Below are 130,735 nucleotides of genomic sequence, written 5' to 3' on the forward strand. Positions count from 1 at the left end.
ACAATGTTCTTGGGCACACCCCAATACTTGATGACATGCTTGAGGAACAGGTGCGCTGTTTCTTCTGCTGAGCAATATGTCGAGGTCGGTATAAATGTAGCATATTTGGAGAAATGGTCCACAACCACAAGGATGGACCCATACTCTGCAACCTTCGGCAAACCTGTGACAAAGTCCATAGAAACACTTTCCCAAGGCCTTTGGGGGACTGGAAGCGGTTCCAGCAGCCCAATAGGTTTGTCGCGCTCGATCTTGTCTTGCTGGCAAATGAGGCAGGTCCTCACATAGTCTAACACATCATCACGGATGTTCGGCCAGTAGTATCCTCGCTCCAAAAGAGCTAATGTGCGGCGCCAGCCCGGATGGCCAGCCCATAGAGTGTCGTGACACTCCCTCATCAGTTCTCGTCTTAGCCCGTCCGCACGTGGAACAAACATGCGGCTCTTGGTGGTATATAACAACCCATCCCGAAGCCAGAAACGGCGTGCTTTCCCCTTCTGCACCATATCCAATATGACCTTCGCCTGGGATCACTATTCAAACCATTCCGAATTCTCTGCTGTAAAGTGCTGGTAACTTGAGAAACTTGTCGCTGAAGTGCTGCTAGCTCTGCTTTGCGACTCAAGGCATCGGCCACGTTATTGTTCTTTCCTGGCTTGTAATCCAAGGCCAAGTCAAACTCTGCGAGGAATTCTTGCCAACGAGCCTGTTTCGGTGTCAACTTCTTCTGAGTCAGGAAATGGCTCACAGCCACATTATCAGTCTTCACATGAACCTGTGATCCTAACAAATAATGTCTCCAAACTCTCAAACAGTGGACGACGGCTAACAACTCTTTCTCCTGTGCGGTATAGCGTCTCTCAGCATCATTGAGCTTCCGACTTTCATAAGCAAGCGGATGCCCATCCTGTAACAACACTCCTCCAATAGCAAAGTCAGATGCATCTGTCTGAACTTCAAACGGCTTGGTGATGTCGGGTAGAGCTAAGACTGGGTCTTGCATAACAGCAAGCTTGAGGTCTTCAAACGCCTCATGACACTTGTCCGACCAGGACCAAGTGTGATCTTTCTTCAACAGGTCTGTGAGAGGTGCGGCCCGTTTGGAATACCCTTGGACGAAACGTCTATAATAGTTCACAAGACCAAGGAATGACCTGAGTTCTGTGACGGTAGATGGGGTTTTCCATTCATCAATAGCTCGCACTTTCTCCATGTCCATCCGGATCTGTCCATTACCCACAACATGGCCAAGAAACATAATCTGCTCTTGGGCGAATGAACACTTCTCTAGCTTGACATACAACTGATTGTCGCGAAGCACTTGGAATACCTTGCGTAGATGTTGAACGTGCTCTTCTAAGGTAGAACTGTATACTACAATATCATCAAGATATACCACAACAAACTTGTCGAGGTACGGTCTGAAGAGGTCGTTCATCAAGGTGCAGAATGTCGCAGGTGCATTCGTAAGGCCGAAGGGCATAACTAAGAACTCATAAGCACCATACCTGGTAGAACATGTAGTTTTCGGCTCATCACCATCTGCAACCCGTACTTGATAGTACCCTGATCTCAAATCCAACTTGGAAAAGTACTTGGCTGCCCCAAGTTGATCAAACAAATCGGCAATCAGTGGAATCGGATACTTATTCTTGACGGTAACCTTGTTCAGCGCTCGGTAGTCTACACAAAGTCGCAATGACCCATCATGCTTCTTCTGGAATAAAACAGGCGCCCCATAAGGTGCCTTCGAAGGTCTGATAAATCCAGACTCCAGAAGTCCATCAAGTTGCTTGCGTAGCTCAGCTAGTTCCGGAGGACTCATCCTGTATGGCCCTTTGCAGGAGGCTTGGTACCAGGTACTAGTTCGATTTGATGATCAATCGGCCTACGTGGCGGTAGGGTCTTCGGAAGCTCTTCCGGCATAACATCATCAAATTCAGTCAAAACCTGTTTAACCAATGGGGGAGTTGAACTATGGTCCTGATCATCAGGTTCAACTCGTAAGGTAGCAAGAAACGTTTGCTCACCTTTCTTCAACCCTTTCTTCAGCTGAAGGGCTGAGATCATCTTTCCCTCTTCTTTACCTGTAGAGAGAGGAATGAAGCTTGGACTTTCACCTAGCAAGCCCAAAGTGTTGGCAAATGGCATCGGAACGGCCCTGTTCTGTCGCAGAAAGTCCATCCCAATGATAACTCGGAACTCATCGAGTGGAACTGCGAGAAGATCTAGCTTACCCTTCCATGGACCTATCTTGATGGCCACGGACTTGGCCGACCCTTGTATAGGAGTGGCCTCGGAGTTAACAGCTTTCATACGGCTTGAATCCTTTTCGAGCCGGATATTGAGGCGCTTCGCCTCTGCAGGGGAAATGAAGCTATGCGTAGCTCCCGTGTCAACCATTGCCTGGGTGGTCTTACCACCAATCTCCACATCAACATACATGAGACCCTTACGCTGACGGATCGTCTTAGTCTCAGAGGTCTGTTTCATTGCATTCAACAGATGCATAGCTCCCATATGAGAAGATTCATCCTCATCTTTCTCACTTGAACTCTCGTGACTAGGGTCACTCTGGGAAGCTAACAGTGCATTCAACTTGCTTCTCTGCGGGCAATTGAACGTCTTATGAGGACCACCACACAAGTAACACTGAATCTTGTTGCGGTGATTGTTGGACTGGGTACCGGTGTTCTTCGAAGGGGAGGAATCCCGATGGGATCTCCTGCTTGGACTGTGTCTAGATCCTCCATTTTTACCTTTGGAAGACCCATGGGTGCGTTCACTCTGCTGAGAGTACCCTTTCGACTGATTGGATACCTTCTTTTTATTCCCATCCACGGGAGAATAATCCGTCAACCGCTCAGCTGCGGCGATAGCAGTCGTGAGGTCTTGCACACGTTGCCTCTGTAGTTCTGTCTGAACCCAAGGCTTAAGCCCTTCTGTAAACGAGAACAGCTTGTCTTTCTCTGACATATCACGGATATCAAGCATCAATGCGGAAAATTGCTTGACGTAGTCGTGCACGGTACCAGTATGTTGGAGTTGCCTCAACTTCCTGCGGGCAATGAACTCCACATTCTCGGGTAGGAACTGATTCTTCAGCTCCCTTTTGAGGTCTTCCCATGTATCGATGGAGCATTGGCCACTCTCCATCTCGGTGTACTTTGTTCGCCACCATAGCTTAGCGTCACCTGCAAGATACATAGAAGCAGTTGTTACTTTTACCTCTTCTGAATCCGGTCGAGCTGCACGGAAGTACTGTTCCATATCAAACAGGAAGTTCTCGAGCTCTTTCGCATCGCGTGCACCACTGAAGGCGCGTGGCTCGGGGACTCGCAAGCGCGAGGGAGGAGCATCACCACCGGTAGGCCGCTCGTTACCAACGGCTCTTACCAGGAGGCCTACCTTAGTAGTGAGCTCCGTAATCTGTTCCTGTAACATGGCTATGGATCCTCGGGTATCTTCCTCGAGGTCAGTCACTCTGGCTCGGAATGTCTCGGATCTTTCCTCCAGCGTGTTCTGTCGATCATCCAATTGCGCAATACCATCAACTATCCCGGATAGCATACCTACCTTTTCCTCTAATACCTCAATGCGTTCCTTGTTTGTACGTGGTGCTGGTGTGTTTGGAGCGGGTTGATCCGCGGTACTAGTAGTTCCTCTTACCATCGTTCGCGTGAACTAAATGGAATCTCGGGGAATAGCTAGGGGAATACCAACTGTGCTCAAACAACTGCTGCTCTGATACCAACTGTCACGGCCCTATTCTTTCGAAGCGGGGTCGTGCGGCGCAAGGGGGTCAAATCCACTTGCAAGCCTGTAAAATGATCGTACACCACACACACGTAGCTAGCAAACAAGTAAACGAGGCAACACGAGATAAAGCCCGGAGGCAACTTTGTTGATATAATATTGATTACACGGTGCAACGCGTTACAAAAGCAAATAGATGCGTTACAAGCAATTGATGATCCTATGACACGCGGGACTTCCACGGAGCTGGGCTTCAAGGCTTCAACAACGTGGGTGTAGGCCGGGGATTGGGATAGCACTGACACCTTTCCTACAAAATGTATGCTAAGTCTTTACTAGATTTCCAGAAGGGAACATCAAAAGTAGAGGCCGGTCATACTCCCTTATTACTAAAATGTCACTAAGCTAACAGATATGCCCTGGCACGGGGCTGACATGACTTCATAACGAGCCTTACATAGTGTTACATAGGGGCTCCCGGGTGACTCCGGGGCGAGCTACACCTAAACTCTAGGTGTTAGAGTACATGGCCGTTACACCTAGGCACTTCCTTATCAGGGTATTTTTTTTCTCCCATTGCCCTTTCAGATAGTCTTTTCTGTGCTTCCCTTCCTTCCAATTAGTTTTTTTTTTTTGTGATTTGATCTCAAGAGGTGGAGTTGGCTTTGATACCAAATGTTAAGAATGTAAGCAAAAACCTGTTTGAAGCGTGGCACGTACTCAGTTCAGTTACTTCGTTCCAAAGAGGAGAGGACTGCGCTCAATTTTTTGGCTTGAAAAGAACAAGGAAAATGGGCTGAAGACGTGGAAGTTAACTGGTTAAGTGGCTGACGTGGACATCACTAGTACTGTACGTCTAGCATTACTTTTTTTACTTTATGGATTCTCCTTCGGACTGTTGGATGATCTAACTCTTTGCTACCTTTTCTTTTGTTTTGTTAAAATGCGCAGTTTTGCTTTGGATGCTTCTCCTCAGATGGTTCTTGACCTGTTGTTGGTATTCGAGGTCCATCATATATCTGTTCTCTTCTGGCTTTCCATTAAGGTAAGGGCACACAGGTCACACCGTCAGAGAGAGAGAGATATCACTACCTCAAGTTGCGTCTTCTTGTTCTATCTGTAAAGTGTAAACTACTCTATAGCGGAGAAGAAAGAGCAACAAAACGAGATATAAGGGCATTTGCACTTTGCAGTTTATGTAGTTCCTGCACTGATAATGTTTTTTTTTTTTTGTAGTACGGTTTCCATGTCACCAACTCAAAATCGTTTTTTTTTCCCTCTTTGAGTTGAAACAATAATAAATGAATCCTCATTTGGGAATTTTTGTTTTTGAGATGTATACAGTTTCTGAAACTACATTAGTAGATCAGATCTAAATTCTAGACTAGATGCACTCGAATTCTAACAAGTTTTCCCGACAGATCCAATATGAATGAATGCTTCTTTGACTTTAAACCTAAGTAGTAGAGAAGAAAAACAGGTAGAAATTTCTCTTCTCCGATGCATGCATTTCAAATTCGAACAAGATTTCTCTGAGAGATTCAAGATGAACGCTTCTTTGGGTTTGGGTTTTGGAACTTCCTAGCTCTAAACCCCTAAAAGTAGGGGAAGAAATTAATTAATTAATTATTTTTAACCTCTATAGTCTGTTGTAATGGGTTGTGCTGCTTCAAGGAGGATCCATAAGGAAGAGAGGGTACAAAGGTGTAAGGAGAGAAAACGACTGATGAAACAGTTAGTAGGTCTTCGAAGGGAATTCGCTGCTGCTCAAATGGCTTATTTGCAAGCTCTCAAGAATACAGGTGTAACCCTTCGCCAATTCACTGAAGCTGAATCCCCTTCTTTTGAGCTCCACCCTTGCCCTTCTTTTGATGATAATGATGACTTGTCACATTCACCTCCACCTCCACCTCCACCTCCACCTCCTCCTCCTCTTTCTTTTGATGATCTCGACGAGTCTGCTGAGATTATTGATGATGAGGAGGAGGATAGCAGTTGCTCCACACCACCGCCACCTCCACTTCTTCCTAGCTCGTCCTGGGACTTCTGGGATCCTTTTGGACCTTCTTCTTGTTCTTCTACTTCTCCCATTCGTCACAATAAGAATGAAACTGCTGTTCAGCAGGTTGAGGAGGAAGATTGGGCGGAGACCAATACCGAATTTGCAGAAGAAGAAGAAGGGGAGGAGAAGGGGGAAGATAAAGTCGTCGCAACTGATGCTGTTCTGAAGAATAATCCACCAGCAGTGATAGAACTGGTTGACGATACTTCTTCAACGGTCAGTGGGTGCACCAAGGAAACTGCTGAAATGGCTTTGGTCTCGAGGAGGAGGAGGAGCAAGAAGACCCTGTCCGGAATCGTTAAGGAGATTGATGAATACTTCCTGAAAATCTTTGATTCAGGGAGGGAAATAGCTGTCCTTTTGGATATCAACAGAGGCGACTCTCTTTACCAGAAATTTGGAGAAAGCACGGGTAATTAACATCTTCATAGCTTATTAAACTGTTAGAATTTCTATCTGTTACCCTGTTAATAGATAAGGTTCACTAATAGATAGAAAATCTTAATTACTTTACCAACTGTATTCTATTTTAGTCCTTTTTTTTTTTTTTTGTTGTGGAAATCCATGGATGCAGCAGTACTGCTTCCTTTGAGGCTTTTGGGATGTTGTAGGGGCCCCTTCTTTGAATCGAAGGTGCTATAAACTTGAAAAATTAAAAACTTCAAAGATTGAGATATGACCACTATGTTGAGTAGTACCCATCTTTTGTTTCTTCAACGATGCAAAACCTACTAATGGACTTCTCTCCCCTCAACCTAAACCCCTGAACACTTACTTTTTTTTATCTTCCTAAAAATAATGTAGGAAAGTAAAACTAACCAAATCAAGAATCCTAAACCCGTACAACTCAATCTTATTAATAAAATATAAGAGGCTGGATCGTATGCACCCAAGGAGGAGGGTTGAAACTCCACTCCTACACCTCAAATCTTGCCACCGACATATTTTATTAGAAGAAACAATACCTTTATTTTGGTCCATTCATTGATAGATCTATGTGACAAGATTTGGGTGTGGGTCTATGGTGTTTTGTTCTAAGATTAGTAGATTCAAATCTTTCCCTTTTATGTGTTGATATTAAGTAACATGCTATTCAGGCTTGTCTCATAAGGTTCCATAACTGTGGTGCTTTCATTTGACATGGGTGGGTTTAAAATGGCCCTTTGAACTAAATAGACTTAATTCTTTTACTGTGCTTTCTTTTTTAATTAATGAAGGCTATATATTACTGTGGAAATTGGGGTATCATATTGGGTTTTAGTATCGGGGTTAGAAACATTGGTTGGTTTAATGGCAGGAATCCGTAACGTTTTCTCAAAACTCTAATTTATATTCCTTCTCAGCCTTCAAATACTGGGTTGGTAATGGACCGCATTTGGTGGTTTCCAAATGTTTTAACTTTTGTTGGAAAATCAATCTTACTATATTTTCTTTAGCATTTAATCTCTTAAGATGGAGATGTTGAATGTAGGGTCCACTTCCATCCATATGCCTCATATGTTCTGTTATGCTTTTGCAGACTTCTTTTTTATCTACATATTTTAGATTTCCTCTCTCACATTCACATGTTTGATTTTTGTGTCACGATTTTATTCTAGTTGTCAAGTTTGTGAGAGGATTTTCTAAGCATTGTTACTTTACAGGGAAGAGATGCAAGTCTGCAAAAGTTTGTAGTGCATTGTCTTGGAATTGGTCTTTTAAATCACTTCATTCCAGCAAGGATGCTGTTGAATTTCACGGCCCCTATGAACCTTGCAAGCCTGGGGCTCATAGCATTACACTAGATAAACTTTACACTGAGGAAGAGAGGCTCTACAAGGAACTTAAGGTAATTAATGTCTTTATCTTGGTAAAATTAGCAAGTGGAAGTGTTATCATTGTGCACCTAAATTCAGCATCTTTTGAGTAATTATTGAGCTCATGTTTATGTAATGGAGGCAAGTGGATGGTATTTGAATTAGGTTTATGTAGAGAGAAATTGTTCTATATCTTATGAGGACACAATTTGTGTCTCCGTTAGTCTTGGTCCACCCTTCTGTACTTTCATTTTCTGGGCCACCTCTTGGAAGGTGGATAGCCATAGGTTATGAAAGACAAACCGTATTAATATATTTTTGGGCCCAATTTTTATTGGCTTTCTTTCAGACTAATAACCCTCTTGCGGTCCTAGTTTTTGCTCATCTTTGTTGTTAATGGACTTAGTGTCATGCCCTGAATCCGACAATGTGTCGATTTGGCAATCTGGCTGGGGGATACTCAACCCCGTCCCAAAACCCAAAACTTGAGCATAAATATCAACAATATGCGGGGGAGAGATCCGCCAACACCTAAAGGCTATCGGTTTAGATACCACGCCTTGGGACTCCTGTGATTCCCAAAGTATGGTTCAAGAGTCAAGGAACTCAAAGAGCTTTCTACCCATAGAAATTCCATTTACTTAGCAATAGAAATAATTTACTATCTAACAAATCATAGCACAAGAATTTTATCTGAAGCCTATGTGATACTATCATATGAAAATGTTTAGTGTCATAACACATCATAATGATAACAAAAATAGTAATACATAGGATATAACAAAAGTAAGAAACCAAGTACGTCCTAAAAGACAATATACATATAATAGCAAAAGACACCCCGACAACTAACAAAAGACCTATAGTCGGGGAAAACAGATCATAGCAGTGGTGACATATGGCTCTTAGGCACAACCTCGGTATCAGTGTCTGGCTCATAGTACGGCTCCTCCTAAACGTATTCCTCTACCAGGAAGGTGTCCCGTACAGGAAAAAATGATATGAGTGACAAAGTCTCCCCGCACATATCGACTAATCCTAAGCTAGTCACCTAGGGGTGAGAAAATAATCTAGTTTTTAAGTTTTGTGTCTTTCAAAAAAATATGATGCATAAATCGAGAATTATATCTGACTATGTTTAAATGCAACTATCTACTATATGTCAACTACTAATAGAATAGAACAAATAAATCTCATGATATCGCATATATAAAGCGTTGTAATGATAACTAATTGATTACAATTCATTTATAATTATATAATGACATAATAAATATGCATACAACATTACATAACAATACATGAGGTGAGGTGTATCTCTAGTGGGTCCAAGCTTGCGACTGATCTCCCAATCAAAATCGGCCTGTCTAGTCGTGCAAAGTCCTAGAATGTACTGACGTAAGATGAAACTGGGGTTTCATTACTTTACCGATGAGGGATCCTAACATGGTTGGCCTTTTAACGCGGACTGGACGTCTTTACCTATACTGTTTTTCCAGTCTGGCATGGCAGCCACTAACTCCCATGGAGAGTGTGGGGTTGTTTGCAATATGACATCTTTTTCGGTTCAAGTCGTCATTTGACAATAAGGTCAGCGACCCAACTAAACCTAGTGGCAGTCAACAATTCGATGACTACAGTCTAAGATGGATCTATGTCTAAACCAAGTGTGAACCTCGCATCTAATACCTATTAGGCGTACGTGCAATCTCAAATCCCTCTAACTACTGACCTCAACCTCTTTACAACCAAAATCAAGGTTTATCGGAAAAATATATGATTAGTACTTCTCAGACTTCGTTAGGAGTGACTGTCTCCAAGGCATCCCATACCACTAGGGAGCAAGTCAAATTCATCATTTTCAAAAGAGCCAAGGGATTACCCGTAAGGTAGTTTCATGGTCCTTTCCTGGTTCACCAATTATACTAAAATAATATAAGTATGTGTTTTATTTATGAGAAATCTCGAAGAAATTGGTGAGACGTTAAATCATCGGTATAATAATTGTTTTAATTCCGATTCATTAAAAAGAAAATCAAAACATGAGAACAAAACATTACAACTCATTCCCTTGATACCCATAAATCGTCCTTCAATTTCAATGTCGTTTTTTATCTCGAAGTATACACTAAATAAGCCATCCATAATCATAACAAAGGTACTATCCATATCCAAGATTGATCACCAACCATATTACTCCTAAACTACACTTCCGGGTATCTATACGACGAGTACACATCACCAAAATTCATTTATACATACTTTGTAAATACAAGTACTTCTACATATATATATTTTTTTTGATAAGTGTAATATATTGATTGAAAGAAACAAAATACAAAGAGGCTGAGAAAGCCTCTAAACAAACTACAAATCAAAAAGAAATTAAAGCATCAAAGACTACATAAAGAATTCCATCTAAAAACGAAGTCATCAAAAGTAATCCCCTTGAACTCAATGTTCTGCTTCGCCCAAAGGTATAACAAGCCCAAAATCTCCAAGAATGTGTCGTGGGAGCTTCTCATCTTATTGTTAAACACCCTGTTATTTCTCTCATTCCACACCCCCCAAGCAATAGCCGAGGGAAGAATAGCCCACAAGAATCTTTTTCTGGAAGAGAAAACATTACTGGCCCACCCTTCTAACAACAAGAAGAACTTACAAGGAATGACCCACTGAATATGAAAAAGACCAAGGGAGTTACAGGAAAAAGATTGTTTGGATTATGGCCTTAATAATACATTTGTGGCTTTAATTCCCAAGAGAGTGGGGGCGGTTGACTTGAATGAATTTAGGCCTATTAGTTTAGTGGGATCAGTGTACAAGATAATTTCCAAGGTGTTGGCTAATAGATTGAAAGAAGTGCTGAAGAAGTTAATTGGTTTGGAACAAGGTGCGTTCATTAGGGGAAGACAAATTCTAGATGGAGTGTTAATGGCTAACGAATGTCTAGATTCTAGGACTAAAGATAATAAGGCGGGGCTCATAGGTAAGATCGATATGCAAAAGGCGTATGATCATGTGAATTGGGATTTTTTGGAGTATATGTTGGGTAGGATGGGTTTTGGTTCTAAGTGGATTGGGTGGGTTATGAAGTGTGTAACTTCGGTTTCTTTTTCGATTTTGGTCAATGGCAGCCCAGCAGGGTATTTTAGGAGTTCCAGGGGTTTGAGACAAGGGGACCCGTTATCCCCATTTTTATTTCTTATAGTAACAGAGGCCTTGGGGAAACTATTCAGGAGGGGGGTTGAGATAGGAAGATTATCTGGTTTTAGAGTGTCCAATGAGGGCCCATTGATTTCGCACTTGCAATTCGCGGATGACACAATTGTGTTCTTAGATCCTTCAAGAGAACAAGTGAGAACCCTTCGGGTTCTATTAGGATGCTTTGAAGCAATTTCAGGTTTACATGTCAATCTTCAGAAAAGCAAGTTGTTTGGGGTTGGTGAGGTGCCGAACATTTCAGGTTTAGCAGCTATTTTGGGGTGCAGTAGTGATACACTCCCTTCCTCCTATTTAGGTTTACCTTTAGGGGCTCCGTACTGTAGTAGATACATTTGGGAGGGAGTTATCGAGAAAATGGAAAAGAAGTTGAGTACGTGGAAGGCAAAATATCTTTCCAAAGGGGGTAAGGTTACGTTGATTAAAAGTACCTTAACGAGCATGCCGATTTATTTCTTATCCTTGTTCTCTTTGCCTAAGTCAGTGGAAGTTAAGATTGAAAGACTTATGAAGAATTTTCTGTGGAATGATAATAATGGTGGTAGAAAGTATCATTTGGTGAATTGGAAGTTGGTTTGCACTCCTAAGAAGAATGGAGGCTTGGGGATTAGAGGGCTAAGATTGACAAACAAAGCTCTCCTGAGCAAGTGGCTTTGGAGATTCGGAGAAGAAAGAGATAACTTGTGGAGGAAAGTGGTTCAAGCGAAATAGTGGTTCAAGCGAAATACGGAGAGAAGGGTTATGGTTGGTATAGTGGTGAGGCTAGAGGAACTTTCGGGTGTAGTGTGTGGAAAGGGATTATGAAAGGAGTTGATAAGTTTGATAGGGAGATTAAATTCAAAGTTGGGTTGGGGGAAAGGTTAGATTTTGGGAGGACTGTTGGTGTGGAACTTCATCTCTGTCTACTCAATTCCCATCCTTGTACGTTTGCTCTTTGAAAAAAAATAATTCGATAAGACAGTGTCTGGTGCGGAACGGGAACACAGATTCTTGGGATCTGGGATTTAGGAGGAATTTCAATGATTGGGAATTGATGGAGGTCTCTTCTTTTATTAATCTCCTTAACTCGATCAAAGTCAGAGAGAACGAGCAGGACAGAAGGGAATGGATCAAGGCTAAGGATAAGAAGTTCTCTGTTAAGTCTTTCTATTATTGTCTGCTTCCTTTGTATCAGGTTTCTTTCTCTCCTTCTATCATTTGGTCCGCTTTGGTTCCTTCTAAGGTGTCTTTCTTTGTTTGGCTTGCCGCTTTGGGTAGAATCCTTACCTTAGATAATTTGATTTGTCGGGGGTGGATTACCCCAAATTGTTGCTATCTTTGTTCGAGGGACGGGGAGTCTGCCAATCACATTCTTATTCACTGTTCCTTCTCCCGTGTTATTTGGATGTTTTTCTTGTCTCGCTTTCAGGTGGATTGGGTTCTTCCCTTATCTTTTTTTGCGCTTTTAGAGGGTTGGAGTTTCAATATCTTCTCTTTGAGAAAGAGGCATCTCTGGGCTATCCTTCCTTCAGCCATTGCTTGGGGTCTTTGGAGAGAGCGCAACAACAGGGTATTCCATAGCAAGGAGAATTCGACTTACACAGTGATTTTAGATATTATGGGGCTTCTTTTTCTTTGGTCAAAATTGAGTAGAGATTTTGAGGGAGTGTGCTTCCAAGATTTTGTTTTTAATTGGGAAGCTATTTGTGTTTAGTTCCATCCCTCAGTGGACGGATTTTCCTTTCTTTGTTTTTCTCCTTGCCTTTATGTTTTTGTCTTGTATTTGGGGGCTACCTCAGCCTCTTCTTCTCGCTTTCTTCTTTAATATAATTTATATTTATCAAAAAAAAAAAATGACCAAATTTGATGAGAGAATGTACAATGAATTAAGATGTGGTCGACAGACTCCCCATCTTTCATGCACAGGGGACAACAATTAGGTGTGATCCACCCTCGAGCAATCAAATTATCCAATGTAAGAATTTTCCCAAGGGAAGCCAACCAAACAAAAAATGATATTTTAGATGGGATGGAAGTGGTCCAAATGATAGATCCCAAGAATGATCGCTCGGCATAAGAATTGAGGCACTTAAAGAATGAGCTGACAGAGAATCTCAAGTCCTTGGCCCTCGTCCATTCCCATCTGTCCTGTTCACTTTCGTTGAGAGGACACGAGTGTAAGAGATCAAGGAAAGATATCACATCAGTTATCTCCCAATCATTAAAGCTTCTCCTGAATCCCAAATCCCAAGTGGAAGTGAACTCATTGCGAATCAAACACTGCTGAATCGAGCAGTTCTTTTTTGTAGAACAGGCGTACAAGGACTAAAATTGAGGCACTTAGAGAAGGTTTTTTTTTTCATATGTAAGGCAGAAATATTCCATAACAAAGACTAAGAGGTTTTATGTTATAAAACATAAATTTTCATGGAATATTAGAGAGGTTTCTAGGTTATAAAATAGAAGCAATTCATGATAAAAATAAGGTACTTATATATTTTAAAATTTCTATTCGAGAGCTTTCTAGGTTTTAAAACATAAATATTTCATGGTGATGATTAGGTACTTTTATATTGTAAAACAGAAATATTGAGAGTTTCTAGGCTATGAAACATAATCATTTCATAGTTAGCATGAGGCATTTTTATACTATAAAACAGAAATATTGAGGACTATCTAGTTTATAAAACGTAAACATTTCATGGTAAAAGCAATGTATGTTTACGTAGTAAAACAGAAATAATGAGAGTTTTATAGTTTATAAAATATGAACATTTCATTGTAACAATGATGTATTTCCATATGGTAAAATAAAAATATTTCAAGGTAAAAATGAAGTATTTCTATGGTATAAAACAAAAATAATTCATGGCAATTATAAGGAGTGCTTAGTAGGTTTTCTATCAATGTTCTCCATGGACTAATTATGATCCTAGTGTCTCATAGCATAGTGAAGACAATCAATAACTCAAAGCATATAAATTTAAGGTTAAAACATTCTCCTTTTATGGTTTATGTCAACTAAATCATGCCTAACTAAGCCATGAAAATTGTTCTATGTATGGCAAGTGAATTATCATTCCCTCCTATATCAAAGAAGTTGAATGAAGTAAAATTTGAAAATGATTAAGTATTAGAAAATATGTCGGGTGGTCTACCTAAGGTGAGAGAAGGTATGTACCTTCTCAAATTGCAAGCACAACTCGCAAAAGCCCTATTCCTCGGTCTCGGTTCTGTGCTTCGTTCCGCTACCTTGAGTTTTTTTTGGGCTGGAATACATACAAGACTCTATTAACTATGAATGACTGGTTTATGTTAAGAGTATATTTAAATATCTTGTCCTTTAAGCTTACCTAAGGCTTGAGTGGATGTCTCTCTTCAAGAGTGATTGAGGGTAGACTCTCCTAGAAGAGCTGATGCTATAATTTCTAAGTGAAGGGAGAACCTAATAAACAAGAATGGTGTAGGAATAATAGTTGGCTAAAAGAAGATGAAAAATATAGAAGAGTATGTAGTGGTGGGAAAACTACTTACCTTAATAAGTATTAAAGGAAGACTTCTTCTCCAATGCCAAGTTAGGTGGCATAAAGAGTAGCCTTCTTCCAAGAAGGTTGCTAATTTTGCTTCAAGAAACTTTGAGATTTCTTAGTGGAGTTGGAGAGGAGTTTTAGCTGAATCCATATTCAATGGAGTTGAGCTAAGGACATTTGGGGAGGTAATTAAGGGATAAGAGGTTTCTAGAGATGCATAGGCAATGAAGAAGGTATGAAGGAGTAAAGACTTGGAGATTTACCTAAGGTTTATATAATGAGGAGAAATATGAGTTGAGGTGGCAATATAGAGCCACATGGACTAAATAGAGGGGGGTCAACTTGTAAGAAATATTTGTATAGGATGACGTAGATTGAGCTGAATTTTACCCATAGGTGGGGATAAACTAACTTGGGTTAGGTTAATTAATTAAGATTGGTTAAAACTTCACCCTAGTTAATGGGTAGTTAGGGTTAATTTAAGTTTAAAAGCAACCATGGTCAAGTTAAGTTCTAACTAGGATTTTATGGAAGAGCTATTTGGAGGTGACAGGAGGATTTTATGGAAGTTGTGAAAGTGATCCATGACTAAAACTAGCTTGATACTGTTCCAATAGTAACTTTATTTTTTTCAACCCCACGAAGCAAGGAACCCTAGGTCTGTTATTTTAATAGTCTTGTTCTGAGCTTCACTTTGAAGAGTAAACATCCTTAGGCATGGCACAAGATCAATGGCCAGGCCCCAAAATTTATCGTCAGACATAACATGGGGAAAGTTGGATTGATCCCAGGCTTGGGCCTAACTTCTTAGATCCCTGGAGGGGCTTAATTGATTGAAGCTGACCCAATCTAATTAGCTGAAACATGGATGATATGCTCACTGGCATGGCGGCACCACCCACTATACTCCAGTCTTTTGGACCTCAGAAAAATATGATGAACAATCCAAACCAGTATGGTAGCTGGTTTGGTGCTTTGGATAATCCAATCAGGTCAATTTGGCCTAGGACGCTTGTTAGATGTAATTGCATCTTTCCATACTTACTATGTAATGCATGTATAACTTTTTCCCATGTTCCTGCATTGACATGAGTTGCTCTAGCAAAAAAGACCTAAGAAGATTTTCCTGTTGCTTCCAAGAACCTGGCTATTGTGTTATATTTCATGTTGTTGGTAAATAGTCAGTAATGTCTAGTCTCTCTCCCCCTAATTTCTAATTAATATTGTGCCACAGGAGGAAGAGAACACCAAATTGGAGTATGAAAGGAAAGCCTTGTTACTCCAAAAACAAGAAGCTGGTGATCATGATTTGCTGAAAACTGAGGAAATCCGATCAAGTATTGAGAGCTTACAATCTGATATTAGTTGTTTGCAACAATCAATTAATAAAACTTGTTCGTCTATACTGAAACTTAGAGACGATGACCTGCATCCTCAGCTGGTTGAGTTATCTTCCAGGTAAAGGCATGACTCTATTTTCTAACACTTTGAATTAATTTTTTTCTCTCGTCTGATAGATAGCACTGGGTAAGGTTTGCTCAATCTATAAAGTCTTTAGGTTTATCTCTCTCTCTCTCTTTCTATTTATATATATATGGGTAGTGTTCACAGTAGGAACGGAGAGGTCAATAAGGACTTAGACTACATGGCTAGATTCGCGGAGTGGCCAAAAGATCCAATGTTTGCTATGGCTTGCACATGGCCCTAAGACATTTTTTGTTTGGGAAGAAGACAAGGCAGAGCCTACAAAGTCACAGAGACCAAGGTGGAAGGTGAGGTTAGGTGGTGATGAAGGAGGGTGAGAATGGCAGTTAGAGAGAGAGAAATCCAAAGAATGTTCGGACAAAGTTATGGCTCTTGATACAGTAATCTTGTGTACCAATGGAGCCACTTAGCTTTTATAGAGGTCTTCTCTCCGTGCTTGCCTACACAATGGATGCCCGCCTAGGTGTTGGTAGGTAGGTAAAGTCACTGTCCCAGGTTGACCTCTCTTCTGCCTGTCAGTGTTAGTAGAGGTCAACGTGGGACAACAATGCTTCTCTAGGGATCTGGTAAAAGGGGGGTGTCAGCAAGGCTGACACTCCTGCTGTGCAAAACATCAATCCCCAGGTCCTGGCACTCTGACCTCCTGACAACTTCAGCTTTCTCTCATCTTAGGGCCACCAAACCTTAATCTCGAATGTCCTCCCCCCTGGTTGTGTCTGTCCTGCTCTTAAAACGCCAGTGGCAAACTAGTCTGAAAACACCTATCCACACTATCTATGTCTACTCAAGTTTTTCCAAGTGTTTGATTAAGTTTTTAGTCAACTATTGCCTCTTTGATTCCCCACTATCAGGTAGGCAGAGCTACATGCACTTCACTGTTTGCTGTTGAACTTTTATTTTAGCTATCAATTTATAATCATATTATATCAAAATAATAAATGGACAGTTTGTTTTTTCCTAGCCATTAGAATTTTGGACAGTTATCTGTATCCTTAATTCCATAGCCTCACAATCGATGGTTAGGATTCTTCTTAAGAGTAAGAACAAAGATTGTTTTCCATTCAAGGACTGACCTGAACATTTGCTTGACCCAGATTGATGGCCAATTTGGCCACTGTGTTAGGAATCCTTGTGTCAGTGTAACGGGCTTCTGTCTGTCTGTCATGGAAATTTCATAGAGAGGGGAGGCATTGACAATCGTGGTTGTAGAGACTCTGAGCAACATTACACTCGGCCTTCCATTACCTTGTTTTTCACAGGCTGTTGGTTTTCCTTTTTCAGGCTGATGCATATGTGGAGAACAATGTATGAGTGCCATCAGGCTCAAAATCATCTTGCACAACAGATGAACCATCTCACTAACCATCCAAGCATGGAACCGACTACCGATTACCATCGCCAGGCCACTGCCCAACTTGAAACGGAGGTCAATGCTTGGTACAACACTTTTTGCAACCTTGTCAAATTTCAACGTCAGTATGTAGGGGTGCTCAACAGGTGGGTCCAACTCTCTGATTACCTTGTGGTTGACCAACAACAGAGTGACCACTCATCATCTGGTGTCCAAACCCTCTGTGAAGAATGGCAGCTCGCACAAGAGAAGTTTCCTGACAAGGTATTCATTGACACAGATTTCTGATCTCTCCTACACATCAACTTATTAGTTATTTCTAGTACTGCTCAATCTTTTTCACCTAGTTGAAGATTAATTGTTAACCGTCAGTCAATGTCTATAAATCCTTAATTACAGGTGGCTTCAGAGGCCATTAAGAGTTTTGTGTCTGTCATCCACTCCATGGTCTTGCAGCAAGCTGAAGAACGCATCCTGCAGAAGAAGTCAGACCAACTCGAGAAAAGGTTGCACAAGGAATTGAACTCATTAAGCGAAATGGAAAAAAAGTTTGAGAGGAACTTGTTGACTGGAGAGATGGTTTCCAACTTGAGTCCTAATCACCCTTTTCTGGTCAAACGTGCAAGAACCGAGGCATTTAAAAAAAGGGTAGACGATGAGAAGGCAAAATATCTAAATTCGGTACATATGAGCCGGGCCATGACCCTGAACAACCTACAAACATGTCTACCCAATGTTTTCCAAGCAATGACAGGATTCTCAAGTGCGTGTGCACAGGCATTTGAGGCGGTTGATGGCTGCTGCAATAAATCTACAGCCCGTAGCACCAATGAATTGCAGTTTTCCTTTAGTATCTTGTGAGTTGGATTGGGTTAGATCCTGAGACTAAGAGCTCTGTCAGATCCGAAAGACCAGATTTAGATCATTCCTTCTGGTCTTTGCCATCTGAATTATTTCTATATTATCATTTTTGAGAATCAACTTATGCTTGCATCTCAACCCGTCATTGAGGGTGGATGAATATATTACATGAGATGTTGGGGACCTTGTTGTGTTCTTTCAACTTGGCAAAAGCGCAAGGACCTAGCTAGGCAAAATCATGACAGTGATTAAACTGACATATTGTTACCCTGCCAAGGTAGGTAGCCTAAGAAAGGCTTGCATACTAGCCATGATGATGCTTGCCCATGTTACGTAAGTATATAATGGGAAGACTCAGTAGGATGCCAAACATGTGTCTACACTCTACAGTATAATTAGGAGTTTATTTTGAATGCAATTCTCTCGTATTCAAAACTTAATAATTAAAAAGAAAATTATTTATTAAAAAACTTAACAATTGAGAAAACTAAAAATAATAATTAATTTAAATCTAATGTGAATTAGGAAATTATAAACATAATTGTGGATAAGTTCCCATATTTAACTAATCTTCCTAGCGCACATTTTCAATGTGAGAACATCAAGGTATATGGGAAGTATCATTTGTTTGTTCTTGGTTCAAAGAAATTAACCTTTCTTTTAGTAGAAGCAACCTCCCTCTCTTCAGTACTGTAAAAGGTAAAATCGGTATCTCATCGAGATCTTACACCTGTCCTGTTGAGGATAGGAATTGGAGAGTAGAAAAAGAAGATTATAAAAAGCAAGTGGTACATAGGATAAATCAATAATTCAGCTCTGCCCATTAGGAGGGTAGGGTAGGGCATGGATCGAAGTCTGTCCTAATTGTCAGGACAAACCAAATTAGAACATTCACGATTCTTTGCTCGCTTGTTAAGTTCAGAAATTCTAGGAAAAGTCCCAAGATTCTTGAAATATGATAGGAAAGGTTCTATTTTCAGAATAAGATCCCCATGATCATGGGATCTTACGAAATCAAATCCCGAATAAAGAGGGAACTTTGATCTTAAGAGAGAGTATATATAATAGAGGGAGGATCCAAGGAAAGGGGATTCTTTTTTTTTTTTTTTTTGGATCTCTGGAGATTAGAAGGAAAAGGATAATATCTTTTCGAGAATTTTAACTTGATCGTCAGAGAATTATTGGCAAGCACCACACTAGTGCTAACAGGATTGAAGAGCATCTTTGGTGTAGCAGAGAAGATTGAGATAAACCCAAATATGCATCCACAAGTACAAATCCCAAGTTGAATCCAAAGGCAAAATCTCCTTTCCACGAGATTTGGGATGTCCTACCCCTTGTTAGTAATTCGGAATACGATAAAAAATCAATTCTGTGAAAAATTCGAGTTCTAATTAATTTTGGACTGCAAAAATCTGGTATAAAATTTGGTAAAAAAATTGATAAATGAAAAATATGCAACATATGTTTCGTACGTGTATTATCCATCTCATTAAATTTTTTTGGTAATACAATATTGATGGTGATGGTGAAGGTAATGATATATTGGTGATGGTAATAAAAATGATGGGATAATGAGGGCATTGAGGTTATTGTTCCATTGATTTATAAAAGAAGACCAAAATCAAGGGACAAATCATCAAATTGAAAAATTAAGGTGTAATCTCAAATAAATGTAGAGGGTCATGTCATTAATTTTTTAATAATAAAAGGGACATTTGTCAAGGAAAAAGGTGGATTCCTCCAAAATTTTGAAGTATGGCCGCTTCAAAGTTGACTTGTGCTACACGTCACAACTTATAAGTTTACACTTTGCAACCTACAAGAAGTTATAGTAACATTTTTCTTTCCACTGAGTTGTATAAAAAATTATAAAAGTCAAAATGAGTTTTATTCTTTTTAAACTTAAAATGCGTGAATTATTCATAATAGTTTAATAATCCGAAGAATGATACTTTCATTGAAAAATAAGAAAAATTTGTGATTTTTTCAAGAATTAAACGGGAGATTGCTAACGAGGTTCCTACCCCTACCTATGACTTGACTCATTCAGATTCATTGGTTGAACTTGATCAGGCTACAAGGCTGATGATAAGTTTGAGGAACCATGGATATTAAGATGTATATTAATGCCACAATGTAAATTAGGATGTATCTGAGGAATAGGCACCAACCCCAAAGCTTCCAAGTGAACCTCATACTTCGTTAGACAAACACCAAGAGAAGTTTGACGGACCCTTGGGGGAAGGGTCCTTCTACCCATGAGCATCCTATTCAATTGAAGCTTACAACGAACATATCTTAATACCCGCCTGTATCACTACCCATTTTTCAGAAAAAATAAAATTGAAATCTATTGATACTGTATAATTAGTTGGAATTAAGGTTAATCTGAACAAGCACTAGACCCTACTCAACTTTTTGTTAGTATAGAAAAATGATGGAACGTGAACCATGTGTATGGACAATTGAGATTTGAATAAAATCATTATAAAGGATAAATTTCTTCTTTCTGCTTGAGCTATGGGGGCGCTGACTTTCTCAAACTAGATTTACAGTGGTTTGGATACCATCAACACATATAAATGAGCTAGAAACCTAAGAAGAAATTTCAAACTCACTAGGAGCATTAAGAGTTTCTTGTCATGCCTTTTGGGCTTACCAACAATGAATCGTCTAGTTTCCAAAGCCTAACAAATGAGATATTTTGCCATTATTTGAGGAAGTGTTTTTTTTTTTTCTGCCATTTATATATATTTTACCCTTTCTTTGAAATATACCAAGTCGTAAAATGTACGAGTCTAGTTGCTTAACAAATTGCCTTACCAAACTCCAAAATTAATGAAGTATTCCATGTTTTACAACTCAAGAAGAATGTTGGATATCAAGCTACAATATCTGACCAGCTTTCAGAGAACAGCAGCAAAGGGTTAGAACAGATGAAAAACATTAAATCATCAATCAGAATCGAGCAATCACAAAAGTTCGTTTATTGACCTGGGAAACATGGCAACAATCAACTTAGAACTCTCCCCACAACTTTTCCTGAGGACATGTGTCTATCAATGCTAGCACACAGATATTACCACGGCTCTTTCTATTTTCTGACTTCATTAGGTGGTTGCTTTGGCAGGTTGCCCATTTTCTATTTCCCTGCTCTGGTAGGATTGATGGTACTTTTGATACGCTGATGTTGGGTAGGAAACTAGGAGTTACAACATGTTAAATAGCTCAAAAGGGTTCACCGCACATACATACTACATTAATATTGAAAGAATAAACTGCAGATTCTCATACAATTTTTCACCTTTCTTCTCGTTCTTCCAAGTTTCAGAAGTTTTCAGACAAAAGACATATTACCTCCTACTACATCTCCACCTGGTCCCAGTTAATTGACCTTTCTACAAAACCATAGTCAGACTGTTGAAGCCTGTTGCGAGCCAACCGGCTCATCATTGCCAGACCTGAAAAAAGAATAACTCTGTATCAGGCAGATTGCTTGAACCAATTTACTAATTTTCATCAAATATCCCCAAGATTGTGATGTCCTGAAAGTGAAACTTAAAATTTTGGGTTTTGAAGAGCCTTCATCTCATATGCAGAAATGAAGCAAGAACTACATTTCATTAATTTTTCCTAAGTAGAAGATACCTTACAAAAATTATAAGGAAAGAAACAACAGAAGCCAAAGAGACCCACCAGTACAGGAGGGAAAAAAAAAAGAAGCTTAAACAAACACTGACCAAAAAAAGGAAGGGTGAGGAAGCATGAAGTTTCAAGAGCTGCCTGAAGGTAACAAATTACTTTAGACAACATGGCTTTTGACAGAACTGAATGGAGGAACAAGATTCGTTCAGCAATAAAGATGATGATGAAAAAGTTAGTAAAGGAATTTTATAATTTTTCAAAGGATCCTGAGAAAATAAATAAAATAAAATAAAATAAATGATTATGGAAGTTGAAAGTAAAGAAAATTTTAGTCCGAAAACTATGACTTGATTACATAATCAGAAATGCATTTGGAGAGATAAATGAGGTGTTTTCATCTACTTGAGTTGATTGGAGTGAAAATGCAAAATTAACACAGTAAGGTACTGGAGATTATGATGACAAAAGTAGCCTCAATCTATTAAGGCTTTTCCTAATTTTGATACGTAAAATGGTCTTGCTCAGATTCCTTGTGTTAACCAGTATTTTAGTGTAGGTTTACTCTTTGAATCCTGTGAGGATGTAGGCACCCAGAAAGTGTAATGCTTACACCAGGATGGCTCAAACATTAGGAATTGAGGAGACATTGACTAATTTCATAAGGTAGCAATCAAATTACTAAAAACAAGTCATGTTCCCATGCAGACATGTATGGTTGCATATATATATATATGTATGTATCGAAGTAACAAACTACTAAAACACACCCTATGCTGCATGCATTTATGCAAACCTGCATGAATGTACAAGTGTTTTATGTAGGGGTGTTGCATTTGCATACATACCTTCAACCATTTTGTAGAGAGACGACCACCATCTATCACTAGGAACCTCATACTGATTCAGCGTCTCTTCAATAACTTTGTCATGCTTCCCTTCCAAAACGCCCTGCAGAGTGATCACTGCATCTTTGGTCTTCTTGAGGATGCTGTTATCATCTTCAATCTCCAATTGTTGCAGATCATTCTGCGAAGAAGTGAGGCTAACAGCAAGAGCAAACTGGGCAGCAGCAGTCCAGCGTGAAGAGGCCAGCCATTTCCTCTGTCCATCATGCCAATTGGTCTCTTCTCTACCCAATTTGTTCCCCCTTTCCCCACCAAGGACCAAGTTTCGTAAATACTGAGCATTTGCAGCTCCAGTACTTTGAACCATCCTAGAGAAAGCACTCCTTTCGTCTAACAGAAGATCCTCTGGAGTATCAAATTCTTGAACCTGGAAAGCAAGTTCATAATTCTAATACTAGTCAATATCAAAATAGTTGACATGAAGGTACTTGAGGAGAAGAGAGTTCCTCTCCCCAATCCATACTGTTTATGTGATACAAATCTAAGGTGAATCCTACAAATGAAAATCTTTTGCATAGTATATCTCCTGGGAAGGTCCCAAACCTAGTGCGTGCATGCATTCCATGCAGTTATATCCTTGAAACAAAAACAGTGAGCAGGAAACTAGGACAACGATGAGCAAACAAATAAAAGCATTGAGGGCCTACCTGACCAGCATCAAGCAGAAGAACCCGATCACAATCAATGATGGTATTTAGTCGGTGAGCGATAATGAGCATGGTGCATGACTTAAATTCTTCCCTAATAGTTTTCTGGATAAGAGCATCAGTTCTAACATCAACAGCTGCTGTTGCTTCATCAAGAACAAGAATCTTTGATCTTCGCAACAATGCACGAGCAAGACTTAATAATTGCCTCTGTCCAACACTGAAATTCTCTCCTGCCTCGGAAACCTGCACATACCATAAAGGAAGATATTTCCTTGTAAACACCACAAGTTTGTTTTCTCCAACTAATAGACAAAATAATATGACATATGAGGCAGCTCAGTTAGCATGCATTCCCGCTTAGTTTATTTTACAGAAAATACCTTGTAGGATGCTGCCCCAGTATGTAAGGTGAGGCAAAGCATATGCACGTGTGAATTGGTGCATCAGCTCATTGATGTGGACTGTCCAATCAATGGACCACCTCGTCTTACCAACCCATCTTGAGTCCCTTAACAAACTCAAACTAATTCAACTCGATGCCTATGAAAAGATTCATTCATTTTCATTTTCCTATCACAGCTCCTATTGGATGACCATTACCATCCAAGATAGAACCTTTTCCATTCTTATGTCTTAGTGAAAATCTATGTTAGAGAGGGATTTTCGATTTATTTGAGAAGGACTTTCGAAGGATATATAGCTGCATTTCTTGACTGGGGGAAGTTGAATCACGTACTTCCTCTCTTCATCGTTCTTTTTCTCCATATAATCTGCATCTGGTACACTTTGCCTATTGGTGTGTTACTGAGTTTTTTCATATAGGGTTCTTGTACTGGGTTTCAGCATTTTTACGTGTTCTTTGTTCCTTTATGGTTTGGTTCTTTACACTATAAAATATAAAATAAAATAAATAAAAGGCCAGATGAAGGAGACTCAATGCTATTCAGATACACAAAAGTTATGATCAACTTCAGAATGCTCTAGTTTGATAGATACACCAACATTGAAAGGTCAAAGTTCCTTTATAAGCAAAATGACAGCATCAGTTGTCGGGTTACATGAACAAGGGACTTCTATGCACTGGTTCATCCATTTTGGAATTGTTTCTCCCATAAATGTTTCTCATAATACATTTTTGATAGAAATGCATCTTCTGTCCAGAAAAGCTTCTGGGATAAATAAAGATGAAATAAGAGGCAATTAAACACTGCTTTACATAACCAAAAAAATAAAATAAAATTGTGCTTAATGATTTAATTGATGAGCTTTTATTGTATTGTTATTCTTAACTTGATTAATTAATAACCTTCATTATAATAATTCTAAAATTTTTACACGCATATCCTAAACATAATAGGATATGGGCCACAAGAATATTTACTTATCAAAAAAAGAATATTAAATTATACATTTTTATTATATTGAATGAAATCACAGCATATACCTCAGCATCGAGACCCAAAGAGTTTCTCCTGATGGCATCCTTCAAGTACGCTCTCTCTAAAGCCTCCCACAGGTCAGCATCATTGTGCTCATTGAAAGGATCAAGATTAAACCGGACAGTCCCTAGACAGCAGAAAAGTGAACAAAAAGATAAAAAGAAGTATCGATGGTCACAATAGAAAACAAAATGAAATTTGTATAATTAATATAGAAAAATGCTGCCACTTGATTTTAATTGATAGCATCTCTCTGTTAAATGTGCCACATGGTTATCACGCCAAAAAATAGACTGATAGAATCTTAGCCCCCTAATGCATGAATTTATGCTGAAGTGACCTCAAGATTGGACCTCACATTGCAAACCCTGATGTGAAAGTGTATGGGAACCATCTATGCTTTTCCTCGAGATATGAGTGAAAAAGCATCTATGGTTCCTATCACTTTCACGTTAGGGTGTGCGATGTGAGGTCCAATCTTGAGGTCACTCCAGCACGACTCATTTACAAATCCGAAACTCTTTATTAGTCAATCCTAAAGCAAACAGTTTGGATCATCTGGTTACTAAAAATTGTATACAACTCCAAGAAGTGACTTACATTTCTGATGGTCAGCATTGATCGGCTACCCTAATGTATGTGTCTATTCTCAACTTTAATCTCTTTTTAAACCATCTAAGTTTGAGCAAACGTGAAGATCGTCTGTTTAATAACGATGTATATAACTCATCTAAGAAGTGACTAACCTTTTGATGGATCCAATATTAAACAGCTAGCAAAAGCATCCTAAAATGCAGCTGATCCTGAGTCAGCCACATTTCATATTTTATAAAATGGAAATTTGATAGATCAATAGAAAGCAAAAAAGATGATATATTATTCCCAATGATAGACCGGCATAACATGGGCCTTCCTTCTCACTCGCCAGTCCCTTAGGAATCAGGATAAGCTTGTTTGGTAGAAATCAAAGCAGTGATCTAGGATCCAGTATATTTCCTCCAATAATAGAAAACTGTCCATTACTTAGAAACCAAAATTATCCAAACCACTAAAACATTGCTGTGACGAATGCCTGGCAGGCATTTGAAATGAAAAGGGTATTTTGGTCATTTAAGTATATGAACTTTTGAAAAATTGCAATATGTACAATTGATTCAGTTGGTTGAGTGGATTATCTAGGTAAATTAAACAGAGAAAGTGAAGGCTTTGGTCACTGAGGCAGGTGGGTATTATTTAATTATGTAAAACAACCGTTTAAAGATTCCGTAAATGCATGACACAATATACCCTCAACTAGACATATTTCTCAGGAGGGCTCAACATAGGGCAACTAAGTGAATTCAGCTCACTTAGTGCAAAAGTGACCTAAACCCTAGATTTATGAAGAAACGTGCATACCTGAGAAAAGAACTGGTGATTGAGGTATAATCCCAAGAACATTACGTAAATCTGACAGACCGAACTTCGCAATATCACAACCATCAATCAAGATTCTTCCTCTTTCTAGCTCCACAATCCGAAATAAGGCGTTGAGCATGCTAGATTTTCCAGCCCCAGTCCTCCCCACTATTCCTACCTTCTCACTTGGAGAAATTGTAAAAGACAAACCATGGAGAACCGGAGGAAGTTCAGGTCTGTACCGTAGAACAACATCCTCAAACTTGATTGATCCTGATGAAGGCCATCCAGGTGGGGGCCGGTTGCTTTCGATAACAGCTGGAGCCTCAGAAGGCAACTCTATATATGTGCCAATACGCTCAACAGAATTTAAACTATTCTCGGCAAGGCTTGCAAGTCTCAGAACACCAGTCAACAGATTTGTGATATTTAAAGCATAACTAAGAAGAAGACCCATTGTTGATGCAAAGGCCACCTGGTTTTCTGCCCGTTGATTTTGCATGACTGCAAAGGTTGCTGTTAACCAAATCATAAGGCCTCCCAACGTTTCCAAACGGATGGCTAACCAGCGATTTGCACCCATATTCACGAGGGTATATCTGACATTATTGTCCATGGAATTCCCATTAATATTAGCCATCCGATCATAGGCTTTGTAGGCACGGATTGTTGACAAACCATTTATTGCTTCTCCAAATTGTGCGTAAACAGGAGATCTGGTTATGGAATCCAACCGCTTTACTTCTCGGGCTGTGTTCTGCAAAACAGGAACAATGATGCAACCTTACAGATTACTATCTAAATAGCTGGTAATATACACCGTTTTTCTTTAATATAAATTAATATCTAATCTCATGATGTAAGATCATGTTATAATGAAGTATTAGATTACTATGCAAGGAAACAAGGTATATATTGATACACCACAACATATTCACAGAAGATTAGCATAAATTTTAGATTAGGAATTGTTGACCATTGTTTTTTATATAAACCCAATAGGGCTTATTATTTTGGGTTCCAATAAGAAAAGAACCATTGCAAGTGGAGTGGGATAGCGAATTAGATAGTAAATAAACAAAGACAGATTTTGAACCAGCTCCAGCATCAGCACACTACTTTCTGCCCTCTCGTGTTAGTGCATCTCATTTTCTTTTGAGTGAAATGCACTCCTTTTAAGATGAATTAGGAGCATACCCTTGAAAAGCACTTTTAAAAAAGGAATTTTCTCTAAAAAAAAGGTAAGCAAACACAAGTTACAGCTTAGAAAGTACTAATTCTGAAGATTTACTTACAGTTGAATACAATAAAACATATAAATGGAAACAATGTTGGGACTGACTGTTTAGTATCAATATAAACTATTAGCATTCTATTTATTCTTTTTCCTAAAATATGCTGCTGACTCTAGGAACCTACTTTCTGGGGTTTGCTAAATCCAATATTCACACTGGTGTCAGATTCTGACACCCTGACCTGTAACAATCCACAGAGGTTTTATCCAGAATTCCAAATATAGGTGTACTTTGGAAGTCACAAGAATGGGACCTAGCAAATATGATTTCAGCTCCAAGGAAAACTCTAGAGATTAAAATAATATTGCACAACATGAACTGGAACAAACCCAAATCAACATAATAGGAAATTATGCGTACCTGATAATATAGATAGGCTGCATAAAACAAGATCAGAAGTGGCATTATGGCCCACAGAGATATGGTGCTGACAATGCCTATCAGCACAAAAGTCGAAAAGAGCTGCGACACTTGGCTAAAAAACATATTTACAAACACAGCAACATTGCGATCGATATCACCTAAATCCTTCGCAAATCTATTGATTATCCGTCCAACTGGATTAGTGTGAAAGAATACCATAGGAGCTCTTAATATAGATTGAAGCATTCCATCGTGCAACCTTTTGGCAGCATAAAGACTTGAAACGATCAACCAATAAGAGTTTGTCAATGTCACTAGTACCTGAACCCACCGAAATTTTTTGGGGTTATAAGCCTTCCAAAGTGTCCAGCAATAACAAATGATAAGTTGACAATCATGAGAACTTTCTAGGGGAAGAAACTCTTTGGAGATTGTAAACCTTTTCTATTCTTGTTGCACTATGGAAAATCAGAGGATAATTGAAAAATTCAAAGGAAGGAAATATCCATTGAAGATTTGAAAACTCAAATATTTTGTTCTTTACATTAAAAAAACAAATTTCTCCAAAAATCCCATAACTTTGTTGAAAACATTGTAACCAAGTTTGGATTTGGTGGGGGTTAGTTTGGTTTAATTTGGATAAATCCAAGAAAGTTTGGAAAAAAATTCAAGCTTTGAACAAATGATGTTTTGGGATATTTACCAAGAAACCCATCATCTTCAACCTCCCTAAAAACCTATCTTGTTCTTGAGATTGAGGGTCGAAGAAGATAGAATCATGAGGCTGAAGGGTAAAAAAATTTACCCTAGAGATTGAAGGTGATGGGCTTTTAGGGGAAATTTTTGGAAATGAAAATGATTTTTTTATTATAAATAAACCATTAAACCTAGAAATGAAAAGAAGAAGCCTTCAACAACCCTAGAAACCAGAAAATGTTACAGTCGAAACCATTATATTGGAGGGAATTAAATAACTTAGTGATTAATAGACAAATCACCAATTTGGAAGGCTTTAATTGAATATGGATATGATTATCAGACATGTACCTGACCAAAAGATAGAAGTGCATAAACAAGATTGTAGAAACCAGGCCCATGTATCTTTGGAGTACTTTGATCAGTCCAAGTACTTAACCACGTGCTACTAAAAACTCGAAGAACTTCGGTTAAAATATAACACATAAGCAGTATCAGAACTACCCACAAGCCCCCTAATGCATTTTTATACCTGCAAAAGGAATACATATCAACAGTTCAGTTTACGGTATTATAACGTAAGGATTGGTAACATCACATACAAGTGTGCCAGCAGAAAAACTGTGAGTGTGAAGCATAAGAAGCAATGCTTGAAAACATGAAGACATGTTGCCCTTTACTGGGATGCCTATTTAAAAATAATAATAAATACCATACCAACAATAAATATGATGCACGAGGAAATCTATGCTTCCTATGCAGTTGGAAAAATGGTGAAGCAATTCCAAAAGTTCATGAGGGAAAAAAATAAGGAAAATCTAATTCAATAATGTTTGAAAAGAGTATGGTAAAAAAAAAAAAAAGGTTTTAGTGTTTTTGGGCAATCTTTAGACATTTATAAAAGTGGGTCCCACTAGTATTTTTGAGAGACCTTATTGGTTTTTAATCTCCACTATGAGGAGATATTTATCATATTTCTAGTTGCCCTTACATCTTTAAGGGTGAATGAAAAAATCATTCCAAAACACCCTTACTTGCAAGGTTGTTTTATTATAACCTTTGTAAATATCTTTTAGCCCCACATTAGTGAAGTATAAGATCGGAAGTGAGTATATAAGTAAGGTTGAGTCAAGTCTTTGATAAAGATTTGGCGTGGGTATGCCCACCAGGTCATACACGTGTGTGCACACACGCCACACCACACCACACCGAGTCGAGCTGAGACGGACATGGGCACGAGCCTAGGCCGTGGGCCAACTTGTGGTCTTCAATGTTTGATTATTCTTTTTATTTTATTTAGTTCCTTTCACGTCCCTATTTAGCTTTTCTTTTCTTTTCAAATTGGTGTTCATTAGGAAACCAATTTGTGTCTTCTGGTAAGAGTCTTCTTTGGTAATTGGTATGAATAGAAAGGTGTCTCCTTCAGACACCATGTATGTTCGAACAATCATCATTTCGAGATTGGATTACTGCCTCTCTGCAATTAAATAAATGTATCTTGGAAAACAAACGCCTACAAACTACTGGCATCAGAACAGGAGCAAATCTGTCTTAAGGAGGTCGCATTCAACGTGTAGCCTTCATCTTCCATTTTTTCGCCAAATCGTAAGTCTTCTTCCTTCGATCGTTTCTTAATTCTTTCTCGCCAATTATTTGGATTCAACTTATCTTCTCTTTACTTCAGATTGGATTTATTTTTTCAAATAAACTGATTTACATACAACAATCCTAAGACAATTTTTGTTTCATAAGTATAATATCAATTTCATTGAAAAAACGAATCATCAAGAGAAACAAAAAAGGTTTAATGGAAGTGATTTCAAAAATCGCATTAGAAAATATTGTTTTAACTTACTACTTTAAATCTAGTCCATCTTCTTAGAGAAACCCCACTCATTCCTAGTGAGAATGTGGGAGATGAGACTACAGTTACTACAACAAAAGCCTGAAAAAATTCAGACTTCTTATCAGAAACTCTATTATGAATGAACTAGACAGTGTGTATTCTCCAATTCAAACCGCTAAGCAGTTTTGGGAATCCCTAGATAAAAAGTATAAAACGGAAGAGCCAGGATAAAGAAAATTTTCATTGGTAGATATGTAGAATTAAAATGGTGGATTTCAAAACAGTTGGGAATCATATCCAAGATCTGCAAATTTTAATCCATGAAATTCATGCTAAAGGTATGGTGATTAATAAATCTTTCCAACTTGCATCAATAATTTAAAAATTACCACCTTTTTGGAAAGACTTCAAAAAATACCTTAAGCATAAACAACAGGAGATGACTATGGAGGATTTGATTGCAAGTTTAAGAATTGAAGAAGGTAACAAAAATAGTGAGAAGAAAGCTATGGTTCCATCCATAAAATCCAAAGCAAATGTTGCAAAAGAAAATTCATCCTAACCCAAACCCAATTCTAACAAAACAGGAAAGTGGAAGAATAATGGTCCCAAAAATAAAAATGTCAAAAAGATGGTTGGAAAATGCTTTGTTTATGTCAAACAAAGGAAACAAAGGATTGAGGAAAGCGTACATGATTCTTTCAAACCTAACAAGTCTAGTCAAATGAATGTGGCTGAAGTTGAGAACCTAGCAGCAGTTGTCCCAGAAGCAAACTTTGTGAATAACATCAAATATTGGTAGGTTGATACTAGAGCCATTAAATATATCTACTTTGATAGAAGTGTATTCCAACATATCATAAGGTAAAGAATGGAGAACAACTGTACATTGGAAACTCTTCTACTTCCTTAGTTGAAGGACATGGGAAGATTGTGCTGAAATTTTCTTCAGGAAAGGTTCTTACCTTGAATGATGTCTTGCATGTGCTAGAGATTCATAGGAATCTAGTTCCAGGTTCTTACCGAGTTAAAAATGCTTTAAGTTAGTGTCTAAGTCGGACAAATTTGTCTTGACCAATAATTGGATATTTGTGGAAAATGGGTATTTGAATGATGGATTATTCAAACTGAATGTATCTTTTGAAATGAATAATAAAATTGTTTCTTCTACTTATATTCTTGAATTATTTAATGTATCACATGGTAGATTAGGACATGTTAACTATAGTTCTTTGCAAAGAATGATAAATTTAGGACTCTTACCTAAGTTTGACATAGATAAAAATCGTAAATGTGAAATTTGCATAAAATTTATTTATTTTTTATTTTTTATTTTATAAGTAAATGCAAATTGTATTGAAAGTGATCGAGATGACCAACAAACAGTACAAGCAAGAGAAGGCCGAGGCCAACAAAACATAAGACTCTACTACAATCTACAAACCCAATCCCACCGCCCTATAAAATCCTCAAAAAAGCTACCTTTGAACTTGTCAAAGGCTTTATACCAAAAAAACAGGAAACCTTTTAGACCAAAAAATAGAATAAAATTTAATTTCAAAGTAAACCTTTTCATTATATTGATCTAAATATTTATTAGGCTAATCGAAGGTGTGGAAGGAATGACGATCCCTTTTGTAAATGCTTCAATAGATGAGTCGTATTCCTTACAAGCTTTTATGCTTCTTTAATAAGTGTAAAACATTTTGAGGATGCCCCATATATATACGTGTGTGTGTGTGTGTGTGTGTGTGTGTGTATTTCAGTAAATTAAAAACAAATCCTTCAGAAATGTGAATCAACATATGCCTGACACAAGGATCCATCACAGTGGCAAACACAGCAATTCATAGAAAATGGATTGTGATAAGTAGTGGCCCTCGCCCCTTTTCGATAAGTTGGTTCTTTGGTGCCATCTTGTCCCCTTTTTAATAAAATTTTAACTTATAAAAAATAAAAAACATACTTGCACACATCCAAGTATTTTAAGCATAAAACCTACTCGGTATAGTTTCCTACCTCATCAGGACATTCCAACTGACAACACCCGTTTCACGCTCCTCCTGCTTGATAAGAACAGACTTGCCTTCTCTCCCTTGATTTGTTTTTTTCATTCCATTTACTTCCCCATTCGCAGCAGGGTTCAGGCTCTTCTGCTCATGGTTCTCATCTTCTACCTTCTCTTCTACATGTTCCTCCATTTTCCCCGCATTTTCCATTAACTTTTGAAAAAGCATCCCATTATTACTAAGTTCCTCAAAGGTTCCATCCTCTTTCACCATACCATCATGAACCAGAAGAATTCTGTCAACCTGTGGGAGAAAGTGTAACTGGTTTGTAACAAGCACTCTAGTTTTTCCTCGCAGTTCTTCCTTAATACATCTATCAAAAACCTGTAAAAACAGTGGCAGCACAGGTCAAAGTAATATAAAGCTAAATCTCATGGATAAAAATTTCTTTCCAAAAAATTTAACAGCCCAACTAACTAACAAATAATAATCATAAACCTATACATATATTAGTAAGCAATCCCACTCCTTGGTGAAGAAAAATATTCTTCATTTGGGAGCTCTTTCACAAGAAAATTTTCTCAATTTTAGGGTTTATATTGAATTTCTTGAAAAGAAATTTCTACTGCTTAAAAAATTCCAAAACATTAGAAATTGTTATTATGGAAAAAATTCATAAGCTTTCATACTGGCCGTACTTCAATGTATCAATATAAAATCTAGTGTTTTTCTCCTGTATTTATGCATAACAGATTATTTTCCGTAAACAAAATTAGTTTCATTCTGCTAGAAGAATAGTATACAGGGGATAATGTGAAAGGATTCAGCTAGACTCTCTGACAACCATATCGTATGATGCCCAAAACATACTATGAGGAAAAAAAAAATTGCCAACAGACAACACTGCACTAAAATTTAAAGAGTAGACACTAGTAAACTTGGAATAGAAGTCATAATAATAGAGATAAGTACATGAAACTTGTGATCCTCAGAGTGATTCCATAATGTTTATAATGATGGGATTACCTGTCGACCAACATGAGCATCTAGAGCACTTAAGGGGTCATCAAAGATATATACGTCCGAATTGGAATATACAGCCCTAGCCATGGAAACTCTTTGCTTTTGCCCACCACTAATATTAACTCCCCTTTCACCAATCTCTGTGAGATCACCACCCTGATATGGTACATGTGTGAGTCATACTGATATGTAGGCCACAAAACGATAAGAGTAAAACTTTAATGGGAACATTACAAGTGCACATGTATTATCATCAAATAACTTTAAGGTTATTCTGGTGCAATATAAATACTTACAGGAAGTAGGTCAAGGTCATGCTGCAATGCAGTCACTTCTATTGCTTTCTCATATCGTGCTGCTTCGAAAACAGATCCAAATAATATGTTCTGACGTACCTATATGGGTATGATTTGGATCCAAGACTTGTAACAGTTAGCAATTTTATAAAGTAGAGTACAAATAACATGCAAAGCCATTCCATTGAAGTGGTTGAACTGGTTCCAACACCATGGATCCTACCACCCACAGTAGCAGAACCATTGTGATATGAGCAACAAAATGTTTATTGCTTATATGGTCATGCTTCCTACACCAAATATTTTGGAGTCATCCTGCTTGTACGGGTAAGTAACTGAAGTGGTTAAACTGGTTCCAACACCATAGATCCCACAATCCATATTGCCGAAACCATAGTGATATAAGCAACCAGAATATTTATTTCTTACGTGAGCATGGTTGTAACATCAAGGATTGTGAGATCTACAGTGTTAGAAGGCTGGAACCTACAAGATGAATTAAATATGAGAGCTATCTAGCTACCATATTCGCTTTCAAATAACAACACGAGAAAAACGATAAAAATATTGTGACTCACAGTTTCATTGAAAATCCATGAAATTTGTGGAACATAAGCAACAGTTCCCCGAATAACGACACTTGCATCTGCTATTGGAGGCAATTCCCCAAGCATCGCTGATGCCAATGATGTCTTTCCTTCTCCAGTACTACCAACAATTGCCACAAGGCTACCAACCGGTATATCCAAATTGATGCCTGACAATGTGGGCTTCTCTGCCTGAAACAGATCATCATTTTTTAAGTTATTTCTAGTCTTGAAAACCAAACACAAATGAGAAGATACAGGCTTTGAGGCATCAAGTATAAGAGAGTCGAGCAATTGACCTCAATGTTTGAGTGAAGCTTTTCTAAATCAACAAGGTTTAAAATCAAAGAGGATGACAATTTGTATCATCCAAATCAAAGTCGATTCATAATCGATGATTATATTAGGTATGTTCTTGGTGCACGACATACTCTTAACCTGTGAATACTCCTTGGCAGATAATGTTGGTATAATAGTATGCACATGCATCATAAATTCCCAACATTACTAGTTACTTAATACTGTGGACGATTTGAGTGTGATAATTGAAAATTCATACATTACGCCAAAAAACTGATAGTGCCACGTTGATAAGTAGGTAATTTTTTTGTGAGTGTGTATATCAGAAACCTGGTTTCAACCCAACCTGCACCTTTTAGTTATTGATCTTCTTAAAAACATGCTTACTGCTGGCAACACCAATCATTGATTGGTAATACCACAGAGTAGTGTTCAAAACCCACCTTCACACGCTTGTGGACCACAAAATAAGCGATGGTGCAGTTCCAATGAATCATGTGATAGTTAATTTCTCATATCATGAAAAACCTAGATCAAACAAACCAGAAAAAACCCAACACAAAGGTTCATCAAGATTAGGAATATAAGAATTTCTGGCAACCCAACATACCCCTATGTGCTGCTTTGGAGGCATTACCCTGATTAAGGGAGCATCAGGGTGAGTACTACGTATTGCCAATTTTGGCCAAAACTGAAATGTTCAACCAAAACACGATTTTTTTTTTTTTTTTTGAAATTCAATTAGTTCGAAGGTGCCAACTTAAAAAGTTAGTAAAGTCTGTGTGTGGTAATACCATATACCAAAGATCAAAACCCCGACCTCACACTTACATCTATAAAAAAAAAGGGGGTGAGTACCACGTATTAGAGTAGACAAGATTTGAAATTCAAACTCTTAACATTTTTTCCCAAAATCAAAATATCTACACTAATATCCTTCGCATTTTACTACAACTAAATAATGCAACAATAAGATTTGCTATACTTGCATTGGTCCTGTAAAACACGAGTATTTTGTTTGAAATTCAATTAGTTTGAAGGTGCCAACTTAGAAAGTTAGTAAAGTCTGTGTGTGGTAATACCATATACCAAGGATCAAAACCCCAACTTCACACTTACATCTATTGAAAAAAAAAGAGAGTGAGTACTACGTATTAGAGTAGACAAGATTTGAAATTCAAACTCTTAACATTTTTTCCCAAAATCAAAATATCTACACTAATATCCTTTGCATTTTACTACAACTAAATAATGCAACAATAAGATTTGTTATAATTGCATTGGTCCTGTAACTTTGTGAATACGAGGAAGATACGGTAACTTAGTTGGTATAAGTCCATGGGTGATGATACCATAGACCTGGGATCAATTCCCACCGTCACCGAGTTACTGATTCATTATAAAACAGGCTTACCAATCAAAAAACAAAAAAAAAAAAAAATCACTTTTACATTTTATTTACGAAGGAAAAAAAATTGCTTTGGTCTACCTTGTTCTAATAAAACGTTCACTTACCAATTATACATGGATATGTATGCATGGGCACGTTTAAGACTTCAAGTTAGAAACTTTACAATGTGAGTCCGCAAGCATAAGCATCACCTTACACCTCTTCCCAAATATTGGTGTCAGCAACATGAATCCCCTTTCACCATTCAACTCTATCTTAAGCCATATCATCAAGCAAAGCATGTGTCCGCATATCCTTTCTTACCACCACCATCCTCAATCCTTTTAAAGCCTCCAATTCGAACTAAAATATTCCTCATCGCCATGGTTTAAAATCTCATTTCGATTTTCAGTGTTTTGAAAAAATCGAATAGATACCAAAACAATATGAAACATTCGAACCATTAAATTAGCCTTTTTACTGAAGTCTTTCATAGAAGACTGTAGTCAAGGGGCATATCATCAATTTGAAAAAGGTTTCTCAAATATTTAAAAATGTGGGGTTTTTATTTAAATAACTTGAGTTTTCCAAAAGAAGACTAAAGTCGAGAATGTCATTGTCTTCTTTTAAGAACCCTACACAGCTGCGACATCGTCTTTTTCTAAGAAAAAAGAAAAGAAAAGACTAAAGAAGAAGAGGATACCTCACCAACGATGTAACTCCGACGACCTCACCCCAAATCTCTCTCTCTCTCTACAGGTCCCATCATTTAGCGGCTCTTTCTAAGAGACGGGAATGTAAATAGAAAACATCCCCTGGGAAAGCCTCACGGCCTGGTGGTCGGCGTAACAATAATGACATTTGTCGATATGCCACCGCCTGTTTACTAAGATCATCATAGATTATTAATGCGTGCATTCCATTATCGCGGAAATATTCCCCCATGGCACACCCAGAATATGGGGCCAGAAATGCGCCCCTGCTCCGGATTTGCAACTCAAGAACCGGATTTGCCTCCAACTCCGACTGATGTATCGTACCTTCTCTTTCTTGCGCCTGCTAGCATCATATTGGCTTACCCTGGACCTGCTTCCCAAGCCAAGCCTGCTGCAGCCAACCTAGCACACTGCACCACAGAGGATGAGTCTACGACCAGACCTGCTGAAGCTCCTCTCTCTTTTTTTCTCCTTCTTCATCACTCCCTCCTTTCCTTCTTCTTCTCTAATTTCCCCAAAAAAACACGGAAATTTTGAATATTTTTGTTTCAAGCATGTTTCGTCTAGGGATTTCGAAAAATCAAAATGTTTCATACAAAACATTACAAAACAAACCGAGATTTTATTTTATCTCCCATGGCTTACGGTAGTTGGATACTTCAATATGTGCAATCCATCCATATCTATATGATACAATATCAATACCAAATAGTGTATGGTTACTTCTACATCATATTTTTCACGTTTCCTATTATAATATTGGTTAATTTATTAACTCCTAATAAATCTCTTGTTTGTCGTATCAACAATTATGCAGTACATTGTAAAAAAGAAAAAAAAGGGGGGGGGGGGGGGGGGGAGGGTCCATGGCATTAAAATTTTCATTAGATTTAGCACAATATAAATGATATGTATTATACAATGATGGAAATATGAGCAAGATAGGGGAGAGATATTGGATAGGATAATTGTGGTCTACGTTTAAGGAAACAAAGAGGTGATACCCATTTTTGGTACCAATGTTTGTATCACCATTCATATTTTGAGCATCTCAACCTATTACTTTTATTCCTAAACTTGAGGCTTGTTCTCTCCACTCGCAGGGGTTTGCTCTCTTCCATCTATTCCACATCCTCCCCTGATAGAGGAGATAGAGGTTGAAACTAACTATAGAGTTGGAGGCTTCGGCTTCAAAGAAGGAAGTGGACGAAAATGAATGTTGAGATAAAATATAGCCAATTTTTATTGTCTTTCTAATCGTACTACTCATCCATTTGTACTACACTCATTATATGAGCATGTTGCTTCTTGACTATCTAACATTAAATGTCATAAAGCAAGTTTTGTCATATTGTAGCCTTGTAAGATTTCCCCTTTAGTTTGATTGGTGCTATCAAACTTTTAAAACTCCACTCACACACCCACTTTAGATTATAGAGTATTGAATACGTGTAAATGAGATACATCGAATCACTCTTGGTGTATATCATTAAAATAGGAAAGTTGTATTTCATGATCTATGAGAATATTTAGGATATCTCATTAGGAAATAATAACTAATTAGGTAATTAGAATCTTCCTAATTAATAGAAATTATTTGTTCGACATGGTATCAGAGCCTAAGCTCTACTGAGAGCATGATATTGGTGCACCATTATTCAACGATGGTGCCACCGCCACCGCAGGACCTAAATCCCTTCTTTTTTAATTTTTTACTATGATCTTACTTTTCTATCAATAAAAATCACACGTTCCTCTACATCTCACAAACCTCCCTACTTCACACACTCATTCTTCAAAGCTTATGTTATAGAAGTGTTTTGAAAAAATAAAGCTAGACAATCACACGAAAACACCAAACACCGGCCACTGTACAAGGAAGTGCATTCTGGGATGTATGACACACACGCACGTACACGCACACGTATGCAAACAAATAAACAGCAGTTCCCAAAACAACTTAAAAGAGTAAACCTTTATATCCCAAGAGAAGTATCCATCCTGGATCGAGATAGCTGGAAGCCCTGGCTCAAGAGGTGGGTTTGGCAAAAGAACTCTCTCTTCAGCTAAGAATAGTTCCTCGAGACGTTTCAATGATACATTTGCGTTTACGACCTGTCAAATAGTAGAAGCATTAGAATTTCAAACAATTAAAACCAGTTTGAGTACTTCCTTATGCAAGGAAACTTTTTTTTATCAGGTACACTGTAGTATAATTCTAAGTTTTAAATAAACAATCATGCAAAGGATACCTATCGCAATGAACAAGGTATTCAGACAATATGGAGAAATGCTAGAATCAGCCTATAAAATCTCCAATACATTTTATCTACAAACTTTTACATTTAGTTATCCATTGGTGAAATAAGTGATCCCATTGTGAAGGTGATCCTCTTTTCTTTCTCCAATGATTTTGGTTGAACCAATGTAGATGAAGCACAATGGGACACAACCAACCATAAAAAAATGAATCAAAATTACCAGAAAATCCCACCAACACTACCAAATGTCTATGGAAGCAGGAAAGTATCAAAGAAAATAACCATTTTCATGCTTTCTCAGTCTCTTCACAGACCTCCAATAGTTGGGCTTAAGAAATGTGGAAAATCATAACAGAATTCATGCAGCACAAGCGCTTCACAAGAAGCATACGCCTCAACTTCAAATGACATGCAAACCTAGTGGCATGAATCATGGGGCTCTTCTATAAGGAAGGCATAAGAATCATATCTCAAGGGTTATCCCTGTGAGACCTACAATTGTGTGGAGGTAGTTGTCAGGATTTAGGATTTTGCTTGTAGTTGGGATTTTGTGGCGTTTATCCAAAACCAACAGTCCTTTCATTGTCCAAAGCCAATAATATTTTTCTTGGTTTCCTTGTTCTAGTTATAATCTGTAGGGATTTTTTGGACATGTGGGACATCTGTCTATGCAAAGATACATTTTAGGAAAATACTTATTTGGTTATGAGATGTTAAATGAGCTTATTTTGGGTTATTTGGTTTAGCGTGAAGGAAAGTACTCTCTTGAGAGATGACGGATGGTTTATACTGCATAAATGTGTTTGACACCATTTTCCTTTTCACAGAAAGTTTAGCAGGCAGCAACTCAGATCAAGCAATGCACGCTGTCAATTTTTCCGAAGTTAGTAGTAGCATAGCAGAAACAATTTGCATTAATTTAGCATAACATGTCACCTAGTTTAAGCTAGGCAGTTCAGTGGGTAAAAAACTAGTACAAGTTTTGTACTCCAGAAAAAACTTGTACTTCAGAAGTTGAGTGCTTAAAGTTGATTGAATTATTTGCTCAGATCAAATTGCTAGCCTTACAGTTTAAGCCAGATACATAAAACTTGGAAAAAAAATCCAAGTAACAATCCATGATATGAAAAGAACAAACTAACTAAATTTTTATTTAAACAGAGAAAGAAACCAGATTATGAGAGAAAATGTAACATCCCATATAAAAAATTTACCATTAAGGATCCTCATGTGAGTAAGTAACAGATAAAAGCAGTAATCCAAGTAGAATAATAATTAGTCCACAAACAACAACGAAATATGCCTGAGATACCTATAACAAGTACAATAACTCAACAAGTATGACTGTCTCAACAGTGCCTAAGCCAACAACAAAAACATTAAAGACAATGAGGAAAAGACATCACCTGAGTTATCAAATTAGGAAGCATGAACAAGGGGAACCGTAATACAGCAAACAGCGAAAGTGAAGTAAATGCCCTTGCAGGTGTTAAGTCCCCACCAAACATGGTGTACATCCCAAATGAAACCACCGTAACCACAACTGGAATGCTATTTAGGATGAAAGTATTTAACTGCAAACAAGACAATGAGTAAGGGGAAAAAAAACAGTAAAAGGAAAACGATGAAATAGCTCAGGCTCATTTTAGAAATGTAAATCTGTATTTTGCAGTGAATTGGCCATCTCTAGTATTGCACATGGCCTACAAAAGAATTCTTAACCTAACCGACCAATCAATAACCTATCATTTCCTATCCAAGCTATTTATCAAACTGACTGCACCAATGTGAAGTACCATCAATCGTGGGAGGCCCTAGGTCATTATAACATAAATACGAAGGGATATCAATGAATAATTTTAAGAAGTGGAAGGCAGAGCTAGATCCTAAGGCAGGAGGGGGAGCAGCACCTAGGAATAAGGTTCTTGCAATTAACAGATATCACACCATTTGTCAATAATAAATTTGTAGGTAAGATGGATAATTAACTGCTAGTTTTGTAAACTTAAGAGATGCTCCTGGCTATCCTTAGCCAAGTTGGGTGGGAAAAATTCAAGATTTCGTTTCAAACCTACCGCTCCTAGTAGCTGTGTCTTTCGGAACCACGAGAGCTCATCATTTCGAATGTTTTGAACTTTAGACCTAAAGCTGTCTTCCCATGCATAACACCTGGGTCATTTCAATAGTAAAGAGTCAGAATAATCACTTGCAGCAATACAAATTTGATTTAATAATCAAATTGAAACATACTTCACAGTGTCCATGGCAGCCAAGATCTCATTCATGAGACCAATCCTCTTGTCGGTACGCTGTAAACCCTCTTTAGACAGTTTCTGCATCTTGCTAATCAAAAATGTCTGCGCTCCAAAAAATAAGGAAATAAAAAAGATTAGAGAAGAATCAACAAAAAATTATATAGGGAGAATTGATAAAAGATATAATGGCAGGTTCACCATGTACAAGGCGCACATGCTGACAATCAAAGCTAAGGTGGAACATGCCAACACAAATTAATCCATGTGTGCACTGCACAACTAGATATTATTAAACATGTTACAGTGGTCATGTAGTGTTACTTGTTCAATAAACAGGTAGGGTTCAAGTATGAGGTTTTAACATGATTACGAAATGGGTTTGGTTTGGGTTGGCTAAAATTTCAAAGTACCCTAACCTCAACATCACACAGCACAACCCGTCTCGTTGCCATGCCTAGGGCCTCATAATCAATGTAGGAGTCATTCAAGGAAAAGTTTTTGGTTTATGGATGATAATCAATGTCAAGAAAATCATTTGCGAAGAGATATGGGCCATAGAATAATATTTTAGGGGTTTAAGGTTGACATCATAATGATAAAATGAATTTCCCACATGATGAGGTCATCATTTTCCCAAAAATGGGTAAGTTTTTTACAACCAGGGTTTCTTGCTTTCCATAATCATTTTGGACAAAATATAATATTTTGCTGAAATTCATATTTTTGTTTAATCAGAGTATTTCTTAAGAAACATGGGCTCTCTCTATGGAAAATTACCTTTGAAACCTCAAAACTTCCACAAGGAACCCTGTTTTATTCTAAGAAAGGCACTGGTCATCACTGGATACACACCTCCTTAGGGGTGTCTAATTATTATTATTTTTATATATATATAAATCTTTAGGGGTGTCTTATTGACAACTACAAAATCCAATGTCCATACACACCCTTTTTCTTTAAAAAATGAAGGATTACCACCATTCACCCACCTTTCCCACAAATTTGGTTGTTCCAACCACATTTTTCTCAAAGCGAAAGGGAGCAGGGTGGTTGAATGGTATACTCCACTTACGACAGAATAGATTAGAGTTACGTGTGTGAATTCCGACTCGACGGATATAGGAAAAATGCTCATCCCACTCATCTGTCACGCCTACCAAGCATTGGTTGCTCTTGATTGTTTCTGCAAGTATACAAGCCCCTTTACAATGGAAGATCCAACATCAATTTTTGATGCACAAACTCCCCAGAATCTTTAATATTCCTTGTCACTCGTCTTTCCAAACTATTGTTGAAGGAAAATCTAATGATGTCAAAGCCCCCTCCTAAGCACCACAAAATGTCCTAGAGACCTAGACATCTTCTAATTCTTTCTAAACCTGGGAATAACCACTTGATCAGCAGAGGAAAAATGCTTCTCCCACTTACCTGAACTAAAAACAAAATTCCCAGCCTACTAGCCATTGGTTGCTTTTGATTGTTGATATAATTATATTAAACCCTTCCAATAAAAGATCCAATAGCATTTTCTGCCCCCAAAATCTCTCATACCACTTGTCACCTGCCTTGCCTTTCACCACTCTTCTCAAGTGGAAATCTAAGGATGTCAAAGTATCCTCCTGGGAACCACATAAACAACCTAGAGACCTAGAACATTTTCCAATTCTTCCTAGAGTTGCAATCCATATCTCCATTCTCAAGCCATATGATTTGGTAAAAGCCCATGAAAAATCCTCAAAAGCATAGCTACGAAAGATAGAGACCAAAAATACTCCAATTAGAATGTCTTCCATTTTTTTACATTTCTCTTGTCCCACAACAAAACTAAACGTCCTAAAATTCACATAACCATGTGATCACACCAGAAAAACCCAACAACTCTCGGATAAGAAATTTAATTATGACTCTACCTCTTTATGTTCTAGATCCTTCACATTCCATATCATTGTTTTCACCTTCATTGAATGTTTTAGAGAAATTAGAATAATAAATTATAACTCCGCATTGGTTGCTCTCTCATGGAATTACTCACATACCTTCATGATGTCCTTTCATTATAAGAAAGTAACGGAATCTTCTATGGAACTTCAAGCCCCACCTTCCTCAAAACCACATTTCAACAGTTCTAATGTCTTCACCATTTAACCTTCAAGCAAAACCTTTGGGAAACAGATAATCAATCATTTTGAATTTTACGAGTTCAAATAGAACACTAAACTATGCTAACATATCTACTCAAAATTCTCTTGACTCCCCTGCCCTCCCCCCTTCAAATATCAATTCTATGAATCAAGTACCAGCACATTAATTAAATGAACTTCTCATATTATCAACAATTAATTCCCAATTCTTCTCCACGCCCAACGAGATGCACCGACCTCGGGATGCTTTACTCCTAACCCCGCAAGGTTCTGAGACGGAGCTTAACCTTAGTCTCGGCTACTTCTCACATTATAAAAAATTATATTTTTTCCCCAACAAATTTCTACTCTATAAGCTAAGATACCATCAAGCTAGCTGGATTAAAAAGGCTAATGTAATCAATCTTGACATGGATAGCATTGGGATGATATTAGTAGTATAATATAAACAATAGAAGCCAATGTCACCAGACCCCCCACCCACCCTCACTCCCCCACACATTCACAAATAATAATAGTAGTAGTAATAATAATAAAGAACAAAAAAAGGAGAAGAAAAAAAAAAAGAACTCCTAATCATTAGAAGTTATCAAAATTAATTTGAAATGTAGAATTTAGCTATTCAAAGTATGATTCTAACGGAAGTCATCAAAGACAACATGAAATTGAAACATTAACGTATCCAAAAAATGAAGGCCATAACTTTGACATGGCCACAAATGTCAGAAGAAAAGAGAATAGCAAAATGCAAAATGTTAAAACATAAGAAAGGAAGGCACAGAAACTTAAGTACCTGTATAGGAAACATAAGGACTAGCATCAATGAGCCTAAAAGTGAAGCAACACCTAGTTCATTGTACAGAAGAACCATAGCAATAGTGATACGAAATGGAGCCGACCATAAACCATGAAGTTGTTGGCATACTTGCTGTACAGAGGAAATAATATATTAATCATGCATTCAAGTCTACAAAAGATTTTTATTGTACAAATAATCAAATAAGTGTGTTTCAATTGAAAACTAACGTTGCGTCAAATCGGGATTTGGTTTTATCAAGGGTCCTAAGAACACCAAGAGAGTATACAATCCGATTTTAGTAAAAACACTCATGATGAGATATTGGCTAAGCTTCATGTGCAAGAAATACCCCAAAGTGATCGCTTCAGCTATTAATGTTCAATTTGTATTGTGGTAGTCTTTGGGATTAAGAAGATTGAAGAGAGGAATTTAGTGTTTATGAGGAAGTGGGTGGCAATATGGGGAAGAGGTCCTGTGTTTTTCATAGGGTCATTTCTTCCAATTACTATATTTGGATTATTGGTTGGAATAAGAGAGTAAGTAGTCGGCGCTTACTATGGTACTACTGGGAGAGATTTTTTTTAGGTCTACACAGTTTATAGAGGTATTATATTAAATCAAGTAGAAGTGAAGGAACTTTAAATCATTGGTGTGGAACCGAGAGAATTTTAGTAGGACAAGGAGACCAAAACAAGGAAATCTATCCTAAGAGGAAGCCTCCCAGCACAAATAATCCACCCTGAGAAATCGCCCTTATCCACTCTGAGGCAGACCCATTTCGCAAATTCAGGATACCCATTTTGAATGCCCTTCCACACCCATAAGTAGAAGAAACCTAGCTGTATCCTGCCATAGTTTTCTGTTCCCTATACTTAAGCATCAGTAAGTAACAGGAAAGGGCCTTCGCCAATATTTTATTGGTCCTACCAAAATATCATAACCACTTCCACGAAAGGAATCAATCCATGCATTTAAGCTTCCTAATTCCATACCTTCCTGTGTCTTAGGGAACATGTGAATGACCATGTCTCTTGGTTTCACATACTCAGCTTGGGTATTGAAATCGGTCCTTGGCAGATTTTTTTATTAAATTAAGAAACCTAGCAGAAGAGAGAGAGTTATCAACTGTTGGTCTAAAGTTTTCAAAAAATGGATGGTACAGTTAGTTTCAACTTCTAATCTACTTGTAGGGTTGGAATAGCTGATGATCTCCAAACCCCAAATTCATCTCCATGGGGATCCCACATTCTGTGTAAAAGTCATCATGGAAAACTCAGCATACAAATAAACAGCCTTTGTGTTGAAGCTCTGTTGATTGATAGAGAAAAATAAAAATGTGTGTGTGTGTGGATATGTATTCTGTTGATTGATACATAGAGATTTGCATGTGTGCACCTGTGTGGATATATGCTTGTTGATTGATACATTGACATGTGCATGTGTGAACCTCTACGTAAATTGTTAACAAGACAGCCAACTGGAGTCACCAAGCTGATTATCCATCCACATTAATAGCATCAGGCCTAAGTACATACACAAAAAACTAGACAAAAAACCATGCCTGAAGTGCTTCAGCATCTGTAGTCATCAAGTTGGTTATTTTTCCAGATGCGAATTTCTTGCGACTTTCATGTGTTAGTCTTAGGGATTTGCGGAATACAGCAGCAACCTGAAAATGAAAACAAATCATAAATACAACAACAAAATATCCTTATCCCACAGATTTAAGGTCAATAAAACAATGCATTCAACTCTATCCAAAGCCAAGTCTTCTATTATTGTGAGTAAGATCATATCTGCTTTTATTGTCTCCATTCACTTTCTGTTGGGTCTTCCTAGAAGTAATCATCCTTCAATGAACATGCCCAAACTATCTCAGTAGACTTTCTCTTAATCTATAACCTATTAGAGCTATTACATTTTTCCAAATGCGTTTATTCCCAATTTCATCTTTCCTAGTTTTTTCCCACTCATTATCCCCACCCTGGCTATGCTCAATTTATTAACATGTTGCTTCTGGATTGATCAACAATCAGCACTGCAAAGCATAGTTGGTCTTACTACCGTCTTATAAATTTTTTCTTTTAATTTGATTGATATGAATATGTCACATAACACTTCATAAGTGCACCTCCACTTTAACCAACTATGGTCAACATTAACCTCAATCAATCCATCCCAGTGTATAATAGACCAAAGATAATGAAATGATTGTTTAAAGGCATTTCTAGACCATCAATTTTAACTATGCACCTCTTCCTGGTTGACAATGCTAAATTTGCACTCCACATACTCAGTCTTAGTTCTACTTATTCTAAAGCCCCTGGAGTCTTACATCTTTTTCCATATTCTAGGTTTGTGTTGATTTCCTCTCTAACATGAACAAATTCTACATCATCCGCAAATAACGTACACCAAGGTACACTCTTGAATATGGCCGATTATTTAATTTATAACTGGAACAAATAAATACACTCTCAAAGTCGATCCCTGACGCAGACCAATTGAAACTGAGAATTCATTCGTCAACTCTCCATCTGCTCATATTAGTCACAGCCCTCGCATACATGTCCTATATCATGTCCATGTATTCATTTAGAACTCTCTTCTTTCCCAACTCCCACCAAATTAGGCTTTTAGGAACTTTGTCGTATTCTTTCCCTACGTCAATAAAAGCCATATGAAGGGCTTCCTTTTTCTTTATACTTCCCTGTCATTTGTTTAAGTTTAAAGATTATTTGATGGTTAATCTACCTGGCATAAAACCAAATTGGTTCTTTGACGTATTCATTTTTTCTCTTAACTATTATTCAATAACTCTTTCCCATAGTTTCATAATGTGGTTCATAAGTTTAATACCTCAACAATTGGTAGTACAATTATAAATGTTTCATTTATTTTTATATATAAGTACTAAAATAGTTCCCATCTATTTTGGCATCACTTTAGTCTATACAATATTATTGAATAGCTTATTAACTAGAATAATCCAAAAAATTTAATACACTTCCATACTTCTATTGGAATACCATCAAGTCCAAAGGCTCTACTAGTGTTTACCTTTACTAAAATTGTTTTCACTTCTAAAACCTTAATCTAAGAAAATATGTGTGCTCTCAAATCTCCCCTATATCTTTTACCATCTTCAAGTCTCTTTTGTAGTCTTTATTTAATAATTTCTAAAAAATAGTTCATCCACCTTTCTCTAATCTCTCACCATCATCTTCATGTTCCCCAATATTGCACCTATGGTCATTATTTAAATCTCTAGTTTTTTGGTTCATAACTCGCCTCAACTTGTAAGCATCTTTTTCACTTTTTTTAGTATCCAACAGGTCTTATAAGTCATCATATTCTTTATTTTTAGCTTTAGTTACCGTTTTATTTTTGTTTTTTTTGTTGTTGGTATTTTTATGTTTTCATGGATCTTTTTTTCTCTTAGTCTCTTGAACATCCGCATTCCACCCCCAAGCTTCTTTATGCATGTGATTTTTTTGCATAGACTCCCCAAGGAACTCATTCATTGTTCTCTTCATGCATTTAGCAAGTTCAGCTTACATTAGTGCGCTACCTACATCTAAGTTCCTTATCTTCCTATATTAATTTGTTTGAAAGGCCAATGACTTTTCTCCTTTTTGGTTCTACATCCTATTTTTTGACATCTCCCTTATTTTCACTTCGCCTCTTTCATCTTTTAATATAAATATGTAAAACCACTAACCTAGTCTATTTCATTAGATTCTATCCTGGAATAACCTTATAGTCATTGCATATTGATCGTTTATTTCTCCTCAATAGAAAAAGGTCTATGTAATTTTATTGGTTCCACTCTAAAAGTAAAACAAGCGTTCTTCCCTCTTTTTAAAATGTGTTGCCATCGCAAGATCATATGTTATCATGATCTCACGTATTTTAGTTCCCATCTCATTTCTTTCCCCAAACCCAAGTCCTCCATGAAACACTTTCATACTTTTAGATTTACTTTCTGATATGAACATTTAAGTCTCCTCCTATAAACCATCCAAAACTATTTGAAAGAATTCAACATCTTCCGAGAATTGTCTTTTAACGTTTTCTCCTAATCCAACTTGGGTTGCATACTCACTAATCATGTTAATTATTTCTTTCCCTATTACAAATTGAGTCGTGCTCAAGTGACCTCAAGATTGGACCTCATATTGCACATCTTGACGTGAAAATATATAGGAACCATAGATGCTTTTTCACTTGTATCTCGAGGAAAGCATCTATGGTTCCCATACCCTCTCACATGTGAGATGTGAGGTCGAATCTTGAGGTCACTTCAGCATTATTCTTACAAATTTTATAGCTAATAGTCGAGTACCTATCCTCCTCAGGCCTACAACTCTATCCTTCATATCACTATTGCTACACCATTTCTATTTATAGCTTTGTCTGTGTAACAGAACTTGTATCTATCAATTTCCTTAGCTTTTGGGACTTTCCATTTTGTTTATTGCTACCAAGATTTATAAAATTTTCCTTCTTTTCCTTATATCCACTAAGTCTAAGTTCTTCCCTGTCAAAGTCCCCGAGTTCCAAGTGGCAAGACGAATCCTATACTCCAAGACTAGCTTATTTATTCGCATTCGTCCAATTTAATGCGAGAACCCTTACCTACTTCTCACCACCACCGAACATGAGAAGTAGATGTGACATTACACAGACAAAGTTCCATAATTACCAATACATTTTTTATATGTAACGAAGGTAAAAGAAGAGGTTGAGAAAATCTACCAATACACAAAAATAAAATCTAATTATCCCATAACTACCAATATATATATATATATATATTGTTACAATGGTTGGGGAAGGGGGGATACTTCTATTTATTTTCCAAAGTCCAAGACACATAAAAATACAGAGATGATGTCCAACCAACATGGTAATATCATGCTTTGAGCTTTGGTTTTATCAAGAAAAGTGTCATACTTGAGACAAACATGCAATCGGTATCAAAGATAGATGAACATACCAAGGTCGACCTTAGTCGGAAACCCACACGCATGACATTTTGAAAATATTGTGCTTCACTTAGCACCCCCAAAGCCTGAACCAAGTTAGATCCCCAAGTTAGTGAGAGGAAAAAAAAATTGTAAGTCCTTCCTAATATAGTACTTCATTTGCAATTGCAATTAATCACAAAATAGGCATAGAAGAAATAACTTAATATTTTCTTTAATATAAATGCATGCAGCTATCGACCCTCCTTAAGTAAAAAATAAATCTAAATATATCACATAAACAAAAGATGTCATTTACTTGCAATCATTGGAGCACAACCAGCAACCTATGAGTTCCAATATCAACAATGTCTTGGACACTTTTTTCTTCCCTGAGGAAGTCACGGAAGATATTGGAAAAAAAACAAAACAAATGAATAAAATTACAGTCCCTATGGGAAAATTCCCCATCAAAAATCCTTTATATGAAAATGTTTCCAAGGATTCCTTAATGATGCCTCTCTTAAGAGTGAGAACAGTGATATATCATCCTCTTCCTCGTGCAATATGGCTACATACAGAAGTTTTGTTCTTCGTATGAAGGCGATAGATGAGTATTTCGCTCATTTTATGCAAAGTAGTTCTAAATACATTACCCATACTACTATCATGGACTCCTCAATGTTCACCAAGAGCTCAACACTATTGTTACAAGGTTTTAGCCAATCATACTAACTTTCAAATGAGGTTCCTCTTTGGTCATCAACTTATAGAAATCTTGATCTCACTTTTGTTAATAGATGACTCGATTTCACTTTCACTCCGATAAACTAATTCATGGTTCCAACCAACAACAAAAGATGATTATAGAGACAAGTTGACCTTTATTGTAATTCAATTATGATAAATCCAAATTCCACTGAATCTCTAAATCCCAACATTGTTTGCAACAAGGTTAAAGGGCTCGAAATTTAGATAATTCAGGAGCCAATGGTCCCCCGATTGAAGGCAATGGGGAGTGCTAGATTAAAGATTTTTTGTTGATCCAATGCCAAAGAGGCTAGGAGAGAGAAATCCTTAACAAAAAGGATCCAACGAAGTGTAGATGTGTAGCGGTACAGGATAATGATGTTTTTTTTTTGGTTCTTCCTACCAGACAACATGGAGTTTGGGGTAGGGTATGTCAGGTGTTGGGCGTGAGAGAAAAAATACATGTATTATTTCAACCAGTTAAGGGAAAAAATGCTATTGCATAGTAGAAGAGTTTAGAGAGGAGGACCCAATCTAGATTAGTTGATCGACGAAAATGGGTAAAATAAGTGGGTAAAACGAGATTATGCAAAGAATGGGTGGAGAGAGAGGGGTCTATGATAAGGATGGGAAAGAGGGAGAAGGAGCAAAGTCAGATGGTGTTGGTGAGATGGAAGACAAGAAATTTATGTTTGTATTTCTTCATCGTCCTCCATTCTCAAAAATGGATACCCAACAAAGTTTCTCAGGTGCTCGAGAGACTTGAGACAAGGTGACCCACTTACCCATTTCCTTTCATGGTAAAACTAGAAGCTTTGAGTAGATTGATGATGAAAGTTTTTGAGGACAAGAGTGATTCAGGTTTCAAAATGTAAAGAGAGTACATTTCCACCACTCCCCTTCAATTTGCAGATAATTCTCTTCTGCTTGTGGTGGTGTCACATTCCTAGTTAAGAAGTCATTTGAGATGTTTTTTGTGGTTTCAAGATCATTTATGGTTTACGATCCCAACCTTGCAAAGAATTGTGTTGGAGTGGGAGATGAGACCATCTGAAGAATTGTTGGGGATTTTCCCTTTCCATCATTGGTTCTCCTCCTTGGAGCTAAGCTTTTTGTCCAAATAAATAATCCTACGATGGAAAGCTTGAGATGAAGCTTATAAATTGGAAGAATGGGAACCTATCTAAAAGTGAAAAAATGACTTTGATCGGGAACTTCTCATCCAATTTATGAGTGGACCATATGTCATCTGTTCTAATTTCAATGAGAATGGTTAGTATGTTTAAAAAACAGGGTGCATGACTACTATGGCAAAGTTTTGGGGAACATATAATTTTATTTAAGTGGAAACAAGTGTTGCTTCCCAAATCCCAAAAACAAGAGGGGTGAAAATTAGGGGTAAGAAGCATTATAGATATGAATAACGACCTCCTCATAAATGTTTGAACCAAAGTGACAATCATAAGTGTTGGAATTTTTTTTTCTAAAACTTTATATTTTCATATTTCTATGTTAATATTGATTTAGTTTTTTTAAGTGCTTTCTTTTGGAAGTGAACATTCCACTTTTGGGTGAGATAAAACAAAACATTGACCTCGAAATATTTACTTAAACCTGTCAAAAAGAAAAAAGAAAATGCTTCAGATTGTCTTGGAACGTTTCTGAAGGTTTTGAAATACTTTGGTTGAGACTGCCTCTATTTTTCTTCTAACTGAAACATTGCCTCAAGAAATGGTGTTCCTATTTCACCCACATGGCATGAAATCAGTTTTCAAAATGCTACGAAACATGTTTCTCAGGTTCCAATAGGAACGCAAAAAATAAAAAGAGAGCAAAGTAAAATAATAAATGAAATTAAAGCTGGCATTGGAGCACAATGTATTTTCTGAACAGGAAAAAATGAATGGAAAATGGAAGAAAAAGATCAGCATGTTTAGGGCGCCTTACCACTCCTACAAAAATTATGAAGGCATAGATGTACCCAACCCAAGCTGGATCCCCTCGTTGCATAGACTGAAAGAAATTGCAAGTTGCAACAAGCTAAGTACATATTTTAATCAGCTAAATACACAATATAAACCTAGTAATTAAGTTGGATGAACACTTGCCGTAAAATATGAAAACAGTTGCACAAACAAATGTATAAATTTAACATCATAAATTTATAACTCAATTAGAATGCTTAATGAAAACTTGGAGCAGTACTGAGCTGATTTAGTAAATATGGAAATTTTGTTACTCATCTTAGATATGAAAAATTATATTGTTTTTCCATATTTTAGACTAAATCAGACCAGCAAGAGATTGAAATTGTAGCAAATAAATGGGAGAAAATTAAAGGTTGAAAGACTTAAATGAGTGACAATACAGGCCTGGTCGAGCAACACTGATGTTCTTAAAGAAATGAAAACAAAAGAAAAAAAATTAGGAATTTTTTTTATATAAAAAAAAAAAAACTCAATTGATTAAACTAACATATGGAAAAAGTTCCTCATAACACTTGTACACTTTCTAATTAAATGTCAATTTCCTATTCAACTTCAACCAGAACTTAAAGTTTTATCACTTCTTGACTTCCCTGCAGAAGCCTCTGTTCCTTGCTTCCATCATTTGGGGGTCAAGAGTTCCTTCTAAGGTAGTTTTTTTCCTTCTTAATTCAACAACTCCCTTGAACAATATTCCAACTGTGGATCTATTCATTTCTTAGGGCATTACAATTGTTAATTATTGTTTCTTTTGTAAGGAAAATGACAAATTATGCCAGCTTATTCAAGCTAAACTTGCCCATGGAAGCGAATGTCAAAGCCATGTTTTATGATTACCTTCTAACTACTTGATTAAGTAATTATAAATGAGAACTGTCCGGACATTGAAAATAAATTATGAGCCCTGCAATATAATCTTAATAAAGAAAAAATGTATGACACTGCAGAGAACATGTTGAAAATAATTACTAGTATTGACAAGTATAGAACTAACCAGTAAGAGGTAATTCAATACTGTTGGCCCCACAAATTGAGAAAGATCATTGCCAATCTACAATTTGATCAACAAAAGAATCAAAATACCAAGAAATAAAATTATCAAACATAAAACTGAGCACATCTTTGCCATAAAACAAATGAAAACCTATCTTGTTCATCAAAAACCATTTACCCTATATGGGGATAAGCACAATCTCTTATGTACATCTTGAAATTTAGTCGCTATTTAAGTGGAGTAAATCTCCATTTGTCACAAAGCTCAACAATCATCTAAATACTTACCTGGCAAACATCCTATAACATACACTCGCAATTCTAAGAATAATATCTTCAGTTTAAACAAACTGATATCGCCCAAGTTGTATTGAGGGAAAACATATCATACAGAGATAGACATGTCAAAACAGCACAAGAGCAGTGTCAACTTAGCTAAGTTGGTAAGACGTGGGGAGTGTTGTTCCCACGTCCTAGGGTCAAATCCCCTACAACCCAACTTCACCTTGCTATCCCCTAACCCTTTACCTATCCAAAAAAAGGAAAGAAAGAAATTGTGAAGGAAATATCAAATGGTTAGCCATTAAAACAATCACAATACAATTACTATGCCAATCAATTATACAGAATGAATGTGCAATATTTTTTTGTTTGTTTGCTAAATAAGGTGCAATAAACATACAGATTGCTAGGGGATATATGCATATTTTTGGGATCCAGACTCATGGAAATTAACTCATATGTTCACATGCAATCCTCTGATTCCTTTGTGTGTGTCAACTGCAATGGGCTCGACCTCATGCCATAAACAGTATATGCATGATCCTCAAAATAATGGCATCACGAACAAACAATAAGCACTAAGCAAACAAAGATAAAGAAAAGAAGGCATTTGAGGTAACATACAGAAGGCCAAAGGACACTAATACTGCTTACCAAAATCACATTAGCCATGTGCCACATGCATGAAAATAGCTCCTCAGCTAAAAACCCAATTTAAAGATCCTAATCATCAAATTTATCCAATACCATGACCATATTCTTTTAAATTAAGAATGTAAAGAAATTGATTTTATGTGTACAATGCCTCTCATACGATTGAATAGTATGAAATTTTTTGGTTAAGGGCATTTTAACTGCAGCTCATTGAATGGTAGGTTGTACCCCCACCCTTTGCATGTAGCCGCATGAGCAGAAATCCCAGGAGTAACTGACCTTTGTTTACCTAATGGAAATCTGATTATTCTGCTTAAAAAATACATTTTGAGAGTTACATCGACAAACTTGCCAATAAAATTGCACATTGATTGTGATTTTTCTCAATAAGGTTCTGAACCATAATAACAAACAAAAGTAAAGGCTTATTACCTTGAAGAAGCCTCCCCACCAAAATCTACAAAAACGCATAGGAAAAGTAAATATTCTGATAAGCATGCAGATGCACACAGCGCACGCACACACCCACACACACACACACACAGATATATATACACCAGAGGGGGGGAAATGAAAAGTGGCTGTTTTTTTTTTTAATCTTTTTTTTTCTTTGATAACCAAGGCAACCATTCTAGAGAATGCAACTAATTATTTTAACATTGATAATGTAAGCATGAATTCATACCTTCCTCCGAGGCTACGATTTAGTGCTCTCAACAACCATGGTTTGGGTTTTTGAGATTCTTCAACCCAGCATCTCTGAAACCTACAAAGACACTATTATAAATGTGGCACAAACTTGATATACTTGACTTTCATGTATAAGCTGATGAAGGAAAAATAACATGACGCTTACTTGCTAATCAGTGTCTCTGTACGATCCCACGTATCTAATTTCCAGACATCCTTCTCAGTTATGGGTTTTTTATGGCCTTGTTGCATGAGGGGAGTCATCCATCCAAAATATATCTCTAGTCAAGGGTACACGAAAACAACATCAGCTGAATTAAAGCAGCCAAATTATACATATTTATTGAAGGCTATCATTTGGTAGACCATAAGAAAAGTCTACAGCTCACAGTCACTATACAAGTAGGTGCACATGCAGGGGGCGGACCCATCAATGGTCCCTACGCTATGATCAGGACAGTAGCAAATGAAGCTGATGAATGACAATACCATTTTGAACAAGGATTTGTTTTAGGGTTTAGCTGGGATACATCAAGAGGTTTAGAGTGTTGAAATTAAGGTTTTAAGGACTTTAAAAAGAAAAAATTACGGGTTTAAGACTGGAAAATAAAATATTATTCACAGAGTCAAATCCTCTAGGTTCAAAAGAGCTCGTCCTTGAGTGTAGAAGTAGCACAATTTATCAAGTCTTCAACTGAGATATTCGCGTTGTTCTTCCTTTTACTCCATTTTTTAATCAACCGCGAAGCTTCCATGTTTTGTTCTAATACCAAAATTGATGTAAAAGAATAATGTTTAAGACAGGATAGGATTTGAAAAGGGATTTTAGGATTTAATTGGAACTAAAATCAAACCAGGCATGTGTAGCATTGCCTTTATACTATATTTTAGTCCCAAGCCCGAATAAAAGAGGAGGGTTGCATCAGGTTGATAGCCAGTGTAAAAAATTTGCCACATCCTAACATGAATCTTGATAATACAATACATGCAGTCCATGTTATAGCGTTCCTCCAAATCAATTGCAATGAGAAGTAGACAAGGGTTGGCTAGGTTACAGTGACAGCCACAACAACGCTACGTTGCGGTAAGAAGGGGTCAAAGGAGGGGTCGTTTCTGTGAAGTCATTCTACAGATCGTTGTGACCATTTGAGAACCAGAAGTCCTGTTGACACTTTTGTTCTTTATCTGGATGGCTTCTTTGGACAGCACTCTTACATTGGATGGTTTGATTCACAGGGGAATGTGTACTCCGAATTTTTGTAGCATGCGCAAGAGAGATGGATGATTGTTAGTCATTCTTGCACTGTTCGGTGGTTTGGGATGTTTGGATGTTCTTTCTGGATATTTTAGGTATCTCAACTTGCTTCCCGCGGATGGTTAAAGGCCTTTTCGAATCTTGGATGGGCTGCTCCTTGCCGGCAAAGAGAATTCTTTGGTCTCTCTTACCTTTTGCGGTTTGTTGGGGTCCTTGGAAAGAAAGGAATCTATAGGTCTTTGATGGAAAAGTGACTTTGATTGATAACATCATAGTGTCTACTAAAGGTTTTTTGTTTATTGGTTTTAAGTCTTTGAGGAATTCAAAAGAATTTTCTTTGAAGACTTTAGGGGAATGGGATTGGGTCTATAGATTATCAAACTTGTGTTTGGGTTTCCTGTTTTTGTCCTTTGTACCTTTTGCTAGTCATCTCAACCACCATTAATACAATTTGCATTTAATTCATAAAAAAATGTAGGCATGCAAGCTCTCATCAGACTTGAAAATAAAGTAAAAAAAAGTTAGTCCAAGAGAGTAGGACTCGCCTTGCCACTTGGAACGTGAGAAGTTACTAGTAAGAGCTTAGAGTCAATATATACAATGGAAAGAAAGAAAATTAACAAAGCTAGTTTGAAAAAGTAGGAATGGGAATGAGCAAAAGCATAAGAAATTGATGGCTACATGCACACAAGCTATGACATACAAGAAAATTAAATAAATAGTGTAGCTATAATAGTAGATAAAAATCTGGAGGATAAAGTTGTAAGTGAAAGAAAATTTACATAATTAGTGATTATACACCCTAAGTTGGATTAGGAAAAATATTAAAAGATAATTCTTAGTAGACATAGAAGAACTCACCCAAGTAATTCCCAATGGACAGAAGATATTTATAGGAGGAGACTTAACTAGTAAAATGGGAAAGAAAAATAGAGAATATGAGTACATGGAGGACCTGGTTTTGGTGAAAGAAATGAGATGGGAAATGTGATAATTGAAAAGGTATGGATATGCATGGGAGGTTTTGGAGTGGCTTGGCTAACTAAATCATTCAATACTATCTTAAAAATTAAAAGATGTCAGGTGAATGGAGAAAAAGTATAGTAGTACCAATATATAAGAATAAAAGAGATAGGTAGAGTTGTACCATCTGGGTATAAACTTATGAACCATAGTATTAGTTAGAGACCAAGAATCAATCCACAAGAGAAAAAGGAGAGGAGAGAAAGGGTTGAACTTGAATAGGTTTGACCCCTCCTCTTCTCCATTTATATTATAATAGTATGTGGGGCCCACTTACACTTAACTAAAGACGTGAGCCTACCCAATAAAAAAATAACTCTAACACTCCCTCTCAAACTAGAGCATACATATCATAAATGCCCAACTTGGAACAAAAAGAGAAAAAGTACATGAAATAAAGGCTTAGTAAAAAAACAAGCAAATTGGCCACTAGACTTCGCATAGGGTGTGTAATCCCCAAAAAAAGTGACAATTAACTTCGATGTGCTTTGTGTGCTCATGAAATACAGGGTTGCTAACGATAAATATGGTATGGTCGTTTGGTTGTCACAATATATCCCCATAGGCAATGAAGCATCAACACCCATGTCACAAAGAAGAGAATGAATACACAACATTTAGAAGCAATGTGGGCCATTGAACAATACTCAACTTCAACATTAGAGTGGGCCACCATGTTTTGCTTTTTGCTACGCCAAGTAACAAGATTTCCACCAACAAATGTTCAATAACCAAAGATGGACCGACAATTAGAACAGCTCCCAACCCAATTAGCATTAGAGTATCTAGAAATAGTCAAGGAAGAAAAAGGACAGTACAAGAAACACGTTTCAGGAGCACCCTTCATATAACACAAAATACGACAGACAACTTCCAAATGAGGCTATCGAGGGGCATGCATAAGAATGACCACTCCCACAACATAAATAATGCCAGGACGAGTAACTGTAAGGTAGATAAGCTTGCCAACCAACCGTATGTACCTCCCAGTGTCCTAAAAACTTCCCCCCTGTTCAACATCAAACTTGACAGAAAGATCCATGGGTATACCAACTGGACAAGATCCTAGAATGCCCATCTCAAATAATAAGTCCAACACATACTTGTGTTGGCACAGAGTGAGACCTTCCTTAGAACATGCAACCTTAATCCCAATGAAGTAACAAGGAAGGCCTGAGTCCTTTGTGTGAATTAAATACCCAAATGAGCCTTCAACTAAGCAATACCTACAAAGTCACTACCAGTGACTATGATGTCATCCACATAGGCAATAAGAATAATAATACCTGAGGTGAAATAACAAGTAAATACAGAATGATCATAATAGAACGTTAAAACCCACACCAAAGCACCACAGAGCTAAATTTGTCAACCTAAGCACGAGGAGAATGTTTCAATCGATACAACGCTTTCTTTAACCTACACACCATATGTTATTTCCCTTCAACAACATAACATGGGGGCTGATCCATATACACTTCCTCCTTTAAATCTCCATGAAGAAATACATTTATTATATCTAGTTGGTATAGTGGCCAATTAGAATTTACTGCAACAAACAGAAGAATTCTAACGGATTTGAGTCAAGCAACAGGTGGAAAAATCTCACAATAATCCACACCGTAAGTATGAGTGTACCCTTTAGCCAGCAATCGAGCCATAAGTTGATCAACAAATCCATCCTGTTGATACTTCACTATGTACAACCAACAGTGATTTTCCTAGAAGGAAGACGAGTAAGTTCCCATGTCTGATTTTGATAAAGTGCATGCATTTTGTCATCCATAGAAGTTAGAGCCTGACGATAAGAACTAGGGACGAAAACTGTGAACAACGAAAATGCAAAGGAACAAAAAATAGATGAAGAACGATACAAAATTTGATATAGGATGCTTAGTGCAAGAACGAATACCTTTCCACAATGCAATAAGTATCGTAGAAGATGAGGGAGCCATGGGAAGTCCTCAAGAGATTCGGAGAATGGTGCAAGAAGGTCCTCAGCAGAGTCAGGTGATGGTGTGGTCGTAGTTGGACCAAATGATACAACTGGGCGATGCTGAGAACATTGATAAACTTGCAAATGTGGAGGAGAAGACATTGGAAAAGGAACTGTAGGCAAAACTAACTCCCCTTGACGAGAAGAGATGAGATCAAAATCAAACTGACGACCTAAAGTAGAAAAGAAGGGAGTGGACTAAAAAAAAAAGTAACATCACCACTAGTATAATATCGACGTCCTACAGGATCATAATAACAGTAGCCCTTTTGAGTTCTAGAGTAAACCAAGAAGACATTTAACAGCACAAGCAGACAACTTATCAAGACCAATTCCAAAAATGCGAATGATGGAAACGCACCCAAAGACATGCGGAACAATAGGGAATGGCTAGGCATTAAGATATAATAAGGAAAAAGGATTTTGATTACCAAAACAGGTGTAGGAACCCGATTAACAAGATAACAAGCAGTAAGAACTACATCTGCCCTATAAGGTTTGGGAACGTACATGTTAAACAATAAGGTGCGAATGCATTCAAAAGATGACGAAGCTTACGCTTGGCAATACCATTTTGTTGGGAAGTATGTGGACAAGTAGTCTGATGGATAATACCATGGTCTCTACATAACTCAGACATAAAGTTTTGGGAATATTCAAGAGCATTGTCAGAACGGAAAATTTTAACACATCTTTCGAGTTAAACAAATATTTCATTATAAAATGCTAAAAATATTTTGGGTATTTCAAAATGATCTTTCATTAAAAATAGTCAAGTCATTCGAGAATAATCATCCACAAAAATGAAAAAATAAGAAAAATCAGAAGTACACTTTATCCTTACAAGACCCCAAAAGTTTGAATGGATTACATCAAAAGGACTCAACTAACAACTCTCTAAACTAGGGGGAAACTACTATGATGATGCTTGCCTAACTAACAAGCCTCACATTCCAAAACTGAATTTAGACTTGACGTGAGAACAAGTTGATGCAACATCTACAATGGCGGGTGACCCAATCAATAATGCCATTGTAGAGGAGAGATTGTAGCACTCAAAGCAGAAATTGGCTCATCATGGTCTAGAACATATAACACATTACACTTATGCCTCGAACCAATCACCTTTTTCGTCCCGAGGTCCTAAAAAACACAATAGGTAGGAGAAAAGGTTACAGCATGGTTTAAAGATTCGTTTCATACGAAACATTTCAATTTTTCAATTTGTCGAGATGAAACTACATGGAAATCAAAATATTCGAAGTTTCCTTCAATTTCTTTTTTCCAGATTTACAGATCTAAAAGAGAAATCTACAGAGAAAGGAAGAAAAATTTGGGAGAAAGATGTCTATGGGGAGAGATTTGTGGTGACAAAGAGAAAAAAATCTAGAAGAGCGAATCTGGAAAGGGAGAGAGATATCGAAGAGCGAGATCTGGAGAGATAGACCAAGGAGAGAGATAGAAAGAGAGAGAGACGTACTTGCGTTTTTTGCCAAGAGAGGAGGTATCTATTTACATCTCTTCACTTTGCCAAAGCAACCTTTATCAACCCTTGACTTTGGTCTTCTCTAACGTCTTTTGGCAAATATTTGCTATACCCATGTTTTCAAACCGAAGATATGCCCCTTGACCATGATTTCTTGCCAAAGACTTGTGTTTTTTTAAAGTTATTAGTGTTTTGAACGTTTCGTAATGTTTTGGGAATGTTTCGGTATCATTTCAATTTTTGAAAAAACCGAAACACTGAAATGAAACGAATTTGTAAACCATGGGTTACAGAACAGTGCAGTGATTTGTTAGCTGACTAGCAGAAAGAAGATTAAATAAAAACTCAAGAACAAATAAGCCAAAAGTTAGTGTCATGGAATTGGTGGGATGGATATCACTAATTCCAAGCACTGGTCGAGAAGAACCACTAGCTAAGACAATATGAAATTTAGAGAAGCGAAATTTAGAAAAGATTGAGGAGATACCAGACATTTAAGAACTAGCTCCAGAATTAATAATCCAAGATGAAGGGGATTGAACAACTACACAAACAGATTTCATGTATTGGTCATAGTTGTGGTGGTAGTAGATGAAAGAAAGGGTAGTCCTGACAACTTTCGGAGGATCTGACTGAGTTGAACAATAATGTTGCCCTAAGGTTCAAAATGGTAACCTTGGTCTTGGGAGCTAAGGGCTGAGTAACACAAGCTGAAGAGATATCAATAGATGCTTGGTGGGCATAATTAGGATGTCCCCATTTGTCCCAACAATAATCCTTTATATGCCAATCTTTTCACAATAGTTCCACTTCCAACGGAATTTATTAATACCACAACAAGAGCCACCACCACCACTACGACCACCACGTGTGCCATTACGATCACTCTGATTACCACCTATGGGAACCCAAGCATTTATGGGAGCAGGCATCTATGTGTATTAAAAAGGCAAGTTGAGAAACTACCCAACAATTGAGAACAACCAGCACCAATAATCCAAAAAAAAAAAACTGCGCAAAAACCCGATAGAGAAAAAAAACAGCACCTTCGTTAAAAGCTGAAAAACGAAGAGATCGGACCAAAACAATATCGTAACACACCGGATAGCAAAAACACTGTCAAAGTAGTAACAATAGGTGTAGTCATCTAGAAAACCCCTTTGAAAGGGACAGTAATGGTAAATGACAAACCCAGACTACGATTTTTGAGAAAATCAAAAACCCTAAAACGACCTAAACGCCACCAAACGCAGAAAATCTGCCTGTTAAGTTCCCAAAACTGATCACAAAACCCCCAAAAAAATACAACTCACAACCACCAACAAGGACCTAAATACACATCTAGGGTTTCACTTGTAGCACAACTAGAGATTAAAACCTTATTTTTTACCCCAAAACCGCATAAAATAGTAATTTTTTTGCAGAAAATACTATTCATGATACTGTTCACACGGCATTGTTCATGTGACCACTCTCCACACAGCATAGTTCATGTGATGTTGTTCACATGACACTATTCACGAGCATTGTTCACAGAATACTATTCATAGATTTGTTTTAAAAACTGAATTTTTGGACTTCAAAACTGCAACACGGGCTTCACGATTATCGACAAATCTGAAACTACGCCCTAAATACACATCTAGGTGTAAAAAATTGCAAACGAAGACTCCTAAGTCGTGTTTTGTACCAAGGCCTAGGGTTTGAAGAACCCAGATGAAAAAGAGAAGAAAAATAAGGAGAGGAGGAATGGATTAATCTATGAGTAGAGATGCATTGCTACCAAATTAGAGACAACGAATCAATCCACAAAAGAAAAATGAGAGAAGAAACAAGGAGAGGAGAGAGAGGGGTCAAACTTGCATAGTTTCGACCCCTCCTCTTCTCTATTTATATTATAAAAGCATGTGGGGCCCACTTACACTTAATTAAAGACGTGGGCCAACCCAATAAAAAATAACTAACATTATTAAATTATGGTACCAATAAAAAAAAAGTATTAAATTATGGGGAAGTGAATGAACAAAGGTTTAATGTATTACAGAAACAAATTGGCCTTACGCAATGGAGATCAACCATCAAGGTCATATTTCTACATAGAGAACTGATACAAAAGTCCAGAGAAAATAGAAGATCTCCATATGATTTTTATTAACCTAGAGAAACCATATGACAAAGTGCTAAAAGAGTTAATTTGGTGAATATTGGTGAGACTAAGTCTCCCTGGGGGCACGGGGGTCCCATCACCTCGTTAACCAAGTAATCTAGAGGTTGCACTCAGTTTCAAACTCATGACCAAGAGGAGCAAACTCTTGACACTACGCCCTACCGCTGAGCCACACCCCTGATGGGTTGAATATGTATATTAACATAATAAAGGACATGTATGGAAAGGTTGAGGTTAGTATGAGAACAAATGGATATGAGCCAAACGAGTTCCCAATTATAATTATTTTACATCAGGAGTCGACTTTGAGTCAATATTTATTTGCTCAGTAACATATGAATTAACTAGTCGTATTTAGGGGTGTCAATGGGTAGGTTCCCGTTCAGTTCTTATGATATTTGGAACCATAACCTTTATATTTTATCGGTTTCGGTTCTTGTCGGTTCTGGTTCCAGTTTTAAAATAAGTGAAACCAGAACCGGAATCATCAAAAATCACGGGTACCCGTCGGTTCCGGTTCTCAATAATCAAATGAGAAAAATTATTTCAAAATCATTATAATAAAAAATTCCTTCTAAAAAAATAACATATTATTTGTATAGTACCAACTTAATAATAATTTATTCCACCAAAATGATGATTTAATGACTTTTATTTTCAAATATTAAAATGTATTTCCTTTACAAGTAATAAATTTAAAAAGAAATGACTCATCTTAAACTCAAATATTTAGTTTATATGAAATTTGAAGAATTTTATATCATGTGTGTTAATTTTAAAACATAAGATTTCCTTGAATCATTTATAATATAAAAATAATTGACAAAATAAATCGGTTCTGGGTACCCATTGGATAGAACCTAATGGTTCCGGTTTCTATTGGTTCGGTTCCATATTAGACCCGATTCTAATCGGTTCCAATAAAAAGGGAACCGGAACCGCATTTTCGGTTTTGGTTTTGGTTCGGTTCTAGGTAAATGGGTACCCATTGACACCCCTAGTCGTATTCTTGTTAGGGGGCTATCTCAGCCTCCCCTTCTTCTTCTTTTTCATTAATATAATTTATATTCATCAAAAAAAAAAACCTTGGGCTATATTATTTGCAAAAGATGTAATTATAGATAAAGAGACTAGATGGAGTCGATGCAAACTAAAAGTATGAAAAAAGGTGTTGGAGTCCAAAGGCTTAAAATAAATGAAACCAAAACCGAGTATGTGAAGTGTAAATTTAGTACTAACACCCATTAAGGGGAATGTCTAATAAAAATTGGTGGTCTAGAAATACTTTGAAGCAACCATTGACATTACTTCGGGCCTATTATACATAAGGATGGAAAGATTGAGGAAGATGTTGCCTATAGAATCAATGTCAGATGGTCAAAGTGGAGGTTCACTTTTAGAGCATTATGAAACCGCTGTGTAGCTATCAATTAAAACGAAAATTTTATAAGATGACAGTAAAAGTAGCAATGCTTTATGGAGCTGAATGTTGGGTGACTAAAAAGCATCACGTTAATAAAATAAGTGTAGTAGAGATGAGGATGTTGAATGGATGATTAGAAAAATTAGGAAAAATAAATCGACAAGTAATGCATTCAAAACATGAGGGAGTAGCTCCGATAGGTGATAAACTAAGAGAAAGTCGACTGAGATAGTTGGGGCATGTTCAAGGAAGATCAACTGTAGACAAAGTTAGAAGGGATGTGCAAGTTGAAGGTACTAAAAGTGTTGAGAGGAAGACCGAAAAAGAACGCGGAGTGAGATAGTAGAAGTGGATATAAATGTGCTTTCAATAACAAAAAAATGTGGCTCTGAATAATGAACAAAATTGAATGGAGGAACATGATTCGTGTAGCCGACCTCAAAATCAAGAGGTTTGAATTTAGGGTGTTGAACTAAGGTTTTTATGACTAGAAGAAAAACTAAAGGATTAGCATGCACATCTCCTACATAAGGAAACAATTTAGTTGATACTTATAATCATCTTAATAGATGGGATGGTTTAGAGATATTCTGAGTGGAATATATCAAATGGTGGATCACAACACCCTACATGTGCACATCTGCTGGTTTCCCAGTTGAGACTGCCCTTGGTGTCTAGATGAGAGGTAGTTTGGACTTTAGAGCCTCTCATTTTTGTATGATAGATTCATTTTGTATAACAGTAATGAATAAAGTGCTCAAAAAGTTAATATTCAATGAAGTTATGGAACAGCTTACACCCAAAACATAAACCTATAGCTCTGAGCAGTGTTGAGTTTAGTCCCACATCGGACACAAATTGCCTTGTCTCTCTTCTTATAAGCTCCTGGGCCTCTCCATTCATTGCCAATTGGTTTTGAGTTACCATTTACCCCAAAAGACCGATCTGATGGAGAAGAGAACTATGAATAGAAGAGGGTCACAAGGCTTAACTAGGATATGACACACCCAAGAGTGGAGGAAAATATACACTCAACACTCCCCCTCACCCATAAGGTTGAAAGATTCGAACCCGTGACCTATACGAACCTAGCATTCTGATAGCATGTTGACAACCATTTACCCCAAAAAACTGATCTAATGGAGAAGGGGAGAACTATGAATATAAGAGGGTCACGGAGCTTAACTGAGGTATGAAACACCCGAGAGTGGAGGAAAATATAAACTCCACCAGCAGAAACATTAAAATCACCTCGACCTCCCTTTTCATAAATAAAATCACCTTTACTTATCGGAAAAAAAAATTGTGATTTGGAGGTGTAGTTTGGGTGACAACTAGAAGTCAATTTTTGTAGTCCTTAAGGATGAGTGAGGATGTTTCCTAATTCAATTCCGTGCATTGTAAAGGAAATTTATCTAAAGGTTTTTGCTTTTATTACTATTTTGAACTTTACCAATACAGAAAAGGAAAAAAAGAAACATAAATCTAACAATTACTTACTGGAAAATATGTTCACATGCCTCTCTGGACAAATCTGCTCTCCTCCGGAAAGTGCTTCATACTCTGTGTTGTCAACAGATGCATCCCTTACTACTGGGGTATAGCCCGGGTAAGGATCCAAATTAGGAACGTAAAACAGCAAGAGAAGTCCAAACAAGACCTGCATATATAAATACATATATATGATACCCACAGTGAAAGAACGTAAATCATGTGTTTTAGAATCACAGTAAATATATAACTATAACTAAACATTATCTCAGCCAAGAATAATGCTTTTTGGCCGTCTCAACTTGGTTTAGCCAACTTTGACGGAATTTCAAAGTGTCACGGCTAAACCTCATTCATATTTATCTCAATCTAAGGTCAGTGTGAGTCAAATCCTATGACGGAGTCACAACATGGTGCAATACCAGACGCACAAAAAAAATATGACAAACGATTACAAACCCATAAAAGTCAGTAAGCATCACAAGGAGTATAAAAGAAACAAACCTGACAGAAAACCTCACTGATATACAAATACAATACCGATCTGCAAGGACAAAATCCAAATGTTAGTACATGCCTTCGACATTTTTAGCCATGTATAGTGACAGAAAGTTCCTAATCAAACTTCAACCTGTCAATGCCACAAGGATCTCTATAAGGTTAGTTCAGGATAAAGAGATTTGAATCTGCAGAATCTTAAACCAATTGATATCTATCATGACAAAATTGTGTGTATTGTGGTTGTTTTATGCCAATTTATTAAAGTTCAAACACGGTTTTTTAATATGTATAAAGTAATTTATTTCAAAATGCGTACAAGAGTTAGGCGGGCAAGAAGACCAACCTAAAATAGATGGGCGCTCCTGCCCACATGAGATACAAGATAAAGCTAAGGGGAAAGTAGGAAACGAATATGCCTTTCATGTGGGCCACAAAAAGGACAAGGTAAAAGGAAAAATAGAGAACTAATAACTGTAATTGAGGACTGCCCAATGAAGCCTTTTTTTTTGGCTAGGCAAGTGAGAGATAGTGGTCAGCAAAAGTGTTAAGTGGGTTCAACAGGTTTTGAACGCAGGTCTTGGTATTAACACTCCACAATCCTTTCCAGCTTAGCTAAGTTGGCACCCTAGACTGCCCAATGGAACCATAATGGCACCACATGGGATCCAAAACAAGCCGCACCAATTTGAGTTTGACTTAGAGTTGTCTGTTGGCTTTTATAAATTTAGGAAGTGATTAAAGTAATTTTCAGAGGGGATAAAACAAGAGTTAGGGACGTCTCCATCATGATTGGAACTAAAAAGAGTTTTGTTTGGGTGGACCAGTAAGTGCTAGACTAGGTTGGTTGGCTGATTGAGACTAGAAGTGAATTGTGCATGTTTTCCCTGCTTATCCTCTTTCCCATTTTATTTGTTAACATGCAAAATCAATTTTTGGTAAAACATGTTGCAGTATAAACCTTGATTCATCCTTTATCCTATGTTTGCTAGTAGCCCACTACAGTCTTCCAGCTTTCTTTTACTGGTCTCACTTTCTTGATGGAACTCATAAACCAGCAGTTAGTTAAAAGCAACTAGTTCCCAAAATTCTGTCAAAGAACCAGAAACTTATTATGCTAAATTATTGGCCGTTTAATGTTCTAGGATACTGGTTTATTGTGAAGAATTATGGTATCCTGAATGGTGGAGCAATATTTGTATGGTATGGGTTCTCGATCTTTTCCAGGCTGTTCACTGCATCACAGCCAAACATCATAAAAATTGACTAAAAAGAGAAGCTTTTTACCTAAATTCATTTCTAATGTGTGTTCCCAGCGATCCCAATGGACCCAATGCTCTTATTTTCTACTAGCTCTTTATTTCTTCTAATTTTGTATATTCCTATATCCCACCACCTGTTTTAAGTTTTAACCTTGAAAATCCTTAAAACCATAGTTGCAAGAAGCTTCTATTTAAGATGATTCTCCCATTCTATAACTGCACTTCCACAATTTTTAATGGCGAATGCTTAGCACTCACAGTTCATAGATGACAACTATGAACTTGACAAAGACAGACTCTTGTCACAATGCATAGATTATAGAATTATATACTTCTTTTAGTTAAGTAAAATCATATAACTTTTTGATGGTCTGTATCTTGAAGTTTGAATCTATGAATATACGACTAATGTAATCAAATCTTTGAATTATTATTTTTCTTCTTTTTTGATAAACGGTTCAATCTGTGAAAAATAACTTCTATGTTTTCCTTTTTGATACTATTGTATTTCCATTTTTTTTTTTAATTTTAATCATCCATGCATGTGTTTACCATTTTTCTTAAGACATCTTTATATTTGAATTCACTACAAAGTTAATAACTATAAGAAGCTAAGCATGGGGCAAATGAAAGTTTAAACCAAGGCTAATCAGCTTAGATGGTTCTACTCACAAAATTATCTCTTGAATGAAATTTGTGATTCAAGGGGTAATTGTGTTGGCTCAGAGAGTGTTCATTAAGGGGCCTCAAATGATGGATGGGTACTCATAGCGACTAAATGCATCGACTCCAAATTGAGATCTAGTGTTCCATGGGTGATGCGCAAGATTGACTTGGAGGAAGCCTTCACCATGCGAGTTGAATTTTCTTGAGTTACCTTTTGGTTTGCATGGAGTTTTTGGCAGAAGTGGATTCGGTGGGCTATGAATTGCGTCTTATCCCCATCTTACTCTATTTTTGTGAACGGATTTCCTTTTTTTAAGAGCTCAAGGGCTTGAGGCAAGGGGATCTGTTATCTATTATCACAGCTTCTTTTCATTGTAGTTGTTGAAGATTTGGGAAGGATGTTATCGAAGGCAATTGAGAACGGCAACTTATTGAGTTTCCCGGTTGGTTCTAGTGGGATGGTGGTGTCTCATCTCCAAATCATGGATGATACCCTTGTATTCTTGGCTGTGTCAAAAAGGCATTTGAGGTTTATTAGTGGGATTTTGTGCTACTTTGCACAATGTCTAGGCTTCTAGTAAACCTCCATAAGAATAAGGTATTTGTGGTGTGCATAATTTAGAACATAGAGTTAATGGGAGAATCTTTGGGATGCCAAGTAAGGGCCCCTCCTTCTTCTTATATTGGATTGCCTTTGGGGACAACCCATCATAGTAAAGCGATCTAGGAACCATTGATTGAGAAGGTGTCAAGGAGGCTTAGTGAGTGGCAATCAAGGTACCTATCTTATTGTAGATAATGAGAAGTACTTTGGACAGCATTCCAATCTACTTTATCTCCTTGTTTTCGATCCCTAGGAGTATTGAGTTAAAGTTGGACAAGCTTTTTTGAGAATTTCTTTGGCATGAAAAGGATGGAAAGAGTAAGTTTCATTTGGTTAGTTGGAAGAGGACTTGTACTTCTAAGAAGCATGGGGGTCTTGGATTTAAAAGGTCGGGATCAATCATAATTAGCTTTGGAGGTTTGAGATGGAAGAGAATAAGCTTGTGGTAGAGAATCATTACGGCAAAGTTCAAGGAGAATGAGTGTGGTTAGGAAAGTGTGGATGTTCAAATCTCATTTGACAGTGGGCTTTGGAAAGGGGTGCTAAAAAATCTTCTTTTGTTTTGTTTGAGGATTCGTTTCAAGATTGAAAATGGGGACAAAGTTCATATCTAGAACACTAGTGGTGTGAGGATTCACCCCTAATGGATTAGTTCCCTAGCTTGTGTGTTTTGTCTCAAAAGAAATGTTAGTGAATTTCTTCCTTTCATGTCAAGATCATAGGGGGAGATTTCGTGGGATTTTGGTTTCGAAGAGTTTTTAATGATTGGGAAATAGATGAGATTGCCAGATTGACCAATTCCTTTGTGACGATTCCATTGATTCAAAATGCAAATGATGGGACAGTGTGGGAGGGGAATCACAATGGGTTATCCTCAGTTAGATACTTCTACCACTCTTCTTGCAAGTTAGGCCCCATTCATTTCCTACGACAATCATCTAAGATCCCTTCTAAAGTTTATTTCCCATTTGGTCAATGATATTGGGTAAAATCCTTATGATGGATCAGATCATTCAGATAGGATTTTGTGTTTATCTGTAAAATGTTCATATAGTCAGTGGACCACATTCTCATTTTTTTATGAATAAAAATTTTGGTGGTGCCACCGGTGGAACATATTCTCATTCATTGCTCGGTTGTTAATCAGATTTGGGGACATTTCTTATCTTCGTTCAGCAACATGGGATGCGTCCCTCTTTCTTTGTATTCCTTATTTCAGTCCTAAAAGTGGTTATGCTTCGTTTTCTCTAATTAGGAAAGGAAACTTTGAAGATTAACCCTATTTTCTATATGTTGGAGGGTATGGAAGGAGATGAATTGTCATGTCCTTGATTGCAATGAGTAGTCTTTGCAAGAGACTATTGTTTCGATCATGGGATTCTTATTCTTTTGACGTAAGCTCTTTAAGGAGTCCTAAGGAATCTCTCTTGAGGATTTTTTGGTTTAAAGTTGTATATCTTCTTAGTTGGGTGTTTAGCCTTTAGCTCTTCAATTTATATCCTTAATATAATTTTATTATATGCACAATATGAAATATTGCTACCTTGATATGTGGCATGGGTACCAAACTGTCAAGGGATCCAAATGTGCCTAGCAGGGCAATCTCTGAAAATTCCAATATGGCAACATGACCATACAAATTTTAACTTTAGGTACAACAGATTTTCAAAGTGATAATGTAGTAACTTGTGACGAGTTAAGGAAACATTAAGTTGGATAGTTGTCAAAGTTCTTTCTATTTTGGCCCCATTTGCAATTTGTTGGGAAATTTGGAAAGAACGCAACCGTTGCATTTTTTAGGGGAAAGTATCTACAAGGAAAGGTCTAGTTCTTTTTATTTTAGAGCTCATGTTCTCTTGGAGCAAACTTTATAAAGAATTTAAGGGGGTCTTCTTTGAAGATTTCATAGTGAGATGGGATAGGGTTTGTTCTTTGTCACGAGAGTAATCTGTTACTCGCGCTGTGTTGTTGTCTTCCCTTCCTTGTCTTGTCGCTTTTACTTATTTTGGGTGGGTCTCCTCGACCCCCCTAGTTTTCTTTTATCAATAAAATTATCTTTATCGATCAAAAAATAGTTGCCGAAGTTATTAGGATACATGATTCACACTCTTAATGCTAATTCATTGAGAAAAAATTAGGAAAAATTGATTCAATCAAATGTATGAAAATAGCCATGAATCATCACATTGTCTCAGCATAGAAAAAAAAATTGGAAATGGGATGTGTCAAAGCTACCACTAGTACATATGATTCCCAATTCCATATCCTAGGTACCCTCAAAAAACAAAAAAAAAATCCATACCTAAAGCTATAGTAGCAAACTATTATAACAGGGTCCATTTCTGATTACTTCTAATACTTTATCCCATCTAATTTAGTGTGGTAAAGTGAGATTAGAAAGATGACCAAAACACAAACTACAGCTTTGGTATGCAGACAGCATCAGCAACTAAAATAATAAGAATGAAGAATGAGAAAACTCACCTATTATAGTACTCTTTCACTGAGAAAACAAGATTGAACAGGACAGACTCTCCTACCAGAACATAAATTATTCCAAATCGGACATACCACCGTAACTCACGGATGTAGATTTTAGTTTCTACACCAATCATGACCAGCATAGAGCACCAAGTAAGAGCCTCAATAAGTAGAGAAAATATCTGTAGAGAAAAAGGAACACACTTAAAGATTAGCTTACCATGTTATGCACACATTTTCACGAGATTACATATTCAATAAAAAATTTAATTAAATATAAGCCAGAAGAGCATGTTACCTTCTTACTACAAAAAAAATGGCCCTTTCGATAGTCTAATTTAGTCATAATTTACTAACCAATGGGGTTCAACTGTTTAAATTTATTCTATCAGAAATCCTAATCATTACAAGGGTATTACAATCTAGAAAAATAAGAATCTAAGGATAATTTTTATAAAATCCACAATAAGTCTAGATTTAAAAAAAAAAGTAAATCCACTAAAGATTCAGCAAGACCGAAGTGAACATTAAGAGACAAATAAAAAAGGTTAAGGAACTTGCTCCACATGGAAATAAGATTAAGACTTAAATAGCTTCTCAATTTAACCACATTTTTATTCTCTTATTTCAATCTTACTAATATTTATGATCTAAACAACATGTTCATAGTTTAAGTGTGGTTACAAGATGAGAATGTTGAAATGGACAAGTGGAAAAACTAAGAAAGATAAAAGTTTAATAATTAAAAAAATGCTTCCGTGAAAACGTAGGAATAGTACCAAAAAAGATGACAAAATAAGGGAAAGGCAATTGAGATGGTTTTGGCCAACTGAAAATAAGACCAATAACAGCCCTAGTTGGCAGAACGTGCAAGTTGAAGGTTTTAAAAAGATGCTAAGACGACCCAAAAAAGATGTGAATAATGGTAGTGTGAGCGGATAGGAACACGCTTAGATTAACCGAAGACATGGTTTTAGATTAGTCTGAATGGAGGAATACGATTTGTTTTCCCTACACCAGATTTCTGGGATAAGACTTTGAAGATGATGAAGTAATAACTTACATAAATATTGAATCATATATATCAATATTAAGAGCTCTGGTGAGTGAGCATTCAAAATAGTGAAATTTTCAATTAGCCAATAGGTCAATTTATACAATTCTCCTCACTTCTATAATACCCATTGTTTGAAATAATGGACGAAGACATCAGTTCATTTCTAGGGGAAAAAAAATGAAGACCCAAAATTCTTCAGTAAAGATAGAGATTTTTTTTTTTTCCTGCCAAATTATCAAATCAGAAAATTGCTCAAAACCAAAGTGAAATCTTGAAATTTCATCAAATTTTCAGAAAATAAATTAAAAACTTGGAATTGAAATTAGTAGAATTTGGTATCTTATAAAACAAAAATCTTGAACCTTTTGAACTTTGAAAAGAGCATGAATAATATGCTCATCAAATCACAAAACAATAACGAAAATCGTCTTATGAGAGAACACAACATAGACTATTAAACAGATGGGGGAAAAGATGAAAAGCGCACCTCAAATGGAGCAAAAGCAGTCTGTCCATCTAGATTTAAAACTGAAATGCCCATGACCAACCTGAACAATGGCTCTGCAATACAATATGCAGCCAAAAGCCCCAACACGTAATTGTAGTAATTCGACCTCAAACAGAACCTCTTGACTGTGAAATCCTTCTTAATTCGCCAAACTCGATACAAACACAAACCCATAAGAACCAAATGAGAGATGGAAACCACCAGAGTATCAATGCCGCAAGGTGTGTAGGCACCAAAAGCATTCTCCACTTCTGTCGACCAGACACCATTCTCTACAGGCTTACAGTACCAAACCAGCGGCTTGAAAGCCATCTTCTATCACTTCACAAACACTATACTCTTTTATTTATTTTCACCAAAATCACATTAATAGAGTTAATTATTCTCCATCCACTCAATCTATCACATTAATAGAGTTGAAAAAAACTCTGTTGGATTCGCAAGCACGTCAATTCCTGCAACAAAGAACTCGTATTAAAAACAGATTAGTTTTTATCTCTTGGTAAGAATGTAGGGAAACGAAAGGCTGGTTGGATTCCCATCTTAGCACCCAAAAAAATGTGCTATTTTTTACGAATTCTCTATACGATTCAAGAATCAATAAAACCAAAAAAAGGTTCCCTTTTTTCGCATAAATGGTCATACAAGTAGAAACTGCAAAAGTAATCTATATTGAATTAAGGCTTAAAAAAAACAAGCAGAATGAAGAAAAATACAGAACAAAGGTTTAAACTTTAAACAACCAAGAACAGAGAAGCATAGATCTAAATAAATAAATAAACAAAACCCTGAGATGAGATCCACTCCAACAAAAGAGAAAAAATCAAAAGAAGAACGTAAGATATTTCTAAATAAAAAGGTGAAGATTTCTATATGATGTCGTAAAAAACACAACCCAACACATCGATGTCTAAAATAGAAGAAAAAAATATATATCCAGCGAAAAATTTACCGGTTTTCCACTAGTGATGTGTGATGAAGAAGAGGCAATCTTTACACCGATCCGTGGTTCTCCTTTTATTTTTCCGCTACTGGTGGAATAGGAAATATTGGAGAAAATGGACAAAACCATGGCGAGCGTCGTCATCCCTTACGTACGATAAAAAAAGCTTTTTTTTTTTTTTAATATAAAATAATAATAATGTTGATACCCCTCTTGGTTTTGGCAAAAATTATATATTTCCCCTCAGTTCTTTAAACCAATGACATGCTCCTTGACCAGAGACTAATATAGAATAATTGATATACCCTCGACTTCAATTTCTTGCTTTTTAAAACGAAAGTTCTCAATCTCTAGGGTAAAAATGTTTACTATAACAATTCTTTGAAACAAGAAGGGAGGAGATGGTGTATTCAAGATGCTAAGAATCTTTGAGGAATCTATATTTGGATCAATTCCAAAAAAAGGTTCAAGTGTTGTTAAAGAAGGAGTTGAGAAATGATTAAAGTGTGGTAAGTTATAAAACATGTTGAAGAGTGGTCAATCAAGATATGTCATTCAACCCATCAGGAGTTAGCTGAGATGGTAAAGAGCAACTGGATTTGCTCCCCATGTCATATCTTCGAATCTCTATATGCCCTTCCATCAAAAAGTGACTACTTAATGACTTCTCGTGACAGGTTGGGATGGTGCATGCAATATGAGAATTAGTCTTGTGGATAAGGTTGGTGTTTGGGTCGAGCAAAGTCCGATGGACCAAAGGCTGGCCAGCTACCCTTAAGATCACCTCTTTACAACAACAACAACAAACAAAAAAAAAAAAAAAGATATGTCGTTTCAATTAATTAACTCTTCAAATTGGCTCTTATACATTCTCTTATCGTTGTGATTTGTTGCAATTAGGATAGAGTTCATCCTAGTTCTTCACTTTTAGGGGGGGTCAAAATTGAGTCCATAGGGCATGTGTGAATTATTGTCAATAACTTGTGCTCTTTGTTTTCTAATCCAACAAAAGCAAAGTATCACATTTCTTGTTTAGTTGGATTGAAGCCATATTCACTATTTTGTGGTCAAAAATCTAATTAGATTTTTTAGATTGTTCGATGATATACACTCAAGACATTTGCTTGGCATCCAAGGGAGAGGTTTCTCTTGATGAGTGTAGCCTTTAGCATTGCCTAGAGAAAACCTTTGTACCCCCTTTTCATTGTAGTGAGAGATTATTCGAACTTCCATACTATAATTTTCCCCTTCTCTTTGAAGGGTTTTCTAGGTAATTTTTTGATGTCTTTTAGTTAAATGTTTGCATTTATTATCTTCTTTGAGTGGTGTTCTAATTTTTCTACTCATTTTAAATCACACAAAGAATAAAAGAAGATGAAGTTTTTTTTTCTCAAAACGCTATAATTAAGAAACAAAACAAGAAGGAAGAAGATGATCTATTATAGATGATCAAGAATCATCTAAACTCTCAAATGATATATACCCAGTGTTCTTGTCTTGTCCACATAGATTACAATATTTTTTATATAAACATTACTTCTATGCTATACAAGAAAGGAAAAATCTTCTTAAAATAAGAAGAGTTTATTAATTATCACCCGTAACTAACTATTACGTAAGTACTAACTATGAACCATTCTTTCAAGAAATTGTATATCAGTTAGCTTCATTTTAAACCTCAAATGTCTATTTTTTTCAATTATTCAAACTCAAGAAGAATATACATTTTATGGAGAGATTGACGAAATGGGATTTTCAGAAGAAAAATCAAAGTTTTGCAATAATTTAAAGGTGACAGATTGAATAAATTAAAATATATATACCCTATTACTTGAGCCTTGTGGTGGTTGATGATAATGATTTTTGAAAGGAAATAATAAAAATGAAACAAAAAAAAAATAAAAAAAATCAATGAAGACAACATTTTGATCATTTTATTTTTTTGGAGAGTCATTCTAAGCTAACTCCCTAAGATATTGCGCTCGACACACAAATGATGTTGTTGTGTGCACAAAATCATATATTTATTTCCTCAAGTGCAAGGGAAAAAATCAATGGTTTTGTGCACATTGTCACGTCAATTGAGTGTTGAACACAGTGTTGTAGTGAGTCCATTCAACATTTTTCTTTTTGGGAAGACCAAGTCAAAAAGTATCTGGTATTTGAAAAACTTAGGGCATCTCCATATCTTTCACCACTAAGCAAGGGTCCCTCGAAAGTTCGATGAATTAAATAAAGAGGGTGATCTAGACATTGTGGTCAATATTTGAGATACCCCTGTTTTTTCAAGCTAATGACATCCCTTGGCCACGTTCTGTACGATAGACTAATAAAATATGATCTAAATGCTCTTATCTTCAACCTCCAACACCTTTGAAATTTCTTTCATATGTCATCTTGGAACTATTAACTTTTAGGGTAAATTATTCTTAAATTATGCATCTTTATCTTCATTCCATTGTTTTTAATGCATTTTGAAAATGATTTTCTAAACTTAACCCATGGTTGAGGCTTATCATCAACACGACATTGAGGATATGAGGAAACAAGAAGATTCCTAGATAATAATTTTAATCTTTTAGGGATTCACACACTTTTTCTTTAGGGATACATTTTTTCTTAGGAATCTCTAACATCTTAACGGTCACGTTGATGGAGAGCCTCACCCTTGGGTTGAGGTTAGCATTTTCCTTCTAAAAACCCTTGCTTTATTACCTAAAATTCATCATTTCTTCATCCAAAAATCCTATTTTATTCGAGCGGTTAGAAAGTTGAAGGAGATAGAATCCTAAGGTTAAAATAACTTTACCCTAAAAGTCTTCAATGTTCAAATTGTTAACTTCTAGACAAGTTTAATCTTTTCAATCCCATCTTTAGTATCATGTAGAAACTCTTGATTTCTTTTTTTTTTTTTCTATTCAAAAATTCATTCTTGTACTTCTTAAAAAATCTTATGTTATACTTAAAGATTTAAAAGTTGAAGGTTAAAGGTTAAAGGTTAAAGATGAGGGCATTTAAGTCATTTTTGTTAGTTTCTCATAGATGATTTAAGTCAAGGGGTACATCATTAATTTGAAAACACAAGGGGTGTCGCTGTTATTCAAGACAACGAGGAGGGGTTGGCGGGAACGGGTTTAGGTGTCTACATTGACTTCGTCCATTAGTGCACAAAAATCTTTTTTTTTATCGTTGGGCTCCACGCAACACCAATGAGATTTCACTTTCAGTGGTTGGTTTCTGTTTTATCATTATTTCAGTTCCAAAATCAAAGTAAAGCACACCTCTGTATATATATATATATATATTTTTTTTATTAAACGAAGAATTATATTGTTGAAGATGCACAACAAATTGGGTGAAATGTGTATTAAATTCAGGGTAATTCAACCTCCTTCAAAAGTTATAGAAATGAATCCATTGTACCCGTATGAGGAGGTCTTAATCACGAAATCATATTTTATTTAAATAATTATAGACATTGAAATTGAAATTATTAAAAAGCAATTACGTCATATCAAAAAAACGTTAAACCACCTTATTTTATTTTAAATTTTATTGCTTTAATTTGGAAAACATAGCCTTAGCCTCAATTCAAGGTTGAGCCTCTCCATCCAACGAATGATTGAGATGCTACAAATTTATGGGAACACGTGTATTATTTTGGGTGAATTACTATTTCGTGAGTTGAAAATGAATTATTTACATCCTGACCACTTTTTTTTTAATTATCAAATCGTGAACAATCACATTTTTATTAAAAAATAAATTTAGAATAAAGTGACAATGTCGTAAGTTCAAAGTAAAATTGTCACTTTAAACCTGTGAAATAGCCACTTTAAAAACCTTTGAATTCGTTTTCGTTCACGTTTTGACAATTCATATGAATAGTTCGTAAGTTCATTAAAAATTGACCACTTTTTCATAATTTTATATCAATTAATCATTTGAAGAACAACATTGATCTTTAGAAAATTGATATTTTTTTACTCTTATCTCAACTGTAGGATGGGAAGCCACAACCATGGGTTGAGGTTAGAAAAATCCATTTAATGGTGGTTTTGAGTCGAATTCCTCCTTAGGAGCAACCCTCAAGGATTTTATCTTAGAAATTACTTGATGCTTGTGTGGTGAGGGGATTGCCCGTACCTCAATGATTAGTTAGGTGCTTTAAGACGTTTGGATACTTTGATTCATAATAAAATAAAATAAAAGAGAGAGAAATCTATTTAATTTTTTGGGGGAATTACTATTTCATGAGTTGAAAATGAGTTATTTACGATTGCAGTCACTTTTCATTTTAATTATCAAAATGTGAATAATCACGTTTTTACTTTTAAAAAAAATCATAACGAAATAACCATTGTGCAGGTTCAAATTGAAATTGTCACTTTAAAACCTGCGAAATAATCACTTTAAAACCTCTGAATTTATTATTGTTCATGTTTTTGTAATTTACATTAACAAGGAGCCAGAATCGTGAATTCGTCAAAAGTTGATCACTTTTTCGTAAATATCTCTAATTTTTTTTAATATATGGAGCATGTAAGTAAAATTTCAATGTCAACGAGTGGTTTAGATATCCATTTCATGAAAAGGATCATTCTAGTGTCCAACATCACTGAACGTTGACCATCCAATGCATGTCTGAAATGTTAAAGAATGGAGTTGTGCTACATTGCCTTCGTTGGACACATTGCATTTAACAATGTGATGATGTGGTAATGCACAAATAATCATAGATTTATTTTCTCGACATACAAGTTAAAAAATCAATTGTTCTTAATGCATTCATACATTAGTGTGGTGTCGAACACAGTGTCCAACGAAGGCAATCCAACATTTTCCTAAAGAATAATTATCCAATCAACTATGAGACCAAAATAACTAACATGTAGGGGAGGGAGAAGGCTACCTAGCTCACATATAAATTAAGTCTCTTTCAAGTTCCAAGCCATATAGAAATGTAGCATATTTGTTAATAAATTAGAAACTCTTAATTGTAAGAGAAAAACATAATCGATGGGGTAACCAACTTTTAGTGAAAACATTCCCACAACGAGCACATAGAATCTTTTTTTGGGCCCATTTCTTCAGCTGTTGTGTGAAACGAAAAAAATAAAAATCCCCCCGCCGCCCCCCCACTCCACACAACCTTTTTATTTTTATTTTTTTTCATTATCATTGTATTCTTTTTGGGTTTGTTTTCCTTTCATAAAAGTAAACTGATTTTTCCCTTGTCTTAGGAGAATGTATATAATTGAAACATTCAACCTTTCTCTCATTATAATTTTGTTGCACTATAAAGGTCCCTTTTACCTAACTTTTGTAAGATGCTTTTTGTACGAAAAAATACACATAGAGCCACCAAATTTTAATTTTTGTGGCGATGCTTTATTCTTTACTAAAGTGGTCCCATTTCTATTTCAAAGATCAATCCACTCATTCGTGGGGACGCTACCGCTGTTTGCACAATAATTGGGGAAACATGTAACTAGGAGTATGACTTTGAAGAAACCATCTTTCTTACAAGACATGGCATTTTGAATTTATTTCATGCCCCTACATTCCCGTTATAATTGAAAACACCTCTTTGAAAATGTCATATGTAATTCAATGGAGAGGATTTTCCTTCAAAATTTTGAAGCGGGCTGGTTGCTTCAAAGTTTTTTTTTTTTTTTTTTCTGTAATGAGTAAACAATGACCACAATCAATCAATGTTCACCGCTTAATATTTAGATTGAACAAAATCTTTCGGCAACATTAATTCCTTAAGGTTGAACTTTTAATTACCAATTAATGATCAGTATATGATTATGTGCGAAAATTTTGGAATTTTTCTTTAATTTTTAAATAAAAAATGCTTTGCAGATTAATTATTTTTGAAAAAAAAATCCTAAAAAATATTCTCCGTTTTGACCCCTTAAAACTAATAGAAACTCTGGCAGTATTCTCTAAGAAACCCGTCTTCTTATGATTAATTTTTAGAAATAAAAAAAAAAATTCAAAATAAATATTGTCTCTGCAACCATATAAACCAAAGGTTAGGGGGTTTATTTTCCATCTTCCAAGACTAATTTAGTAAAACCTCTCTTGCATGGCTAATTAATGATTGTAGATTTTAAGTCCACAATTATGAGTCATTTTAAATTGATTTTGTTGGACATTGTGCTCAACATTAGGCTGATGTGGCAGTGGGCGGAGAACCATATATATTTTTTCTATACCACGAAACAAATCTATGATTTTCTACCAACATTAGCGTCGTGTCTAACAAAGTCAGATCATCATTTTTTTTTCTACAATTATATTTAGGAAAATGCCAAAGTGATGCATAGACACATAACTAACATGGAGGTGTCCAGAGAACAATAGATTTTTTCATTATATCTATAGGAAAAACATCTATTGTTCTCTGGACACCTTTATGTCAACTTGGTGCTTGCCACAATGTTTGACACAGTCACTCTAGGACAACTCTTGTTTTTAATCTCTATTACACATACATATATCATATATGGGGAATGCTAACATTCAAGACTTCACAAGGACAATAACATTCTTTACCACATTTACTTCTTAATAATATTCTTGTTCATTTTATTTTTTACTCGAAATAACAAGAATATATTGGTTTTTGTATAATAAATGTTTGTCTTTTACATGATAAATTTTAAAAGAATTTTGGTATTTGGATTAAAATGTTTTATATGTTGTAAATAACCTTTGGGATATTTAAATTTAAAAGCATTGCCAAATCACTCAACTGAAACAAACTTTATTATATCTTGAGAAAAAAAAAGAATAAATTTTTAGATTTAAAAATTTCTCAACTTCCAACTAATATTTTAGGACATTACAATAATATATATAGTTAAAACTTTAAACATAAAATTATTATGAGAGGGATGGTAGGTTGAGAGAGAAAGTAATTCACATCCATTAAATTGGGAGAATTTCTAAAATTTGGGAAAGACAGCAGATCCTGTGAAACTAAATAATTGTGAGAGGGATGGTTGGTTGAGAGAAAAAGATGATAAGAAATAAAATTCATAAAATCTAATTAGAATTCACATCCATTAAATTGGGAGAATTTCTAAAATTTGGGAAAGATGATAAGAAATTAAATTCATAAAATATAATTAGAAACGTATAAGTGTCATGTCCACCCAAAATATCTAAAACAGATTCCTCAATATACACGAAGGGATCTTTAGCCACAAACGAAAACTTTTACAACCATTTACGGAATGTGGTTGCTTGGGTGCAAAAACTCCTTCTGAGCCCCTACAAACAAAATTTGTTAGAGAGAGATGGAGAGAGTGAGCATTGTCATCGTAAGATTTTACAAGGCACAAGCACCTACACGAAGGCAAGACTTAATGATATTATATCACATTAGAGAATAATGGGAAAAAGTTACTGCATGGAGAAGAGGTCAGTAGAATATTCCATGGCCTGACAAATATTGAGATGAAATTGATATAAGACTCTCCCATTAGGTAGCATTTGAGTTCAAAATACTTAGTGATCATTTTTGTTTAGATTTGTTTCAGTCCTACTATTTGAGATGGAAACAAATTTATGATTTGGGTGTGAATTAAAGCTTGACTTAGTCACTTTAAAGTGGTAATCATTTTTTAAATGTTAAGTTCATATTAAAACATTTGGTTTGTAGTCTTTTAATTTGTTTAAAATTGACTAATGATAAATCGACATGGTAAAACATACTCTATCTATTGTTGTCGTGGCAAGGGCACAAAATTGTTGATCTTTTTTCAATGAGTATCCCGAAGATAAAGATCTATAGTTATGTGTTCTTACCACGTCAGTCACGTACAAACTGCGTATGTTTGCCATGTTGATTTATCGCTTAGCAAAATGTCATGTTTTATAACTTTAAACAAGAGTATAAAAAAAAAAAAAAACATTTTCCCAAAGAAATTGAAATTACATTTATTATTATATTACTATAATTATTATTTATTGCATTTGCAGAATAACCAAGCAAACACAAAAATCAGCATTGAATACAATTAAGCACTTCAATCGCAAAATTATGTAAAATTAACTTAACACAAAAATCTCTAAACACAAAGTTTAGAGTTTGCGATTATTTGTGGTACAAACAAGCAGGGCTATATGAAGAATTTTAACATTTGCACATAATGAATATTTTTTTCAAAACAATTAGTTCAATATATATATATATATATATTTAAAGATATTTATTAGACAAGGCCCACATGTTACCCCATCACATACAAATGCATCCTAAACTTAAGCCTAAGTGGCCAAACCCGACATGCATTTGCATGTGCGGTGCTATCGTAGCCCCTTATTTTTTCAAAAGTTTATATGTCCAATTTTTATAAATTAATTTTGATGGGTTTAGAAGTTTCAGAATGGACTGATTTTTTGTTAGGATGATCTCCCTATCATATAGATTATCCTCACAAAAAAAATCAATCCATTTTAAAATTTCTAACCTATACATTGAAAAATGTTTGACACAATATTTGACTTTTTTTAAGGCCTCTGAACACTACCTATATATATATATATAGGTAAATTTTTTTTGTGAGTTTTAATATTTATTGATTATTTTATTAAGAATAATTATTAAAGAAGATTTTTGATAAGCAATAGAATCGAACCGATTTAAGATCGGTTTGGGTTGATTCAGTTCTAATGCAATTTGGTTTAGTTTCGATTTCATATAATAGAATCGACTTCATCAATTCGATATTGATTTGACTCTAAACCTAATCAATCCAAATCAAGTTGCACCCCCAATCCTAGACCTAATTATAGACTTACACCGTGAAATTGTAATTTTAACAAAAATTGACAATGATGATGATTACAAGGTTAAATATAAATACAAGGGACGTTTTTGGCAAGTAAACTTGGTATTTATTTACAGCACGGCCTTCTCTCATTGATTGATTCTATAATGGTAAAGGAGTTAAATACATAGATAATCGAAAGAGAGAATCCTAACACTGCTACTGCGCCGCCATCTCTGGTTGAGATCACCAAAGTCAAGTTCTTCTTCTTTTTCCTTTCACGATTTTATCTTTTTCAACTGTTGTTTATTTATTTTATGAGTTGCGATAATCTGACTGAGGCACGTGGCATAAATCAATCCACACACTGACATGACAGTGACAAATCTGCTTTACTCGGAAAACAAAACTGCATCAGTCAGGCTGTTCGATTGAATATGCCACGTGGGTAAATCAGATTACCACGATTCTTATTTTATTTCTCGATCAGTGCCAAATTTATGAATCTGATACTCTTTTTTTTTTTTTTCCTTGATGATTTAGTAATAATGAATTTTATCTGTGTTTTGTGTTCGTGGAGTGAGGGATTAGCCAACGAGTTCTGAAACTGCACAAAAAGAGTAGGTTTTTATTTTATTTTATTTATTAGCGACTTTTTAAGGGATTCAAAAGCTGTCAATGTCCACATTGACTCCATCTCATGTCTAACATTGGATAATCTCATTCATGGAGATTTGTCTTCTACAAGCACAATTTTGAAGATGTTTACTCATAAAATTATCTATAATTTTTATTATAGAAAATAATAAAATTTTAAATTTTAAAAAACAATTATTTTAATTAAAAAAATACAAAATCCCAATTGCCTAAGATGGAAGACTGACTCTACTTTGGTATCCATTCACAAGGCCTTCTCATATGTATATGGTGGCATTCGAAGGCCCTAAAGAGAGTCAAATATTGTGTCAAACATTTTTTTAATATATGGGTTAGAGATGTCAGAATGGACTGATTTTTTGTGAGAATGATCTCTATGATGAGGAGATTATCCTCACAAAAAATCAGCCCATTCAAAAACTTCTAATCTCATCAAAAGTGGTTTATAAAAATCAGATGGTCCACGATTCTTCAACTTGTAAACTAGGATTAGAAGTTTCGGAATGAGGTGATTTTTGGTTAGAGATCATCCTCACAAAAAAAATAGTCCATGCTGAAAATTCTAATCCCTATTTTAAAAAATGTTTGGCTATCTTTAGGGCCTTTGAACGGTTCCCATAATATTTTTCAAAATAGGGGTTAGAAATTTCGGAATGAGCTGATTTTTGTTGAGGATGATCTCTACAAGTTGAAGAATCGTGGACCGTTTGATTTTTTGTAAACCACTTTTGATAGGGTTAGAAGTTTCTGAATGAGTTGATTTTTGGTGATGATGGTTTCCTCATCATAGAGATCATCATCACCAAAAATCAGCCCATTCTAAAACTCCAAACCCATACATTGAAACAATGTTTGGCTCTCTTTAGGACTTCTTAATGCCACCCTATATATAGATAGATAGCAATGACAAGGCTTGTTTTGCCTCACTTTCCACTTGCAAATTAAGGATGTAAATCCATACCGTTGGCGAATGATACTGAGATGACTTGAGCGAGTCATCTCTGTTTCGAACGAGATTGGAAACCATGCTTTGCTAGTGGCAAGGATCAGATCTTGGTTAGCTTTTTATTTTGGATATTGATGAATATGGAATGAAAATAGGCAGTATGGATGGTGCTGAAATTTTTTGTAAGAAACTGGTTTCCATTTGCTGTGTTCATGTTCAACCTTAATAACATGCCACTAAACGTTATTGATTAATGTACTTAAAAACTGTGTTGTCTGTTCGCTTTATTTTTATTTTTCTTGAGCAATCGACTCCATTTCAGTTTCTCTTTGATTCGTTAGATTACATTGTTTGTTTGTTTATGATTCGTGACATGCTATACTGTTGTTAGACCAAACTGATCTGATCTTTCTTTTGAATTTCTGAACTTGCAAGAGATTTGATTTTGTTTTTCCCTTTGGTTTGGTAAGAGGTTATTCCTTTCGAATATTTGCATATGGGTTGAGCGAGTGGTAAAACCTCTTTCTTCTTTGAGGCTTTTTTTCTTTACTTTCTAAATCTGAGTACACATTGACAACACTCATACATATACATGCATGGACTGAAGATTTACCCATATAAGAACCCAAAAGAAAACTCATTTTTTCAATGCATTTTAAATTGGAACTATTGTATGTCATAGGTTTCAGTTCAATTGATACAATCCATAATGATCCCATTGAAGTTCCTAGTTTATTAGAATAACCCACTTCGCCCGCCACCACCCCCCCCCCCCCCCCCCAAGAAAAAAAAAAAAGAAGCTTAAAAATCATTTTGGATCTCTATTTTTTTTGTTCTAGAAAATTTTCTACATGGAAAAGTTCCTTAAAATGTGTTTCTTTCTTGGCTGAAGATGCTGATCCAAAGTCCAAACTGTCTTAATGTCTCAATTGCGTCAACAATGAATATGATTGATTTAAGAACATACTTATGTCCATGATATGTGTTCACTATTTATTCTTGATCATCGTCAAAACATTATCCAAAGAAATTTGGGGTTGAAAACCTTATTATATCTTTTGTGCATCCATTTATCTTGTATATCTTATTGGTGTTTGTGTAATCGGGTATTTATTGATACTTTATTTATCCATTGTGTTGGATGTTTTGCTTTTTTTATTTATTTATCACTTGGTTTTTTCATCGCAGGTATCATGAGTGTAATTGCCCCATGCATGACCTGGGTTCCTATTCTCTGGGGTCACATTCTTGGACTGTTTACACAAAATAGAAGAGTTCCTTCCCATCAAGAAAAAGAAACAAATACAACTGTTATTGCTTATCAAGAAAAAGGAAAAAATACAAATGTTCATGCCCATCAAGAAAAAGAAAAAAATACAAGTGTTCCTGCCTATCAAGAAAAAGAAATAGAAAAAAATACAAGTGTTCCTACCTATCAAGAAAAAGAAAAAAATACAACAGTTGAGAAGTGTTGTGGAAAAAAAGAAAAACATACCACATTTCTCCCTGATGATATCATCATTGACATCTTTAGCAGAGTCCCTGCTGAGTGCGTCTTCCGATGTCAATGTGTGTGTAGATCACTTCGTGCCTTAACATCGACTCCATCTTTTGTCGAAATGCACCTCAGTCGAACGAATCCAGGCCTTCTCATTCATGCTTATTGTTGGACATCAACAACCATAAACAATCAATACGATCGTGAGCGTACGATAGAATTTTGTTTCTTTGATGATCATTGGGGTGCTCAGAAGATTGAGGAAGCAAGAATGAAAGTCACTTTAAGCTTAGCGGGCTTAAGGTAGAGGTACTTGTACCCTTTAGGTTCCTACAACGGTTTGCTTATGTTCCAAAATCTTCTGAAGGAGAATACTTTCTTTATCTGTAATCCGGTCACGACAGAACAAGTAGCTGTGATTACACCAAGTCCAGACTATGTTGTATGCGGACTTTTCTTGCACTCAATGACAAGGGAATATAGACTTCTTTGTATGTATAGGCGGCAAGCATGCTTTGGGTTCGTAATACTTAGTTTGGGGACGAAATGCTCGAGACCAATTACCACCTTCTCTCACCCTCCATTTTCAAAAAGAACACCCCCTACAATCATAAATGGTGTTCTATATTGGGTGGTTGACGAAGATGCTTATAGATCTGTATTTGGTGTCTACCCTCCTTGTTCAGATTCCATTGTGTCATTCAATACAGAAACTGAAGATTTTCGCATGATTCCATCCCCCCCTGGTGCTGATGCTGAGCGAGGAAACATCAAATGTTGTGGAAGAAGGTGCCAAGGATCAAAAGCTCATACAATGCAACTGATGGAGTTGGAAGGGCATTTATGCTTATGCATATCCTTTATTAAATGGGATTGGGTAATGGAGATATGGGTCCTAGAGGAGGATTATATAAAGCGGCAGCAGCAGCAACAGGAGATTTGGATCAAGATGCACACAATCTTCTGTGATGAATTGTTTGATTACCCTTCATTATATTTTCCAGCTTTATGTATACGAGACGGTGAGATTTTACTGGCGGCTCCTTTGCAACTATATGGTTACCATTTACAATTATGTACTTTGAGGAAAATTTATGAATTGGATATGTCAGGTGTTTTCCTAGCCCCTCATAGTAACAGCCTTGTTTCGTTTTGCACTGATAACCGTATCTACTTGCAACACCATCAAGAATGCAGAATAAAGATTTGGCGGGTCAACTACGACTATCAATAAATGTTATTGCTGAGAAGCAGTAAAAACTCATTTTGTTCTCTATTGGATTTTCTATATTTGCTTGTCTGTTTAGTTTGAAGGGAAAAGGATTTTGAGGTACCGTGATTGGTGATATTTTGAGGAATGCAGTTAAATTAATGGCAACAATTTTTATTTTTTTTATTAACTTGATTGGATTGGTGACATTCTTTGTCTATTTGCTCACTTGTTTAGTTTGAAGGAGAAGTGATTTAAGGTTTGATAATCGATGATGGTATTGCCTTTTATTTTTCAATAATTTTGTAAACTTTCACTCACCCATATATTGTATTTAAAAGTTGATTACACGATAGAAATGAAACCTACGAAGACCAATAACTCTTATGTCTTGTTGTCTCCCTTTTGGTTCAAACACTAAGGGCCTGTGTGGATACAGCTCTCCGTGCAAGAGCAAAACCTCAATCACTCCCCGCAAGAGCAAAAAACCTCTCCGCAGAAGAGCAGGTCTTTGAAGCTTCTCCACAAAGAGCAAAAAATCTCTCCCCGCAAGAGCAAAAACCTCTCCACGCCAAAGCAAAAATCTATCAAAACGTTTGCTAGCTCCCCGCAAGAGCAGAAGTCGTCAAGAAGCTCTATCCAAACGCAGTGTAAGCAAACAGATGTTCAACATATTGTTGGAAAGTTCATGAAACATATGCTCATTTTGATATGGTCTCCGAGAGCCAGCAATATTCTTATTTCCAATTCTAATAAAATATTATAGGGAAAATTACTTAGTGATCCTTGACGCTAACTTTTCTTTCTGATTAGTCATTGACTATTAAAAGTGAGCTAAATAGTCCATTTAGTAAATCACTCTTTTGTAATCAGTATTTGAACCCCACTTTAGATATTTCTCACGATTGAAATGTCAAAATTGTCCTAACCATTCAAACTCATCATTGTCATCCAAAAATTATTGGTGTATCAATCTTGATTGAACGACACTATTTGGTTTTGACTCATGTTAGCAATTCGGAATATGGTAAAAATTCGAGTTCTATTCGATTTTGAATTGCAAAAATCCGGTCTAAAATTCGAGAAATGAAAAATATGTGGCATATGCTTCATACATGTATTTTCTGTTTCATTTAAAAAATTCGGACATATGATGATTATGTTTATGGTGATGGTAATAATGATGGTGGTGATAATGAGGACATTAAGGTTATTGTTCCATTGATTTTTTAAAAAAAAGACCAAAGTCAAGGGACAAATCATCAATTTGAAAAATTAAGGTGTAATGTCAAATAAATGTAGAGGGCCTTGTCATTATTTTTTTAAAGATAAAAAGGACATTTGTCGCGTAAAAAAGTGGATTCCTTCAAAATTTTGAAGCATGGCCGCTTCTAAGTCGACATGTGTTACACATCACAACTTACACTTTGCAACATACAACAAGTTATAGTAGCAATTTTTTTTTTTTCCACTGAGTTTTATAAAAATTTGTTAAAAAGTAGGTTTTATTCTTTTCAAACTTAAAATCCGGGAATTATTCAGAATAGCTCAATAATCCAGAGAATAAACGAAAACTTCGTGAATTTTTCAAAAATTAAACGAAGAGATTGCTAACGAGGGTTTTGACCAACAGACCAAGTAACTGCATGAATATAATCCATTCCCTCTCTAGTCCTTCAAACCCTAACAGAATGGGCAATGGATACCTTTTCTTCTTTGTTTTGGCGAAAATGTGATCATTGAAGCAGAGGAGTGTAATTCCTAATTTCTGCATGTAAGGAGATGGACCAAGAAATTAGATTATTCTCCAAGAAGATACAAAAACCAGCGGCTATCAGGGCTACAAGCCGAGAAGAAGATGAAGTGTAGGAGACGGACGAATTGTGTACAGAACAAAGAAAGTCTAAATTTAAGAGAAATATCATACTTTAAACAAACCTCTTTATACAAACTCTTACAAGAGAAAACAGCCCCTTTTTAAGTAAGGAAAGACAGAAATGCCACACAAGTGTTTGACCAGCAATCATTTGAAGAGCATTCTTGTACTGCCAGAGTGACAATCTTGTCAATCAAGGTTTTCCTCTGATAAATATAAATGTAATTAATCCCAGCAGGAAAGAAAATTATCAAACCATCCCCTTCAGAAGCCAAAATCTTCATAATCAGACAAGTAGCTTCCTTCAGAGAATTCATAATATGCGTCATCAGAAAGAAAGTCAATCTCAGAAAATCCAGCTGGGTAATCTTCATCAAATGATCCAAAGTTTGATCCAAAGCCACCATTAATTCTAGCATCAAACTCATAGTCATGAGTGGAGTCATCTGGAAGCCTTAAGTTTCTGATCCTATCTGCACATCTCTTTTGCAGACCCCCTCCCAGGTTGACACAGAAGCACTGCCACAGATCAAGAGATTCAAGGTGGGGACAGCCGTCAAGAATGGCCTCCACACCATTATCTGTCAGCCTGTTTCCAAAGAGATGGAGATGGCGCAGTTCATGCATGTTCTCTGCTATAGTTATTGCCTCCTCATCACACACTAAACCAGGGCTCCTAATCCTCTGGTAGTTCAGTTGGAAGGATTTCAGCCCGGGACAAAAACGGCCAACAGCTTTTATCACTTCTATTGAGAATGAACAGTGGCACAATTGGAGCTCCTCCAAAAGGGGAACTTTTTTAATCGCATCAATCATTGGGTCATCATAAATTTGATCGCAAGAAACAAGTCGAAGACACCTCAGCATACTAGATCTGTAAAAAAAGGTCATGGAGTTATAATGATGTTGTAATCGACAAAGGCAGGGAATCCACAAATACAAGCACAAACATTTGGAAAGATATCATATAATTAAACATGGACACCCTACATGTGATGTAAATGAGAGCCACGTAGCAAACTAGGCAACATTCAGACCCTTGAACATTTATGCAAGCTTTCTTTTTCTTTTCTTTTTTCTGCTAAACCAACATGTAGGCCAGCTATAGGACATAAAATGGGTTGGCTCAGGTCATATGTAAGCATATCCATAGTCAGATCTGGATTAAAATATTCAAAACCGAACCTGACACACGAATTCAACTCAGATCATACTAACCAAGACCATATCCCAACCTGATTAAAAAAATTAGTGTCCCTTACCACACCCAAATAGCAACAGTGGTTGCATAAAGAAAGACAGGGAACAGGAAAAGACTTGAGCAAGGGAGCAAGGGAGCAAGGGAGCAAGGGAGAGACTATCACAAATAATTTTAATTGAATTATTTTGTAGACCAGGAGAAGAATGTAAGACTCTATAATTAAACATAGACACCCTACATGTGATGTAAATGAGAGCCATGTAGCAAACTAGGCAATATTCAGACCTGTGAACATGTATGCAAGAAGTCTTCTCCAACATGTAGCCCAGCTATAGGAAATAAAATGGGTCGGTTCAGGTCATCTATTGTTAAATAAACCTATAGGGTTATTTTAGTCTTTTCACTACTTAGTTATCTTATGTAATATTTACATAGCCCAATTAGGGCTAATTAATCTTAATTAAGTTTTTACTCTGTTTCAACTTGGTATCAGAGCTCCATCGACCTTCACCTTCTTCCTCTTCTACACCAAACTCAGTCGATCATCTCTACATAAAAACAGCACCTTAAAACCCTTGTCTTCTTTTTATATCACCCCTACGGGGGTTCTCTGCGGATACTTATGCGATAGGGATGATGCGATAAGGAGTTGAAACCCATTCAAAGCCTGCGATCAGGCTGTAGTTGTAGCAACGACGTTGTATTAGCATCGTTTGAACCTTACGATCAAAGCAGTGATACCTGTGATGACCTGCGACACTCCTATGATGACCTGCGACACTCATGTTGGCATCGTTTGAACATTACGACCCTCAAATCTGCTGTTTTAGGTATAGAGACACCCACAACAGCATCGTACAAGTCTTACGACGGTAGGAGGCTGCTGTGTGAGCTCTGCGATTACAGTAGGAGTATCGTTTGAGCAAACGACACCATCAGGTGGCTGATATGCCTTGTGCGACACAAGTGGGTGGCTGTTTGAGTTGTTCCTTATCACAACAACTGGTTTTCTGCCCTCTGCGATTGTAGTAGGTGGCTGTCTGTTCTTCGTATCACAGCAGCATGTCAATATTTGCTATATTTCAATCATCGTAAGGGCTATTTGGAATACCTACGTGAGGCTTGTGATTACAGCAAGGTGCTGTTTGGGACTGTTCTAACAACAATTTTATCTATTTTTGATCGTGTATTGTCACCTTTAGGGTGCTGCGGTCACTTTATCCTAGAGAGTCGTGCCCTTATCTTACTTGAATTATCTTTCAACTAAAGTACTCGGATTATTTGATGGCCTCTGAGACTTCTTCCTCCTCCATCACTGGTAATAGTAATGGATTGGGTGGTTCTTCTTCCCACTCAACTGACTTCCCCGGTATTCAAATTACTACAGTAAAATTAGATGGTCCTAATTATCTTCTTTGGGCACGATCAGTTGAAATGTTCATTGGAGGGAAAGGGAAGATCGGTTACCTCACAGGGGCAGACAAACAACCTGCACAGACAGACAGTTCTTACTCCCATTGGTTTGCTAATGATTCTATGGTCCGCTCTTGGCTGGTTACTTCTATGCAACCACACATTGCGGCTGGCTTTATGTTTTCTTCAACAGCAAAACAGATATGGGATTCTGCAAAGAGCATTTACTCACAACGTCAGAATTTTCAACTTGGAGCGTGAGATTTCTCGTCTTTCACAAGGAGACTCTTCAGTTACTACCTATATATCACAGCTACGTGCTCGGTGGGAAGAATTGACTTTTTATTCCTCGTCCTATGCCTGGAAGGACCCTCTTGATGAGACATTATATTCGTCGATTCTGGATAAGAATCGGGTTTTTCAGTTTCTAGCTGGTCTTCGGGATGAGTTTGAGTATGCGAGAGTTCATTTATTGGGTATGGATCCATTTCCGTCTCTCCAAACAGCGTATTCGTATGTTTTGGCTGATGAGAGTCGTCATGCGGCTGTCCTACCTCATTCTTCGGGAGATCACTCTGCTATGCTTACTCGTCTATCTTCTCCACAACCCCCCAGTGGATCTATGCCTACCCGTCAACGACATAAGTGTGATCATTGTGGAAAGTTAGGTCATGTGAAGGCTCGATGTTATGCACTTCATGGTCATCCTAATCAGCAACGTAAACAGTCTCAACGATCTTCAGCTCATATAGTTTCTCAGCCGACTACTGATTCAGCACCTCTTTCCGTTACTACATCAGACTCAATATCTCTATCCCAAGCAGAGCTTGACAAGTTCAGAAAATTCTTCAATCAAATAGAGACTTCATCTCAGCCAGTTTCTACCTTCGCTCACTCAGGTACCTTTGCATCTGCGAACAGTGTTTCCACCACTTCCTCACCATGGATCATTGATTCTGGTGCCTCAGATAACATGACCGGTATGTCATCTCTATTTCAAACCTATAGTGTTTGCTCTGGTCATCGCAAGGTTCGCCTAGCTGATGGTTCCTTGTCTTCCATAGCTGGTCAAGGTCTTTTACCTGTTACATCCTCTATATCTTTAACTAACACACTACATGTTCCTCAACTTACTACTAACCTGGTGTCTGTTAGTAATCTTACCAAAAACTTGAACTGCAGTGTAACCTTTTATTCCTCTCATTGTGTCTTTCAGGATCTGGAGTCGAAGAGGACGATTGGTACTGGACGTGAAGTGAATGGATTGTATCTCCTGGATGTTCCCGACTCCCCTAGCACCCATTCTGCTATTCAGCTTAGTAGTTTTAGTAGTCTATCTAATAAGGCTCTTGTAATGCGTTGGCATTTACGCTTAGGCCATATTTCATTTGGATATTTGAAACACATGTTCCCTAATTTATTTCATAATAACAATGTGCTTGATTTTTCTTGTGAAACTTGTCAATTAGCTAAACATGTGCGTTCTTCTTATCCTATTAGTATGAATCCTACTACACCTGCTATGTTTGAGTTAATTCATTCTGATGTGTGGGGTCCTTCCCCTGTTACATCCACTCTTGGTTTTCGCTATTTTGTCTTGTTCATTGATGATCACAGTCGTACCACTTGGGTTTATCTTATGAAACACAAGAGTGAGGTTTATGGGATTTTCAAGCAATTTCTTGCTATGGTTCACACCCAATTTGGTCGTACCATCAAGACCTTCCGTTCTGATCATGGTACTGAGTACACCTATAGTGAGGTCCTGAAGCTTTGCTTAGAATCTGGCATTAAGCATCAAATGTCCAATGTTAAGACCCCTCAGCAGAACGGCCGTTCAGAAAGAAAAAATCGTCATATTCTAGAGTTAGCCCGTGCCATTTCGATTGGCATGAACGTGCCCCAATCCTATTGGGCTGATGCAGTTCTTACTGCTGTTTACCTTATTAATCGGACCCCCTCCAGTGTTCTTCAGTTTGTCACACCCCTCTCTAAGCTCTCTCCAGATCGTCCCGTATTTCCACTTCCTCCACGTGTTTTTGGGTGTGTCTGTTTTGTTCAAATTCTTGATCAAAATCGTTCTAAACTTGACCCTAAGGCCGTCAAATGTATCTTTCTGGGTTATTCCTCTACCCAGAAAGGATACCGTTGTTACCATTCTCCTTCTCGACGACGTTTCATTTCTCGCGGTGTTTCTTTTTTTGAGCATACTCCTTATTATAATGGGTCCGTTGGTATTCAATCTGAGTGGTTTCCTCTAGATTCCCCTGATGATCATTTTCCTTCTTTATTTCCCCTTCCCTTGCCTGTTCCTCCTTCTCCACCCTCTGTCAGTTCATCCTCTCCTCCATTGCAGGTTTACTCTCGACGTTCACGTGATACTACCATAACTTCTATACTCCGTCTGTTCCCTGTGATGATCGTCCTATTGCCACTCGTAAGGGTAAGCGCACGTGTACTTATCCTATTTCCAATTATATATCTACCTCTGCACTTTCACCCTCCTATCAGAGTTTTCTTGCTTCTGTTTCGGCTGTTTCTCTTCCTACTACTGTTGCAGATGCTATTGCTCATCCTGAGTGGCGCGCAGCTATGCTTGAAGAGTTGACTGCTCTTGAAAAGACTCAAACTTGGGAAATTGTGCCTCTTCCGCCTGGACGGAAAGTTGTGGGTTGTCGCTGGGTTTTCACGCTTAAGCATAATCCGGATGGTTCAATTGCTCGTTATAAGGCCCGTCTGGTGGCCAAAGGTTATGCTCAGACTTATGGGATTGATTATCAGGAAACTTTTGCTCCAGTTGCCAAAATGACCACCATTCGCGTTCTCCTTTCAGTTGCTGCTATCCGCGGATGGCCTCTTTTTCAGTTAGATGTCAAGAAAGCTTTTCTCAATGGTGATCTTCAGGAAGAAGTCTATATGATCCAACCTCCTGGGTTTCTTCCTTCTGCTTCTCCTACACATGTTTGTCGTCTTCGCCGGTCTCTTTATGGTCTGAAGCAGTCTCCTCGTGCTTGGTCTGAGCGCTTCACTAAGGCCATGCATCAGTTTGGTTTCCATCAGAGCTCTGCTGATCACACTTTGTTCTTACGTCACTCCCACGGTAAAACTGTTGCTCTGATTGTGTATGTGGATGATATTGTTCTTACTGGTGATGATGCCGATGGCCTTACCGAGGTCAAAACTTACTTAGGCCGTCAATTTGAGATTAAAGACCTTGGACATCTTCGCTATTTTCTGAGTATTGAGGTTGCACGGTCCCAGTCTGGTATATTTATTTCTCAGCGTAAGTATGTTCTTGACTTACTTCGCGCCTCTGGTCAGCTTGGCTCTCGCCCAGCTGATACTCCTATTGAGCAAAATCACAGGTTGGCTGATTCTGAGGGGGAGTGTGTGTCAGATATTGGTCAATATCAGCGTCTTGTGGGAAAATTGATCTACTTGTCTATGACTCGCCCTGACATTGCCTATGTTGTTAGTGTTGTAAGTCAGTTTATGCACTCGCCTCGAACATCTCATCTTGCTGCTGTTTATCGTATTCTTAGATACCTTAAGGGATGTCCTGGTCGAGGTATTTTATTCAACAATCATGGTCATCTTCGCATTGAGGCATGGACAGATGCAGATTATGCTGGTTCAGTGACTGATAGGCGGTCTACTTCTGGGTATTGTACTAAAGTCGGTGGTAACTTGGTAACTTGGCGTAGTAAGAAGCAGGATGTGGTTTCTCGGTCGAGTGCTGAGTCAGAATACAGAGCCATGGCACTTGGAGTATGCGAGTTATTGTGGCTCAAAATCTTACTAGCTGATTTATGTCTTCCTGTGCCGGTCCCCTTCTTACTATATTGCGATAATAAATCAGCTATTAACATAGCTGCAAATCCGGTTCAGCATGACAGAACGAAGCACATAGAAGTTGATCGTCATTTCATTAGAGAACAGATAGTTTCTGGACAGATTTGTACTCCTTTTGTTCCTACCTCTCAACAACTTGCTGATGTTCTTACTAAAGGTGTTAGTAAAACCGCCTTTGAAGATGTCTTGTCCAAGTTGGGCATTGTTGATATCCACGCACCAACTTGAGGGGGAGTGTTAAATAAACCTATAGGGTTATTTTAGTCTTTTCACTACTTAGTTATCTTATGTAATATTTACATAGCCCAATTAGGGCTAATTAATCTTAATTAAGTTTTTACTCTGTTTCAACTTATATAATAATATCCATAATAAGATCTGGATTAAAAAATTCAGAACCTAACCTGGAACACAAATTCAACTCAGATCATACTAACCAAGACCATATCCGAACCTGATTAAAACTATCAGAGTGTCCCTTACTACGCTAATGACTTGCCTTCCAGGGAGAAACTCCCAACTCATAGCCAAATAGCAACAGTGAATCCATAAAGAAAGACTGGGATCAAGAAAGAGTTCCATCTAAATACAAAGTCATCAAAAGAAATCCCCACGAACTCTATGTTCTGCTTAGACCAAAGCTATAAATAGTCCAAGATCTCCAAGAAACTTGCATGAGAGTTTCTAATCTTACTATTGAACACCTGTTATTTCTCTCGTTCCAAATCCCCCAAACAATAGCCAAGGGTAGCATAATCCACAGGAACCGTTTTCTGGTGTGAAAAATATTACTGGTCCACTCTTCTAACAATGAGGAGAACTTATGAGGAAAGACCCAATTAATACGGAATAGACCAAGGAAAGTTGACCAAATGTTATAAAAAAAATGAGCAATGTATTAAAATATGATCAATAGATTCCCCTTCTCTCAAACAAAGAGGGCAACAATTGGGAGTGATCCAACCCCGAACAATCAAGTTATCCATCGTAAGAATCCTACCAAGGGAGGCCAACCAAACAAAAAAGGAGATTTTAGAGGGAACTGACTTGGACCAAATGATGGATTCCGAGATGGCTCGCTCAGCAGAAGGAGTGAGCCACTTAAGGAATGATTTGAACCAACATGCAGCCCAGCTATAGGAAATCAAATGGGTTGGTTCAGATCATATATAAGCATATCCATAATAAGATATGGATTAAAAAATTCAGAACCTAACCTGGAACACGAATTCAACTCGGATCATACTAACCAAGACCATATCTGAACCTGATTAAAACTATCAGAGTGTCCCTTACTACGCTAATGACTTGTCTTCCAGGGAGAAACTCCCAACTCATAGCCAAATAGCAACAGTGGTTGCATAATGAAAGACTGGGAGCAAGAGAAGACTTGACCAAGGGAGTAAGAATGAGACTATCGCAAATAACTTTAGTTGAATTATTTTGTAAAGTAGGAGAAGAATGTGAGACTCCATAGTTAAAAATAGACACCCTACATGTGATGTAAATGAGACCATGAAGTTAACTAGGCAACATTTAGACCCTTGAACATGTATGCCAGCTTCTTTTTCTTTTCTTTTTTCTGCTAAACCTATAGGGCATATAATGGATCTGTTCGGGTCATATCTAAGCATATCTATAGTCAGATCTGGATTAAAAAATTCAAAACCGAACCTGGAAAACGAATTCAACTCAGATCATACTAACCAAGACCATATCCGAGCCTGATTAAAACAATTAGAGTGTCCCTTACTATGCTAATGACTTGCCTTCCAGGGAGAAACTCCCAACTCATAGCCAAATAGCAACAGTGATTGCATAAAGAAAGACAGGGAGCAGGAGAAGACTTGACCAAGGGAGCAAGAAAGAGACTATGGCAAATAATTTTAATTGAATTATTTTGTAAAGTAGGAGAAGAATGTGAGACTCCATAATTAAAACTAGACACCCTACATGTGATGTAAATGAGACCATGTTGTTAGCTAGGCAACATTTAGACCTTGAACATATATGCCAGCTCCTTTTTCTTTACTTTTTTCTACTAAACCAACACTTAGGCCAGTTATAGGACATATAATGGATCCGTTCGGGTCATATCTAAGCATATCTATAGTCAGATCTGGATTAAAAAATTCAAAACCGAACTTGGAACATGAATTCAACTCAGATCATACTAACCAAGACCATATCCCAACCTGATTAAAAAAATCAGAGTGTCCCTTACTACACTCAAGACTTGCCTTCCATGGAGAAACTCCCAACTCATAGCCAAATAGCAAAAGTGGTTGCATAAAGAAAGACGGGGACCAGGAGAAGACTTCAGCAAGGGAGCAACAAAGAGACTATCGCAAATAATTTTAATTGAATTATTTTGTGAACTAGGAGAAGAATGTGAGACTCTATAATTAAACATAGACACCCTACATGTGGTGTAAAGGAGACCCATGTAGTTAACAAGGCAACATTCAGACCCTTGAACATTTATGCAGACTTTCTTTTTCTTTTCTTTTTTCTACTACACCCACATGTAGGCCAGCTATAGGACATAAAATGGGTTGGTTCGGGTCATATCTAAGCATATCCATATTTAGACCTGGATTAAAAAAATTCAGAAACCGAACCTGGAACACGAATTCAACCCAGATCATACTAACCAAGACCATAACCGAACCTGATTAAAAAAATCAGCGTCCCTTACTATGCTCAAGACTTGCCTTCCATGGAGAAACTCCCAACTCATTGCCAAATAGCAACAGTGGTTGCATAAACAAAGACTGGGAGCAGGAAAAGACTTGAGCAAGGGCGCAAGGAAGAGACTATCGCAAATAATTTTAATTGAATTATTTTGTAAAGCAGGAGAAGAATGTGAGACTCTAAAATTAAACATAGACACCCTAAATTTGATGTAAATGAGAGCCATGTAGCAAACTAGGCAACATTCAGACCCTTGAACATTTATGCAAGCTTTCTTTCTTTTTTCTTTTTTCCACTAAACCAACATGTAGGCCAGCTATAGGACATAAAATGGGTCGGCTTGGGTCATATCTAAGCATATCCATATTCAGATCTGGATTAAAAAATTCAGAACCGAACGTGGAACATGAATTCAACTCAGATCATACTAACCAAGACCATATCCCAACCTGATTAAAAAAATCAGAGGGTCCCTCACTACGCTCAAGACTTGCCTTCCAGGGAGAAACTCCCAACGCAGCCAAATAGCAACAGTGGTTGCATAAAAAAAGACTGGGAGCAGAAGAAGACTTGAGCAAGGGAGCAAGGAAGAGACTATCACAAATAATTTTAATTGAATTATTTTGTAAAGCAGGAGAAGAATGTGAGACTCTAGATGAGGAACTTGAGTAAGAATGGCACCTAAGTCACACAGATCATCTTGCTTCAGCAGAACACAAAGATTACAGGTCCAAAAGGCTGACTTATCTCCCAGAAAAGTTTACTTTGTTAGGCACTCTCTTGTTTGACTTCTACATAAGTGACACATGGATTGTTTGGAAGCATTCCCCCTTTCGACTATTAAAGCTAACCATGAAAAGAAAGAACCTACCATTCTTTTGCAATAATAGTACCCTCCTACCTAATACAAAAATTTCACGCAATCAAAATAGGTTGTCACTAAATGAAATGTTTGTAATTTCGATCCCAGTATATCTTATTGGTGGTGCCACACTCGCTCTAAAATCATGGATCTTGATTTGATCCTATTATGAATGTTGCCATTATGGATGCATTTTCACTTGTCTTCTCATTGGTAATTAAATATCAAAATATTTTTCTTAAGAATACCTACCGTTGCAGGGTTTGTTATAGGCTATGTAACGTCGTCATCGCCAACTATCACACAAAGAAGGGACAGAATTAGGAAAACAAAAGGAAATGTTGAAAAAAGAAAAGTGAAACCAAATTTCGCAAGCAAGTACGTAATGAACAAGAAGGTGACAATGGATTCCTTGTCAACCTTTCAAAGGGAACACAATTTTGTTGAAATGAAATCTTGAAGAATAACATCACCCATAGTGAGAATTTTATTCAAAGCAGCCACCCAAATGAAGAAAACAAACAATGTATGGACCCCAAATTGCTATAGAAATAAATAAAATTGGGTTTCATTTGATAAGAAATGATAAAAAGAACCTATGTAAGAGAACCCCATCCCACCTACAAGGCTGCAAAAATCTTTCTCGAGAAAATGCAATAGATCAACCTAGATATGGAACCGATCTCCTGGTCACTGATTGCTTCTTTTGAAACCAAAATTCCAGGTCATGTCTGATTTTGACCATGTAATGAATTCAGTAATCAATATACTTCTTTTTATCTAACACAACAAACATACTAAGAAGCAGCTCCATGAGAGACACCACATCACACTGACATTGTTTCTAGGGGAAATTATATATTAAAAAAAAACTAATAAGAAAAATATTTAACGAAAAAGTAACAACTTTTTGGAAATTACCAAATAGAACCTATTTCGACCCTTTAAGGGCCGAATTAAAAAAAAAAAATTAAAATATTAAAATTTTGGCCATTGAACAACCGATTTTTTTTTAATTAAAAAATTAAAGATTTTAGCCTAAAGGGCTGAATTTTTTTATTATTATAAAATTGAAATTTTCGGCTCTTTAAGGGCCGGATTTTTTATTTTATATATGAAAAAAGCAATAATTGCAGCCGCCACTTTTTTTTTTTTCTGGCATGTTTAGGAACGGTTTTAGGATGTTCTTAATGCTCCAGAAGATTTTCCCCTCTTCAGACCTTTCTTGAATCATTTATCCTCTCTCTCTCTCTCCTATCCAAGTCACGGTTTCCTCTAACCCCTTAACCTTGGTTTACAAAGACCCGGTCATCGACGTTTGCATGGTCAAAATTCGGTCACGCAATCTAATCCAACGGTCCATCTTTATTGAGACTCGTTCCGTATTTTGTAGTCGAGATCAACGGTTGAAATGTAAATTTTATCCCGCCATTTTGTTGTTTACATGTGGTTAAACAAAGGGGAAATTATAAAAAAAAAAAAACCTAATAAAAAAAATATTTTGCAAAAATAAAAATAATAATATTATGGAGCATTAGGAATAGCCGAAAACCGTTCCTAAAAGTGCCAGAAAAAAATAAAAATAAAAAAAGTGACGGTCGCAATTATTGACATTATTTTTTTTTATATATAAATTTTTTTTTCTGTTGCTCATGGTTGAAATTTTATTTTTTAAATTTAAAAAATTGTGGCCCTTAAATTGCCGAAATAAGTTCCTTTTGGTAATTTTAAAAAAGTTGTGACTTTTTTGCTAAATATTTTTTTTTGATAATTTCCCCTTGTTTCTAAAACGAATCATATTTACTCCCCCAACCAAGAAAACAACTTTCTTGTGGAAGGCATGGAGAGGACCTTAAGTATATCTCTCCAAACCCCACTATCGAAGAAAGTTCGCACAAACATGCTCCTCACTCAAAGTCCTTTCCAAACTTTTCTTTAATAACTCTCCTCCGCAAGTTGTTTTGATTAATCCAACATGTCACAACCATTTCCCCAACCTCCAAAAGCCAAACCCAAATTGTTTTTTTTTTTGATAAATATAAATTCTATTAATAGAGAAAAGAGAAGAGGAGGCTGAGATAGCCCCCACAAACAAAACAAAATAAACAAAAATAAAAGAAAAGACACTCCCAACAGGAAGAGAATTAACAACAAATTGCTTCCCACTTAAACACAAAATCTTGGAAGCGCAATCCCTCAAATTCCTACTCAGTTTTGACCAAAGGAAAAGAAGCCCCATAATCTCTAAAATCACTGTGTGAGTCGAGCTCTCCTTGTTATGAAATATCCTGTTATTGCGCTCTCTCCAGAGACCCCAAGCAATGGCGGCGGGAAGGATAGTCCAGATATGCCTCTTTCTAGAATAAAAGCTATTGAACCTCCACCCTTCTAAAAGGGCAAAAAAAAGAGAGGAAAAACCCAATACACTTGGAAACGAGATAAAAAGAACATCCAAATAGCCCGGGAGAAAGAACAATGAATAAGCATATGGTTGACAAACCCAAATTGTTTTTCAATAAACAATGTTCTTCCAGTTGACAAGGTAAAACTTTCTTTTACTATCTTCATCATGCCATAGAAAATCTTAAAACAATGTGTCAAGCTTAATCTCAACCATGTAGGCATATAGTGAACAGTGAAAGGAAGAATACCGAAATACTGGCAAAAGTGCTCATGATAAGTTTCATTTTGAATTCTTTGGAAAGATACTATAGTTTACATGATAGTACCTTCTGCCCACACTCTCCAAAATTGGATCTGAAATGAATTTACTACCATGTACTGCACTAAATGGAAACTCAACATAGGAGGACAAAAAATAAGCTACCAAACAAACTAGAAACCCAGCCAAAACATCAATACAAGGAATGTTTCCAAAGAAAAACACCTCACACTTCTGATAGTTGATTTCCAACCCAAATACCACTTCAAAAGAAGTAAGAAGATCCCTCAAAAATCTTAATTGGTTGCCCGAGGTATCGAGAAAAACCAAGGTGTCATCTAGGTGTTCCAGAAAAAAGATTGCTTGAGAAAGATTACACCATTTGCGATCCAATCATTAACATTTTGATACTACAACCATATGCTTTTGAAGCGAAAGCTATGGACGAAACCTTGCTACTCCTAATTTCCAACATAGACAATGATAGGATTGAGAACCATCGGCTGGGATATTACACAATGAAATATTCTTCCAAATCAAATGAAACTACAAAACTATCAAATCCATTGAGAATATGATTATCCTAGTTATTCAGCCAAGTGATAGCATTCTTATCATTAAAATGCCCACCAGAAAGTTTAGATCCATGGAATCAATGAAATGTCTTGGTGGGGATATTAATATTATTAGTTTCTTTAGGAAAATGTTAATAACATTGATCTCCTCACCAAGGCACCTCGGGGCTATCACAATACATACATCATCACTCTCTTCCCAAAATTGTTCAAGATCTCCATCTTAGATTGGCCAATAGATTGCTAAAAAGGTCCATAAGAAAGCCTCCCCAACTCACTCATAAAGAATAAACACTAGGAACACACAACGAGCTCCCCTTTGACAGCAATAAACTTCTTATTATATATTACAATGATAACATTGATTGAGCCAATGGAAGGCAAATGACACCACCCTTTGCTTGTATTACACCATAACATAGTGATAACATGATTGTCCACCTTTTTAAGGACTCCTAAACATTCACAATATGCATTTTTTTAGAAAGAATCATCAACTAGACCACCGCAAGCTTGTACTTACCATTAAAGCCAATAGCAGTCTAGGAGAAGATCCTAGTCAACATTATTAACCAATAAATTACACCTATTTAAAGTATCAAAAAAAAAATTACACCTATTCCTACTCACACCCGAAGATTTCTTAAGGAACTTGGCCAAAAGGTGAAAAAGCCGCCCAGCCCAACTACAAAGCACAAAGTGAATCCCACTTGAACACAAGATCCTCAAAAGATACACCCTCAAAATCTTTGCTCAAATTTGCACCAATGATAAAGAAGCCCCAAGATCTCCAAAATCACGTCTTGAGTGGAATTTTCTTTTCCCTCGAAAACCCTTTTATTCCTCTCTTTCCAAAGCCCCCAACAAACGGCGAGCAGGAAAATGGCCCATAAATAATTCTTAGTCCACCCCAAGGAAGAGAGGAAAGAGAAGGGACAATGAATTAACAAATGATCCACCAACTCACCACCTTCTTTACAGAAATGCAAAAAATTGGAACAAATCATACTATGCTTGATTAGATTGTCCAATGTTAGTATCCTCCTGAGAGAAGCTAGCCAAAGAAATTAAAGGAGACCAAATGGCGGACTTTGGAAAATTCAACTCAAAAGTAGGTAACAAGACCTTGTAAAAGGAGCGAACATAAAATCTTTTTTCCTTACGCTCCAATCTCTTTTGTCCTCATCATTCTCCACCAAATGCTAGGAATTGAGAAGCTTAATGAGAGATGTCACCTCTATTATTTCCTAATCATTAAAATTTTCCCAAAAGCCCAAATCCCAAGAATAGATGCTCCCATTGCGAATCAGACAATCTTGCATAGAAAAGTTCTTTTTCAAAGAAACTGCATAGAGAAATGGGAATTGAGCTGATAAAGCAGAATTGCCACACCAACGAGCCTCCCAAAACCTCACCTTGTCCCCTCTCCCTACCTTGAACTCAACCCCGTTATTAAAATCCTGAGCTACCTTAATCACACCCTTCCACAAACTACACCCATAAGAACCTCTCGCCTCTCCACTTTGCCAACCAAATTTTTTCTCCACATATTTTTCCTAAATAACCCTTCTCCAAATACTCCCTCTTTCTTCCCCAAAATCTCACTTCACCAAATGGATCTTACCTTTACCATTTATGTCATTCCAAAGAAAATCCCTGATTAGTTTCTCTATCACCAACTCCATGGTTTTTGGCATGGAAAACAAAGACAGGTAATAAATTAGGATGCTGGACAAAGTAATCTTGATTAGTGTTACCTCCCCACCTTCAGAAAAGTATTTTCCTTTCCACAAACCAATTAGCTTTATTAACTGCTCTATCTTTGAGTCCCAGATTGCCTTGTTTCTATAACCTACTACTAGTGGGAGACCTAGATAGGAAGAGGGAAAAAAGCTTACCTGCAACCAAGCGAAGCTGCAAGAAGGGGAAGATTTGCCACTGGGCCCACCCTGAAGATTCTGCTCTTAGCTAAATTGATCACTAAATCAAGATTGCTTTGAAGCATATTAACACCCCTCTAAGAAACCTGACTTGCTTCACAAAGTCCTCCAAAAGATGACCATGTCATTCACAAATTGTAAGTGGGAAGAGTCAATCTCCTTAAATTTAAAGTCAGAAAATTTTCCAATCTGGGTGGTCCTTTTCAACATATGGATTAAAGTTTCCACCACCATAAGAAAAAGGAAGGACAATAACAGATCTCCTTGCCTCAGATCTCTTGAACTCTTAACGTAGCCTGCAAGACTCACATTCACCAAAATTGAGAAGGATGTAGGAAATCCTAACCGATTGGATAATCACAATTGTATCTATTCCTTATCTCTAAGGATTTCATCTATTCTTCAAAATAAGATTTGGTGCATCACAATACATACTATTATAATGCGTCCAATTATATTATAATACCCACCTGTAATCACGTCTTTCTTGGAATAAGAAAGTGCGAATGTTTACATTTAAAAACAACCAATTATTTTATAATTGGATGGGTTCAAGTTGCCACTATTGATGATCACGACCTGTTTATGAAGTCCATCAATATCACATCCTGCTAATCTGGAAGTCTGTCAGAGTCATCAGTGGTTCACTAGATTAAGTCCGTCATGAATTCTTCAAAAAGCTTTTAATTGGATTGTGTGGCTTGATTATCTGTCAATTGTATCTTAATCTTTATTTGTAAGGATTAGACCTAATTCACAAAATAAGATTTGATGCATCAAAACAGAGTTTAAAAACCAAGTCATTCAGGAAGCGACAAAAGAAGAATAACAATAAACCTAAATAACGAAATAAAGGGCTCAGAAAAATTAATGAGAGAGTGTCTTAGTTTAGTTAATTACTTATCGGCAATGTATTGTAAAAGATCATCGGTGCCAAAATGTTCCATGGAGAACTCGACCAATTGACCGGAGCTCCTTTCAACTGCTTCCTTGGCGATCTTAACCATGTCATACTCACCATCAAATAAATCCCACCGATCTCTCATATCTATAGAGCGATAGATCTGAGGCTCTTTCGACAGCTTTCTCCACGTACAACACACCGATTGAGCACTCATGAGGACATCAATGGCGCCCAGCTTTATAAATATCAGAGACATCACATCTCGCGGCAACTCAACCCAATTCCTCACTTCTTCTTCTTCTCGTAAATCTGCACTCACACTCATATCTAGCCCAGATGTAGGGTTAGGTTTCATCATCATGACGATTTTGTTGCCATAGTTCACAGTTGGCAGTTAGTGGTGGATTTTGGAGATAGATTTCAATGGTTACGAAAAGCTATCTGGAATAGATTCCCTGTTTGAGAAAGAGAAGAAAGCCAACCAATACCAGCATACATAGGAGACGAGGAGAGGAGACACGGTCCTCCCAAGTTTATTTTAGGGTTTGTACTTCATCGAATCGAAGATGTCGTGATGATGCGAATTTCATGTACAAGTGGCGAACATGTACTAGAAATGCTGTAAATATGATCCAATGTATTTTTCTAGCACGACTTTGATATTGCATATGTTAGCATCCAACACGTGTGTCCAACCCTACCGTATCAATGCAAGTTAACATACTGTATTGTTGCTTATCATATTGGGTCACACAGAAATTACTGTATTATACATTTTTTGTGTCCTTTTATACTTTCAAATTGATTGATGACATGTCGTTCCACTTTTCTCGTTTTTTAATTTGTGAGATTCCTTCATCTTTTTCAAAAGGTTGAAGTGCCCTGTACTATTAAAAATGATTTTTAATTATATTAAATTTAAATGTAAAAATGAGTGGCATTGGTGGGATAAAATTTTTGGTGTCCAACCCCTTTTTCTTCGCCTTCTGTCATTATAATAGTAAAGTTGTACAAGGAGATTTCTTGATGTACACACCTTGAACCGATCAATGGTTTTACATGATTATTTCACTTTTCAAATCAAATCGAGTCCAATACTTGCTACATCTGTGTGTATATATATGTATACCAATTTTCATTTCCTGAGTTAATAAATAATACCAGTACTACCTTCTATAGTCTTACTCATGTTCACCTATGGATTGGTAGAGGGTTGGACTACAAAGTTATGGCCTACTTAATAACTCACCTAGCCTAGTACACTTATATATAAATAATACATAGCACCCCTCTCTTCTCTTTTCTCTCTTTCCATCATTTTTCTACTCAGTTCGGTTTTCACATCCATTACTACTTCTTCTTCTTCTTCTTCTTTGTAAATCTTTTATCGGCCTCTCTTCAACCCCCCCCCCCCCCCCCCCTCCCCTCCCCTCCCCTCCCCCCTCTATCTCTTTCATCTTTCAAAAAAAAAAAAAAAAAACTAAATCATGGCTCAATTTGGCTTGAAATAATGACCCAATGCGAGCATGTCGGAGGCTAAAAGATAGGTCGGACTTGGACGCATAACTTATCAGTGATGGTACCAAAAGCACGTGTGTGCATATATCTTGTGCTTCTAGGCACCTTTTGCAATCATGGGTGGGTGGACATATCTATCCAATTCAAGATCCAGTTGATGTTGACGGATATCTGTAGAAATACCTACAACAGAGCTTGTCATGGAAAATCCACACTGACAAATTCACCAAGCATCCATCCTTCTATCTTCTTTTTCTTCAAATCCCATACAGCAGCATTTGAAGTAAGCAGGGAATAATATCTCACTCAGTTGTCAAATTTCATCTCCCAGCCCAACCATGAATTTGTCAACCTTAAGGACAGAACTCGATCCAGCCTCCTTTTTAATCTGATTGATCTTTAATATACTTCTCATGTGAGAAGCATCGCCCCACCTACCAGCGGCAGCATAAATATTTGAGAGAAGAACATGGCATCCAGCTTCACGGGACTTGAGTTGAAGGAAGTCCCTACGCACTCTATCTGCATCTTGATCATTTCCATGAATTCTGCAAGCACCAAGCAAAGCCCCCAATATCATTACATCCGCCTCCATTGGCATCCTTCTAACAACCTCTTCGGCTTCTTCTAGAAACCCAGCTCGGCCCAATAGATCAATCATACACCCGTAATGCTTCATTTCTAACTCAACTCCATAACTCTTCATCATGCTGTCAAAGAGTCGACGCCCCTCCTCCACCAACCCTCCATGACAGCATGCCATTAACACCCCCAAAAAAGTGATACCATTGGGCTTCGTCTCCTCAGATCTCTGCATCTCTGCAAAAGCTTCAAGTGCTCTATGAGCATCCCCATTAATGGCCAAACCTGTAATCAGAGCATTCCAGGTGGAGACGTTTCTGTGATCTAACTTCCAGAAGATTTCAACTGCAGCCTCGATGCATCCACATTTCGCATACATATCAATCAAGGCAGCCCCAAGGTTATCGTTCAATCTCATCCCATTCCTTTCTATATAAGCATGGATCCACTTCCCTTGATCCAGTGTTGCTAGATGACCACAGGCTGAAAGCAAGCTCACCAATGTAACCTCATTTGGTCTAGTATTACTCTTGGTCAGCATCTCTTCTTTAAACAGTTTCAGAGCATCCATACCACGATTGTTTTGTGCATAGCCGGAAATCATACAACTCCAAGAAAAGACATCTCTCTCCGGCATCTCATCAAACAGAGAGCGTGCTAGCTCAAGTTCCCCACTTTGTGCATAAGCAGAAATCATGGAATTCCAAGAGACTACATTTCTACAAGGCATCTCATCAAATAGCTTGCGTGCAACCAATAGAAGCCCGTTTTTCGCAAACCCCGAAATCATTGAATTCCAAGTCACGCTATTTCTACTACAAACACGCATTTTATCAAAAAGGGATTGGGCAACATCCAATTCACCATTCTTAGCATACCCAGAAATTATTGAAGTCCAAGAGATGTCATTTCGTTCGGGCATTTTATCGAAAAACTTCCGTGCCAGACCCACTGCCCCAGATTTAACATACCCATCAATGAGAGTGTTCCATGATATAATGTCTAAGATGGTGGGACTTAGGTCGAACAGTTTTTGGGCAGATTCCATGTCCTCAAAGGTGGCGTACATGTTGAGCAAAGTATTAACAACAAATACATTGGATTGGAAGCCGTAATTAAGGATCTGAGCATGGACCTGCTTTCCTTCCTGCACTCGCACAGAATGAGGAGATGCAGATGCTGCCTTGGTTACAAAAGGGAAAGTGAAATTGTCGGGTTTGGAGGAATTGTGGAGCATTTTGGAGTAGGTGACGAGTCCTTGTTGGGGAAATTGGCTCCGAGAGTAACCCTTGATGAGGGTATTATAGAGAAAAGTGTTGGTAGAGGAGGAGGAAGTGGGGAGAAGTTGTACGAGAAGATTGTTGGCATACAGGAGGAATGGTGTGTTTTGAGAGAGAGCTAGAAAGCGGACGAGTTTACATAGAAGTAGGGATCGGCGAAGGAGTCCTGTCACAAGGAAGCGAGCCAGAAGAGGGTTGAGCTGCTCCATAGTCTTGCAGGTCTGCAACTGAGATTGCATTTTGATTTTATGTGTATTTTTCTCAACTTTTAAAGAGGATTTACTTGTCAAGGATTACTGTTTATTGTCAACACTACTTGTTTAATTAGAATTGTCTTCTTAGTGGCCACACACGCCATTAAACAACATGAGGAGATCATAAAATATGAATTTCTACTTTTAAAATTAAAATTATGAATTTTTATCTCATGTTTCGGAAAAAAAAAAAAACAAACCAACGTCAACACCCATACAAATCTGTTATATATTTATAATTTTATCTGTGTAGATCGAATTGAGCACAATATAAAATCTGAATCAATCAAAAGAAACTAATCTCATTAATTTTACTAAATGTGCAGCTGAAAATCTCTGATTTGAGTGGCAAAATCATTATATTATATTTCTCAGATTTATGATGGGGTCCATGTCGTTGGAGCATCCCAAACATAATCGGTATTTATAATGAGCTCTCCACAAATAAAGATCTAGAAATGATCTTTGTCTCTGGTGATACAGATCAGGCGTCAAACAATGAGTTCTTCTCTGAAATGCCATGGCTAGCAATCCCATTCCCTGATTTGGAGACACGTAACCGCTTGAAAGAAATTTTCAAAGTGCCAAATGCGGCACCATAGTTTCTGATCATCAATCAAAATGGGAAGGTTTTGTTTGGTGTTGAAGAAATATTCGTAAGAGAACATGGAGACGTTGCTACTGCACGAAAAATCATACGAGAATATGGAGTAGATGCATACCCATTTACGCCAGAAAGAATCAAAGAATTGAAAGAAGTAGAGACAATCAAGAGGGATTGTACGTTGAGATCACTCTTGGTTTCTACCTCTCGTAACTTTTTGATTTTGAGGGATGGAAATAAGGTAATTGCACATAAATTTTGCTCCATATAGGTATACAACAAACATTGTAGGTTTTTCATGGAAGTTTTTTTTGCAATATGCACGCACATTGTTTTTTTATTTGTTGTTTTCATGCAGGTTGATGCATAGTGTGATTTGTTTACTCATTTTGTTTATGTTACATCTTTCTCATGTATGTTAATTGTGCAACTATTACTTCCTATTTTAGAACTACTTAACAGAGGAAAAGCTATATTTGGAGGTCTGTAGGGACAATATTTTACAAACGTAAATATAATGATATTTATCATTTTACCATTAAAGTTTTCACATACCTTCTCATGGTCTTCTTTCATGGAAACATTGTTTTGTGCTTGTTCAGTAAAGCTTTTTCTTCTTTGTGAAGTTTTATTGTAAGGCATAAGATTGTGTTTGTTTTGTATGCCTTTTGGTTGGAAACAACTTGATTGAAATCTAAAGATTCCTTGTGTCATCAACTTAAGACTAAATTCACCACCTCATCTACACAGAAATTCCCCAAATTATCAAACACAGAAATTCCTATGTTCGAAAATACGAACTATATTTTTATTCGATCGATTTTGTATAATCAGTCGATTTTGTAACAAAATTATCAAACATAGAAATTCCCCAAATTATCAAATACAGAAATTCCTCTTTGCCTTAAAAGATATGAGAAGATAAGAGAACATCAAATGAGTGTGAGCCGATCAACTTACCTATGAGGAGAGGATGAAATCGCCGCTGCAATCATCGGAGACGTCGTCGCCGTACTCGCCTAAGGGAAGATATGTTTTCGTCGTAGGTAGGAGAGGGTTTCGACAAAACTTCTGTCAAGGATTTAAAGTGAACAACGAAGGTTTACAAAACGAAAAAAACAGGGATGGTTTGCCGAACTGACTCAGAGAGGTCGAAGAGACTGTCGTCGTAGTCGCCTGATGGAGGAGAGGCTTTCGTCGTAGAGAGGAGAGGGTCTCGGCAGAACTTCCGTTGAGGGTTTCGCGTGGAAGATGAGGGTTTACAGTATAAGAGGGATTTGTTTTGACGAAGTGAATCGTGATATACGGGGTAATTTCTAATTTTCATGATGGTAGTTTTGGAACCGCACCTTATTAATTGATGGACAAATTGGCTCCCCGCAAAAACAGATTTGAGAAGCACTGTTCTCGGTATTTCTCGTAGAAGTATTAATTTTACTTTTTTGAAAAATTATTTTTCAAAGTACTTATTCGTCCAAATGATCCATATAGTGCTTCTGGCTCCCTGTTGAAGCCAGAAGTACTTTAAGAAGTCAATCCAAATAGGCTCTAGTGTTTTTGGGTGGGTTAGAATCATGGTTTTAAAACTTGTTGTGACGTCTCGTCTCGTCTCGACTGTGAACGGGACCGACTCGTCCCGGATGAGTTTTCCGAAATGTCTCAACAATGAGAAAAAATGAACGTTGTTTTTGAAATCTCATCTCCATCCGTCTCATTGTTGACTTGTTGGGCGATACTTAGACAAGATGACGTATGGTTAGGATTCGACACAAGATTGTTGTAAAGAGTGGGAGTTTTTATTGTTTTATCAAACATTCAACCAAAGCTCTTAAGTTTTAAAATGCACTTCTAATCCCTTACCCGATGTTTGGATTTTTAGAAGAGAAACTCATTTTCTCTCCATCATGTTTGGATCACAAGAGAGAACTTGTGACATCTTTGAAATTTTAAAATATCTTAATTCAAATATGGGAAGATTATGAAGAGGAAACTGATAGAAATTTAAGACTAGGACAATTGCAATTTATTTAAAATAGATTTTATTCGATATTTAAGTTGTATCCATGAGCATACTCACCAAGTCAAGTTTAGGAATAAGTTGACAAGGGAATAAGTCGAGAAAAACTCGAAATAATATTAAGATAATGTTTTTTTGTTCTACTAAGTGGTATTATCATTTATATCATCAAACCCTACATTAAATCGTAAGAATAAATGGCCTTTGAAAAAAATCTTTTAAAATAGCTTACTTAGAAAAGAAGAAAAAAAAAAATCACATTTTTTGTATTTAAATCACGATTTTTTTCAAAAAATCTTGATTTAATTGTCAGTCTTTAAAATTGTGATTTAAACATGATTTTTTTTGAAAAAGTCAATGACTTTTAGTAACTATGTCCGTGAGTAGACAATGGATTATGCACAAAATTTCTAGAGTACAATAAAAGCTTAGTTCTTTAATTGATGAGGTAATTTGGATTTTTTATTATTCAATTACAACCCAATCACCCTTTGAGTGAATTTGATACTTTTTCTCTCTCTGGTTTATCTAGTTGAATTCGATTTCGACCCACTGAGACCAATAATTTGTAAATTTATAAGTCGTGATTGGGTTGACATGAATATTCACGATCCTTCACTACACACCACCAGCAGTCATTGGTTCATTCTTGGTAGCAAATTTGACTATTATTGCATACTACTGTCAGATCTTAATTAATAAAGAAAATATTCTCATGCGAAATTACAAAATTAATCTTAAAACATGATAAAGTTATAAAAAGAGAAAAGAAAAAAAGGAAGATAATATTCTGAATGATTCAAGTGTCATAAGATAGGTACATCATTTCCAATGAGTGGGAAATTTGATCTTACCTCAAATGCATATATAAGCAAATGGACATCCAGATCAAATGTTACATTTAAATGAAGAAAATATGTATGAGTGGGAGATTAGATTCTACCCCAAATTCATGTATAATAATAGGAAATTGGACACTTGTATCAAAAGTTACCTTAAAACAACAAACAAAGCTAAAAAAATAAGTAAATGACTTCTGAATGCGATTCCGGATGATTTGAAGGGGTAGAACCGCTATGTTATTTAGTTGGACGGGAAATTCGATTCTATCCCAAATTCATATGTTACAATAGTCTATTGGACGCTCTGATAAAAAAGTTATAGCCGTTTTAAGTTTCTCATTACTATTCGTATAATTACTTTTACGATATTATAATTACTGTAATTTGTCAGTCAGGGTTAGCAGATCAATGTGAATTTGAGAGACATGCATAGTGAAAAATGACCCAGCCAGTGTAGCAGAATTTTTTACCACACAAACCACATTGTACCCCTTCACCTCATCCACCTGCAGAGGAACAACAGGATGAGAACTTGACGAGAAGGCTAGTTAGCAAGCCAAGTGACCCTTCTCCCAATGACAAATGGGGAAAGATAGAGAAAAACATATCTATCTTCGCAGGTAGTCTGATTCTAACAAATCTATGTGACCAAGTTCACCTATTCTCAAGTTATCCAAGTCATCTATCAAATCTTTGTCACCTTTACAAACACAAAAACTGCACTTTCATGGTATAATGATGAAAGTTGATCACTTTCGATAGTCCGCTAAAACTGATCGGCAATAGCTTTGAACTGGCTTCTTTATCTTGGTCTGGAGTTAGAACAATAAGTGCAGCAGCCACAAGTGAAATCGCACACTCGCTTTTATTGAAGACTTTACCAATACAAATGAATTATAAAGAATTAATGAAATCAAACTCAAATGCTTGGTTTGAATTGCACTTTTAAATGGTCACAATAAAACCACCCATAGACTTTGCCAGAGGGCTTACTTGGTAAAGTCTATGGGTGATGACACCATAGACCTGGGTACAATTCCCACTATCACTGAGTTACTAATCTCATTAAAAACAAGCTTACCAATCAGAAATAAATAAATAAACGTACAAAATTCTATCCAAGCATTAAAGATGACAAAGAGGTCCATGTAGTTCTGTGGAGATGGACAAATATGGAGCAAGTCTAACAGAAGGATTATGTATTATGCACAAATTAGAATGCATAGAAGGATAAAAGTAAAATATGATAGAAGTTGGGTTCAAACATAAGCAAATGAGTCGACAAGAATGTTGGACAAGGATCTTTCAGCATTAACAAAATTTGTTAAAAAATGAAAAAAAAAAAAATCTACAAATACATATTGCTTGATGATGTTCAATAAATTAAATCCAATACCTCTTTAGGATCTCCCAACATCAAGACAATGGCAGTATCAATAGCATCAGTACAACCATATCCTTGTCAGCACCTTTTGCGAAAACCTGTGGCAACATAAGTTCTAATGCAATTATGCATGTAAACATTTTCTGAAAGAAAGCTTGTCTAGTGAACTCAAGAAACAAACTTGATCAGGGCTATACCTTCTTCGTGCAATGAAATTGTCACCAAACAAGCCCTAAATATTTAATTCTATATGCAAAGCTATCTACTGAAATGTGAGGGTATGGAATTCATAGTAAAAGCAATTCAGAGAGACCAAAAGTATCACCTCGATCATATTTTTGTCCACCGTGAGCTTGTTAACAGTAAATGTGCCTGCATAGCACATCCATGCCAGCCATTTCCTCAATAGCAGTCATTCTTTTTGTTATGGAACCCTATAAAGAATGTGGATGAAGATTAATTCACAATCCTTAACATAAATGGGCTCAATCCTTCTTAGGAGATTATGAAATTTCAGTATTATGAGCATGATTTCAAACCTGTTGAGATAAACGGTGCGAACCAATAGACATGGTAACAGAAAGGACAGTCAGCATTGCAATTGGGATCCCACCAATGAGTAGCACAAGAAGGTTATCAATACCAACACGATATAGCCTCTGTTGAAGCCCGTATATTACAACTATTTCAATAGCCATTCCCACATATTACTCATTAAATACATGATCAATAACAAATTCTTTCTCAGATATAACCTAATAGACTCCTACATATGGCAATTTGGGGCCCATTCTTTATGTGGTCAGCGGCCTTGAAAGAAAAACCCAACTAGGTGCCCCTGAACTTCCCACTGAGAAGTTGTTGAAGGAAAGATCACTCCATGCCATAATAAGATAGAAAAATAGAATAAGTAAAAAGGATTTTTATAAGAGAACAAAATTGGAACTATGTAAGAGCAGACAGGTATAATAACACTTTAATGATAACATATATTGGAGGATCCCTTACTACACACAAAATTTCAGAGACAAGAAGCTGTATCTGCAACTTGTAAATCATGTTCATGAGATACTAAGACAGGGCTTTCGACATAATTAAATGAAGGAACAGGATTTATTCAGCATTACTACCACCAAGTGCCAACTTTTCACTTGTATATACTGATAAAGGGATGCGATTCTATTGACTACATAACAATCAAAAATTAAGGAAAGAGAGACTTGTGGGGATTCTTACATGACAAATGAATTTAAGAACAAAAACTTATAATTATCATATATGTGCATGCACAAATATACACATAAGTCATATATATACATATCAGCACTAAAAACTATGGATATAGCTGGAGAAAAGTAAGAACACATGGATATGCAAAGACTTACCTTGCAATAGCAGAAAGTGTATCCACTTCTTCTTTAACATTCATTAGTTTTGCAAGGGAATAAACTGCAAAATAGCAGTATTGTAAGTAATTGTTAGACAAATGGCTCTATGATGAAAGAAGCACTACATCACTTAAATAACAAGCAAAACCAGCAGCAGAAGAAGCCAAGCCAGCAGTAGTGGGGAAGTTGTGTGAATCAATGTGTACATGTAATTTCTCCCAATGCAACTCACAAATGATTCCAAAACGTTAATTATGTTCACAACCAAGAATGACATAGGAAACATATAGAAACAGAATCATCAATCTTGAGCTAAGGAGGCTAATCTAGTAAACCAAGTGGACCACATCCTTACCTTGTCTATCGGCTTCAATTACCCAAAACTAGGCCTGATTACGTTCAATTTAAGAAATACTGAAAGAGCCATGGCTTGATGTTCAGAATACTAATTAGGTCCACCCCTTGAGACAGTAACATGATTACATTAACTAGAGTACACTTTGATTTTTGAGGTGGCAATAAGGACCCTAGTTAGCAATTCAACATATGGAAAACTATTGCACAAAAAGTGACCAAAACTTCATGGTCAATGTGTCTTTTCTAGGTCATTGTTTGGTTGTTTGTGTCCTCATCTAGGAGTGAAAAAAAGTGACCTAAACCATAGCTACACAATTTACAAGTCCTAATTTAGTTGAAATTTATGTAATGTACGAACTTGGGGTAATATTATCTCCTAATTCCTAATAGGAATTCATGCTTCTACTGCAAAGAAGGTTTTAGCAAGAAGAGAGAGATCCCCACCCCATTTCAATGGAGGTAGAGTATAACAAGGCCAAACTTGCAGGTAATAGAGGTTTTGATATAATTGGAAGAAAGCTGGAGGATGCAGGAAAGTTAATGGATGACTTTGGAAGGCTATAAGGGAGGTGGGTACTTATTTAAAACTCAAAACCAAACAGAGGATCAAAGTATTGTTAGAGAAAAACTATTTGATGTAAAAAAAATAAGATATGAAGATCCAGGGAACCTAAAAAATAAGCATCAATTATGATAAAAAGGCATAAGCTTATTTAATTGAGAATCTAACCTTGAAGGTGATCATGGTTGCTTTTTTGAAGGTTATCAAACTGAGTAAAACAAGTTCATAAATAAAAACAAAACTAGTCTAAATCCAATGAATTACTTACTTGGTTAATCTATAATCCAATTGGGAATCTTCACAAAAGACTTGAACCAAAGCGAGAGGGAGGCAAGTAAAAATCAAGACCGACTGAAAAAAATGATTGAACTGAAATTAGGATTTAATTCTAAAAAAATCAAAGTGAAATCATAATTATAAGTTTTTCAAAATGAAATTGAAAGATATACTCGCCTGAAATATGTCCAAAACGTGGTTGAGATGAGAACTGAAGTGTCCTAATCTCAACCAATAAAATCCTAAAAAACTTGCATGTTATTGCGGAAGCTCAACTGAGTCAATCCCGTCTGGATATTAAAAATCTAGAAAATGAAATCTATGGTCTAGGGATCAATTGCTACACCGTAAAATTGAATTAATACAATAGAACTAGGGTTTTGATTTAAGTATTGCATTGTTTTCTTCTTGTCCCTCTATATTTTCTTCGATTACTTCTCTTTGAGTCTAGCTTACGTACCAAAACAAAATGTGTAATTGATGTTTATAGATGACTTGAATAAAATTAAGAGAATTTTCGATCATTTTTTATTTGTTTGTTTTCAAGAATGATTTCCTGACCTTTTCTTCCTCATTAATTCTATCATCTCTTCCAAGATGTTATAAATTTTGACGATAGTAATTCTTTTAACCGATTCATCCTCTTTGATGCAGTCTGGTAAGAGTTTTTTGCCAAAAACTTCTCAAAAACTCCCATCTATGTGAAGTTACCCTGCTAAGATCTATGAAAATGCCGTAACTCTCTCATGTGAGTTTGAATACTGATAGCTTACATTTTTAATTTTTTTTTGCTTTCTAACGGAAACAAAGAATTGGGAAAATCTTTTGTTTGCCTTTCAATCTAGAACTAAGAATCAGTGTCCTTTAATATTTGCTAAATTTCTGTTTTTATGATTTGTAAGACATATTCTCAACTATCCTAATAGTTGCAAGACAAGCATCTGAACAAAGTTGTTCCATCAAAAGTAGAAACAAAAATGGACTCTCAAACAAAGAAAATCCAATATAGAAAGACAGTAATCACAAAGGCGTAAATAATTGAAATATATAAAATAAAATTTTAGAACATTTAAGAGACAGAGAGAAAGAGAGAGAGAGGACCTGAATTTGCTGGGTATGTTGATCATGACAGTAGTCTTAGAATTGAGATGTCCACTGATGAAAACCCTAATCATCCCAACAACATCCAAGGTTTAAGCCTTTGTGATTGCTTCCTGGTAAATCATCGATCCAATTTCACTCTTACAAACTTGTTGGCGAATTTTGGGGTGGGATCGACATGGAAAAAACTGCATTTTTTTGTTTTTTGAACATCAACTCTTCCAAAATTCTAAACGCACCTAAGTGGACTGAGCCAACTCGGTCACTGAGTCGACTTACTGGATGGGTCAACTCGAATACTGAGTCAACTCGTTTGACCGAGTCAACTCGCTGTATCGAGTCAACTCAGAACTGAGTTGAGTCGATGCACTGGGTGTAACTCGAGTATTGAGTCAACTCGTTTGACCGAGTCAACTCGTTAGTGTTGAGTTAACTCAGTTTCTGAGTTGACTCAATGACCTGGGTCAACTCGATACTGAGTCAACTCGTTTGGCGAGTCAACTCAGTGTACTGAACCGACTCGGTCAGTGAGTCACTTCGATAGGTTGAGTCAACTCTGTAACCGAATTGACTCGGCGAAGCTTTATTAACGAGCAGGGGTGGAGCTAATAAGGAGCAGCGGGGGCACACCTCTATACTTTCAACACTTACATGCCCAATTTGTCCCCACTCCCTCACCCCTCTCCCCATTTACCCCCACACCCTCACCTCCCTCCAATTTTTGCCCCTTCCCTCTTCAATTTTTTGTTGTTGATGACATTGGAAATGACCTAAATATCCTTTTTTTCAACTTCTAAACTTAAAACTCTTCTCCCTAAAATCATTTATCTTCAAGTTCTTCAACTATACAACTAACCATAGTCTGCCCCCACTACAAGAAAATCCTAGTCCCTCCCCTGTTAATGAGGGCATGTTTTTGGAGCGTTGAAAAGTTGTACATTTGATCGCTTGGCCATAGACGACTTGAATAATGACGAACATGCATGAAAGTGTGAAAAAGCAATTAACGGTTAAAGTTTTACTAACATTCCTATACTCAATGACATTTCCACATAATAGTGAAATACAAAGAGGATTTGCAATTGCAATTGAACGAAGAATTGTTGACCTCAAGAATTGAATCATAAATTATGAGAATGTGCACTATTCTTTTCTTTTGTTTAAATATTCAATTTGATGATTATGTTGTGGCATTTGCATGTAATATAATCAATTGTGTCAATGGGCGAAAATGCGGGAAAGGCTCGGGTTAAGGAATTGGATGGCAAATCTACTTCAATGAAAATCTGCGGATTATCGAGTAGGCTAATTTTACAGTTTATGTGATTCAATGCAATGGTATTGTATGTTCGTCCTGCTCTTGTGGCTCCAAAGCCAAGGTTGAAGGATCCTAAAGTAATCAGGTGAGATCTAATATGTGGTTTTTTAACTGTTGGAAGTCTCAAGTCGATTAAAGGAACAAATGAATACATTAAGCTTCCTTAATTGTATTATTTATATGTGTTGTTTGAGGATTTGGGATGCCAAAAAGAAGAATTAATTAAGAAGATAGGAGAGATATATACATGGCTAGAGGTTCAAAGATCCAAAAGATAAAAAAGATTATTCCAAGCAAGTTAAAAAGAGTTGAAGCATAATAATAATAATAATCAACAGCAACACAACACTAGTACCACTACTACTATTGTTGCTGCTCTTCTGAAAGAGGAAGCTGCAACAGAACCTAATCACATGAAAGCAGAGACGCTTTTCACGGTCGTGAAAATTTTGGAAGAGAAGAGTAGAGCGTGCTACTCAGACTTCTTCAATGAGGAAGTCATTCATAGTGATAAATTTGTTTTGATTATGCTTTGTTATCGAGCTCTTGCGATTGTATAACAAGTTCTTCAATAAGGTATAACTACTCTTTAATTAATTACTATATACTCACTGATGATCTATGTATCTCATTCTCATCTTCATCTGCTAGCTAGCTTTTAATTCTAATTTATTAATTAGGAGTGTCATACCTACATATATACATTCTTCATTTTTTCTTATATATAAATAATAATTACTTGGCTTGTTTTGTCATAAAAAAGATAGAATTTGTCAACCTTCAATCACAAATTATGGGAATTCGAAATGATGAAAATGTTGATTGGATATTTTTCGGTCTTCTTATTTTTATATCCAATTTGATGACCATGTTGTAGCATTTGCATTTAACCAGTTGTGTGGATAAATGAAAATGTAGAAAGGCTTGGGTTAAGGAATTATATAGCAAATTCGCTTCAATGCAATGGCATTGTATGGTTGTCCTGCTTTTGTGGCTCCAATGCAAGAGATGAAGGACCCTGAAGTAATCAGGTGAGGTTTTGTATGTGGTTTTTTTGCTCTTATATGCCTGAAATATATTAAAGGAACAAATGAATACATCAAGCTTTCCTTGTTCTTTGACACTTGGTTATCAGTTCTTATGAACTATGGGTATTTGGAATTTGAAGCATCCAGGACTCCGAAGATACCCAATGGAGTGAGGATTCAAGGTAAAGCTTCATACTGTACCAAAAAATGATTGCAGAGAAGTATTGAATTTGTTCTTTTTTTTTTCCTTATATAAAAATACTTTGATCCCTTCTTATCTATTAGAAAAAATAATAAAGGGAATGGTAGTTACTGCTCTAAATTTCTTTTTTGACATAGATATTTTTTTATGTGGTTTTATCATTTATCTTCTATCATTATTGGGTTTGTGTTGACTTTATTAGTCTCTTAGTTTTACAGCATAAGTGGGGAAATTTTCTATAAGTCGATTTGTTTTACAACCTAAAACTCATGACCAATCATACCACAACTCTAAAATCAAGTACCAAAATGTTTTCTACAAACCTATATATATATATATGAGAGCGGTTCAATAGCCCTAAAGTTTGCCAAACATTTTTCAAAACATGGGTTAGAAGTTTTTGAATGAGCTGATTTTTTGTGAGGATGATCTCTATGACGAGGAGATCATCCTCACCAAAAATCAGCTAATTTTGAAATTTCTAACCCTAGTTTACAAATTGAAGAATCGTGGACCATCCAATTTTTGCAAATCACTTTTGATGGGGTTAGAAGTTTTGGAATAAGTTGATTTTTGGTGAGGATGATCTCCTCATCATAGAGATCATCCTCTCCAAAAATCAGCTCATTCTAAAGCTTCTAACACATGTTTGAAAAATGTTTGGCACAATGTCTAGCAAACTTTAGGGCTGCTGAACCACTCCCTATATATATAAGGTGGTGTTCGGAGGCCCTAAAGAGTGCCAAACATTTTTCAAAATAGGGGTTAGAAGTTTCGGAATGGGATGATTTTTTGCGAGCGAGGATGATCTCTATGATGAGGAGATCATCCTCACCAAAAATCAGCCCATTCCAAAACTTTTAACCCCATCAAAAGTGATTTACAAAAATCGGATGGTCCATGATTCTTCAACTTGTAAAGTAAGGTTAGAAGTTTCGGAATGAGCTGATTTTTTGTGAGGATGATCTCCTTACTATAGAGATCATCTTCACAAAAAATGGTAAGGAGACCATCCTCACAAAAAATAGGTCCATTCTAAAACTTCTAACCCCTATTTTGAAAAATGTTTGGCTTTTCTTTAGGGCCTCTGAACACTTGTATATATATATATATATATATATATATATATATATATATATATATATATATATATATATATTTTAAACAATCTTATCTCAATTAACTAATTTTCCTTGCACAAAAACTTAGGCCAAATACAACTAAAGGAAATAACTCTATTGTGTTACATAATTCTCTCAATATTAGACTAACTTTCTTAATTTTTATTTGAAGATATTATTGAAAGGGAAGGCCTAGAAGGTCATGAAGGTACTTTGGTTGAAGTTAATTATGTTTGCAGGCATTCAAATGGATATTTTGTTCATAGGTAGAATATTCATGGATAATATTTGTGTTTTCATATGGGGTATTGATATTTTGTTTCCAGTACTGTTCTGCTCTTGTTTTATTGCTTTTTGAATAATCAAATCTTTCAATTTATATTGTAAATAGAGAAATTGAGATGCCTATTATATTTCATTGAAGCATTGTGGATCAATTTAGTGGAGAAAGCACACCTGTGGTACTTCCTTTGGATGATAATCAGGTTAGTTCTGTTATGTTCTTATTATTGAAACATTGAAAAATGTGGAATATGTTGGTGCTGAGTGTTCAAATTTATTTATCTTTTCTAGTACTTACCAAAGGCCTCCAATTAACATTAAAACAAGCATAAGATAATGGAGAATTGTTAATATCACTTTATTATTATAATAATACATGTGAAATAAGGAAGGTAAGTACCTGGACTGGGTCCATTGAATCTATAAACTTCAGTATTGAGAAATTGTGTCCTTATACTTGTAATCCCACATTAGTTGGTATATTAATCATAAGGTGTTCTTCGTAATAGATCATTAGGGGATTGAAGGAGGTTCTGATTGACATGAGGGTTGGAGGTAAGCTCTACAGTCACAGATTTCATGATTTTGATAATCGTCTCTATGTACCAATTAGTGTATGTGGTCAAATTCAAGGCTTGCTAAACTTTTAGGTGGAGTGTAATCCTGTAACAAGTCATGCAGTGTGATTTATTTCCATCATTATCCAAAGAGTGCTCAATCAACTTGATGATAGTTTGGATCAATGGCACATCCAATATATAACATAAAAATGACCAGTCAAAATCAATGTGATTTTTAGTCAGATTTTCCTGTTTTATACGTTGTTTCCTTATTTGTGAAAAGTTACTAAAATGACGTGCACGTCTTGGTGTTATTTGCAAGGAAGTGGAGAGCACTAATACCACCTTCGGTCGGATACATAAATGAGAATTTGAAATCGATTCCTGACGAGGTTCTTACCTTTCATTTTTATCTATTTTCTTTTACGTTAATAGATTGCATAAATCCATATACCCAACTTATACAAAAACAAACTATATGAGAATGCTAAACAACTGATTTCCTATAAGCAACACTTACTCTTTTTGTTTTCTTGTTTTTGGTTGTAGTTTGGCCCTCGACGGAGTCTTTTTGTCTCATGAAAATGACTCATTAGTATTTGAGGTACAGCTCCTAAAGATATTATGAGTTTTCTTTTGCTTCTACAATCAAAAATTGGTATTGTAAGATTAGGCTATATATATGATTCTTGTTTGTATCCTGGGTCCAATAAAGTAGCTTCAAAAGATAGAATTTGTTCTTTAAGAAACATGATGTTTGCCTATACTTGATGGCTGAAAAATATGTATTATCCTTTCCTATCTAAGCTAATATGCAAATGGTTTCTCTTCCCTTGTTGATTCTTTTGCTTGAAATGTTGTTATGTGTTACACTAACTTGTTAATTTGTCCATGTCCATTAAAGGAACCTTATTGAGATAATGGCTAAGATATTTTACTAGAAGATATATTGATGTCTTACTTGAGAATTTTGCTAAGCATTAACTACCTTTTAAACTGAAACTCCACATAAGAACTTCTTGCAAAGATTTGACAACGCATGTAGGAAAAACTACCTTGGAGTACCATCTGGTACCAGAATTTCTTATTTGTTGTTTATGCAATGCTAATTTCTCATAAAAGAACAAGAGAATGCTCGATTGCTTGTAAATCTTTATCAACCTTGAAGGTTGTCGAAATTTAAACTTACCAAGATTCGAACTTTATGCAAATGTCATGTAAATGGGCCAAGCAAGAGGGGGCTCTAGACTATTTAGAAGAGGGTGGGTTTCTAGCCCATGTGCCAAGAAAGAAGGGGCCCTGAACAATTTATTGGAAAAATATGTGAATTTTTGCGGGTTTGGGCCATGGGGCCCATTCCCATTTTTTTATAAAGTTTTGCCTACTTTGCACAAAGGGCCCATCCAAATTCGGGTGTCTACAATTAGTATTATTTATTATAACATGTATTAATTTATATTATTTTATATGAATGATATGAATTTTTTTTGCTATATTGATTCAGTAAATTGATAAATATATATATATATATATATATATATTTGTATACATAACCCTATTACCACTGATACAGAAAAGACTTTAGACATCAGGTTCCACCTGATATCTAAAACTATACATTCTCCCTGCACCAGTACAAGAAGGATTCCAGTATTTCATCCAGAATTTCATGGCACCAGAACATTTAAGCCAAACTCCCAATCTTTTAACATTTTTTGCTCAATTTTCCTAGCATGGATCTGCTGCTGGGAATATTGCATAGGTTCAATATTTCAATTTCATCCATTACCAGCATTTTTCAGAAAATTCAAAGTTAAATGGTGGGTAAATCTGCAATTCGACAAGGCCACTAAAGCTGGTGTAACAGCATGGTTACACAGTCATCCTCAACAGTCAAGAATAACTGCACCAAGCTCTTCAGATTTCCCTTTATCCAAGTCACAGTTGCAATCCAAACTAGCAGGAGCCTCTTCAAAAGTTGAAATGCGCAAGCATTTACTAGAAGCACTGTCTCAAGTAGATGAAGATGAAGATCCTTATGAAGACTTCACACCTCTCAATGAAGATGATTGTGAAGGCATCCTTCCTCCATGCCATTTTCCAGAATTATGAGAAGTCCAAGAAAGTCAACAAGACCAACAGTCAAGAATGTTCAAGACCCATCAAGAGAATATCAACAGCATTAATCTTTGTCAAGATATTATTATTATCTCTTCAAGAACCTTCAAGAAAGTCAAAAGTCAAGTCAAGTCAAGTCATTAACAATAATTGAGTCTTTGTTGTATCTTCAAGAACCTTCAAGAAAAACCAAGTCATCAAAGGTCAAGTTTTGTCAACATAATTATCTCTAGTGGGAAACCACCCAAAGGCGGCCCATGTGCTGTTAGAGATAAGAAGGAATATTTAAATAGTGTCTTCTCTGGAGAAAAATAAGCCACCTGTTCGAGACACACCTATTAACTTATCCATCCATCCTAATCCCATCAAACTTTATGTCCCTCAAAAATTGATCTCATAAGCTTATCCTGTCAAAAGAATATCTTACTTTCAAAAAGAAAATCCCATTATCTTACTTTCAAAAAGACAATCCTTATCAATCAATCCAAAAGTAAGAGCCAAGTGTCAAAATCCAAACCAAAAACTATTCGGACTTAAAATAATTTGTTTCAAGTCCATGTTCTATAAAAGGCAAAGAAAACTTCACTTGAAGGCATCTGGAAAAGAATCCGAGAAAACTTCTGAGAAAAGAAACCTTTGAACCAACCTTTCAGCCAACCATCCTAAGTCATGTAACCGATCACTCTTTTCCACCATCTTCAGAAAAGAAAAACTATTTAGGTAATCTTTCAATTTTCAAAACTTTTAGTCAGTATTTTTCAGCTTTTCCTTATTCTATCTTTGTAAGTAAGTTATCTTTGTAAGCAAGTCAATATAAACAAGCCTGTTTAATAGTTTGTTCTATTTACTTTTATCAGTTTTATCTCGTTTATAATGCCTCGTTACAATTATAACAAAAAAGAAAGATTAAAAATTCTGAAGATGTATTACCAAGAATTATTTAATATCCACATGTCTTACACTAGAGAAAATAAACCAAGAGATGAAGAATATGAAGAAAATTATCAAAAATTGTTTGAAATCAGGCAAGAATATTTAAAGTTACTTTTACAATAAAAGGTTTGTTTCAAAATTTGAAGTAGAACTCACTTCTGTTTAAAGATCCTGAGTAGAATGGTATCAGAGCCATGCTCTTTCAAAAATTTAGTTTGACTAAAACAATTCCTAGTAAATTCCTTTGAAAATTTTCGTCTGACCTAAGTCGCGTATCCCTCTTGTTGGCTAGCTAAGTCTTTTCGGGAATAAATCGTTGACAGTCCGAAAAATTTACTTTGTGAAGTCACTATGAATTCTTTAGTCAAATTTATTTCTGGAAAGCATAGTTCAGATCCAGAAAACTCAGATGTTTTAAATATGGAAGAAAACTCTATTACAGATATTGAAACAAGTTTACATAATTGGAATATACCAAAGGTCCCAATTAAGAATATTTATACAAAAGGAAACTTTCTGACAAAAACGGATTACACAATAAAAACTTGTGAACAAACAATACCTCTAATAGCAGACCATCAAACAATAGAATTATTTTCAAAAGAATCAATTTTAAGACATCAACAGAAACACAAGTTCTTACATATTGGATTAATTCAAGTAGGGATAAAACCCTTAACAAGGATAGGACTAAAAGCCTCAGTACTATTATGTCTAAGAGACAAAAGACACCTCAATTTTACAGGTTCTTTATTAGGACTGGTAGAATCAAGCCTTTGTGATGGGCCAATATATTTTGACAGTTTTCCAAATTTTACAGTAGCTCTGTCAGATCCAGGAATAATGAAGGTCTTAAGTCTCAATATACAAACTTCAGGATACAGTATGATACCAGGATCCCAACCATTAGCTCTAGTATTTAGAATAGTATACAAAACAATGACTACAACAATAAACCCAGGAGCTTTATCTAAACCCTCTTTAGAAGGTGAAACTCTTTTATTACAAAGTAATATATACAAGTCTAATAAGTTAGTTCCCAAAAGAATCTCATGGAACGATGTCCAACTACCATCAACATGGAGTCTAACTGGAGAAGGTCAATTACAAATACCAGAAAATAAAGAACCAGAGTCAATAATTCAATATCCAGATGGAAATATAGAAATAAATTTTCCCTCATTCAAAAGATCAATCATACTCACGGATGAGACAACTTCAGTAACCACAATACCATTAACAGGAAATTTAATCCCAGCAAGAACATCTTTAAGTAGAGCCTTTACTAGCAAAGATCTAAAGCTCAAAGGAATCAAAGACGAAACAATTCCAGCAGCATATTATCATGACCCTAGAAAATTAAATATTCAATCTCCCAATTCTTCCCCTACACAATCACAAATGCAGGATGACTTATCCCAAATTCATGTAATAGAAAAAATAGAATTCAAACCAAACATTCCTCAAATAGAAATAGAATATCTCATTTCAAAAGAAAAAATAGAATTTGAAGAAAGATCACAAAACTTTAAAAAAAAAGTTTGGAAGTACTATTATGAACACATAAATGAAACAAAGAAACAAATCCCTTTCTTTACATGGTACAATAAATATTTTCTTTATTCCATTCTGGTGCCTTTTTTCTTAATCTTTGAAATAAAGGTTTTCTATAAGTCGATTTGTTTTACAACCTAAAACTCATGACCGATCATACCACAATTCTAAAATCAAGTACCAAAATGTTTTCTACAAACATATATATATATAGATATATGAGAGCGGTTCAGTAGACCTAAAGTTTGCCAAACATTTTTCAAAACATGGGTTAGAAGTTTTCGAATGAGCTGATTTTTTGTGAGGATGATCTCTATGACGAGGAGATCATCCTCACCAAAAATCAGCTAATTTTGAAATTTCTAACCCTAGTTTACAAATTGAAGAATTGTGGACCATCCAATTTTTGCAAATCACTTTTGATGGGGTTAGAAGTTTTGGAATAAGTTGATTTTTGGTGAGGATGATCTCCTCATTATAGAGATCATCCTATCCAAAAATCAGCTCATTCTAAAGCTTCTAACCCATGTTTGAAAAATGTTTGGCACAATGTCTAGCAAACTTTAGGGCTGCTGAACCACTCCCTATATATATAAGGTGGTGTTCGGAGGCCCTAAAGAGTGCCAAACATTTTTCAAAATAGGGGTCAGAAGTTTCGGAATGGGATGATTTTTTGCGAGTGAGGATGATCTCTATGATGAGGAGATCATCCTCACCAAAAATCAGCCCATTCCAAAACTCTTAACCCCATCAAAAGTGATTTACAAAAATCGGATGGTCCATGATTCTTCAACTTGTAAAGTAAGGTTAGAAGTTTCAGAATGAGCTGATTTTTTGTGAGGATGATCTCCTTACCATAAAGATCATCCTCACAAAAAATAGGCCCATTCCGAAACTTCTAACCCCTATTTTGAAAAATGTTTGGCTTTCTTTAGGGCATCCGAACACTTGTATATATATATATTTTAAACAATCTTATCTCAATTAACTAATTTGCCTTGCACAAAAACTTAGGCCAAATACAACTAAGGGAAATAACTCTATTGTGTTACATAATTCTCTCAATATTAGACTAACTTTCTTAATTTTTATTTGAAGATATTATTGAAAGGGAAGGCCTAGAAGGTCATGAGGTACTTTGGTTGAAGTTAATTATGTTTGCAGGCATTCAAATGGATATTTTGTTCATAGGTAGAATATTCATGGATAATATTTGTGTTTTCATATGGGGTATTGATATTTTGTTTCTAGTACTGTTCTGCTCTTGTTTTATTGCTTTTTGAATTATCGAATCTTTCAATTTATATTGTAAATAGAGAAATTGAGATTCCTATTATATTTCATTGAAGCATTGTGGATCAATTTAGTGGAGAAAGCACACCTGTGGTACTTCCTTTGGATGATAAGCAGGTTAGTTCTGTTATGTTCTTATTATTGAAACATTGAAAAATGCGGAATATGTTGGTGCTGAGTGTTCAAATTTATTTTTCTTTTCTAGTACTTACCAAAGGCCTCCAATTAACATTAAAACAAGCATAAGATAATGGAGAATTGTTAATATCACTTTATTATTATAATAATACATGTGAGATAAGGAAGGTAAGTACCTGGACTGGGTCCATTGAATCTATGAACTTCAGTATTGAGAAATTGTGTCCTTATTCTTGTAATCCCACATTAGTTGGTATATTAATCATAAGGTGTTCCTCGTAATAGATCATTAGGGGATTGAAGGAGGTTCTGATTGACATGAGGGATGGAGGTAAGCTCTATAGTCACAGATTTCATGATTTTGATAACCGTCTCTATGTACCAATTAGTGTATGTGGTCAAATTCAAGGCTTGCTAAACTTTTAGGTGGAGTGTAATCCTGGAATAAGTCATGCAGTGTGATTTTTTTCCATCATCCAAAGAGTGCTCAATCAACTTGATGATAGTTTGGATCAATGGCACATCCAATATATAACATAAAAATGACCAGTCAAAATCAATGTGGTTTTTAGTCAGATTTTCCTGTTTTATACGTTGTTTCTTTATTTGTGAAAAGTTACTAAAATGACGTGCACGTCTTGGTGTTATTTGCAAGGAAGTGGAGAGCAATAATACCACCTTCGGTCGGATACATAAATGAGAATTTGAAATCGAATCCTGACGAGGTTCTTACCTTTCATTTTTATCTATTTTCTTTTACGTTAATAGATTGCATAAATCCATGTACCCAACTTATATAAAAACAAACTATATGAGAATGCTAAACAACTGATTTCCTATAAGCAACACTTACTCTTTTTGTTTTCTTGTTTTTGGTTGTAGTTTGGCCCTCGACGGAGTCTTTTTGTCTCATGAAAATGACTCATTAGTATTTGAGGTACAACTCCTAAAGATATTATGAGTTTTCTTTTGCTTCTACAATCAAAAATTGGTTTTGTAAGATTAGGCTATATATATGATTCTTGTTTGTATCCTGGGTCCAATAAAGTAGCTTCAAAAGATAGAATTTGTTCTTTAAGAAACATGATGTTTACCTATACTTGTTGGCTGAAAAATATGTATTATCCTTTCCCATCTAAGCTAATATGCAAATGGTTTCTCTTCCCTTGTTGATTCTTTTGCTTGAAATGTTGTTATGTGTTACACTAACTTGTTAATTTGTCCAACGTCCTTTAAAGGAACCTTATTGAGATAATGGCTAAGATATTTTACTAGAAGATATATTGATATCTTGCTTGAGAATTTTGTTAAGCATTAACTACCTATTAAACTGAAACTCCACATAAGAACTTCTTGCAAAGTTTTGATAAAACATGTAGGAAAATCAACCTTGGAGTACCGTCTGGTACCAAAATTTCTTATTTGTTATTTATGCAAAGCTAATTTCTCATAAAAGAACAAGAGAATGCTCGATTGCTTGTAAATCTCTATCAACCTTGAAGGTTGTCGAAATTTAAACTTACCAAGATTCGAACTTTATGCAAATGTCATGTAAATGGGCCAAGCAAGAGGGGGCTCTAGACTATTTAAAAGAGGGTGGGTTTCTAGCCCATGTGCCAAGAAAGAAGGGGCCTTGAATAATTTATTGGAAAAATAAGTGAATTTTTGTGGGTTTGGGCCATGGGGCCCATTCCCATTTTTTTATAAAGTTTTGACTACTTTGCACAAAGGACCCATCCAAATTCGGGTGTCTACAGTTAGTATTATTTATTATAACATGTATTAATTTATGTTATTTTATATGAATGATATGAATTTTTTTTGCTATATTGATTTAGTAAATTGATAAAATATATATATATATTTGTATACATAACCCTATTACCACTGATACAGAAAAGACTTTAGACATCAGGTTCCACTTGATATCTAAAACTATAAACATCGGTTAAAATATGATGTTTTATGAAACTGATGTGTAAAAGTTTGGGGTTTTAAACATCAGTTTAAAACCGATATCTAATAATTTGTAAAACCCGATGTATAAACCATTGACTTTTAGTTTGTAAAACCGTTGTCTAAAGTTCTTTTTTGTTTTTATTTTTTTTATTTAACAATTATTCTATTTTATCTGCACACCTGAATACACAATTTCTGAGATCAAGAGGAACATGAAATATTTATAGATATTTAGACGCATTTATTGAAATAAATATAGGTTCATAAACTTTACACATATTTAATTAAGGACTTTATACATGCATGCTTTATAAATGTATTTGAAACAATGAATATAAAACAATCCCATTCAATCTCTCTTAACACATCCTAAAATGAATACTTCTTATTTATTCATTAGTAGTAAACAAGAGCATCTAAACAGAGATTAATCCTTATATCTTGGACAATTTGATTAAGGTATTCATCCACAGTGGTGTATTTCACACCAGGATAAAAGCTCGGATGCTTCAACGTCAAATGAAGGTTCAATTTCAAAGTTGGTGCAGTCTCCCTTCACTAGACCTGAGTGAGTGGCTGATAATATGAAGTTTATTGATGGATCCACGGCCTCTGCACAAGTAATCAGACAAATCCAGTTTTTAAAACACTAAATCAAAAAAGTATCCATCATCATCACTAGATCAACCACCACCATCATCATCACCACCGTTGCCATTGCACCACTATGCCAAATACAATGTGAAATATCTAACGTTGGTTCTGTATTTGGATTTTAGATTACTAGTTATGAAAAAATATTATAAAACAAATTATTTCTAATAAATTTTTTGATACAAAATGGATAGGAAAGGTGTTCGAAATAGGATTAGGTAGAGGAATAATTGCTGGAAAACAATCCAGGTACTAAAAGAACAAATTCAATTGTATGGCAAAGTATAGCACACCAGTCCATACAGCTTATTGCATCTACTAGACCATATTAGGGAGTTGGCGAGAGGGTGGTTTATTATCTTCTCTCACACAATATGAGATGAAAGTGGTCGAGTGAATTCTCAAGCTAAAAATGGTGTACAAAGAGACTTTTCTGTATATTGGAAACTATGTTCTTGTCTTCTCGATGTCACATATCTAAATATGTAACACATTGTTAGTTAGCAGGAAAATATTACAAATAAAAAGAAAAAAATAAAAGGTGGAGCAAAGTTTTTCTATTAACTATAGCAGGACTACTTGTTTAGCATGCACCAATAAATCTTAAAAATGAAGCTTGAGTTTAAAGCTAGTTATATAATAGTCTTGAACTTTAATATACTAATTGTCAAAAGCTTTATACTTAATAAGTGTATAATGAGGATGTTTCCCAGGCATAGCGACTCCATAAAAACCCCATAATGCTTTTTTTTCCACAAGTTGAATAAATTACTTTATATTTGATTTCCATAGCTTGCATTGCTGAACTGAGACATTTCAGATTGTTGTGGTTCAATTCTAATTTAACTTGAGCATCTTCCATCACTAACTGTAATTGTGTCATCTAGTAGAAGAATAATAGCTTTTATTACACTATTCTTCTCAACACCTTCAAAGCCTAGAAGGTGATCTCATTTGTTAATGGCTAGAATTTAATTCTCAACTGCCCATCAATCAACGTATCAAGTGTGAATAGTGTGTGTATGTTGTGTGCTAGTACTGTTTTAACTAGAAAGTTCTTAAAAGAATTAAGTCATGGCTATAGTAACAATCAA

General features: G+C 36.3%; 5 protein-coding genes and 1 pseudogene across 8 annotated transcripts; 2 read left to right on the forward strand and 4 right to left on the reverse strand.

Annotated features, from left to right (window-relative positions):
- The first annotated feature begins 4,436 nt into the window (after positions 1-4,436).
- Positions 4,437-18,228, forward strand: LOC147392494 (benzoyl-CoA reductase subunit C, putative (DUF630 and DUF632)). Of its 2 annotated transcripts, XM_086417394.1 has the most exons (6): positions 4,437-4,606; positions 4,708-6,230; positions 7,462-7,646; positions 15,580-15,803; positions 17,112-17,445; positions 17,581-18,228. In XM_086417394.1, the coding sequence occupies exons 2-6, from the start codon at positions 5,411-5,413 to the stop codon at positions 18,040-18,042; spliced, it is 2,025 nt and encodes a 674-aa protein (XP_086273520.1). In that variant the 5' UTR covers positions 4,437-4,606; positions 4,708-5,410; the 3' UTR covers positions 18,043-18,228. The 2 variants fall into 2 exon arrangements, with proteins under 2 accessions (XP_086273520.1, XP_086273519.1); XM_086417393.1 differs by lacking the exon at positions 4,437-4,606 and having other exon boundaries at positions 4,665-6,230.
- A 2,744-nt stretch (positions 18,229-20,972) lies between these two features.
- On the reverse strand, positions 20,973-73,403 carry ABCC2 (multidrug resistance-associated protein 2). 2 transcript variants are annotated; one of them, XM_086417205.1, is made up of 28 exons: positions 73,250-73,403; positions 72,277-72,752; positions 70,736-70,914; positions 65,726-65,765; positions 65,231-65,390; positions 54,547-54,661; positions 54,376-54,456; positions 54,123-54,147; positions 52,756-52,812; positions 51,724-51,789; positions 49,059-49,133; positions 45,621-45,728; positions 44,054-44,188; positions 41,115-41,221; positions 40,940-41,033; positions 40,271-40,438; positions 38,578-38,718; positions 34,189-34,389; positions 33,611-33,709; positions 33,318-33,470; positions 32,302-32,675; positions 28,788-28,968; positions 27,738-28,061; positions 26,083-26,839; positions 24,690-24,811; positions 23,243-23,488; positions 22,536-22,962; positions 20,973-21,506 (listed from the first exon to the last, which is right to left on the reverse strand). In XM_086417205.1, exons 2-28 carry the CDS (start codon positions 72,607-72,609, stop codon positions 21,409-21,411), a joined length of 4,866 nt encoding a protein of 1,621 aa, XP_086273331.1. In that variant the 5' UTR covers positions 72,610-72,752; positions 73,250-73,403; the 3' UTR covers positions 20,973-21,408. The 2 variants fall into 2 exon arrangements, with proteins under 2 accessions (XP_086273331.1, XP_086273332.1); XM_086417206.1 differs by lacking the exon at positions 73,250-73,403 and having other exon boundaries at positions 72,277-73,123.
- A 12,190-nt stretch (positions 73,404-85,593) lies between these two features.
- LOC147392496 (uncharacterized) lies at positions 85,594-86,361 on the forward strand. Its single transcript, XM_086459188.1, has one exon. The coding sequence runs from the start codon at positions 85,594-85,596 to the stop codon at positions 86,359-86,361; it is 768 nt and encodes a 255-aa protein (XP_086315314.1).
- Positions 86,362-88,120: 1,759 nt separating this feature from the next.
- On the reverse strand, positions 88,121-104,978 carry LOC147392497 (F-box protein SKIP19-like). Its single transcript, XM_086459601.1, has 2 exons — positions 104,313-104,978; positions 88,121-89,087 (listed from the first exon to the last, which is right to left on the reverse strand). The coding sequence occupies exons 1-2, from the start codon at positions 104,675-104,677 to the stop codon at positions 88,478-88,480; spliced, it is 975 nt and encodes a 324-aa protein (XP_086315727.1). The 5' UTR covers positions 104,678-104,978; the 3' UTR covers positions 88,121-88,477.
- A 785-nt stretch (positions 104,979-105,763) lies between these two features.
- On the reverse strand, positions 105,764-108,062 carry LOC147392498 (pentatricopeptide repeat-containing protein At2g22410, mitochondrial pseudogene; annotated as a pseudogene).
- A 2,800-nt stretch (positions 108,063-110,862) lies between these two features.
- On the reverse strand, positions 110,863-116,702 carry LOC147392499 (plasma membrane ATPase 2-like). 2 transcript variants are annotated; one of them, XM_086459629.1, is made up of 7 exons: positions 116,482-116,702; positions 115,373-115,455; positions 114,183-114,246; positions 113,337-113,479; positions 113,123-113,231; positions 112,810-112,895; positions 110,863-112,225 (listed from the first exon to the last, which is right to left on the reverse strand). In XM_086459629.1, the coding sequence occupies exons 3-5, from the start codon at positions 114,220-114,222 to the stop codon at positions 113,154-113,156; spliced, it is 261 nt and encodes an 86-aa protein (XP_086315755.1). In that variant the 5' UTR covers positions 114,223-114,246; positions 115,373-115,455; positions 116,482-116,702; the 3' UTR covers positions 110,863-112,225; positions 112,810-112,895; positions 113,123-113,153. The 2 variants fall into 2 exon arrangements, with proteins under 2 accessions (XP_086315755.1, XP_086315756.1); XM_086459630.1 differs by lacking the exon at positions 115,373-115,455.
- Positions 116,703-130,735: the final 14,033 nt, after the last annotated feature.

The sequence above is a fragment of the Akebia trifoliata genome, chromosome 11, assembly GCF_017979445.1.
Source record: "Akebia trifoliata isolate Shusen 1 chromosome 11, ASM1797944v1, whole genome shotgun sequence".
In the NCBI taxonomy this organism is placed as follows: Eukaryota; Viridiplantae; Streptophyta; class Magnoliopsida; order Ranunculales; family Lardizabalaceae; genus Akebia; species Akebia trifoliata.

Excerpts from the sequence above, each read along its gene's own strand:
- LOC147392494 (XM_086417394.1), top strand. The coding sequence starts at position 5,411 with ATGGGTTGTGCTGCTTCAAGGAGGATCCATAAGGAAGAGAGGGTACAA. Across the intron at positions 6,231-7,461 it reads GAAATTTGGAGAAAGCACGG|GGAAGAGATGCAAGTCTGCA; the intron begins GTAATTAACATC and ends GTTACTTTACAG. Across the intron at positions 17,446-17,580 it reads AAGAGAAGTTTCCTGACAAG|GTGGCTTCAGAGGCCATTAA; the intron begins GTATTCATTGAC and ends CCTTAATTACAG.
- ABCC2 (XM_086417205.1), bottom strand. The coding sequence starts at position 72,609 with ATGGCTTTCAAGCCGCTGGTTTGGTACTGTAAGCCTGTAGAGAATGGT. Across the intron at positions 70,915-72,276 it reads CTGCTTTTGCTCCATTTGAG|ATATTTTCTCTACTTATTGA; the intron begins GTGCGCTTTTCA and ends TTTTCTCTACAG. Across the intron at positions 23,489-24,689 it reads CTTTGGGTCTCGATGCTGAG|GTTTCCGAGGCAGGAGAGAA; the intron begins GTATATGCTGTG and ends TGGTATGTGCAG.
- LOC147392496 (XM_086459188.1), top strand. The coding sequence starts at position 85,594 with ATGACAAGGGAATATAGACTTCTTTGTATGTATAGGCGGCAAGCATGC.
- LOC147392497 (XM_086459601.1), bottom strand. The coding sequence starts at position 104,677 with ATGATGATGAAACCTAACCCTACATCTGGGCTAGATATGAGTGTGAGT. Across the intron at positions 89,088-104,312 it reads TTACAATACATTGCCGATAA|ATCTAGTATGCTGAGGTGTC; the intron begins GTAATTAACTAA and ends CTTTTTTTACAG.
- LOC147392499 (XM_086459630.1), bottom strand. The coding sequence starts at position 114,222 with ATGTTAAAGAAGAAGTGGATACACTTTCTGCTATTGCAAG. Across the intron at positions 113,480-114,182 it reads ACACTTTCTGCTATTGCAAG|TTGTAATATACGGGCTTCAA; the intron begins GTAAGTCTTTGC and ends CTATTGAAATAG. Across the intron at positions 113,232-113,336 it reads CGCACCGTTTATCTCAACAG|GGTTCCATAACAAAAAGAAT; the intron begins GTTTGAAATCAT and ends CATTCTTTATAG.